The sequence below is a fragment of the Gossypium hirsutum genome, chromosome A09 (assembly GCF_007990345.1).
Source record: "Gossypium hirsutum isolate 1008001.06 chromosome A09, Gossypium_hirsutum_v2.1, whole genome shotgun sequence".
NCBI lineage: Eukaryota > Viridiplantae > Streptophyta > Magnoliopsida > Malvales > Malvaceae > Gossypium > Gossypium hirsutum.
In genome coordinates, this window is record NC_053432.1 from 82,982,095 (window position 1) to 83,123,869 (window position 141,775).

Sequence of the window (141,775 nt, forward strand, 5' to 3'; positions counted from 1 at the left end):
ATCCATTTGTTAACCTCTGCAAATGAACACAAATGAAGAAATAATGACAACATTAAATAAAACACTTGAAATTTCCAGGTTGATGAACAATATCAAACAGAAAAATTTTAATCATACAACACAAAACTGATATACAGATACAACATTTGTTTTCTTTGCATTAATACTAAAATAACAACCAAAACTTGGATTAATTAGCCCCCATATGCTTCCTTTCTTTCTGTCATCTTTCACAAAAGTTGACCCTAAAACAACAGATCTTATATATATATGTGTGTGTGTGTGTGTGTTTGGTCGATCTGTTTTGCTTGTAAATTTTCCCAGTCGGTTGAATATCTCTCGAGAACCCAAGCTGAAAAAGATCTTTAATTTTCTCTCCCTGACAGACAAAATATTAGATCTTGTGTTTTGTCTTAATCTTTCTCTTATATGTCTTTGTTGATGATGGCGATGATGACAATAAGATAGAATTTTTTTTCTCATACACCACTACAACTTAATCCCCTTGCTTCTGATCCTTTCATGATCCTTAATCTCTTGCATGATCTGATGAACATTCTGCAAATAAAATAATATAACCTTGTAAGTTTCATATCATATGTTATATAGAATCATGCATGTATGTATGTATGTAGAGGATAAATAAGACTTACTCCCAGGGAACATCACCAACTAGCATCCAATCACCATCTTTGTCTTCATAAGTAGGTTCATAATCCGATCCTTTGTACCCTTCTCTTTCTGAGTAATCACCTGAAAGGAAAAAAAAAGGGGTCATTTTCACCCAAAATTCATCATCATCATAAACAATTCACCACTAAGTCACATCATGTATGTCATCATATCATATAACAACATATATACATACCTATGGTGAACTTGAACATGTTCTCTAAAACCTGTAACAACTCTGGGTACCCTTTGTAAACTTTCAAATCAATCTTTCTCAAATATGGTGCTCCATCCATGCTTACTTTTACATATATCCCGCCACACTCACTTTCACTTTTCTTTGCCTGTTGAAAATTGTTCTTTCTGTAGGACTGAACCGGTGGCCACCCCACAATTTGTGCCCTGCAAGTTACATAATCCATTAGTAAATAAAATTGTTGTATATACATACATATATATACATATATATGATGACTTACTTGGAAGGAGGGGCTGTTTCATTTTGAGCAGATTTGCCATTTTCTCCACTTTTTTCATCATGCAATGACCGCTTGTTGTTTTTAACACTGGAAAGTACTGCTGGTTCATCTATGCCTGGCAACCCTAATCTTAGTTCAGTTGCCTTCTCATATGCTACACTGTTCTCCATTATGTGTAAAGCAAAACCAAAGTGTTCTTTTTTTTGTGTGTGTGTTTTCTTTTCTTTTGGTGTGGTGGGATGGGAATGCAAAGGCAGGTAATTTTATAGGGCTTATGAAAGAAGAAGTGATGGGGGAAAGCCTTGTTATTCTTTCAATGCAAGAATTGTGGACAAAGGCAAGCTAAGCTGTCGGTAACAGTGGCAGCAACTTTGAGGCAAGCTGCCTTGTAATAAGGGGGACAAATGTGGGACAAGTTCAGCCAACCCATATAGAAAAATATACAAACACACTCCCTAAGGATTCATTCGGGACGGTCAAGATGCGTTTTGAGGACCTTGTGGAACAAAATCAGAGCCGTTGTTTGTGTAAAGTTTGAGTTTTGAATAGGTTAAAATATATTATAGTTGTATGTAATATTTACAAATTTAAAATTTAGTCTATATACTTTTATTTTTAGGAATTTTAAATGTTAAGTGCAGTTGTTAACATCATTATTTTTTTGACTAAATTTATTAGTGTGACATTTTGAAATAAAAAAAATATTCACTTGACGGTAATGTAACTAAAAAAATGACGACGTAATGAAATTGAATTTAACAAAATAATCTTAACAATATTAACAATCAAACCTAAATTTTGAAATATACAAAGTAAATGAAATTAAATTCCTATAAATAAAAGTACAAGTTACAAAGAGCATAAGGATTTATAACATATCTTAACCTTTTGAATGTTATGAATGGAGAAAATAGACACATTAGAGAATTTTCTATCATTTAGGATTGTATTAATAAAACTTTTAGTCTCTGAATTTAACAATCAGGTCTGCAGTTTTTTTCCCACTTTAATATTTGAACTTGACAGTTAAATTTATTTTTTAATTCTTAAATTTAAATTCTATTCATTCGAGTATTAAAAAAAACAAAATAAAATTAATTATTAAATTCAAGGACTTAAAAAGAATATATATTAATCTATTAGGAATTGAACTAACTTGACCATAAAATAGTCCAATGTATCTAGAGGGGTATCTAGGCAAAAGCTAAGACAACATCCCCATGTGAGAAAAGGGTCCATATTGGGAGTAGGGTATGGGGCAGTGCATGACCATGTGGGGACTAAAAAGGGGTCATTTTCATGGTGGACTGTGATGTGTAGCAGGCTCAAGTTAGCTCCTGAAATATTATTCCTATTCTTAGCTAAAATTCAAAGAAAAAACAAATGAATTAAAAAAAAAAAAGGAGCTGAAGTTTGATCGTGTTGATTAATATTTAATTAATCTCTGTTGGCCATTGCTAACTTGGGAAAACAAGTTCATTTAATCTAGCCTGCTTCTGATTAATTTACATTCCATTAATGTTTGACCTATAATTCTTTTATAGGAACTACCATTACCCACAGGATTACCAAAACTATATTCATTTTTTCCAGCTTCCATTAATGTATCTGGATTTGTACATATAATCACAGTAATTTATAGGTTTTTTTTATAATTATATTTAAACTCACGTCCAATAATATCATACTAATTGAATTAAAATTCAATCGACAAAAAATATACAATTAATTAAATTAGTCTATCTATATTAACGAATATGCTTATGTGTATATTTAGAGGATAGTATTTTATAGGATTGTTTAAATATATAATAAATATTGAATATGATATTTTTTTAAAGAAATAAAGAATTATTACGATGATATAAGTTAGAAAAATAAACGTAAAGATGGGGCATAAAAATTATATATGAAGAGGGTCCATTAATTTCAGCCTCACCCGTGTGCATTAAAAAGATGTTTAATCATTAATATTCTTGTTCTGCTATAGTCATACACATAACATCCGACCCCTTATTATTTGATAGACATTGTTCTTAAAATATCTTTTGTTTTCCTGATTAAATCTGTATGATTCAGTTTTTTGACTCACCAATCTTGAAAATCCAAATTTACTTTGTCCAAACCTGTTTTTGGACTAAATTGAAATAGACCCAACGTAAAAGTTGGGTTGAGACAAGAGGAAATTAAAATATTACATCCTTTGATTATTCCAGCTTGTTTCTTTTGAGTATTCTTTTTTCTATTCCGAAAATCAAATTTTAATCTCAATTTATCTTAATGTAAAATTTAATAAATTAAAATTTGTCATATCAGATTATCAAGAATAAAAATTAAATATGAAAATCATATGTTAAAATTTTAAATAGTGTGATTTTTATCTTTCAAAATTAGTACGCAAGTCTTTTTAAAAGTGTTTTTATGTACATGCAGTGGTTGATTAGATTAATTGGATCGTGAATTGATCGAGGTATCAATCCAATTAGAGGAATTGGACTAATTAACCTATGAACCAAGCTAAAAAAATAAATTGAACTGACAATTAAATTAATTTTCACTTTTTTCTTTTCTAATTTTTTTTTAAAAATGATTTGATTCGTTTCATATTTCCTTCAGATTTTATGAAATTACAAGTTAATATAATAATAAAATTATACTTTAAATCTCAAATTTATTTATAAATTCAATAAACCTCAATAGTATTAAATCAGTTATAATTTCACATAACGTTTTATCCAACTCGACCCGACGTATACGTAGACGGATTCTATTGGGACATTAAGGAATCCAAGAAAAGTTTAGTAGGAATTAACCATCTTTCGGCCATGGGAGGCATGGATATCACACACACGGGTGGGCTATGGTTATGTAATTTATTGCTCCATCACTGCATCGACAGCAACGGCAACGAAATATCCCAAAAATCAAAAGCTGTATTTGTGTGGTAGCTGAGTGATCTATAAGTTTTAGATTTTGCAGAATCTGATCCTTTTAAAAGCTTTTCCCAGGTTGGATATACATTGAAATATTGACGGTGGACTTAATTCTTGTGTGATTTTGACTATTCAGCATTTCTCCTACATGAAAGATTTTGAGTCGTGTCTGGCTCTAAGCTTAGAGACGTGTATTGATTGTGAAATCGAATTTATGATCCCGGGTTTACATCCCTTTCATCAATGACATCATCCAATAAGATTGGTATTTTACAATTTTAGGGTTCCAATCTCAAATTTTCTTTTTACTTGGTTTTGCGTGTTTATTATGTTTGTCTATTAGAGATGAAGTCACAAAAAAATTTTGGGTGTAGAATTAAGTAATAAATTTTAATGAAAGTTAAAATAAAATTTCACCATTTTATTAACTAATGTCTTTATAACTTTTTAAATGATTATATTAAAATTTTATTTGGGAGTTATAGTGTAATTTTGACATTACTAATATATAATTTTATACATTTTAAAAGGTAAAAAATGTAATTTTTACATCCCTCCTATTGCCTTTGATGCCTACCATATAGGGTCAAACTAATGAAGTATTGGCATTGTTGGTAAAAGTTAAGTTATTAGATTCTGAAAGCTTGGGCTTGAGTCTCACCATTTGAAATTTCGATAGATGAATCTCCCTCTAGTCATATACGTGCATGCCTTGTGTAGGTTTTGTTCAATTTCCAACTTTTATTCCATATTAATCTGGATTTTGTCTTGTATTCGTTATTGTACTACCTTGTATTAGTGGAACTTAAAAAAAAGTTAATATAATTTTTAATCTTTGAACTTGGTAATTAAGTTCACTTTGATACCAAGATTTTTTTTTCCATTTTATTACTTAAATTTGATAATTAAATCTATTTTAATCCTTTAACTTGAATTCTATCAAATTTTGATGATGTAGCACTCAAAGATCATGTCATATCATCAAACTTTTTTTTTATTTACCAAGTTCAAAGATTAAAATGAATCTAATTACTAAATTTAAATACTAAAATGAAGTTAATTAACTGGAGTTAGAAAAAACTCATGAGACAATAACACATTCTTTTGCACATAAGCAGTATGCAAGCAAGTTAAGGGATGTGCTTTCGAAAGTACAATGTAGGTTCTTTTTCTTTTTCATTTATGCGTAGAGAAAAAAAAACTATAAGTAGAATTATTTCAATTTATAGTTATATTAATTCTTTAATCATATTCGACAATTTGATTGCTGGATATATGTTGTCGTCGTCGTCGTCTTCAACACAAACAATTTGGCCCCTTTAAAAGGTTATCAAAACTTTTGGGCTGTTTCTTTGTTCTTTGCATCTATTTTAATTGCAATTAGAAATGGATTTTTATTTATATTCTGTTTATAATTATTACAGATATAATAAATATTATTGTAGAAAATCTCAAAAAAAAAATCAATGGTCCCAAAGAAGATCAAAGTGCCAGAACAGAACCCTGATGAAGGAACCCCCACACCCTTAAAATGAAGGGAACTGACCTAGACAAAATTGAGGGGTGCCCATAATTGGACACCTTTCCATCGCATTAAATCCGTAGGGATTCATTCACTTGCTTTAGGTAAGGACCAACTTTCTAAAGGACAAATTAGGGTCCATCAAATTCTTCTGCTGCAACATGCTTTTCCAGCTTTGATATTTTTCACATATTATATAATTTAACTCTCAATATTTATGTTTTTTTTGTCAATTTGACCCATATTTTTTTAGTTAAATTTTATTGTTAACTTTTTAAATAGAGCCAAACTTTTTTTTCTTTTAACAGAAATAATGATTAAAACATTAAGAATATGAAATTATTTATCTTATATGACACACCAATAAATATTTTAAAATTTTTAAAAAAATAGTATGGAGTTGATTTAGATGGCTATACTTGCTGCCATATTTTAAATTTTAATATTCTGTTAAAAATATTAATTTAACTCTTTTGAAAATTAATAGTCAAATTTGACTCTTTTTAAAATATAATGAATAAAATTTAACTGAAAAATAAGGTTCAAATGCTAAAATATAATATTATATCTATTTTATAATGTATATAAATATACATACATAAATATACGTTAGTTGGACTAAACCGTGTGTGTTTTAACAATGTGTATCCTCCCATCCACCCTTACCCACCACCTTTTTCAGTTCCTCATGTGCTTGTGGTGTATATATCTTAATTATTTAAATCAAGTAATAATAATTTTTAAGAATATTATTGTAAGATTTCGATATTATAATTGGATAAAAATTCAAATTAAACAATGATAATATTGAAAGTTAAGTAGTCACCTTATTTAGAAAGATATTAATTTTAAAGAAATTAAAGTTAAAAAACAACTCTTTTAAAGAAATTTAAGTTGATTAAATTTAACTAATATAAACCAATTTAAGAGATAACTTATTTTGAATTGTTTTTAGGAGAAAGATTTAGTGAGTGAGTTAAATAACATTTTATACTTATTGCTTTATAATGTATTATTCCCTAAGCTAACAAGATCCACAAATGTAAAAAGCTTTTGAACTGCATAATCAAATTTGTAACTGTTAATTAATTTGTCCGGTTGCAATCGAACCAAAATGGGAAAGAAATTAAATTCAATGAATATAAATGAAATTATGCGAAATTTGAACAAATAATGAGATGAGGTGTTGTGAATTTGAATGAATTGTCAGTGCTTTGAGGTCAGGATGTTGTGCAAAAAAACAATGGATATGCTGATAGCAGCGGAGACATGGGAGGGGATAAGTTTAAGTTTGGTCTTTTATTTTTTGGTGAACTGAATTTTGCACATGCACGCGTGCATGCATGATTATAACTTGTGAAGCAAATGAGTCTAGTTTCATTGTAAAATTGACTTGATTTGAAATTACAAGGAAAAAATTTTATTATTATTCTTTGCTGAAATCGAAGTTCATACACAAACTTGACCTAAATCTTTTGATATGGTCTTACAAGAAGGAAGTTTGCTTATGTGTATTTATTCAAAGAGTTTATTAAACCAAATAAGCAAGATAATATTTAATGAATTTAAAGTTTAAATCTCAATAATTATTATTTTTTTGGTAAATTATAACCGAATTTTATCAATTGTTAAGAAGAGGACGACTCTTTTCAAAAATAATCTTCAATGTGTAGTTTATTTCGAAATCAATAGAATTACAGTCCAATTCGATGAATCGTTTATATTTTGTGAATCTCGTTTTTAATTTGAGTTCTCGAAAAACTCGAGAAACAAAATAATTAACATGTTGAGAGATATATCTGCTAACAACAAACTATACTCAGAAATTTTTTGAAAATAAATCCGCCCCCATTGTATCATTTAGTAAAGCATACAAGAGTAGTTCCAGTACAGAACAGTACATTATAAAGAACTTATAAAGAGAACCCCTTTTTGTTTTCCCTTGTATCAGTACTGCAAAATCAGATAAAAGAAGACCCATTTTCTTTCCATATCATTTAAAATAGCAATAACAATAATAATCAATGATACATGCCTTTTAATTGTTTCCATCTAATATCAATGGTAGAAGAGTTAAAGTGAATGCATTTCTTTCTTTTTTTTAATTGAAAAAAAATACATTTTATGGATGAATTAGTTTAAGTTGAATTTGTTTGATGAATTAATTATTTAGTTCAACGACAATAATAATTTATTTTTATGATAATTATTGATAAGATTATAAGTTATAATTTAAAACAAATTTGAAATACAAGGAAAAAAAATATTAGAAAAATAACAATAAGCAATTACATCAAAAATCAATCAAACTCATGTAAAGGCATCACTATTAAGCAGCAAAACTCCTGGTATTAGAGACGTGGGCTCCTCAAACAACATCAGCATTCTGAACTCTCAGTATATGGTGAAATCTTTAATCTTCCAATCTCATTTGAATAAGTTATTGATTAATTATAATTTAACTAGACTATTATTGACAGCACCTCCCCTTAGTGGAGACTCCACTAGAAGCGCATTATTGCATTCTAATTTTAGCTGCCTGTAACATTTTTTCCATACCATGCATAAGCCTTCAAACATCGTTCTTGCTTCAATCCGATTAAAGTTTACTAAAAATTGATCATATAAAAGAACATGGTGCCAATATTAATATTCATAAAATTGTTTTGGGTGAGTTGGATTGTTGGTAATGTTGGTTTGGATTTTCAAATGATCTGTAAGAGGAAGATTAGTTATGGAACATCATAGTTTGCATTTTGAAACATGTTCAAAAGAAAATTCAAGAAAGTAATAGTGAGGTGACAAAAATGATAAAATGATTAAAATAGCGTGCAAAATATACTTAAACTTATACCTCACTTGGGAAGCTAACTTGGAGTCCAAGAATGCAATATGCTCATTCTCATTATCCTTGATCGGCAAGCAATGATAGGATGCTTGGTGGGATTTTGGCAATGTCAAATCTTGTTTGATGTATGCTTATATGCTAAGAGTTATGATTTGATAGTATGATACGTTGATTGCTCATTTCATTTTAATTATGAGGTTAAATGTTTAAATCTATCCATGAGAATGGAACACATTTTGTGGAGCACAACAAGAGGATTAGTCGCCGCTATCGGTAGTAAAAACCTTAATTTTAATCTAAAAATTATTTATTAATATTGAATTTTTAAGATTTTTAAATTTTGATAGTAATTATGGGTTGAAATAACAAAATTGTTGTAATTAAATTTTAAATAAGAATATATTTTTATTGATAAATCATAAATCAAAATTAACTTCTTTTTTATTTTGAAAAACTTCCCAGACCGATTTGATTTATATTAGTCTGGACTTCGAGTTGACAATTAATAATGACAAGCTTGATTAGGATGTACACGTGGAATATTTCCATAATCTGATTGGCCTTGTGGGCCCAACATACGAGTGTCTCATTTTTATATTTTATTTTTTATTGAGTTAATTTAATTAAACATTTCACATCATGTTGTCTAAATTTTAAAATATTCTAACAATATCTTTAAATTTTTATTTTAAAAATATTATTTAACTGTTAAATAATATATCAAATCTTGTGAGGTATAATTTAAAATGAACATAATTTTTAAAAGTAAAAACTAAAAATAAAGTAAAATAGAAAAAATAAATTATGTGTTAAATAAAAGTTTGAGAAAACTCAAAATCAAGATTTTTAAATCATCTATTTTCAGGGGCAAAGCTAAAAAATTTTTCACGGGAAAGGGGAGATTGAGTTATATATTCTTATAAGAATTAAAATTTAATCTTACCATTTTATTGACATATATTTTTATAGTTTTAGAAGGATTAAATCAAAATTTTATCATTTTTAGGGGACAAATTATAATTTTACTATTTACTTACTTAAAATTTTTTAAAAAATTCAATGGCTAAAAAAATAATTTTCTATTTTAGGGGGGTCAGTCCCTCCCTTCGCGATTGTCTATTTTTGTAATATGTATTTCTTTTCTTTTTTAGATTTTCTTTTTATATTATGTCATATAAATGGTAACATTTCAATTAACAATTTTAATAATTAAATATTTTTATTAATATAGCTTTAATAGCTTCAAAATTATAATTAAAATGTTATGAAAATGAGAATCATAATTTGTGATTCTATTTTGAGAATAAAGTGGTTTCAATTTTTGATATAAAGTAGATATGAAAATTGAATGGATTTTGGTTATCTTTTTTAGTTCCGGATGTGCAGGTATCTTAATGATGGATGGATATATGATTTTTACAAGCAAATTCGAAAAAGAAAAGTTGAAAATACTGAACTAAAAGGAAGAAGTGACAGATGGTGGTGAAGCCACGTCGAAGCATCCATGACCATTCATGGTTGAATCAAAAAGGGTCCCTTCCCTAAAACACGATCCATCTTCATGGGACCTTTTGTCCTACCTTCATTACTCTTTACATCTACTCATGTCTTATCTTCAAACTCCTAACATGTCTCTAATTACAACTCATATCATCTACTTCTGCTCTTCATTTTCTGAAACTATCGATTGGTAAAGTAAATTTCAGGTCAAGAAAAAGGTTTTTCCAATATCCGAATCATTCAACAGTTCCTTCCGCTACTCAAATTTCAAGCAAACTTGAGAGGGTCCTTAGTGGCCCAATTAAAATTTTCTATGATACTGGACCTTAGCTACAACAGTGAATTGGGCTAAGATAGCTTCTGCCACCCTATTTTGGAGACTTTATTCTGCCCCCTATCTTACAAATAGAAGATACATTATGTCATTCTTTTAAAAAAAAAAAAAAGAAGAAGAAGACGCATTATGTCCAATAACAATTCTTAAAAGAAAAATTAGTTTATATATTTAAATAATTATACTTCATTGTTGTATTCAAATATGTTTAACATAGATATTAAAGAATATGGATAAGATGGGCAACTCCAATCACCTTATATTGAACATGCAATGGATTTGGGGAGCCTAATTCCTGCCAGGTAATGTGTATAATTATGTTTGGAATATATGATGAAATTTATTTAAAGCTCATAATTAATTTGAATTATTATTATTATTATTATTATTATTATTATTATTATTATTATTATTATGGTTAGAAACAGCACAAGCCAGGTTTTATGCTTGAAAAAAATTGATGCTAATGAATGTGAAAATTACATCCATTCAAATTCCAATGTTGATGAGCTGGTAAGATATCTGTTATACAGGAAATCACTATTTTTTCATTCATTTTCAAATTAGTATACGTGTTTTCACTAAAATTAACAAAATTTGTTGAGAAAAAAAATTCTAAATCTATTTAAAAGTTTCAAAAAAAATCATTAAATTATTAGTAAGTTTATGTTTTTGTCACTCAATTTTAAAAAAAATTATTGAACTATTCGAAAATTTTTATTTAAGTCATTAGGCTATTAAAATCGATGTCGTATGGTCTTTTTTATTCGCACCGCTTTCATTTCTCTTATCTTCTACTATTCAATCTTTTTTTCATGAAATAGCTTTGAAAATAATGAATCTGGAAACTAAAATTCAAATAGATTTTTTCTTCGATCTCTATCATTGACTGTCAGATTGATTTGAATTTAAGGTATATTCTTTTACTCGTCGATGGGTATTGATCCACTATACTGATTGTCAGATTATCGCTTAAAGATTACTAACTGAACTTAAATGAAAACCTTCAAATAATTCAATAACCATTTTACAACTTTTTAAAGTTGACTAATAATTTAGTGATTTACCAAAAAAGAATTTCACTTCAAATAAATTGTATTCTATCCCTGCTAAATAAACCGAATACTGGACCGGCTTCCTTTAAGTTTGAATGCGTGATGGAGCCCTTGATTAAAAGCATTGAAAGTGAAACCACTGAACACCATTGATATCCAAACAAAGATTGTTTCAGCTCCGTACTTGTTCACTATATAAGTCGTTCTTTTCTTCCTTTATTTCAGGGTTTTCATGGCGTTTTCTTCCATTGAATTCTCCATAATGGAACAGATTATTCATTTTATATGAGATTGATTTGGTGCAACTATTCCTTCGTGATCTACTTCAACCAAACTAACCTCCCTCTCATAGTTTAATCAAAGGGTGTTAAGTAAAACACTGAGTGCTCCTAATTATTCAAGTTTATTAAAAAATTTTGTATTTAATTCATTACTTATCAAGTTGAGTTAGAGTTATTGATTTAGTGAATTTCGAGTTCTCAATTCAAACCGTAGCAGGCTTTTTATTTTAATCTATTTTTATGTTATGAAATTTTGTTTCTGTTTAATATATTATTTAGCGTTCGAGTTTGACACTTTTTCCTAATGTGGTACACGTGTTAAGTTTTGGTCTAATTTGGTGCCTGTTTTTCACAAATTTTATATATTTTGATACCTAAATGTAATAGTATTAACTTTTTAGTGTTTAATTAGGTTTTTAAAGTTGATTTGATAAAGTTAATTGCTTAGATTATCAAGCTTGAAGTTTTCATGATTTTTTAATAGAATAAATTTAGTGTTAATTACACTTTCTTTTTTAATTTTGCGCTTAATTTGTCAAATACAATCTAACGAATGTGATTTAACTTGGGTATTAGGACTGATTTGATAAAAGTTAATGCTAATATTAATAGCTAAATATGAATTTTTATTAAATCAACTCTAAAATCTGAATTAAATACTGAAAAATTAATATCATTATCTTCAGGTACCAGAATGTATCACATTGAATCAAAAAGTAACTTAGGTATCATGTTAGAAATAAAAGTCAAACTCAGGTACCAATTTATGCATTAAGCCTTATATTTTTTATCAGTTTAAGAACAAATCAACTTAATCGAACTTGAATTCAAACTTGAATACAAAAATTAATAAATGAACTTAATCAAACTCGAGTCAACTTGAATATCAAACTCCAAATTTCAAAACAAGCTTAAATTACCCCAATTTAAATTCAAATAGACTTGATTGCACTTTTATCATTATCAATATTATTAATTATTTCCATTGTAGTCTCAACTTATGGGGATTTGAGTATATATATAAAAATATGAATCTCAAGAAATAAAAAATAAATCTGTACGAAATATATTTGGTATGATATAAGTATGTTTAATACATGTTAATTGAGTCTTAACTCAATTAGCATCGGCATTATTGTTAGTGTAAGAAAATATGGGCTCGAGCGCGTTAAAGTGTATTTATCCTTCTATTTAAGGGTTGAGAAAGTGTTTTAAGTAGTTCTAGACATTATATCAAAACATACACATGCTTAATAAATGTTTAATTAGGCGATTAATCCCTATACTTTTTGGAAAATTAAAGTTCTTATTTTTAATTAAAGGAATTTTTATCATTAATTTCTGCTTGTATGACTTAAAAATTAAAGCTTAATTGATAACATTATCAATGAACTTTCGTTAAGTTAATTTGAACATGTGACATTTTACTATTAAAAGGTTTGATTAAACTTGCATTAAATTAAAATCTAATTGATAACACATTCAAATTTAATGAAAGTCAATTAATGGTATTATCAATTGGATTTTAGTTTTAAATCAGATAAATAGGTTGATTAAATTCTTGAAATTATAATATTAAATGAGTAAATTGAAACCAAACATTTTAAGGGCCGTTCATGTAAAGGTTAAACATTCTCTAATGTGCTCAAATAAAAGGTTTTTTACACATTCACTCCAATTAGTCTGGATTGACTTGAGGTGGGTCGACCTAACTTGAAATTTAATAAAACAAAATTTTAAAATATTATATTAAATTTAATTATCAGAATATATATAAATATTAAGATAAAATTATATATTTTTACTATTTTTAATAAAACAATAGCTTAAGTTGGATATCTTTTTGGGTATACGTAAGAAAAGGATTTGATTCACCTAACTCTCTCCTTTTAAAAAACAAAAGCTTAATGATCTTTTTGGCCACCCACTAAACCGATTCGGTAATCCTCTTTGGTTTTAGTTGAAGATTAAGTAAATCACTCTTTTGATTTCCAAACACTCACATTAAATTATGGACTTCAAATTTTTTTAAAAATGAAATAAAACTAATCTGTGACTTGAAAATCTTTCACATTATAAAAAAAATCAAATTAATATATTGTTAGTGAAATATTTTAATATTTAAATTTTAAAATTAGAACAAATAATTTTTTAATATATATTACTATGAGGTTTAGACATTAGAAAGGAAAGAGTGGGTTGGTCAGCCCCCACCATCGTGTCGACTGTCCCATATACCACCAACATTTGGAATAATAGTATTGTGAAGGAGATTGGCATTGATGCATATATATTTAGGTTTTTGTAGGTCCATAAATTAATAAACTAGATTAGTGGTCTTGATTAATATGTTTAATTAGGTTATGGACTGTCAATGTGACATGTCTACGTCGTTAGAAAAGATTATATCTAAAGTTAAACATAAAAAAGCATTTAATTTAATTGGTTTACACAATTATTTTCGCATTTTAAAAGTGTTAGACATAATAATAATCTAAACTTCTTGAATTCTAGCTTAATCCTATAAAAGGGTGGATCGATACTTTTATTAAAATTTCGGTGGTCGAATTGGAAATGGTCTTAGATAAAATCTATCATAATAACTTTTTAATATGTTTTAAATTTTATTATAAGCGAACTAGGTTGAGATCGGAGATTCCGAACACATATACATAAAAATTAGATCAAAGTTGAAGCAAACAAAAAAAATCATTCTACTAAAACCCTAAATTCAATATATATATATATAAGGAATATAAACATCAAATTAAAATTTTGGAAAATATCTACAAATATAACTAGCTTAGCATGCACCCCTGTATGAAAGCAGATATAAGTAGATAAGCATATGAAAATCACTTTTGAGAGGAAAAAACAATATTGATATTTTGTACTCTCCCCTCTCTTTACGGTCATCCATGGCATTTTTTGTGGCAACAAAACCAACCACATGACAAATATAGATCTTAGTTTTTTACATTTGGACAACTCCCCCAATATTCTTTAAAAAGCCTATTTTTTTGCATTGTAAATATATATGTATATCAAAAGATAGAGTGTCACTTTCTTCAGCAGATAATTAATGAATTATTAGATTATGATATACTCGTCGTATGAATAAAAAATTTATGTAAAAAATGTATAAAAATCAAATGTGTTTTTGGTTAAAGTGATAAAGTGTTTAAATCCCATCATACACATTAATACTTTCAAAATAATATTTATTTTTTTATAAAATAATATATTTTTTATAATTTCACAATTGAATTGGTCTCAGCTGATAGGTAACACTAACTCAACCAAATTTTTAAGTAATAGTATAAATTTTTTTTTAAAAGAAAAAACCTTTAAAGGAGAATGTAGAAAGAAGCTTCTTTGTATTATTATATGATAATGACTTTACCAATGTCCAAATGATGAAAATTGGAAAGGGTATATTTTTCCCACTTACCATCTTTCAATTTTTCTCTTGCAAAAAAATAGTTATTAACAATGGAAATTTCAGTCAAACAATATGGCATGTAAGTAGATCATGTATCACTTTTTAATAATCTAAACCATAAATGGACAATGTATATGATAATGATCATATATATGTATATATATTGATATGATATGAAAATGATAGAGGCAAGTTAGGAAGAAAGGATCCAAAATGAATGGGGATGGGGATGTTGACAAGGCAAGGGCACAGCTTGGGTTAGGGATGTTTCCTTCTCTTGGGGGATGTGACCTGTCTCTAAGTCACCACCATGCCCTCTATGACCTTTTCAAGCACTTGATGTTCACATGTAACTATTTCTATTCATAAATACATATATATATACATATAATATTATTTGATACATTATTTATGGAAATCTTTTACACTATTAATAGGGTCTAGAAGTTAAAAAAAGAGACAAGTGATTACATGTAACAGGATTTAGATCACATAATCTCTAATAAAGTAAAATTATGTTATATTATCACATAATGAAATGTCATGTCAGAATGGTCAAAAAGTATAATAATTATTAAATTAATTATATTTGTCAACAATTCAAAGGAATAAGTGATTAATTCCTTTATAAAATTTCTTCAATTTACAAATTAATAAACATATATAAACTCAATTTTGATATATTATTGCATAATGATTAAATCTCAATTTAAATTATTTGTTTTTTTAAAATAAAAAAGTCTAAAGACAAAAAAAAAATTACAAGTGTCATATTTATTAATAATTACACAAACTTCTTTTATGTATATTTATATGATTAAATGGAAAACTTTTATGAACAATACCCAAAAATTTGAGGATTTACTTGTTTTTAGAAATGTATGTGGCATTAATTGTAGGGGTGGGCAAGTGTCGGGTTCAATTAAGTTGTCTTGCAAATGCAGTCATCAATATATTTATCTATTTATTTTATTTTCTGTTCTTTAAGTCAAAAACTTTTTTAAGAGAATTGGTAAGTAGGGGGAAAAAAAAGAATAAAAAGACTTTAGGTTAAAATTGGAGACAAAACAATTTATTTTATAATTTTGTAGACATACTTCCGCTTTATAAGATAGATAAATATAGTATTTGTTGAATTGCAGATGAATTATTGGTTCATGTGAGAATGTGCATAATTGGAAGGTTCTTAGAAGTATGTTAACTATATAATAATATGTTATAATTTTTTTAATTTCATATACAATTAATATATAATATGAGAATTGGGTGGTGCATAATCATATGCTCCTCCCAACACCCAACTAATACCATTAATTGATAAATATGTGCTTTAAAATAAAAATAAAAAGAAACTTTCATATGCATTGAATTTTTAAGTTTTTGCTGCTTCTCATTATGCCTACAAGATTCAATTTTCATAATGGTTTTTCAAAATTAATGAGTGAATATTTATAACTTTTTTATATATATGATCATTAATGTTTTTAAATTATTATTATATGGATTAGTATTGATAAATTACTAACAGTTTTTTTAATAATAATAAAAAAGAGATAGAATGAATCACCATATCAGAGCTTTTTTTGACATATTATCTAGAAGTATTCATAGTACTCCCCAACTAATAATTAAGAAGATAATGTGCTTTAGCGCACTCGAAACCACATTCTCCTATATTAGTAAAAATGTTCATACCAATCAAATTAAGGCTCAATCAACTATTTAAATTCATTTTAATTTGTATATAAATAATTAATAGGAATATGTAATTATTGCCTTAGATATTAATAGTTGGTGCATTATCAATGTTTTTTTTTTAATGATAATTATATGCATTTTTTAAATAAATATATATAATATCAATTCATATTCTCCTATTAAATAAAAATTGGAGCATTATGTCCCTTAAAAAAAATTTGAAGCATTATGTGAAAGAGGTAGGTTGTTATTTATATTTGGATTTTAATAAAAAAATTAGTTAGCAAATTTAATTATAAATTTTTAAGAATTTAAAAAATAATTTTATCATTATATTAATTTAATTTATAATTTTATAATTTTTAAAGAGATTTGATTACAGATATATTATTATCAGAATAAAATAATATTAGTTTGAATCGAAAATCGATTTTAAAAAATTGAAGAAGGAATGAATGGATAAAACCAATCGAACCGGGTAAAAACTGGTTTAAAACCGTTTAAATTGAATTTAAACTACTTTAGAAATTTAATTTTGATGTTATAATTTATAAAATAAATATTTGTGTTTATTTCTTCGAAATACATATACATTTGCATGTGATACATAGTTGACCAATTTACAAGCCTTCCCTTCAAGAATCGAATCACGTTCATCAATGGAAGTTGGTTTTTTGTGTGGGGGAGTGTTGAAGATCCAACGTCCCATCTCCTTCCACGTGTTGATAAACCATTGATCATGAATTTGATGTGACATACACATGCAGCCATACAAGCTTCGCCCCCACAGTTTATATTATTGAGGGGTTTCGTTCTTTCTCTTTGTCCCCCCCCCCCCAAATTTTCACATAATACCATAACCAAACCAATTACCAAACAGATCAAAGAACAAGAGGAAACTGAAGCCAAAGCTATACAAATAGGATCTAAAGATAGATCAAAGAAAAGGGTCGAAGCAAGTTGTTTTGTTTCAATGGAAGTTGGTCGAAAAATGGCTAACATGCTTGGAACCGAGCATGATTTGAACTTCAAAGAGACCGAACTGTGTCTTGGTTTGCCCGGTGGAATCGCTGTTGTTGCTGCAGGTAATGAAACGGAAAGTTCTTCTTCCCCAAAGACTAATGGCAAGAGAGGCTTCTCTGAGACTGTTGATTTGAAGCTTAATCTTCAATCCAAAGAATCTACCATGGATCTAAACAAGAACCTTGATGACAACGGTTCTAAGGAAAAATCAGGTTCTGCCAAAGATCCTGCAAAACCTCCTGCCAAGTAAGTCATAATTATAAGACCGACCAAACCCAGTTTTTGTTTAGGGTTCTTTTTTAACATGGGTCTTTTTTTTACAGGGCACAAGTGGTGGGTTGGCCACCAGTTCGATCATATAGGAAGAACATAATGGCTAACCAGAAGAACAGCAGTGAAGAAAGTGGGAATAGTGGTGCAGCTTTGGTGAAAGTGAGTATGGATGGTGCACCATATCTGAGAAAAGTTGATTTGAAGATGTATAAGAGTTACCAAGAGTTATCCGATGCCTTGGCTAAGATGTTTAGCTCTTTCACTATGGGTAAGTCAACATGTAGTTTTTCATCATATGCATGTGTGATTATTATTATGTACATGAATTTTGAGATTTATTTGGTTTTGTTTTTTTTTTTTAAAAGGTAATTATGGACCTCAAGGAATGATAGATTTCATGAATGAAAGCAAGTTGATGGATCTTCTCAACAGTTCTGATTATGTGCCAAGTTATGAAGATAAAGATGGCGATTGGATGCTAGTTGGTGATGTCCCATGGCAGTAAGTTCTTATACTATAAATACTCAAATTCCCTATTCAATTTAGCATATTGAAGTTCGCTTTTCCCCCAAAGTATAAAAATATATATAAAACCCTAAAAGCTTATAAGTTTATTAAAATAAATCAACTAAATACCTTTGACTAAATACATATGCTAGCCTTCATTACAAGCCATCCATCCGTCAATATATTTCAATCTTTTGCTTAATTTCTCAATAGGATGTTTGTTGACTCATGCAAGCGCTTACGCATAATGAAAGGATCCGAAGCAATTGGTCTCGGTATGTTTTCTATTCATTAATTTACGTTTTGCATCATATATTACAGCCACTTTTAATGATATAAAAAAACTATATATTATATTTTCAGCACCAAGAGCAATGGAGAAATGCAAGAGCAGAGCCTAAAAACAAGATCCTGGAATTGAGCAAAAGGCTAGGAGAGGGAGCCTTCTTATTGGGATGTGTTTTATGTTTTTTTAATGTTTATATATATATATTTATATTTATATTTGGTATATATAGATATGCAAAAAGAAGAAATCATGGGGACGTCTTTGTAATGTACAAGAAGCAATAAACTTAACCTTATATATTGCTGGCTTGTTTTGTTGCTGATGATGGGGGCTTTGTTTTAATAATTTCACCATGTTTTTTTTTTTTTTTTTGCTATTGTCTTTGTTGTCATAGCTTATTGTTTATGTGTGTGTGTGTGTTTTATAATTATTATTCCTTTTTCTTCTACCCCCACTCAGTTTTAATGCTAATGGTACTTTTTTTCCCTTCCCAAATCAAAAAGATTCTTCATATCAAGTATAATTCCATATATATTGTTCTTGTATTAATATGGGGTTTTTTATTATAAATAAAATATTAGAAATTGAGGACCCCCAAGAGAGATGGGGAACATGACCATGTGGAAGCTGTTGGGGGCATTCATTCATTGCCATTAGTTTATGCTTTATTATATTAATTGATTTCTATGGGGATCACCAACATTTTGGGTTTATTTTTATAAACCTGTTCCTTATGGTTCCATTTATCTTTAATTTTATATATATTTTTTGGATCTGGCATTGTGATGTAATCTCATGTTCAATATATTTGATATATAATATATATGCAATTTGGCCATTTTATGTACTAACTCATGCCATGTGGAAGAGCAGCAAAAATACAGCTTCTGTATTTCAATCATTCCTTTTAACTGTAACAAACAGTAATATTCAATGATTCAGGGACATTAGCAGATCTGTTAGTTCAGTCAACCAAATTACTATTCAATTAATTAAAATTTCTAAAGTTTTAATGAGATTTTTTCAAAATAAAAATAAAAAAATTGATACCTCTTTCTCTTATTAGTGCCGCAAGATAGTCCTACAACTTGAGCTAATTGTGCTTTAGAGATGGTTTTAATTACTCTATGGGTTTATGAATTGAGTCACTCGTTGGACTCGGTTGGGCTCATTTTACTATTTAAGAATAATTTAAAAATTATTAATATTTATATATTTTATAATCTTAAATAAAAAAATGTCTTATTAGTATTAGGAATATACACCCATTCTTGGAACCTTGAGAAGTTTCGTTCACTGAAAAACCCTCAATGACTCAACAAATGCTATCCATATTTGCAGCTGTAGTAGATTGGGCAATTTGTGTACATTATGTATATTTTTTTCCAAATCATATAAACATAAATTATGTAACATAATTGTTAACATATATTATGCACAATTTGTTTTCTCATATACTTTTAAAACGAATTTTGTTACCTGAATTTATTGTTTTTTAAACATTCAATAAACTGATCTCGAAAGAAATGAAACACAAAATCTCTTTAATAATAAAGCCAAGTTTATTGAATGGTTCCTTAATTTTAAACAAAATCCAAATTTAATGGGTAAAATAAAACCTAGTTATCATAAATGTATTAGAAATTCTATTACACGCATCTACGTATGGAAATTACGTACTTAGAACATTAAGTGGTGTTTAAAAATAGCATACAACAAATAATGAAATGTATAATAATTTATTTTAATTATGGAAGAACATTTTTATAATTTCTTAACCGAGTTAGTGTCTGATTGATTCATGACATTAACTCAGTCAGGAGCTTGAATAATAGTATAGATATACAATTGATGGAGGTAATAAAATATGTATAATACAATGAAAATATAAATATTATATTGAAATATAGTTTTAGTTTAATGCTAAGATTAATATTTTGTCAATATAAAGAGCATAGGTTCAAATAAAATTACAAGTAAATTTTTATTGATATTTTTAAAAATAAAAAGATTAAAATGCCCTCAAATAATATACCTTATTTTAATTGTAAAAAAATATTTTTGTAATCTTTCTAACTGAATTGATACCCGAATACTAAACCTAAAAACAATCTAATTACTAAACCTAAAAATTAAAACCTAGAGCAAAGAGATGTTTGCTTAAACCAAATGGCCCAACAATCTAAACTCAAAGTTAGAACCCTAATTTGATCTTCACATTCACGGTGAGGGAATTAATAATTACTACTGACGGTAAATATTCCAATTTCAACTAAAAAAGAGTTAGAACCCAAATGGGAATAACTTAACATTTTTTAATTAGACTTATTCACATGTCGAGTGGTTTATTCAATTCGTTTCAAGCTTAGATAATTTCTTTTTAGAATTGATCCAATTTTAAATTAAATAATTTTAAAAATATATTTCATTAAACTTAATTACAAAAAAATATAAATATTGATTTGAATTTTTGTAAAATATTTTATTTTTTTAAAGAGTAATATATAAGGGTTACTTGGCTAGAATCTTGCTTGAAAAATTCTTTAAGACTCTACTCCAAACTAAATATAGATATGTTTTTTTAAATTCTCAATATTTGATAATCATATTTGATTTTAATTATTTCGAAACTAAGCTGCCTAAGATTTTAAATAAAGTAAAAATTCTCTCAATACTTATTTGATTACAGTAGTAAAATATTTTTTACCTTTAAGAAGCAGTAATAAAATATATTGCAATTTTCTAAAATCGGACGTAAATAATACATTGGTCCGAAAAGTAATTAGCTTTCTATAAATAAATAAAATAATTATTTTCATAAAAATTAGAATTTTATTTTGAAAATAGAAATTGAAAGTTTAAAGGAGGAGAAATAGTAATAAAGAAGAAAAATGAATAATAAAAAAGGTGGGGGTCTGAGTAAAGAGCTTGCTTAAGTCCAAAGCCAAAACCCCCAAAAAATGAATGATGAAAAATACATCATCGGCCGGCCGCCAACATTAACTTCCGATCAATTCCCCGATAGCTTTCCCCCACTTTTCCTGACTTTCTCTTTATCCAAACAAACCCCATCTCTCTCACCCAAGCTACAAAATCAAAAGTAAAAATTAAATCCTTCTAATGGATTTCAACGAACTAGAAGCAATCGAGGGCCTACGGTGGCCGTGGCATTCATGGCCCACAACAAAACCTGACGCTTCCTCATTAACGATCCCACTCGCCGTCATGTGCACGCCGTTGACGGAGTTCTCGGAGCTCCCAATCCTCCCTTACGACCCTCTCATTTGTTCCAAGTGCGGCGCCGTTTTGAACCCGTACGCGCGCGTCGATTACACCTGCCGTGTCTGGTATTGTTCTTTCTGCTTCTCCAAAAACTCTTTCCCTCGAACTTACTCTTCTTCCCTCGAAGAATCCAACCTCCCCGCCGAACTCTTCCCCAATTACAGCTCCGTTGAATACGCGAGGACCGTTAATCCCGTTACCACACCTATGGGGACATCGCTTTCGTCGTCTTCGTTGTCGTCGATGGCGTCATCGATGGGCGGAGAAGCATGGGGCAGAGGGCCGGCGTTTGTGTTCGTGATCGATATGTGTATGGAAGAAGAGGAGTTGAGAGGGGTTAAGAGTGAGTTGCTGCGCGTGGTGGAACAGTTGCCGGAGAGCGCGTTGGTTGCTTTGGTTACATTTGATGCGATGGTGAATGTGTATGACCTTGGGTTTTCTGAGTGTTCGAGGGTCGTCGTGTTTCATGGTGATCGCGAGCTTTCTTCCCAGCAGGTAGTTAAAAATAAAAAACAAAACAAAACAAAAAGCTCAAAGACCCAATTTTTTTATGCTAGTCTCAAATCGTTTGTTATGGTAATCAATCATGCAATGTGATCAATAATTATATATATTGTTAGCTTCTGCAATTATTTTACTGTAATTTGGATGCTAAATTGAAAGTTTGAGTGTATTGGTATGTTGGTAGTGAATGTATTTTGTTAGCAATGGTGAGGACTGTTTGGTTGCTTAGAAAGTACGGAAAAGAATTTCTTTTCCATTAAAAGATGAGAGTGGTGACTGTTTAAGTAGTTAGATTATGTTTAAGAGAGGAGGAGCTGAGTGTATGTGTGAAAGATAACCTAAACTTCTCGAGCTTGTTACCCTGGCAATCAGCCTTTTTTCTGTTTTTTTCTGTTTTGGTACATCTTTAAGTTGTAGTGTGATTTGGATGCATTTCAGATACAAAAGTTTCTTGGAATCGGTGGTAAGAAGCTACAGCAACTTGGGAAGAGTCTGGTTATCCAAAAGCAGAGTTTTCTACTGCCTATATCTGAATGTGAGTTCAGTATAACATCTGCGATTGAGGAGATCCATTCCTTTGCGCAGGTGACACCAGGTCATCGGCCTCAGAGATCAACTGGAGTGGCAATATCTACTGCACTCGGACTTTTGGAAGGATGTTTGGTTAACACAGGGGCCAGGATCATGGTCTTCACTTCCGGACCTGCTACTCGGGGCCCTGGAATTGTTGTTGACTCAGATCGTGCTATTGCTATTAGGAATCATAAGGATCTCATAAATGGTCAGGCACCGTATTATTGGAAATCTAGCAACTTTTATAAGAGATTATCGCAGAGACTATGTGATTCATCCATTGTTCTTGATTTGTTCGCTTGTTCTCTGGATCAATGTGGAGCAGCGGAGCTAAAAGTTCCTGTTGAGAGTTCAGGTGGGTTTATGATTTTAGGGGAGTCTTTTGAATCCGATCAATTCCGAAAATGCATGCGTCATATATTTAGTCGCGATGAAGCAGGGAACTTGAAGATGTATTTCGATGCAACCATCGAGATAGTGACTTCTAAAGATGTAAAAATCTGTGGAGCCCTCGGACCTTGCATCTCTCTTCGGAAAACAAATAATTTGGTGAGCGAGAATGAGATCGGGGATGGTGGTACATATATATGGAAGCTGGGTACACTTACTAGTAAAACATGTATTGCTTTCTTCTTCCAAGTAAACTATGAGCATAAACCTCAACCCGGCGCTGCGTTCTTGGTACAGTTCATAACACGCTATAGAGATGGGAACATGGGAATTCGAAGACGGGTGACAACCGCTGCAAGAAGATGGGTTGCAAAGCAGTCACCAGATATTCGTGCCGGGTTTGATCAGGAAGCAGCAACTTCAGTTATGGCCCGACTTGCTATCCATCGAGCAGAAACATGTCAAGCTAGAGATGTTATCAGATGGTTGGACGATAACCTTATTCGTTTTGCTTCCAAGTTTGGAGACTATATACAGGAAGATCCTTCGTCTTTTCGTCTTTCATCGAACTTCTCACTTTACCCTCAATTCATATTCTATTTAAGAAGGTCCCAATTTCTCGATGTCTTTAACAGCACTCCCGACGAGACTGCTTTCTTTCGACTGATGCTGAATCGTGAAGGAGTTACAGATTCTATTGTCATGATCCAACCCACACTCCTACAATATTCTTTCGATGGACCTCCGGTTCCGGTTCTCTTAGACATTCGTTCTATATCCCCGGATGTTATTTTACTCTTTGACTCGTACTTTTGCGTGGTTATTCATTATGGATCCAAGATTGCTCAATGGAGAAAGCTCGGTTACGATAAAGACCCAAATCATGGGAATCTAAGAAAGTTGTTTGAAGCACCGGAGCTGGATGCAGGTCAGTTGGTGGCAGGACGAGTTCCACCACCGAAGCTTATTAAATGCGACCAGCATAGCAGTCAAGCAAGGTTTCTTCTTGCCAAGTTAAATCCATCGGTTACTCAAGATTCAACGTACACGGATGGTTCAGACATTATATTTACAGATGATTTGAGCTTACAAGTTTTCATAGATCATTTGCAAGCCCTTGCAGTGCAGGGCTAATTTACTGGGATTTTGTATACACCATCTCTTTGGAGCTACATATGTATTTTGATTAAAGCATCTCTTTAGTAAACTAGTGGTCGAACTTTTGAATCAACGAGGAACAAAGTGATTTTTCATTGTATATTTTTTTGTATATTTTGAGCAAAGATGTTGTGGATGCTCAAGACTAACATTTTACTCCTTAATGAAAATGTTATTTTGTGACAAAAAAAAAAGTCAATGAAAAACATAGGGTAAATTCTATTATTAGTCTTTGTATTTTGTAAAAATTGTAAATTTAGTCTTTATATTTTTAGTTTAATCAATTTTAGTTTATATTTTTTGAACTAGTCAATTGTAATTTTTTACTTTTTAAAATTTGAAATTTTAGTTATAACCCAAACAATAACAATTAAATTTATTTGATTAATTTCAATTGCTAGTTTTGTATTATGCGCACAGTTGTAAATTCAAGCTATATTATCCAATTAGATCATTCTAAGTCTCAATATTTTTCAAAATTCGAAATTTCATTAATCTATTAATTAAATTTTTAGTGAGTAATATTTAAAAATAACAAGTTAATATGGCATTACATACATAACAATATATTTGACACATCAGATTTTGAAAATAATAAAACTTAATTTAATGAATTTAACTGTTATTGATTAGTGAAGACTAAAATTTTAAAAATCTGAAAAATACAAAAACTAAACATGGCCATATTAAACTACAAGATTAAATTCACAATTCTCGTAGAGTACAAAAACTAACCAAAAAACGTATTTGATTGACGAGGGAACTTAAAATTAAGCATACGAATGGATATCTCTTTGCAGACAACTCTATCATCACATAGAATTTCATTTTTCTTTAAATATCATGTCTAACATATGTCCGGAATATGATCCTCCGCTAAATACATGAAAATCTTGAAACATATCAAACTCATACTCATTTCTAACTCGAACATATCACACCTATGTTCGAGTAACAGAGGAAAAAATAGAAGCATTTCAGACAATCACTCAAGGTACCCCTTTAGGCAATCCACGCTACAATAGAGCGTAGAAAATGCCATAAACAGTTATGGGTAAAAATATCATGAAGGCTCTTGTATTAGGAGTCAGATTGTATTTTACCTTCTTTACTCAAATAATGGGCAAATTAGTCTTGTACATTATATCAAAAAGTAAACTGGTCCTTTTGTTAAAAGTTTCATCTATTTCAACTGTGACAGTTTTTAACAGTACAAATGGATGAAATTTTTAACAGAAAAGACCAATTTGCTCTTTAATATAATATATAGAGACTTTGCCCATCTTTTTAATAGAAGAGCAAAATACAATCCGACTCCTAGTAGACTCCATAGTACTTTACAGCATTAATGAGAAGTAATATGAGTGAAATGTTTAGTGCAACTTGTGCCATTGACTAAAAAACTAGACAATACCAAGGACAATCTCTTAAGCTTCATAGGAACAACTTAAAAGCTTGGAATCATACAATGAACATAGGCAGCCAAGAGGCACACAGAACCAGTATAGTATACTAATACCAGATACCATCTTCATAAAATGGTGAAATCAACATTTCAGAATAACAAAACAGATGCTTTACAGGTTCATCTTTCACAGCATTACAAAAGTCATAATATCCTCATTCTGTGGTTTGTACCCAATTCTCAACTTCCAGCAAGCTTAATAGTACTATTACTAATAGGGTTATTGATTCAGGTTGCAAATGTAATGAATGCTATCGCAACTAATCACTGTAAAATAAAGAACCCTAACACTATCATTACGTTAAATTTTGCTTCTTTCCAAATTCAACCAAAATAACAGCAACCACTTCCATTTGAAACTAATTTCAGAGCATAACAGTTCAAGAATATTGAAAGTATGCAAGAGTTCGTAGGAGGGGGGGGGGAACCCGGTAATTTCGGATATTTTTCATTGTCAATAATGAGACTATCAAGCTCGTCAGCCCCACCAGAGTAATCAGAGCATAACAATTCCACAAATGTACTATGTTCAACTAAAGGAAGGGGAAAAAAACGAAACCCAAGAATCAAATACCAGAGTAATCTCCTCTAGGGCTATCAAGCTCGTCATCTCCACCAGCAAGCACGTGTCCGTACGGAGACTCCAAATCGTCCATTACTAAGTCGTCTGTACTCCTCAACGCCGCATGCAAGATCACGAAACCAACCCCGACGGCCAGCGCCACCAGGACATTGACCCAAACGCCGGTCAGAACGAGTCCTGCCACGGTCAACCCGAAGAGCGCGGCGATAACTATGCGGTCGTCGATAAAGAAACCGAAGATCACGACAGGCTCCTCGCGATCGCGGGCGAAGTAGAGGAAGAACCAAGCGAGGAGGATAACGAGGAAAGTAAGGAGAGAAAGAGGGTGGTAGATTAGGGATAAGAAGAGGATTAAGAGGAGGATTAAGGTGTAATTAAGGCGGAAATGGGTTAAATTTTGGGCAATTCGAGTGGTAGCGTCGGAGGTGGAAGACGGAAGGTCGACGGCCGAGATGTCGAAGAAATCCCGCCACGGACGGCGGAGTGCGGTGAGGGATTGGGCGGTTCCCTTAACGCCGGAGATTAACGACGACATTTCTTGGGCAAAAGCAAGTAAACAAAGAAAATCGAAGAGAGGTTGCTTGTAGTAATGGTTTCTTTGCTTTCTGAGATTTTAAGGTCAAATTTAGCATCTTAAATATCAAAGCTATCTTTTAAACCATTTTTTAGTGACTTTTTTTAATAGCTTGAAATTTATATTGGCTTTAGTAAAATTAAAATAAAATAACTTAACAAAATCAATAATTCATTAAAATAATAATATTTTCAATTAGGTCCCACTACGATTATCCAGTTCAACTAGTTGTTGAATTTAATTAATTAAATTATAAAAATATTAAAAATTAGATAAAATCAATTTAATTAATTTTATAGTTCATATACTTTTATTTATTTCTTATTTATTTATTTTTTTCTTTTTTCTTCCCTTTTATTTTACTCTCTTCTCATATTTTTTGCTAAAGAAATATAATCTTTACCCACCAAATAAATCTAAGTCTTTGTTTCATTCACATGATTTCTAAATTTAATTTCACTCGAAATTGTTCTTAATCAAATTGTTATTTGAATATAACCTAAATCTGAAACTAAAATTGGATCTAACTAATCAATATAAAAATAGTATTTTTAACCAAATCAAAACATAAATTAATTTATTTACATTCAAACCAATTTTTTTCTGTTTCCAAACTTTTACATAATCGTGTAGATTATTCTTCTTCTTTTCTTTTATTTTTTGACGAACAAATTAATTAAATATAAAATTGATCTAAACCTTCTTGGATATTTTCAAGCAAGTTTGATTGGAAGTCAAGCATAGATAAACTGAAGAGAGAAATAGAGAATGAAATCAAACTGGTTTTAGTAAAGTTGATAGTAAGTTTCATGTGGTGATCGTTTTAGTTATTGAGAATGTAGAACTCGTTTGAAGAATCTATGAAACAACGTAGTTTCGAGCGGTCAAGAGAATAGGCTCAAGAAACTTTGTCGAGGGTGAACCGCCATAAGTCGCGATTGGCGAGGTCTTCAAGTGAGGCAAGCTTGTGGACTAGGTCCTTGAGAGATCCAAATTGATCCATTAAAGTAATGATGGATAATGAGGGTTTGTAATGGTTGGTAGAGAATATGCGAAGCAAGTTTTATTTTAATTTCAACTTTTGCTTTTTCTTTTTCAATAAACAAAAAATTTCAACAAATGGAAAACATAAATAAATAAATAAAAACTATATTAAAAGAGATGGAGAAGCAAAAGACAAAGAAAAAAAAAAGTTAAATGAAAATAAATAAAAAATTTAATTACTCAAAACAAAAAAAATAGAGATCAATTGTATAATTTAACCTAAAATTTTTATTTAAAATGATGATTTAAAGTGCCACGTCAACTTATTACTACACCATTAACGGCTCAGTGACTAAAATGTTACAACACGTTAATGTAAGTGAATAAAACATAACATTTCAAATATAAGTGACTAAAATGTAACCTAAGATAAACAATAGTCACTATTTTAGTAGTTTAATCAAAAAAAATTTAACAAAATAAATCATTAAATCAATTAGTGAGGTTTTCTATTCGAAATTATCAGATAAAAAAATTATCTTTAAAAACAGATATATGAGACAAATTATATTTAAAAACCAAATACAACTATTATTCCACATTCATTTTTCATAATATTTGCTATTTTGAAAGCATTTTGAAAAATATAACTTTGTGCTTGTATACAAATATATACAAATACCTGCTTCTACTACCCAAAATCATGTCTTCATCAATGGGGAGAAAAACATGAACAACGAATATAAACACGAATTTTGCTATACGAGGATTCATTCACAGCTCCGATTCATCGGAACCCGGCAACGAAACCGGTCCAAGCGAATCAGCATCTACACTGGCAAGCATCTCAAAGTCCCTACTTGCATTTATCCATCTTACAGCAAGCACCAAGAAACAAACCACGACGCCTTTCTCAATCTTCGAAAGCTCGTTGTTTAAGAAGGCTGGTTTCTTGCCGGGAATGTATTGGTACTTTGACATTTTCCAAGCCGAGAGAAAAGCATTCCTGATGGGTCCGCATTTCAAGAGCACGCCGTGTTGAGATATGTAGCGTACGACTCCTTGCAATTCTTCTCCCGGGAAGGGTTTGAACGTCCGGCAAGTAAACACTACAGTGAAAACCGTATTCCCCGACTCATCCATTACATTGCCTTTACCTATGCTTTTCAACCTAGTTACGGCTAGAAAGTAACCATGATCCTCGCTGGCTTTCTCCTTAAATAGGTTGTCGAGTAGGCATGCCAGTATGAACCTCCGAGAAACTGGTTTATCCAAGTTGGTAGCATGTATCTTCACATCCCTTTGCAATTCCACTTCAAAAAACATGTCTTGTATCAGAAAGACAAAGAAAAGCAGAATCAATATAAAGGTGTCACAACAGATTAAGCACTCGTAAAAATCAATAATAAAAACATAAATAAATCCAATGACAAACCAAAAACATCAAGAAATAGCAACGATCTGTTCGAACTAAAACTAATCAGTCGATTATATCGACTAAAAAGAAAAAGAACAAGGAAATCTATATTCACCCATTACAATTGCCAGATTCCTCTTCGAACCTCGGCAGATAGAATTTGCCTCTTCAGATAAGAAGAAATGTAAAGAACGATAACTGTTGAAATTAGCATATTGAAAGATCAATCAACCAAATTAACCATGAGCTACTACGATATTACAAGTTTCTTCCTCTTGATTGAATCGTAACTTGCATTAGCAAATTCATTTTCCAAGGTTTCCTGGATCAAACTAGCAATTACCAAGGAACGGTGCATAGCAATGAATAGGGAGCCGGCCAGAGTACAGTCATGAAGTTGAAAGTACTAGAGATCCTAGGGCCATCCGATTGGAAGAGAAAAAGCCTACAAAAGTATAAACAGTTCAACCTCTTGTTCGCAAGAGGTTAAATTTGGTGCAAGTTTTGTTTTCAGACAGTGAATTAGATACTTCCATCAATCAAACTAAGCAATTTACAACCTCTTGTTTGTGCAAAATACATTAAAATTTGCCTTACAACATTTAAATCTAACTTTCACGTTGCAGTCAAATCAATTTGACAAAAGCCACTGCAAATTAGATAGATTCAGATCAAACATTTCAAACAGGAATTCTCATCATGCTAAACCGGACAACAAATTACAAAAAAAAAAGAACATTTATCTCAATTGCACCAAATAAAGCAATCAAACACCCAAAACCCCAAACACTTAGTTCAATTACAATTGCTTTCAAGTGTTACACAAAACACCCAAAATTTATCGAAATAATAAACCACAAGACAATTGACGATGCAAAAACAAAATACGGTATTTTTTCAGGAAAAGAAATATATTAAAATAGGATTAAAGGGAAAGAACCTTCTTAGCTGAAATCGTGAATAGGCTTGCTTTCTCTTTTTCTTCTTATTTTCCTCCTAGCCAAACAACTATTTTCTCTGCGAAATCAGAAAACGAAACGGTGGGCGCAGCGTAGATATTTTGAATTATGGTTTGATAAAATGCGCACTATTTTGGGCGACTTGTTTTGGTTAGTTGATTTTTTGAAACCCGACCGCAATAAATTGTACAGATACATTCGATTTTAAGTTTTTGAATCATTTTAAATTGAATTTATTTATATTTAAAATTTTTTAAATAGAGCTAATAAAATATGTCTGAGCCCAATAGTTAGTCCATACTCATAATTATTTGAGTTTTAAAAAGGTTCAAATTCATAATAAATCCAAACTCAGAGATAAATTTAATTTAAAACTCAACTTTATAACTAAATAATCATAATAGATATTAATAATTAATATAATTTTATGATATTATTTAAAATATAAATAAATAATAATTTTTATTTTTTAAATGTATTTATAAGTATTACATATTTATATTAAAATTTTATTAATAGGAAAAGTAATTAATAATAATTTTTATGTTAAAATATAAAGTTAAATATTTTTTTGAAAAACATTAATTTAATGTAAAGTATTTTTAATACTATACATATATATGTATAATAATATTTAAAACAAAACTTTAATTATTAAATAATAATTACTATATAATTATTACTAATACATAATATAATATTAATACATATATAATTATTATTGTAATATAGATTATAATAAAATATATAATATTATATGATATTACAATGTTTAATTATTTATACATATATATATAAACTATTAATATATTATATGATATGATATATAGCATTATATAATATAGTAAAAAGGTTAACTTTCAAATGTATGAAAAGAATAGAGATTTAGATCATATTTCAACTAGTATAATAATAAACAATAATATGTAATATATAATGTCTTACTATTATATATAACTATTATTATATTATAATAAAATATATAGTATCAATAGTTATGTGTAATTTAGTATATTAAAATACATTTTTATAATTATAACTAACAATATATGAAATATTATTAAAATTTTAATATCTTAATAAAATATTATTTTTAAAATTAAAATTTGAATTTACAAATTGTAGTTAGCTATTGGGTTTAATTTCTTTTTATTCAGGACTTGACATTTAGGTTATAATTAGTTTATTTTAAGTTTGGATAATAATGAATATATTATTTGGGTTTGAGTTTAATATACTATGTTTGAGTTTTGGAATAAATATTTTAGAATATAAGTATTAGGTTTATAAATTTAAAAAGAAAGATAAAAATTTATTCATTTGTCAATATAATATAATAATAATAATAAATAAAAGATATTTTCGCTAATTCATATAATATTATATAATAATAAATTTTACATATAATAAGTACTTTGATTATTTTATATAAAATAAATTATTACATTCAGAATTAAAATATTTATAACTTATAAATTTTAAAATTATTTGAATCTGTAAAAATACAAGTCAGAAAGGGCCCGAGCCTGAGAAAATCCAAGCCTGAGAAAGCTCGAGTTTGAGTTGATTAGAGACGGAGAAAATTCGAATTCAAAGTAAGCCTAATCCAAACCCACTCATTTGTCAACTCTAGTTTGAGATTGTTTCATTTGATTTAGTTTCGGGTTATACTAATTAAAAGTTGAAATTGTTTTGAGTTTGAGATTTTTGGGTCGTTATTAATTTTGATTATTTCATATTTAGGATCAATTCTTACTCAAGTTAAATGAGTTTATATTGTATAATTAAAGAATTAACTTGGATTTATATGCAAAACAATGAATAAGAGTATCACGGACGTCTTTCTACTATAAATTAAATTATATTTTACAAACTATTTTTCTTTTTTAAATTTAGATTTATGTGTATAATGCTGAAAATGAATGATATTTTGTATTTTTATAATTCATTGTGATTAAACAAATAAATATTATAGAGAAAATTATTCGCGCGTGATAAAATAAAATTTATGAAAATAATAATAAGTTTATTATTAAGACTCTACTACGGAGTTACAGTTAAAAGAAAATTAAGGGCACGTTTGGTTCGCTGTATTGGATTAGAGGCGTATTGGATTAGAGGTGTATTGGGATTAGAGGTGTATTGGATTAGAGGTGTAATAGCTAATCCACTGTTTGGTTGAATGTAATGGAATAGAGGCGTAATAGTAATCTTGTGTTTGGTTGAATGGAATAGAGGTGTAATAGCATAATGGAAAAAAACTAAAATGACTAGAATACCCTTAGCATAAATTTGTTTTGGTAAATGATTATTGTTATTGTTATTTAAATTATAATAAGATTATTATTATCAATAATAAATAATTTAATCATATTTAAACATAATTATTATTAAATATATTTTAATTAAAATATATAATTTAATAAAATTCTTAATAATTAATATTCTTATGTTAATTTACTCAAATCATAATATATGATACTGTAAAATATAAATTAACATAATTATTATTAAATATATTTTAATTAAACTATATAATTTAATAAAATTCTTAATAATTAATATTCTTATATTAATTTACTCAAATCATAATATATGATACTGTAAAATATAAATTAACATAATTATTATTAAATATATAACTTGAAAATTATATTCTGCATAAACATAATTAACTTATACTAAGAAAAAGTTAGATGAAAATGAAATTGTACATCATAATCAATATGTTCAAAAGTTTTACAACATCAAAAAGTTTGAACATTGATATTTAATGGTGAGAAAGAAATCTTCTGACCCATTCCAATCGGGCAACAGAAGGTAAACTGAAGAAAACGATCATTTGAGTTGGATGATCGGGAATTTTACTCAAAGCATCATACCGCTGATCGTCGGTTAAATTTTATCTCTTAAGAACCTTATCAGGCGCATTCCCGGAGTTGAGCCCAAAGTAATTCATTCTAGGCTTGCATCTCCCTATATTGTTGGATTGTAGCCTGCAAATCTTCTCTCGCTCATGTATTTTAGCATTTCCATTCATCTTGACTATTTATCAAAATGGTGGAAGAAAATAGAAGGGTATGATTGTTGCTCTATCGTTGGAATTATAGAAAGGATGGATTATAGGTTTCTACAGCATCACTTTTATTTGGTGTCTAGATCTACCTTAGTGTTAATAATGGATGGAATCTTGGTCTTTTTTTCTCCTAATGATGATAACTCCTTGAAGGTAGAGACAACTTTTTGCTTATTTCTCAGATGATGTTAACTGTTATAATAATTAAGTTAGACAATATTTAGGGGTGCACAATGGTAATGGTTCACACTATGAATAGTGTAGAGGCTAAGCTCATGTAAATTCCAGGTGCTGGTAAGAATTCTTCCCTATACATCACGAAGAGTGACATTAAGGCTTCCTTGATGTTCTTCACAAAATCCAGGCATATAGGCTTCATACTGGGACCAGCTTCAAAGCAGCAGCGATCGGCATGCTGAAGAACCCGATCGGTTGGCGGCTCGGTTGCAAGTGCAAGTGCTCCTAAAGTATCCATGATCATATTCACCCACAATAGCTGAACAGCTGTCAGAGGAGCACTCCCTGCAGCATAAGAAAATATGAGAAATTTTATATTGTTCGGAGTTTTCGTTTCCTTGATACTTACACTCATGAACACATAACCATATTTCATATTCCTGTTCAAGTGATTATCATTTGCAAAGAAGCTAGAACATTGGTTTAAAATATTAGTAGGCAAACATATTCCGTTGTTACCTGTCAAACATGCTGAGGAGAAGTTAACAATTAAGGCAACAATGTTGACAGTCAGTTGAAACTGTACAAATTTCTGAATATTTATGTACACTGAACGGCCCCATTTGGCCACTGTCAGAATTGTTGAGAAATTGTCATCAAGAATGATGACATCAGCACTCTCCTTAGCCACCTGGAATTGAGAATTGAGATTAGTTGAATCTTGATTTTGGTAAATATCACGCAGTACATATACTTGAGCAAAATATTTTACTAGGATCTAACAAAGAATCATTATCATAACACTAGTATCAGGCGCATGAAAGAATATCAGTTCGCAATTGCTTTACCAGAGTATGCTTGTCCATAGGAGAAGATCGAGCTATCACCTGCAAAACGAGAATTGAGGTATGAATTACAGGATTTATCCTTTTGTTAGAAGCACCTAACTGGTATTTGAAGCAAAAATAACAATGGGAGGACACCTGAATCTTAGGAATTAACTTGAGCAAAGAACTCCAGCAATTTCAGTGCCTCATCGCCAGACCAACTCCAGATAGTCCCTTCTTGCAGTTTACTCCTTAACAGTCCTTGCACCATTACGGCAAAAGTCACTACAGCAAAAAACAGGCCTACCTTCCCAATGATAGTTGCTACTCCATTCAATTTCACCTGCAGTGGGGTCTCATCATCTCCCCCTTCACTGAGGGTTGCCATCAATTTGCCCCATTGAGTTCTCATCCCAACAGTGGTAACCAACATCTTGCATGATCCATCTTGAAGCTTAGTACCAGAAAGCATAAAAGGGTTTTTATCATTCACCACTACTGGCTCACTCTCCCCTGTTAAACTTGATTCATCGATTAGCACGGAAAATCCCGACACAAAAAGGCCATCAGCAGGGACTTGGTCACCAATATTAAGGTGTACAATATCACCAGGAAGCAAATCATATATGGATAATTTCTGCCTACAATCATTTCTTGTTACCTGAATGGTGATTTTCTTTTTCTCCTTGTCCAAATCCTTAAACTGCAAAGATTGGCGATAATCGCTGGTTGCCGTGACGAACACGACTAATAAGATACTTGCAACAATCCCAAGTCCATCATGAGCTCCGGCTGGCCAACCTTCCATTGCTATCCCAACGACCAACGACACAATAGCACATGCCCCAAGGATCATAAGAGTCATATCCTGAAGAGCTTCCCAAACAAAGACCCAGAATCCCTTAGCTTCAGGCTCAGCAAACTTATTGATTCCATAAATCTCTTGTCTTTTACTCAACAAAGCAGCATCAGAACTTAGTCCAGTGTTGGTGGATGTGGAGAGTTTTTCAGCAATGCCACTTACTCCACCATGAAACTTTAGTTTCTTCACATCATGGCCTTCCACAATGGATCCTAACTCATCAGCACAAAGTTGAAAACCAGCAGCTATGACTTGCTCAGGAACAACATAGTCACTAGGTTGTACACCTGCAAAACGAAGATTCATTTATACATATTCAAAGGCGTTTTACGAAATAAAAACGTGAACAAAGTTGAATTTGCAGCAAACGGTCTCACCTGATATAAACTGAAAGGCAGCTTTCGAAACCAGTACAGCAATTCTCAATTTTTCCTGCAATTTTCCATAATAATAACAATCTCTACATTGCCATAATCCTACTACCATATTAGAAACGCAAAGCCAATTAACAAAACTAAAAAATTCTGCTCATTTCTCTCATGATAATCACTAATCAGTATATCTTTACTACATTTAGAAAATGATGAAAAATTGAAAATGATATTTGAGCAATCTCTAAATGAGAGAGTGGATTGAAAAGTGAAGGGACCTGATTAGTGCGACGCATAGCAGCAGCCTCATAACGTTTGGAGAGGTTGGCAGTGAATCGAAACCGCCGTTTCGGATTCTTCACGAAACCAACAACTGTCCTCCATTTTTCCAATGCTTCATCCGACGAATGCTTCGATTTCAAATCGAAGTTCTGGTTCAAATAACTATCCATCAATCCTTTCTTTCAAAAATGTTTCAAATCGCCTTTGTTCCTAAAACAGCTACCTCAGCTTCATTCAAATAATCGAAGAAAAATAACTGTGGAAACCGATTAAAGATAAAAAGAGAGGGGAATTTCCGGTACTGCTTGCAACAGCAACGCGGAAGTTTGTGAGAAAAATTGGTGGGAAATAAATAAGATCAAAATGGAATAGAAAAGAAACTGAGAAAATTCTTTTAAAGAAATGGAGGATCCGAAATTTGATGCAGTTTAGTAGAGTGTTTGAACTGGTATTTTCCTTCTACTATTTAGGAACGGATTTAAAGTCAAAAGTATTCCATTTTTGCAGCAAAACTAAGCACGAAAGGCGAAGCAAGAAATTGGGCCGAAGGCGAAGCAAGCAATGAAAGAGATAAAGGAGAGACAAACCCAGGAAACAGAGGGCAAATTAGGGCGTGAAACTAAAACGGATGTAAACTGAGGAGGAGTCAGGGATTAGAAAACAGAGATTTTCGGGGATTAGGGCCGTAACGTATTAGGGGTGTATTAGCTAATACATTGAACCAAACAACTGCTTAAGAGGGGCTTAAGTGGGGCCCACGGATTAGGGGTGTATTGGCTAATCCAATACACCCAACCAAACATAGTGTAAGGGTTTGGATAAATGAGAATAATTAAATTAGAGTGTAATTATTAGGATAGTAATTATAAAGAATTGAAATTTTTTAGACGTGTTTGGCTAACAAAATGTAATTATATTGTAATTCTACATGTTATGTTTGGTACTATAAGTTGTAATTACACAGTTATATAATTTATATTTTAAAAAATATTAATTAGTATCAAAATTATTAGCATGATAAAAAATATTTCTAAACAAGTAACAAAAATTAAAATCAAAATCATCATATATATTATTTTAAAAAAGTAGTTGATAGTATGATTACTAGTGCATATTTATTGTGTTATTCCTTCTTTAATATTTAATATATGCTCATTATCATCATATGTCGGTTATTGACTGAGTTCATAATCGTATGAATTTAAACACATATCATTAAAATTATCAAGATCTTCTTTCATATACCTTACGAAGTATGGATTATCTCAATTCTCATTGTGATTAAAGATTCAACATTGATTTTTATGCTATACTAAAGTTATGTTGTTAATATGAGAAATGTTTTTTTAGAGCAACGAGTGTCTTCTCAGTCATATTTTGAAGTCTTAAAGATCTCAAATTAAAAAATTTATGAGATATGTATGGTGTTTGTGATTGGTATCATTCTATTAAATGGTATCATACCCTACGATACGGTACAAGAAAAATCTTTTTAGTTGCATATTAGCATTGACCTTATAATATTTGAGTTCACAGTCTAATTAACTATAATTTTAATTATAAAAATTTATATAAAATTAATTTGAAAAAAGACTCTAGGTTAAATCCCTTTTTATAGATAATATAACATTTATAAATATGAATTTATAACATATAATATTTATAAAAATAATTTTAGAAATTGTCGAAAATATTCATAAACACTTGGATAATATAATATTTTTCATAACTTTAGAAAATTATTTTTTATAAATAAATTATGATAAAAAATTTATAACATTTTTTTATGAATAAATATATTATTTTTATGATATATAGTATGGGAACATAAATAAGTTATGTCTATATTTGATCATATTTATTTAAAATAAATATATTATAACACTTTTATAACATGTAAATAATTTTTTTTACCATAATTTTAGAATTTTTTTAGGATTTAAATAATATATTTTTGTTATAACTTTATAAAAACACAAATTATTTTTATAACATATTATTTTAGAATTTAGCATTTTTTTTCCATAAGCATTCCAAACACTCATACGTGTACATATTTACAATATAAATTTTATGTCTCGTATAAAAATAATTTTTTAAAGATTGGATTTGGGTGTAATTACTCTAATTCTCATCCCTTTTAAGAATTAAAAAATATAATTAGGTTGCTCCAATTACACCTAATCTACTCACCAATTATAATAATTATCTAAATATGTCTTAATTGTGTAATTACAAGCAATTACACCCAAATTCAATTGCTAAGTGATTTTCTAAATACTACCTAAATTAATTTTTATTTATTTTTATAAAAATTTACAAATTAATACAACGATTAATTTATAATTTGGCCCGCAAAATTTTTTATTATTTTTTCTCTTAAAACAATTTTCTGACTGTTGATTATATTTATATTTCACTCGGCATTAGCTAAAATCCAAATTCCATAAAAAAAAATTACAAACAAACAAAGATGATCATAAGTCAAAGCTTGGTCAGCTTATCCCTAAATTTATATAATTTTCAATAAATTAATAATTAATGTTAATAAAAATTTTAAACTATTTGTATACTTATATTTATATGATCATATCATCTATTTTATATCATATCATATTTATATAATAATCTTTGATGGCCAATTCTTGTGGACTACTAAGAGACAAATGTTAGTCACACTCGCATCTTTTTTAGTAAAATTCTACAAAAGGTCCCTACATTATACATTTTTTTGTAGAGTTAAGTATTTTATGACAATTTGATCATTTCAATCTCAAGGCCAACTATTTTTATTAATTTCATTAAATAATTTGAAGTGACTTTTTTTTAATGTGTAATGATGTGACATATACACTTTTATGTTATATATATATAATTGGACAAATATTATACTCTTTTTTTCCTTTTTATATCTGTGCAAAAAAAAAATCCAATGTGTATATACCACCTCATCGCATGACTAAAAAAATAAGCCAAGTAAAGTTAAATGGGGCAAAACAAGAAAAGTTTTTTGAGGGGCTAAAATGAGAACTTAAAATTTTATAATTTCTAAAAATATTAAATCTCTATTTTTGAAAAGCCGGGATTGAATTATAATTTCCTTTAAAGAATGAAAGTCGTATTGAATTTTTCATTTTCTTAAAGGAACTAAAAACAAAATTTCCTCTCTTTTTTTCCCCAAAACCTTTTTCTGCCCCTTAGCGCTGTCGGTGGACTGTGGACAGAATTAACAAAATGAAGTTAACCTCAAGACCGAAAATACATATTTCAGATAGTAAATTAATAGTAAGAGGACTAAAATTGCAAATACTGAAAAGTTCAAGGACCTTGTCCCGTCATTTTTAACCAAAACCCTTTGACAATTTTGTGTTAACACTTTGACCGAAGAAAATATTGTCTAATTCTCCAACAACAAACGGACGTTAAACTAATGAAATTGAACATATATATTTTGACCACGTTTTTATTATGTCTTAAAAGAAACCAGTCTTAACCACGAAATAGGAATCAAATCAATACCTATATAAACCCATACTTCAACACAAAGAATAATAATAATAATAATAATAAAATCCGCCATGAATGAGTTGATAAAGCAACTGCTACAAGGTGAAATCTTCTGGTACGAAACTAAACCGACCCGAACTGCCTTCGTTCCGTATTGTAACACGCCCAGGCAAGTCGAACCGGGTCGTAACGATGGAGGAAACTCAGAAAACATGAATAAGAAGATGATTGGGTTCTTGAAGAAGAGTTGGCCGGCGACGGTGGAAACTAAAGACGGCGAGAAAGAGAGGTGTTTCCGTCATATGATGAATGAGAGAATAAGAAGAGAGAAGCAGAAGAGAAGCTACTCCGCTTTGCATTCCATGCTTCCTCTTGGCACTAAGGTTGGTTTTTTTTTTGGATAAATTTACAAACGATACTTGTAGGATGCAATATTTTTATATTTAGTCCTACTAATGTATATTTTCTGTCATGAGCTAAGCATTTTTGTTTCTCTCAATTTAGACATTAAGCAAATAAGTTTCCTACAAAAAGAGTGGAACAATTTAGTCCCTACAAATTTCTAAAGTGAGCAGCTAAATACAATTAATAACAATTTAGCCATTGTATGAATTAGGTTTAAAAGGTAAAACCTAAATAAATCACTTTGGTTCCACTGGGTATTCCTCGTTCATTTTCATTAAGCTATTTGTATTGCAGGAATCAAGACTTGGAGTTGATGCAGAATTGAGTCAGTGTAAATGGGTATTCCTTGTCTTATAAAAGTGTGGTTTTTCTTAAATGGCAGAATGATAAGAATTCGATAGTTCAAACGGCAACGAGAAGAGTTCGAGAACTGGAATGGCTGAGGAAAGATTTAGAGAGAAGAAATTACGAATTGAAATCAAATCATAATAATAAGATTGGATTGAAAGTAGAGAATCCAACATCTGGGATTGATTCAATGTTGGAGACTTTGAAATGCTTGAAGGAATTGGATTCCAATCCCACAATCATTCAATCCAACTTCACTCCTCAACAATTCCTGGCTGTCTTGGTTTTTCCAACTCAGGTTTGCTTCTCTCATTTTACTTTTTTTTTTCTTCTTTTGGTATAATAACATACTTAGCTTCTAATGTTTATTTTTTCTATCCCCCTTTTGCTCTAATTTTTTTTTTCTTTTGGAATTACTTTGGTCATTAACTTGTAAATTTTAAATTAATTGTTTTTTAGAAAGAAAAAGTTATTGAAATTTTAACGGCACAAATATGAAAGCTGCGTGACAAATAGGGAAGAAGCTAGAAAAATTTTAAGGGCTGAAATTAAATTATAATTTTTACGATAATAAATATGTAATTTCATCATTTTAATAATTTATATATTTATAATTTTTAAAAAATTAAATTAAATTTTTATCATTTTTAGGAGGCTAAAGTTTAATTTTATGATTATTAATTTAAAATTTTAAAAATTTTAAAAAGACTTAAATGAAAAAAAAAATTATTTTAAGGGAACAGGGCCACTGACAGCCTCCTTAGTTACGCCCCTAATGACTATACATCTGAACTTCATTCATGATGTGGATTTCAAAATAAAAAATTCAAGCTTTTGTAATATTTTTTTAATTTAACTTTTATGTACTTTTTAAAGAAGTACTATAGATTGTCACATCACTAATATTAAATTTTTAATTTTATCCTAATTTGACTAAAATTTGAAGGGTGAATGGAAATATTAAAGAGTTGAAATTTCCTTATGCCTTGTGATAATTTTAAATAGATAAAAGCAATTAAATTAATATGGTAAATATAGAAATATTGTGACATTATTATTTCGATTTTGGATTCTTTACTTTTCAAGTAGTTAAAACCATTAACTATTACACTGATTCTTCTAAAAACATTGTTTTCAACTCATCGTAATTAATAACTACTTTTTTTTCCTTTTGGTGTGTTGTAGGGATGTAAGAAAAGTCTAAAATCAGTTTAAATATAAAATAAAAGCTTAATAAAGAGATGAAAACTATGATTTAACATTAGAAAAGGATTGCTTGAAAATTATTGCAATATATATATATTTTTTTATATATATGAATTGATTTTTTTAAAAAAATTGATAATAAATTTTAGGATAAATTATATTAGTTGTCACTTAATTATGGTTTTTCTTTTTAATTACCTAATTATTAGTACATTTTTTATCTAATCACTCAAGTATGAAATGTTACAAAATGATCATTCAACTATTAAATTTAAATTTTTTTAGTAATCTAATTATCTTGAGTTTTTAAGAATTTTCATTTTTTGTTTCATTAATAATAATACTATAAATAAATATTTAAATGTATATGGTCGATTATATAGCTTGTGTTAAAGATAATATAAATATATGGAATTAAATTAATAATATTAAGATGCAGTCTTAGTATTTAACAGTAATGCTGATGATTAGTCCAATGTGTGCGTTGACAGGGCGAAGCTGCCAAAGTAGAAAATGCCTTAGATAGAACCTTACAAGAAACTGGGAGGAAACTTCAGGGACCTCGGAATGGACCCACACCTTTCTTAATTCACAAATAACTCATATTTTCTAACCTTACTCCCATCGCAATATCACACGTCCTCCAATTCGTGCATGGAAAATTTCGCAATTTTGAATGGTAAGATTGGATTAATGGGAAAATATGGGTCACTTTGACTCAATAACTTGCTACTATTGTGAAAATGTTTTGCCTCAATTTGATAACTAGATTTCACTATTCGTATGTTTTTTTTCATTTACATTCTCTTAATTTTAAGTTCTTTTTACCCATTTAAGTTTTCTATTTTATTTCATGAATTTAGTTTTAAAATTCTAAGACAATATTGTTTGACCCTATTGTGAAAACATAGGGTTTGAGTATGCGGTTCAATTAAGTGTTCAATTTGGGGCCGTTATAAAAATGTGATTTTAAAAAATATTTTGATTTAAAAATTAAATGCTATTGAGAAATAACATATCCATTTAAATATAATGCTATAAAATAAAAATAAACATTAAAATAATATTTAAATTCATTAATATTAGAAAATTCAATAAAAAATATTGTCACTCGTTAATATTTATTTTAATATGTGAAATATCATCTCTAAAATCTTTAAACAATTAATATTAAATGTTCATAAAATTTAATTTAAATATTATTTTAAATAAATATTATACCCAATATCGAATTTGTATTCAAATGCACTTACGTAACCACATTAAAAACAAAAGACAGATTAAGGTTGTTTTTTTCTTTCCGAAAACAAAACATATAAACCGAAATAATCCATGTTTTGTTGATTTTATCATTTCATTTATGGAGCACAACATAAAAATGCTCCAACCGGTCGATTCATATTATAAAATTCAATATAGTTTATGAATGTATAAGATTAATTATTCCCAATCAACCTATATATGAAAACTTTTCTGAATGCACCTTGAAACCTAAAAAAAAATCACCTTAGCATAATGATATATAAGGTTGTTTTTAAGAGAAAAATCAAAATTAGACTTTCAATTCGGGCATTATTAAGGGACCACAACTATAATTTTACCTTGAATAATAAATACTACAAATTAGAAATTTGAGTATTTAGATGTCCGAACTGAACATGCGTAGGTTTGCCACAATTCAAGTAGTCAAACCATGTTAAGGTTTCGGAAAATGCCCAATGTAGCGGATTCCACACCGCACACAGTACGTCATGAAATACGAACACTAGTCAAGATTAAAATTGATTAAGTAGAAGGCACCAAGCTTCACAAAGCAACAACGGGCAAATAAACAAATCATTAACATCAACTAAGATAAAAGTTTAAAGGAACATGCAGATCAACTCCAAAAGCAAAACAAGTTGTATTATCTAATATAACATTCGGAACGATATAAAAATGTCACAGTGCATCAATCAAAATTTGATCAACATAAAATATCTCTTCATACAAACACCAAATAAAGTATCCAAAGTTGCAAGGATAAGACTTCATTTTAGAGGAATGAACCTGGAAGAATGGGTAGCACCAATACCTGGTCTACCGTGCTTGACTGGCTTGTACGAAATAGAAAACTCAGCAAGGTAATGGCTAATCATTTCAGGCTTGATTTCAACTTGGTTGAATGTCTTGCCATTGTACACACCGATAATGCTTCCAATCATTTCGGGTACAATGATCATGTTACGCAGGTGGGTTCTAACTGGTTCTGGCTTCTCACCAGGTGGAGCCTCCCTTTTCTGAACCAATGCATCAGAGCAAATGTTATAAGAGTGAAATGGTCAACTTAGCAGAACAACCGAACAGTAATGTTGTTCAATCATTGATAATATTCACTTAAGCTATAGATTTATTATGACAAATCAACAACCTAGGACTTGAACCCTAAAATTGGACTTAAAACATGTAAAAAGAGATTGATATTGGGAAAAACGCAGAGCATATGAGAATAAACTAAGACCAAGTCCTTCATCGAATCAAAACTATATTGTTATGTGCATTAGAAGCTATGTTACTCGTAACTCATAAAAATACCCGAACATAATCATTAAGTTAATGAGAAATGTTATGAGACACAAAAGTAAAAACAATTTACAAAAACATTCTACTAAGAAAGGAAAGATCAACTTCAACTAGTAAGATCTACAATAAAATACATTTCCAATGAAAATCACTTCATATATAAATAATAGTATAAATTTTTGATTCATGAGGCCAATAAAAGAATTCTTTAATGCCATGTTTCTTTCAGCTTAAACATTAATGAGAAAATGCTACAACTATTTACAAAAATAAAATGAAAACTCTCAGTAACTCAACATGAACCTATCAACCTTAGATCTAAACATAAACCCCATAGATATAATCGATTAAAAAGCAAGAACTAAAAGAGCAAAAAGTAAAGATTAACTTACCGCCTTGCGAAGCTTCTTAATTAGAGCCATGGGCTTTCTCTTCAAACCCCTCTGGAACCTACAATCACATAACAAAAAAGAAACAATAAAAAAATAAAACCCATTTCATATTTTTTTATTTAAAAATGAGGGGGAAAATGTTAGCAAAAAATGACTATTGTGTTACTACCTTCTGCGAGCTCGAGCAGGGAAGAGCTTGACAAGCTCATCAGTGGACATATCAAGGAGAGCATCCAAATCGACACCTCGGAAGCTAAACTTCTTGAATGTTCTCTTCTTGGGCACACCGGCCGTCGCAACCTCCGTCTCTACATCCGCCTATAAAAAGTTACCGGTAAATACATTACACAGTAGGCCAAAAAATTAAAAACAGAAAAGAAATAAAAATAAGAAAGAAAAAGAAGAAGAAAGGAGCAAATGTAAGTACCATAGTTAAAAGCTTCGGGTGTTATGAAGCTCGAGTAGTCGCCGCCTAAGGGTTTCGATTGTAGTAGGTGGAAGATGAGAGGAGGCTTTTGATAAATTGCTTACATATATAGGGTGTGAAAACCCTAGAATCAGATCTTTAGGTCCCAGCTTTGGGCCGAAATTATTTGGGCCCTTACGATGGGCCTAATTTGGATTTAGTTGGATTAGAAGTAAATTCTACCTTTTTCCCTGGTCTAATACTAATTAACCACGGTCCAATGTCATATAATATTTTTATAATGATTCGATTTAATTCAATTTGGCAAAAAAGTTATATTTATCTAGTCACATACGTTGTATAAGTAGAGTTGAGGCATACTTCCATAAGGTGGGGGGATTTTTGATTGATTTTATGATAGTATAAGTTAGACGTCACACTTAGTATAATAAGTAGCTTTGAATCATCAATTACAATATAAAAAAAATACTCGATATAAATAAAGAAGTAAGACCACAAAACTAATAAAATTACCAAAAGCATATCATTCAATCAATCATATACAATAGACAATTTGATTTCGGCGTACTCATGCAAGTAGTAATTCTCAAAGATGTCTACATCAAAATATCTACTTTTAACTAATCACATACAATGGGTAATTTAATCCCCATGCACTCATGCAAGCTGCAACCATCAAAGACAACTACGCCAGTCATGTACGAGCACCTAGATCCCTATGCTCTCTCATGCAAGCAACAATCTTAGGGCAATCGAAGACCCCTATATAAATATTTATATACACTTTCTTTGGTCTCTAACTTCACTTTCTTCTTATTATGCCAAAATCACTTCTTTGATCTTTTTCTATCAACTTAAATATTGAAGAGAGTCTTGAAAAATAAAACTCTATCAATCTCATAGTTTAATTTTTATTTTGTACAAATCTAAACTCTCCAAGCCTAGAAAATAGTGTCCAACACAATCTTCAAAAAATACATCCATACGACTTAGTAATATATTCTAGTATCTGCATTTTACTTAAAAACGAGTAGAGTTGAAGTTATCTTCACCAAAATTCCAAAAAAAAACCTGAAAAGCCAAAAGTTATCAGTAACTTTCGTGGAATATTACATGAAAGATATACATTGGAGAGATTGTTTATCTGAAACCAAAATTGAAGGCTTTTTCAATGGCGATTTTTTTTTGAAAAAACTTGAACATACTCTTTGCAATGAAGCTAGATTATATATACTTGTGTTCATGTTACAATTGATGTTGTCGTCAGCGTCGTTGTTTCGATTCTTTGAATGGAAGCTTTTAGCTCAAATTGAATGGTTGGTCTTGAAGGGTCCAAAACAATGTCTTTCCAGGCCGAGCCAGGCTTATCTACTGGACTAGGGTCTTGGTTATAAAGCTCATATACACAGTCTGCACCTGGGTTCAACTTGCTCACATTTGACAACCATTTTATGTCATCTGGATCTATCAACAGCTTGTTTTCTCCATCTTTCCAAGCTATCAACTGTCATTTATATACATACATATATACACACACATTACTCAGAAAAGATGAAGCAATAAATGAAATAAAGTATTAAGTTAGTTGACATGGGGTTTGCAGAAAGGACCAGTTTCATTGGACCATTTGCAATATGGTCCCGGTCCCATGGAACCAACAACTTAAAGTTGGAGGTTGAATGGTACCATAAAACATGGTCCCCAAGTTCGTGCTGAACAATGATTACGGACATTGGAGAAGGAAAAGGGGTTATTGGAGATCGGAATCCTAAGTCATGAATGAACCGAATTAAACTCCGGGTTTGATAAGTAAGGCTTTTTACCTTTGGAGGACCTTTAAGAGCATTGGTGCAATAAAGCCTGGCATTATCAACAAATTGGCAATATCTTGGGAATGCACTTGCAAAACTTTTGTGGGATTTTAGCTGTGAATTTATTCTCACTGCCCTTTTCACCATTATAGCTCTCCTGTACAATTCAATCCAAATTAGACACAAAAAATTATTCTTAATGATGAAGATTAATCAAACTGGCAAATGCCATTTACCTTATACCTCTAACAACAGCTAGATATGCATCACAAACAACTCCAACAAGTTCAATTCTGTAAGGTTTCCTATGTGTTCGATGATCATCGTTTTCTTCCTCCTCTTCTTCTATCTGTTCCCAGTAATTCTCAGTAATTTTGCCATCTTCGTCCACCTTGTATCCGACCCCCATCCGATAACGGTGTTTGTGAACGTTCCGAGCCATGGCGATGGTTTGCTCGACGAAAGGCTCCCATGATAAAGTCCCATCCATTATCACATCCCGCCCTTCATTCAATGCTGTCACTAGCAGTGATGATGCAGCATCTGTGGAGGATTGATGAACCTATATATAGAATATAATTGAAATGTAAGTAGTTTGTTGTATAGGGAATTGATGAGCTTAAAAAGTTATCAATGGCGGGTGTGAGGGATAAACTTTACAAGTTCAGATGTAGGAAGTATATCATGATGGTGGCCCCTAGAGCTGAGAGCTCTGAATATAACATCTGTTTCTTTGAATGCATCTGCCTCCACAACCACAGCATTCGCTGCTGCTTCTGCCCAGAATGATCTGCAAATGCCAATTTAATTGTCAGAAACCATTATTGTCGATGGAGGCTGACTCTTTTCGAAATTCAAAGGTGATGAACTCCTGGGTTGACATTATCCCTGATCGAGATTTTGTCTTTTGACTCTGATAAAAGCCCAAGTGTCCGAGATTGTTTAAAGAGGCGACAACCTACCGTCTTAGACACTCAAGTTTTTTGTAAAATTGAGAGACAAAACCCGATTAAAAACAATACTAACCAATTAAAAAATTCATCGGCTTCATAGGAACATACTTGTAAGACTTCTTCCCATTTCTAAATTGGTGAGAACTGTCTGTAGTGAAAAAAATAACATACTAAAAGAAGGAATAAAACTAAAATAAAAAACTAAAAAAAAATTGAATTTCATTATAATTTTTTTACTTTCATATAATTTTTGAAAATTATTTAATATAAATAGTTTCTAAATTATTTTTTTAAAAATTATTTAACTGTTACATTTTAATTAAATTTGTTTCTAAATTATAAAAGAAAAACTGCAATATTAAATTTGCTTTGGAGGTTAGAAAGAGGACGATAAATTATATTAATTTAAAATTAAGATGAATTTAGACAATTACAAAGTAAGTGATTAATTTAGCATTTATTTTATTATTTACTTATAATACGTGCTTATATTTGATGCTGTATAATTCAAATAATAATATTTCTTTACAAAATTTAAAGTAGATTTTTTTTGTAAGATAATATAATTATATTAACTTATAAATTATATATTTTATATAATTAATAAAATTTGGAACGATATGGAGCCAGCCTTACTCTTTGAGAATAATATCTTTGAGGACGGTGCTTTTGCCGGCCCCCATACCACCGCCCATAAGCAACAGCACGGGGCTCCGCCGGCTGTGGGCCACCGGCACCATCACGTCCGTACACTTTGCTTCGCCGTCCACACATCCCATCGCCTTCATTTCCTCCACCAACGTCGAGAAAACCCGAGCCACCTTCAAATCCTTTATCACCCTCTCAAATCTCGTTTGCCTATAATCAATCCAAATTAACAAAATTATTTGTTGCTAATCTTTAAAAAATGTAAATTGTTGATTTTGCTTTATAATAAAAGTCGATTCTCCATAAGTTTTTTAGATAAAACAATATTTAGTATTTAAATTTAATAAAAAATTTTAACTTAATCTTTGATTTATTTTCTCCATATTAATTTTAGAATTTAGACACTTCACTCAAATCATCACTTAAAGTTTTAAAAAATATTTAAAATTGAAGTATTTTTAAAAAAGTTTTAAGGTGATATTATTGCTGTTAAGAAATGGCTTAAAATTGGTAGTGGATTGTTGTTGTTGGTAGTGGGTTGTTGGTGGTAGTGGATTAGTGGATGGTTGTTGGTGTCCATTTTCAACCACAAATCTTTGCCAAAGTTTTGGACAATTATGTCCTTGAACTCTCTTATAAATAGAGAGGTTCATTAGCCATATTCATCATCCCAAACCAAGAGAGAGCAAAGCTTGTTCTTTGAAAGCTAGGATTTTAGCTTTCGGGTTTTCTATAGGGGTTGAGAGTTGTGAGGTTCTCGGGTTGTGTCTTGAGTGTAAAACACTTGTAATCTTCATCTTGTTATAGTGAAATTTCTTTTCGCCTCTGCCCGTGGACGTAGGCATTAAAGCCGAACCACGTAAATCCTTGTGTTCACTTTATTTTTCGTTCCGGTCAATTTACTTGTAGTCATATCGGAGTTCTCGAATCGATCCTTTCCGCAACAAATTGGTATCAGAGCGTAGTTGAAGGAGTGATAATATTTTCTGAATTGCCCTGTGACTGCAGCTTTGTCTGATCTTTCACATCAGGAAGAAAATATTATCATTCATTCAAAGGTTCCAAATTATGGCTACAAGTGTTTCATCGACTAAGTATGATGTCGAGAAATTTACCGGGAAAAATAGTTTCAGTTTATGGCGCATCAAGATGCGGGCAGTGCTGGTTCAACAAGGATTGCTAAAAGCATTGTCTGGTAAAGATAAATTACCAAGCACGCTTTCGGAAGAGCAAAAGGATGACATGCTAGAAAGAGCACATAGTGCTATTCTGCTATGTCTAGGAGATGAAGTGCTACGAGAAGTAGCGGATGAGAAAACCGCGTCCGGTTTGTGGCTCCGGTTAGAGAGCAAGTACATGACGAAGTCATTGACGAACCGGCTCTACCTCAAGCAAAGACTCTATGCCCTGAAGATGGAGGAAGGTACACCTGTTTCCCAGCACCTGGATAAATTCAATTCCATTATCATGGATTTGAATAATATCGATAACAAAATCGATGATGAGGACCAAGCAATAATTGTTTTGTGTTCTTTGCCTCCCTCGTATGAGAATTTTGTTGATACAATGATGTACGGTCGTGATGACCTGACTCTAGAGGAGGTGAAAAATGCCTTAAGTTCCAGTGAGTTGAGGAAGAAAATCACTGGTAAGGTGGTCGAAAACAATGAAGGCGAAGGCTTGGTTGCTCGAGGAAGATCCAAGGCAAAGGGTGGAAGTTCAAGTAAAAGCCATCCTAGATCGCAGTCCAAGAAGAGAATACAGTGCTACTACTGTAAGAAGTACGGGCACATGAAGGTAGATTGTCCGAAAAGGAAGGAGAAATCAGAATCACAGGAGCAACAAAATGATCGTGCGAATGTAGCTGATGCAGATTCTTCAAGTGATGCCGAGATCGTTCTTGCAGTATCCGACTCTTACGCTGGTGGGAGATGGATTCTTGATACGGGAGCTACATTTCATATAAGTACTTCGAAAGATGCATTCTCAACATACGAGAAGCATTCTGGTTCAGTACTAATGGGAAATGACCACGCATGTCAAGTCATGGGGATTGGCACAGTTCGTATAAAGATGTTTGACGGTATTGTTAGAACTCTAACTGATGTTCGGCACATTCCAGAAATGAAGAAAAATTTGATCTCTTTGAGTACGTTGGACAAGAAAGGCTTTCGGTACTCTGCTGAAGGTGGAGTTCTCAAGGTATTCTCGGGTGCTTTGACTGTGATACGTGGTAATTTGGAGCGGGGCCTTTACTTCCTCGATGGTTCCTCGGTTACAGGTGTTGCGGGAGTGTCATCATCAGATGATCTAGATTCTGACACCACGAAGTTATGGCATATGCGGCTCGGGCATATGAGCGAGAGAGGCTTATCGGTGCTAAGCAAACGAGGATTATTGTCTGGGCAGTGTACAGGAAAGTTGAATTTCTGTGAGCACTGCGTCTTCGGTAAGCAGACTCGGGTAAAGTTCAGCACTGGGATTCACAAGACAAAAGGCACAGTGGATTACTTCCATTCTGACCTTTGGGGGCCTTCTCCGACAATTTCTAAAGGTGGTTACAGATATCTGCTTACCTTTATCGATGATTACTCGAGAAAGGTTTGGGTGTATTTTCTGAAGAGCAAGTATGAGGTTCTCATCAACTTCAAGCAATTTAAAGCTTTGATCGAAAATCAAACAGGAAAGAAGATCAAGCGATTCCGGACGGATAATGGCTTGGAGTTTTGCTCAGGTGAATTCAATGAGTTCTGCAAAAATGAAGGAATAGTGAGACACCGCACTGTTCGTCGAACACCACAACAAAATGGAGTTGCAGAACGCATGAATAGAACTCTCTTGGAGCGAGCTCGTTGCATGCGATCAAATGCTGGGCTCGGTGAAGAATTTTGGGCTGAAGCTGTTAATACTGCTTGTTATTTGGTTAACAGATCTCCGTCAACAGCTATTGAGCTGAAGACTCCTGAGGAAGTATGGTCTGGTTCTCCTGCTGATTACTCTGGTTTAAGAGTGTTTGGCTGCCCTGCGTATGCTCATGTAAATGAGGGAAAACTCAAACCGAGGGCGAAGAAATGCATATTTCTTGGATACGGCCAAGGGGTGAAAGGATACAGGTTGTGGTGTCCTGATCCGGTTTCGTCCAAGTTCATCATCAGCAGAGATGTGACTTTTGATGAGTCATCCATGCTTCGATCCACCACAAATTCCCGGGAAAAGGAGGAGTCAGATAGAATGGGAGATCACGGTGTTGAGAAGCAGGTGGAGTGTCAGGTGGACGCTCCAATTCCTACGGAAGGTACTTCAGTCCAGGATGATCAAGTTGAGGTGCAAGATTCCGATGAAGATGAGTCACCTCAAGAAAAACCATATAGCATTGCCACTGGAAGAACGAAGAGACAAATCAAACCAAATCCGCGTTACGCTAATCTGGTGTCTTTCGCGCTCAGTGTGGCGGAGTCCATTGGTATAGAACCTTCCAGTTATAATGAGGCTGTCACGTGTGATGAGTCGGCACAGTGGGCAATTGCTATGAGTGAGGAGATAGAATCTCTTCACAAGAACCATACTTGGGAGTTGGTTAAGCCGCCAAGTAACCAGAAGATAGTTGGTTGCAAATGGGTCTTCAAGAAAAAGGAAGGCATCCTAGGGGTTGAAACAACTAGATTCAAGGCACGATTGGTTGCTAAAGGCTTCACTCAGAAAGAGGGGATTGACTACAATGAAGTTTTCTCCCCAGTCGTAAAGCATTCTTCCATTCGTGTATTACTTGCCATGGTGGCCAAGTCTGATCTAGAACTTGAGCAGCTTGACGTAAAAACGGCGTTCTTGCATGGTGAGCTCGAGGAAACAATCTACATGCGTCAACCAGAGGGTTTTACAGTTCCTGGTAAAGAAGACCATGTCTGTCTATTAAAGAAGTCTTTATATGGATTGAAACAATCCCCAAGGCAGTGGTACAAGCGGTTTGATAGCTTCATGATTCAGCATGGTTACACAAGATGTGACTATGATGCTTGTGTCTATCATCGGAAGCTCTCAGATGGTTCGCACATTTATTTGTTGCTGTATGTTGATGACATGTTAATTGCTTCCAAAAACATGTCGGAAATCAACAAGTTAAAGTCGCAGTTGAGTGGTGAGTTCGAGATGAAGGATCTGGGTGCTGCCAAGAAAATTTTGGGCATGGATATTCACAGAGATCGCAAGGCGGGCAAGCTTCGTGTGTCGCAGAAGAACTACATTGAAAAGGTTCTTCAACGCTTCGGCATGGATAAAGCGAAAACTGTGAGTACTCCGTTGGCACCACATTTCAAACTCTCTGCAGAGTTGTCACCACAATCTGATGAAGAAAAGCAGCAAATGTCTCACATTCCATACTCGAGTGCAGTTGGAAGCGTGATGTATGCAATGGTTTGCACTCGTCCAGACATTTCACATGCAGTTAGTGTGGTCAGCAGATACATGAGTTGTCCTGGCAAGGAACACTGGCAGGCCGTGAAATGGATTCTCAGGTACTTGAGAGGTTCTGCAGATTTATGCTTGGTATATGATCAGAGTGACTGCACTAGCAGTGTCACGGGCTATGTGGACTCTGATTATGCTGGAGATCTGGACAAAAGAAGATCTCTGACGGGTTATGTTTTCACTTATTCTGGAGGAGCCATTAGTTGGAAAGCTGTGTTACAGTCTACCGTAGCCTTATCTACGACTGAGGCGGAATATATGGCGTTAGCAGAAGCAGTGAAAGAAGCATTGTGGATGAAAGGTCTAGTAAGCAGTTTGGGTTTACAACAGGATTTCACTGTTGTATTTTGCGATAGCCAGAGTGCCATACATCTGACTAAAAATCAGATGTTTCATGAACGGACCAAACACATTGATGTCAGATATCATTTTGTTCGGGAACATGTTACGCAAGGTGACATTGTTATCAGCAAGGTTGCTACCGAGAAGAATCCTGCAGATATGTTAACTAAGGTGATCCCTGCATATAAGTTCAAGCATTGCTTGGACTTGATAGGTATTCGGGATTGATTAGCGCCAGAGAGGCGTTTGGAAGAGGTGATCCAGTTCGAGGAATTCACTATGATGTTCAGCTTGGTAAATTTCAAGCCAAGGTGGAGATTTGTTAAGAAATGGCTTAAAATTGGTAGTGGATTGTTGTTGTTGGTAGTGGGTTGTTGGTGGTAGTGGATTAGTGGATGGTTGTTGGTGTCCATTTTCAACCACAAATCTTTGCCAAAGTTTTGGACAATTATGTCCTTGAACTCTCTTATAAATAGAGAGGTTCATTAGCCATATTCATCATCCCAAACCAAGAGAGAGCAAAGCTTGTTCTTTGAAAGCTAGGATTTTAGCTTTCGGGTTTTCTATAGGGGTTGAGAGTTGTGAGGTTCTCGGGTTGTGTCTTGAGTGTAAAACACTTGTAATCTTCATCTTGTTATAGTGAAATTTCTTTTCGCCTCTGCCCGTGGACGTAGGCATTAAAGCCGAACCACGTAAATCCTTGTGTTCACTTTATTTTTCGTTCCGGTCAATTTACTTGTAGTCATATCGGAGTTCTCGAATCGATCCTTTCCGCAACAATTGCATAATCTTAAAGTGTCATATTATCATATTTTAATGAATTCTAAATTTGAGAACTAAATTAAAAGAAATTATTAAAATCAAAAAATCGTGTAAAAAATTCAACAATCAATGTAAAAAAAATGTTAAATTCAAGAATTAAATCTCGCTTTACATCATTTTTTAAATAAAAAATTTAAATTATTGTTAAAAAAAAGAGTATGATAATGTTTTTTTGAATGAAACTTTCAAAAACGACCAAATGAACAAAACATTGTGAATGCATACCTTTCAAATTAATTAAATATTTATTGTAGACTATTAATTAATTAATAATTTAAAATACCCACTTGCATTGCTATATTGATTCAGATTTCGACTATTAAAAGAAAAAACACAAAATTAGTTGTCTCCAAACAATATAATACTTGATCGTGGGACTATCATAATGCAAATAAAAAATATAAAACAATTCACCAAATATATATATATATAAACATGTTTTAAAATATAAAAAAAAAAAAACTAATGTAATAAAAGTTTTGAAAATATTTCTCTCATGTACTTAAATTATAATATAAATATAATTAGCCCTATAAGTGCGCATTTAGTTATTTTCAGAAAAATATATATAATCCCTTTAATTTTTAAGAAATCATGAATTAATATAATAATAAAATTACATATTGGTCTCTTAATTTTTTTATTCAATTTTGACCTTAAATAATATTTTAATTTTACTCTTGCCATTATTTTAAAAAATTAAAAAAAAATTAATTTTCAAGTTATGAAAGTGACATAATTTCTTACGTCATTAAACTTTTATATTTTCGAGTTAACTTAATTATTAAGTTCAGATGCTAAAATAATATATATAAGTACTAAAATAGACTTAATTGATAAATTTAAGGTTAAAAAATTGTAAATTAATAAATGATAAATTTTTATTTTGGTAATTAATAAAAAAAAAGGTCGGAATCACCTTGTAGCTGCCATGACAAAGTCTTTTAGCTTTGTTTTCTTCTCAGATTCAACGCCCAAAACCTGACATGAAATGCAAAACAATTTTCATTAAATCATTCACTAATTAATAAATTCCCTAATCAAAGATTATTATGATTAAGAGATTTTTCATATATATATATATTATACCTGGCTAATCATATTAGGAGCTTGGCTCCAATGGAAAGCAAAATAGCTAAGTATGCATCTCTCAAATTCCTCCACCAACTTTCCATATAAAATGTCAGCTTCTGGTTCTTCAGCAAAATACTCAAAGATCTTAACCTCACAATCTTTGGGTTTTTTCAGATAATTTTCAGCCAATTTGCACAGTTTCGGACACTCATTTGCATCTTCAAATCCAAGCTGCCTAGCTGTTCCAAAAACCTAGATTAAGAAAATAAAGTTCCCCAATAAAAAAAAGGGGTTTATTTGGGAAAAATAAAGTTAAAATTTAATACCAACATAGTGAGAGAATCTTTCCCGGTTTCCAAGACGGCCGGAACCTGTCCTTTGTTGCAATGGAATAAGAAGACTTCGATGACGATCTTTAACGGGATTTCTCTTCGATCGGAAGTAACTCGTGGCGGCGATTGATGCAGCTCCGATGATCGAAGCAGTTAGGAATCGGATGATGATGATTTTAGTAGGGCCATAATCTGGTGATATGGAATAAAATCAGTATCAGAAATTAAAAAAGAGATATAATAAGGTAACAATTAGCTGAGCTTACAATGGATCATAATTGTTGATAATTATTGGGAAAAATAAGTACTGAGAAAAAAATTATTGCAACAGGAAAGTACTTGGACTTTCTGGGAAAATGAATTTTTTTTTTTTTGGGGGGGGAGTTGTTTGGCTTTGGTCGGTTGAGATTTGGAGATGAGGGGAGGCTTTTATACTTGTTGATGAAAAATGCAAGTCAACTTCTTTTGGCATTAAATTATGAACAAATACTGAAATAAAATTCAATTCCGTAAAACAAAAATGGATAACTAAAAAAAGTGTATAATGTTTCAATTTTTTGGTCAAAAGTCTAAAATGGGGTTCCTGTGTTATTTAATTTCAGTTTTAGGGATGAAAGGGTTTAGTCGATAGAAGACAAAATAATTAGGTAGGTAGAGTGAAAAAAAACTATTATTAAAGTTGAAATAAAAAACATAATTATTGAACTTAAAAGTTAAAATCGTTACTCCACGGGTTTTGCTGAAAAGAAAATTAAAAATATAAAGATTGAAAAGATAAAAAGGCAAAAGCATCAAACTATTAAGTTATTCGATTTTTCACAAGTGGACTGAGAATGTATTATAGGGTTGTAATAAAAAAATTAATTATATAAATAGATGTCACACGTTTAATTCGTTTGAAGAATTTAAAAATTTTAATTGGGGTGGATCAAATAATTATATTTTGTGTTAATCTGTTGATTTAATAATAATTAAATAAAAATAGTAAAAGCTTAATATGTCATTTGTTAATCGAGTTTCATAATTTTTTTTAGTGTGGTGTCTATGTTATTATTGATATTTACCATCACATTATTTATGGTTCTTTTCTAGTTATTTAATGACATTTTAGTAATTTTTTTTCATGTCATTAATATGTAATTTTGGTAATTTTTTACGCCAAATCTTGAACTTAAACTCAAAACTTATAACTCAAATTTTAAACCTTGAATCTTAAATCAATATTTGAGTTTGGAATTTGGGGTTCATTATTCAAATTTGGGGTTTAGGATTCATGATTCAATGTTCAAGATGAGTTTCGAGTTCAAAGTTCGAGAATCAAGATTTAGGGTTCAATGTTTAATGTTTAGTGTTTAGGGTGAATGAAATTATCAAAATTATATATTAATAACATGAAAAAATTACTAAAATGTCATTAAATAATTTGAAAGAGACTATAAATAATGCTGTGGAAATGGTCCATCAAATAATTTCTCGATTAATAGAGTGAAGTAAACAGTATGTAGATAATATTTGATATCAAAATCAAACTCTAAAATATCAATAATGAGGTAATGAAAACAGTGAATCTTCATTGAAGGGAATCCCATTATCTTAGGAAGGAAATATAAATCTTACACCTTGTACCATTATAATATGAAGGTCAACCAACTTTAGAATTTCCATTTTATAGTCCGTGGAATCCAATGGACAAAGGTTGTTAAGCTAAAATGTGAAACTTGTTAGTTAATTCAATATATATATACATTAATTAATTCCAAATCACCAATTAATTCAATATATGTTGTTTAAGTTTGGATAACAAAAAAAAGGATAATTATTTAAAATAATAATAATAAAAAGACATGAGTTAAAATCAACCCTCTTATGAAAATTTTAAACCACTTGTCAAGATAATAAATAAAAATTATAAATTTAATTTGATGAGATAAAAGATTTTTTTTTCATATGGATGTGAAATTTAAGGATTTATTTGAATAATACTGTCATTAATTCATCAAGTATTTATTTAATTTATTTCTTGAAAGATGTTTTCCTTTTCTAAGGACTATTGAATAAAATAGTATATAGTGAAAGTAAGTGGAAATAAAAGTAATAATTTTCTAAGACCAAAATGCAAATCATGGAATTTTTAGTGACCATGGCATAGTCAATCAATACAGTTGCTCCCAAAAAGTAAGTTGCTCCCAAAAAGTAAAGATACTTGTTAGAATTGTGTGACCCAAATTCTAAGAGATTGCTTACAAGTCAAGTTAAACAAAAATATATTTTCTTTCTAGAAGATTTAGTATTTATTAGTATAATATATTTAGCATTTATTAGTATAGTTTATTTGACTTACTAATTTAGCCTATAAATAGGCTCCTTTACAATCTTAGAATTAAGAGACACCCATTAGATTAGAACTCATAACACATTCAGAGAATTTTGTGTTTACGTTTGAGGGTTCTTTGTTTTTCGGGTTTTCGGGGTTTAGTTTTTACCTCCATCTTTTGTACTCTTCATTCTTTTGCCATTATAGTAAAATTATCTTTGCCCGTGGTTTTTTATCCTCTTTTGAGGGGTGTTTCCACGTTAAATTTGTGTGTTCATCTTCTCAATTTCTTCTACTATTTTTACTTGTTCGTTAGTTAATCGGGACGATCCTAACAATACTTGAGCACTAACTAAAGATATCAATTTTAATTTTCGTCCACAAATATTCAATTATTATTTTTTTAAGATTTAATATTGGACTTACATCATATTTAAGGTTGAAACTCATTCTTATTTTCTAATGGATATCCAAACATTAATACATTATATGTTTATGTACAAAATGTATAATTTTATGGTTGTAGAGAATTTTACGCATTTAAGAATTAAGGATTTATTTTAGAATTTTTAAAAAATTTACAATTGTAATATAAATAATATATTTTTTGAAAAAATCACAAAAAAAATATCTAAGTTATGCCAATTATAACAAAACAAAATTTTATTATTTAATAAACTTGTCTCTTTGAATGGACATTTACTTTCATCACGATACGTTTAATTTTTTTTTGTCTCGCGTTATAGTATCTAATCTCAATGCCATCGTTATTTTTACACTAAGTGCAAGTAAACGCATCGCCCATTCAGAATGACTAAATATAATTATTATTTTTCCAACAACTTAGATATAAGTTTAATAATATATAATAATATATTATTAAAAAATTGCATATATCCAATCCACTTCTATTTGGACGTTTATGTGTAAATAAAATTGTTATTATTTGATTAAAAAAAAACCACGTTTATTGATTTTCCTTTTAAATATTTTTAATCATGCATGACAAGTTTTTAGCCCAAGTTAAAAAAAAAAACTATCAAAATTGTATCAAATAAAGCCTATCACATATGTATGGGTTACAATTTTAAAATATAAATATCTATTTAAAAATCATATACAATAATATAGATATCCAATAACGTAATAAAATATGTAAAATAGAATTAAAATGTATAAAAATATAAAAAAATTAATTGAATGGTAAATTAAAGATTTTATTAATGTAATTGACATGGGTTTAAATCCCATTATATACATATTTTTATTGATTTATTCTTTAAAGTAAAAAGACTAAAATCCCTTTGAATAATATTACTTATTTTAAATCAAATCAGTCAGGAGTTTAAATAATAGTATAAATTTAGTACTCAAGTTTGACACATTTTTCTAATGTGATATATATGTTTTTCTATTAAATATTGTATATGCATTTGATAAAAGTTATACATTTTTTATCAAAGTGTAACAATGTAACTTTTTAATATTTAATACAAGTCATGGGGTTATTTTTATGAAAGTTAATTGTGAATATTATTAGGTTTGAAATTGTCGAGATATTGTTAATAAAATAAAATTAGCATTTGTTGTGAACTTGTTTAACTTGTCAACTTGTTTAACATTGTATTTAAATTATGATTGTCATGATTATTTCGAGTTTTAGGGTTAATTTAATAAAAGTTCATTATTAACGAGGACAATATAAAATTTGGCCCTTAAACTTGACATCTAAGTCTACTTTGGTACTTGTACTTTTTTAGGGTTCACTTTGGTACATAAACTAGGCAACTAGAGCAATTTGGTCATTTAACTTGTATTTTGTCGAGATTTAATGATATGAACAGTGTTCTTAGATTATGATTAGATTGGTTGGTTGGACCTATTAAATTAAGAATCAACTGGTATACTGGTCCAAACAAATGGATTGAATCGATTGAATGGAAACTACTCGAGATCAGGAAAAATTAAAAACTAGAACAAAAAACAAGTTGAACCTGTTTGATAACTTTTTTATTTAAAAAAATTACTTTTTAATTAAATATTAAATTATTATTGGTCTAGTAATTGAATCGATAAAACAAATTAAATCAAGAACCAATAATCTAACTGGTTTAACCATTGGTTTGGTTATTAGAACACTGTACACAACACTCTAAGATTATACCACGACATCACTTGAAAATTTATATAAATTTTTTAAATTATTAAATTTTCAAGTGATGTGGCACAATATTAAAGTGCAACATCATCAAACTTTTCATATTTTTCAAGTTTAAGGACCAAAATGAATTTAGTTGCTAAGTTTAGGTACTAAAATAGATTAAAAAGAGTACAAACACCAAAGTGGACCTAAAATCATATTATCCCTCATAAGTTTAGGGGCAAAAATTCATATTATCCTTTATTAATATTATTAGTTGATGATGATTTTTATCAAATCAACCCCAGTGGCAGAATCAAAAAATATTTTTTTAGGAGTCGAAATTAAATTGTATAGTTTTATAATAGTAAAAAATATAATTTCACCATTTTAATAGTTTATATTTTTATAATTTATAAAGGACTAAATTAAAATTTTATCATTTTAGAAGGTCAAAGTATAATTTTACCATTAATAATTTAAAATTTTATAAATTATAAAAAAATCTAAATGACTTAGCCCTGCCAGCCCTAACTCCACCACTGATGAACCCTAAAACCCGAATAAATTACAAAAGAATTTACATAATTATTTTCAGATATTAAAAGATGTATTTTTTTTCAAATACAAGAACCACATTAAAAAGTTTCAAAATTAAGTAGTAATTATTGTATAATGGGCCTTGAATAAAGCTCATGAAGAATATCTGAGAACCCAAATTAGCCTTAACCCATTTTCTGTGTACATAAAATGCGTAAAACCCTTGTTTCTCCATTTCCCTAACAAACCGGGAAGTGGAAACCCTTGAACTCCAAACTCTAAAGCATTTGAAGAATTTCACTAGAGAGGTTCGTTTGCATCACCTTTTTTAAATTCAGGCACTTATTCTTCTGCGTTTATTTTCTGGGTTTTTTCCCCCTTAACTCTTCTTTTCTTTGTTCTTATTCTGATCGTAACTCAAAACGTTTTGTCTCTTGGTTTTCTTTTTTATTCATAAACAACTTGAATTTTTTTATTATCGAAGATGGAAATCGATTCCGAGTCGGAAAAACCAAGTGTTAAAACCCCAGAAGAAGGCGGTTCAATGCAAATGAGTTCCTCGGGAAAAAAGGTACCTAAACGGGTTCGTCCTTTAATGAAGTAATTTCAAGTCAAAACATTTGAAAATTAAAAAAAGAACGTCAGTTACTATTATTCTAATTCTGGGCAGTTCTTGTTATCTGTATTGGGTTATTTGATTTCATTATGTTAGGGAGACGATGATGAAAAAGAGCAGCTTGCTGGTATTATGGACAAGTTAAATATCGAGTCGTCTTCGTCCGGTTTCAAGAAAAAACCAGTAATTATCATTGTTGTTGGAATGGCAGGTAAACTAAGAAAGTTGAATTGGGTGTTCTTTAAATGTTTAATTTATGTTGCATGTTTGATCTGTAAATGAAATTCAGGTTGCCTGTAAGTTGTTTTGAGTAAATTTGAGTATTGAAATATGTCGTTTGATTCGATTAGGGAGTGGGAAAACGACGTTTCTTCATAGGCTTGTTTGCCATACTCAAGCTTCAAATATTAGGGGTTATGTGATGAATCTTGACCCTGCTGTAATGAGCCTTCCATTTGGTGCTAATATTGATATAAGAGATACAGTTAAATACAAGGAAGTTATGAAGCAATTCAATCTTGGACCTAATGGTGGAATCCTTACATCACTCAATTTATTTGCTACCAAATTCGATGAGGTAAAGCTTCTGAACTTTATGCATTAGGTTTTGTGATATGAATCGTTAAAACACTGCAAAGGCTTTTTGTGCTAGGAAGAGTTGTCTCCATCTCTTACATTTACTTTTAAAATAACTGTTGAGGGGAGGTCATTCTCTGGGCTGGTCTTCGACGCTCAATGGAGGTATTGTTCCCTGGGTAACTATGCCAAGTGGTGGTGTTCTTACCCACCAATGCCCTTTAAGGGCATGGTTTTGAACCCTTCCAAGGCCAAATGCTAAACTTTTCCTTGGTGGTGAGATGCTCTCACAAGCTCTGTGAACAAGTTTGGGCTTTCCTCGGAGTCGTGAGACAAAACATGAGGTTAAAACCGAGCATAGACACCTCAGGCACAACACCTCCTTTGAGGGTCCAGGACCCGCCCAAAGAGTAACTTCCCTCGACAATAACCTTTTTGGATCAAAATGTTTGAACCGGATAATGGCTAGCTTTGTTGTAAAGTTTATAACATCATATGTTACGATGCATGTGCATGTAGAGTTGCATTGATATTTGTAGCTGTTTTTATTTCTGTTCCTTGATGTGCTTGTACCTTTCATATGGCATGTCATGTATACGACTTCTGCAAATATCCAATCTCAGGTTATATCAGTAATTGAGAGGCGAGCAGATCAACTCGACTATGTTCTTGTGGATACTCCCGGGCAGATTGAGATATTTACTTGGTCTGCTTCAGGAGCTATCATTACAGAAGCATTCGCTTCAACGTTTCCTACTGTTGTCACTTACGTAGTTGATACACCTCGTTCATCAAGTCCGGTTACCTTCATGAGCAACATGCTTTATGCTTGTAGCATACTTTACAAGACACGGTTGCCTCTTGTATTAGCATTCAACAAGGTTGATGTTGCACAACATCAGTTTGCTTTGGAGGTATATTTATTTTTTCATATTAGATGCAAATATTTTGTTTACTCAGATAAATATCTGTCAATTGTGCTTCGATTGTGATTGCACGATTGATCTGCAACCACTTCTATTGGTTATCGAACTTCTATGGAACACCATTTTTTCAGGGTTCTTAAGTTTTTACTGTTTCCAGCTTTTTCTTGTTGACATGCAATATATACAATGCGCAGATAGCCTGATTATTGAAATTATTCTGTGCAGTGGATGGAAGATTTCGAGGCATTTCAAGCGGCGATAAGTTCAGATACTACGTACACATCAACTCTAACTCAGAGCCTCTCGCTCTCTCTTGATGAATTTTACAAGAATTTACGATCGGTTGGAGTGTCAGCGATTTCTGGTGCTGGAATGAATGAATTCTTTAAAGCCATTGAAGCCTGTGCCGAGGAATACATGGAAACTTACAAGTATAGCCTCCCTCTTTTAATTTTGTGAACTCTGATCAGGAGTATTTTTTAAGTTTATATGGTAATAACCCAAAATTTGTAGGGCTGATCTGGACAAGAGACGAGCAGAAAAACAACGCCTAGAGGAAGAACGCCGGAAAGAGAGCATGGATAAGTTGAGGAGGGATATGGAACAAACCAGAGGCGAAACTGTTGTCTTGAGTACTGGTTTGAAGGACAAAGACGGCAGAAGAAATTCAATGATGGATCCTGAAGATGAAGTGGAAGAACCAGAAGATGAAGATGATTATGACAGGTTCACCGACGAGGATGAAGATCTTATCGAGGATGATGAAGATGAAGAGATTGCCAGGTTCTCCTTTTAGGAATTGTTTAACACCGGCAAGTCTAGCATCTACGATCAAATTGAACCGGATTTGTTGTGTCAGTAAATTCTCTTTAAACTAAATTTCTTGCATGGCCTACCCCAATCTATGATCTATGCATTATTTTGGGTGAAAATTGTAGGGTGCTTAAGAACAAAATGTTTTTGGATGAAAATGTTTATAAATCTTGTTCATATAGGACTCGGTAGATGCTCGTTTTAAGCTTACCTTGCAGGTATGTGATGTAGTGGTGAAAAGAATGGGAAAAAATTAATTGAAATTAATCAAAAAACCAACTTTAGTTACGAGGATATCGATTCGACCAATGTTTTTGCTCAAATGTTTATATCTATCTTTTTGCTCAAATGTTTAGGTACCCCCAGAAGCTGTTCTTTCCTCAAAGAGCATAATGACTAGATAATCCAATGTGTTACATAAGATAAATTTTGTATAATTGTTTTGTATTTCAAAAATTCCATTTCCTTTATGCAAAAACCTAATATCGGATCAGATGAAACGATCGAAGAACACCATGTATTGATGGCATATTGAAAAAGTGACTAAAGCCCTAACATTCTTCTCTCCTTAACTTTCATTGTCAACTCTTCCTCTGATGGAAGTTTTCCACCGGTCCTTGTGGTTGCGAGCAACCATGCGGTAAGCTCATCCTGCGAAACGGTTTAATTAATGTCATCAACAATGTAGACAAGATGCATGCTAGCAAATTCCGGTCTTTGTTCCAAGCAGGCAAATAGGGGGTTAAAACAATCAAGTCGGGTTGGTTTTTACCTCGAGAAAGTCGTGGTTGGAGATGTATTGGCTATCGACCGAGCATTTCATCCCCCCTACATTAACAACAATGGACTTATTGGAATTTTGTTGTGCAACCTGACTGTTTGCCTCTGAAAATTTAACAAGAAACAAAAATGGTAACATCAAAATATTATAATATGCAAATAATTCACTATTAATCAATGATAAAACCGTTAACGATATGGTGTCAAAACCTGCTATGCAGGCGACATAATATCCGGTTCCTCCTAAACCTTCCTCCCATTTCCTGAGCCGCAAACGGAGGAAAAAACCTTTGAGATGCAAGATCGATGGTTCCATATTCTTCCATCTGATACCAATGTAGCATTAAAAATCAAAACATCAGTTTTTAAGAATGCTTAAGAATCAAGTTTTTCATGGTTTTAAAATGAATTTACGAATGTAAAATGATGCTCCACTTACTTTAGGACGTCTGTCCGTGACAAACGAAGCATCCTCACTGCTTTGAAGATAGCCTTTGGTGTATCCGAAACCTGTTGATTGATGAAATTACCCCAAGGTTTGATTTCCTTGTAACTCAAACTTACATATTCCTTATTCACATCTGTGTTTGATCTCATTTTGTCTGCAATAATTTCATAGAGAGTACTTGGGCCTTTTCCGGTATCAATCTGAGTGGCATTTCCAGCAATTGCGTCTCGGTTTTTGTCTAAAAGTTCCGTATTTACTTCAAGTCTAGCCAAAGAAGAGGCTCTACATGCAGAGTGATGTTGAACTCTTGATGCTGAAGGGCAGGCAATAGCCCAATGACCAAGTTCAAAGCATCTAAAACACACACAAGGTAGTCGTTCGTATCTATTAGATGACTTCATATTCCTCAGAAGATGTTCAATCTCAGTATCGGTTATCTCCGGACAATTCTGCAAATGATGGCCTTCTCTTCCACAAAAGAAACAGGTGACAGTCGATGAAATTCGATTCTCAGATATACTGGAAGGCATGATCTGCTTAAGAACATCTAATCTCCTAACGAAATGAGAAGCTATCATCTGTGAGTCTTCTGATCTAAATGAGCGTAAACCGGTGGATGCCTCCTCTTCGGGCTTGTTAGAAACATTAACATCATTGCGGGGGCAAAGATCAGGTTTCATGCAGTCACTCAAGCACTCAACAGCACCATCGGTATCCCGGTTCAATAACGAGCTAGAAGCCTTGGGAGTAAACCGAGTTATCCACAAACTCCCTTGAAGGTTGCTTTTGTAACCAATTTTACGAAATGTCTTTGCTTCAGATGATGGATCTGAATCAATGTTCTCGGTTTTCATTTTACGTTTACCTAAAGAAGAACTACTGCTTCCTCTATCTTTCTCCACACCCATGGCAATATTTGCCTCACTACTTCTCTTACTCGGAGACGAAGTAATCAATGCAATCTTTGGCCGGGTCGGCGGACCTACTCTGCTGCCACAAATCGGTTCTTTGAACCTGTCATTAAACACATTAAGGAAGTTAAAGTTTTCTCCGTGACAAGCGATTGGAGTAGCATCGACGTTACAAATCTTGTTAGTCAGCTCAAGTCCGGCTTGATCATTTTCACTTTGTGGTGTTGTTCCTTGAACCTTAGTCTTCGGAGAGTATATCGAGTGAAAAATAGATTGAAAACCAGTATTTCCATGCCCCGGATTTTGTATCTTATCACCTGCATCAAGATTCCCGATGTGGCCCTTGTGTGAGTGATTCGTATTTGCAGCAGTAGTAGTAAGAAGCAAAGATGGAGTCTCGTCTTTTGGTTTCGAAAACCCTTTCATCATGTTGGATATCCAGTTCATGAAGGAACCATCGTGTTTTTTCAATCTTTTGCTCCCCACAATCAACTGTTGCTCAAAGCCCCGCGTTTTTTCGCCTATGCTGTTGCAACTCTCGACGCTCTCATGGCTGTCATCTTTCGACATCATTCCTTTAACATCCCCATCAGATAAAGCCTTTTCCTTCCCTTTTCTTCTATATCTACAGATTCCACTATTAGTTGGAGAATGTTTACTAGCGGAAATCTCCTTATTGAGCCGAGATATCTTTTCAGCTTCAAATGCAGATTCCGAACTCGAAACTTTACTCGTTGCAACATGTTCATTATCACCTACACCCTGCAAATCATTTTCAGCAGGGGATGCGACATTTTTCTCTTGAGATCTGGACAACTGAGTCCGACAACCAACATCTCTTGGATCATTCTTTCCAGCAAGATTTACCAAGGCAGCAGTTCCTATAGGAGAGTTACCATTATCGGTCTGCAGTTCATGACACAACTCGGTTTTGTCGTTTCCCAAATTGTCTATATCAGAAACTTTAGTATTCAGAATGGGGAAAGCCAAGGACGATGTATTTATATTTTGTTCGTCTATAGGCTTTTCATCGATTGATCTTGCAGATGTATCGATTTCTTGCAGCGAACGAACTGCATTGCTCGGTCCTGCTGTGTCCTGGACAAGGCAACGTTTATTCTCCAAAAAGCTGCATTCTGTACATTTGAGACAGAGACCTTTGTGCGGAGACCAAACTATTTCGGACAAGGGATCGGTCGCCGCAAATGTCATGCCGATCCTCGAAGTTGCATTTGCACCTGCACCTGCACCGAGATCATTGCTTGACCTTCTCTCGATCCTGCGACCCGAATACCCCAGCGCCAGTCGTAAATCAGTCACCGGCTCTACGTTCTTCTCGTTTTCCATGATCGATTTCGTTCGATGATCCATTCGATCCGCGATCCTGAAATCGGAGGAAAAGAATCTAATCTCATGTAGAACATAGCAAGTGAACCACCATGGATAAGGTAATTTAATCAGCAAAATTATCAAACATATAACAATCATATCCATGTCTAACATATACTCAAGTATGACTATGGAATATATAATACTCTAAATATATGAAAAAGTTCATAAAAAATGGAGCATATCCTTATCATATCCGAATTCAAGTAACATAAAATACGTTCTAATATTGCTACTAAACAAGAAAATCTTATGAAATTCTGATAATTACATCAGAAACAACATATAGTTGAGAGAAATAAAAATTTACAGCAAAAACCCATAAGAAATAAAGCTTTAATCAATGGCGATCCACATACCTCTTGCATAAATATAAATTCCTTTGGCAGATTCCTTTTATAAAGTTCTCATGAAGATCTAACAATTCAAAAAAAAAGGTTGATAAGTAAAAGAAGGAAAATATTTCTAAAAAGGGGAAGTTAATATGAAATTTAGGAAAAAAAAGATGGCTGCCGCCATGGATGAGGCATGCTAGTTTGCAAGCTTTTTTTTTAAGAAAGATTCTTGGGTATGAGGTTCAGAAGTTGACACGTGGACTCCTGGCATGCCTCACATTATTATTTTCGGAAAAACGCCTTTTCAGTCTCTCTCAGTTTCTAAATTGAACAAATTGGTCCCAAGCAATTTAATTCTTGTCAATTTTAAAAATGGGCAACTAAGGACAATTAGTCACACTGTTAATCTCTTTCATCAATTTTGCATAATTTAAGTAGTATAACAACAAATTTAGCCTTAAATATTTACATATTTTGTCAATTTGGTCTTGATTCTAAAAAGATCAACAAATTTAGTCTCAATATTTACATATTTACACAAATGTTGCAAGTTAATTTTGTTAAATCTTAATCACATTGACAAAAATATCTAAACTTTGAGAACTAAGTTTGTTATTATACCGATCAAAATTACGTACAATTGAAAAAAACAATAACATCAAGACTAGTTATTCTTAATTGCTTGCTTTCGAAATTTATAGGGATCAAACTGCTCTAATTTTTTTGAGAGGAATCAATTTGCTTAATATCAAAATTTAGATATATATATATTATTTGTAATAGTAAATCATTCAAAAAATAAGAGGAAGAAAAACAGAATTGATTCAATTGAACTTATTTTTAAAAACTTTATCTGATCAAGTATGGGATGCATAGAAAATTCAATTTAATTCATAAAATAAAAAATAGTATAAAATCATTTAAAAATTCAATTTTATATTCTTAACACATTTTGGTTTGATTTTCAATCTATTTTTTTAACTTTGATATATAAATAATTAATTAATTTTACCATGTAGGGTGAGAATAATGAGAAATTTCTTTAAATTCAAAAATTCATTTTATTTAAACAAAAACATTAAAATTTAATAAATTTACCATATATTATTATCATGTATGAATTGGTTTTATTATTGTTTTTAATTCATTTATATTTATAAATTATAAGGAAAAAAATTAAACAGAATATTAAATAATAAAATCCAAACAGGAATTGTGCCTATCCATAAGATGTGGGTATAAATTATGCGGTGGTGTGTGTATCCAGCGCCGCCATTGTGGACCATGAAGCGTAACAACCATGCATTATTCACCCAAATAAATATCATTTTTATAGTATGGATTTGGATATTTAAATACATTATAAAATTGTGAAATTTAAATTACCATAAAATTAAAGAGAGAGATTATGTATAATTTGTATAATATTCAAGGGCTAATGTTATTGAAATCTGATTGAAAATTGATTGGTATAACAATACAAATAATATTTTTAAATGTTTTCATTTGAGACCAGTAAAAGATTGAAATGATTTCTAATCTTTTTAAATATATTTTATAAATTTTATTAAAAAATTTAATTGTCATTTAATTATTATTAGATCAGTAGTTGAATCAAAAACCAATGATATCACCAATTCGACCACTAGTCTAAATTTTTAAAATTGATCTTAAAACTTGAGTGCTTGCCAATTGTTCTAGAGTCTCATTGACTTTTTTTTAAAAAAATATGTTAAAATATTTTAATATTTTTTATTTATTAAAATATTGTATGTGATATTTTAAGATTGTACCATGTCATCATCTGAAATTTATATAATTTTTTTTAATTTTCAAGTGATGATATGATACAATCTCGAAATGTCCCGTCATCAAACATTTGTACTTTTCGAGTTTATTAATCATAATGAATCTAGTTTGTCTAGTTACTAAATTCAATATAAAAATTATATTATCTTTAAAATTTAATTTCAATTTGTCTTAAAAGGTAAATTATCTAGTTAGCCATCCAACTTTTAAGGCATTTTCATTTTGGTCACTCGAAATGAAATTGTTGCAATTTCATCATTCAACTTTTAAGGTACTTTCATTTTAGTTGCTTAAGCCTTAAATCTCTAACGGCGGTTAACTATACACATCATATTATGCTTACACTTTCATTTTGGTTACCCAACTTCAAGGTCACTTTCATTTTGGTCACAAAAAATGTATAATTTTTTATGTATTGATTGGGGTAAAAAAAGTTAAGGATTAAAGTAAAAAAAAGAAGATAGACACTAAAATAATAGATTAAAAAAATTATCAAATTGTACTTGTGTATCCTTACTAAAAGTTCAAAATTATTTTTTTCTATATTGAAAATTTAAATTGCAAAACATCAAAACTAATTAAATAAATTATTAAAAAGTTTTAATTATATTTCTATCTTTAAGCCATTTTGAATGGGTCACCTAACCTCCAAACTGTTTTGTCCAATCCATTTTAGGGCCCAAAGTAATAAAAATATGGGAAAGAAATATTCTTGAGAATAATTAAGAAAAAGAATAAACTTTATTATAAATATACAAAATACAATTATAATTATAATTACAAATATTAAATCTAAAAAATTATAATTAGAATAATTGTAACATGTTTACAATATATTTCTCTTAGTATTTGTATTGTATCACGTTAGTAAAAAAAAAATGTATATATATATTTATACAATTAATAAAAAATAAACTACGTCAGAGTACGGACATACACTTCAATTTTGTTTGGATGTTTGAACAATTTTACCTTTTAAAGCATTTTTTGTCATGAAAATAAACCCTAGTTGATAATGAAAAAAAAAGAGATATATATTTTCCTTTTATAAATAATTTTCAAATCGTAACCAAAAAGTGCTAAAAAGTGTAGATTTGGGCATCACAACTTGTATTTTTGAAAAAGAAAAAAAGTTAAAAAAAATATAATAAATGACTTTATCGAGCATAGGAATCACTTTTGTTATAATGCATACTCAAGATGTTTCCCTCCTCTTTTGACTGCTCTTAATTAATTAAATTAGGATTGATTACTTAATTATAAGTACGTTGCATCATATGATGTCATTTCTTACTTAATTGTACGGATGATAATAATTTCAGTTATTTTTTCTTTGCCAATGTCTTTGAAAAGGCTTAACCTAGATTTGTCTGCTGTATTTAAAATCTTATGTACGATTAATAATTTAGATAATGTTATTTAACATTATAACATTCTCTAATTTTATTTATAATAATAACTTCTCCTAACTCTTAAATAAGAAGATAAATGTACATTAATATACTCGAATTTACGTATTTCTATTTTAATAATAATATTAATACCAACTGAGTTAATATTCAATCAGTAAGTTTGAACTTTGAATGATATCTAAGGTGAATAGAAAAATTATTGTAATAAAAAAATTAATATGAATTTTAAAAGAATTTTTTTAGTTTTCTTTGACTTTCTTGAAATTAAAATCTTAAACAATTTATAATTATTATGATCATGCAATGGTAGGCTAAGAAGTATTAAATTAAATTTGCCAGCTTGTTAAATTTGTCCATCAGCATTAGCAATTTTTGAAAAACAAACCTATTTTCTCATTATCTATATCAATATTTTAAGGGTTTTTCTTTTTTTGAAGTCAAGAAAATAATGCTATGAATTCAAAGCTTAAACACTCTTTCAACTAAAGCCTTATCTAGAGAAAGAAAAACAAAATAAAAGTAAATATATTAAAGTATTTTTTAATTTTTTAATAAAAAGTATTTATTAAATCAATTAGATTTTCTATTTATTTATATTTTTCATGTCCATTTTATAGTCTATGTTTGAAGCTTGTAGTTATCCTTCTTAATAATATCGATTCCAAAATTTGAACCTATATCTCTTTTAAGTTCTATCATATTGGCATTGTTCAAATTCTTTCTAATTTAGTTTGGGTTCAATATTTATTTGTTTGATTATATAATAACGTAGCCAAAGATAAGTAGGGGCATTCTTTGAAAAATAGAAATTTTTAATTTTGGCCCCCTAATATAATAAAAGTAAGTCCTTTTAGCATATTGATTAAATATAAAATTTTCATTTTAATGCTCCCAAAAAAAAATACTAATTCAATTTAATACTCTTTAACTTTGATCTTTCTAAAATATTATAATTTTATCTTGTATTGGACTGCAATCTCCAAAATTACAAAGATAAAAAAGGGATATATATATATACATATATAATATTTTCAAAATAACTGTTTTTAAGTGATATTATTAAAATTAAATCCGATTGAATTAAAAATAGATAGATAATACATGATACGAATTGTTTTAAGAACATCTATAAGATTTGAAAAATGAACCTTCTAACTTCAAACATATTTTTATTAATTATTTACTATATTTAGCACTTAAAGTCTCATTTAATTGAATCGACAATGACACACTGCTTTTTTTTTTTGTAAATAATTTCAGTCTCATGCATGGTCCCTTATATATATATATATGATGTTTCAATTAAAAGGAGAATAATCGATTTGTGTTGCAAAGAATAGTAGTAAATTAGGTTATATCCGAGCTCCAAACACATATTCATCTAAAAATACAGGATTAAATTTAAATATTAAAAATTTATATTTATATTTATATCGAATACATGTCTATATCATACACTTATTTTCGAAATCGACCCACATGGGTTATGATTGATGGGGGCAGTCTTAGGTGAAAAAAGAAGAAAAAAAGGGGAGTAAATTCAAAGATGGGGAATATCTCCCTCTCATGCAACTAATAAAGTAAAAGTTGCCCCTTCAACTCTATAAGTTTATATTCTTTGCAACTCCCCACAAGCAAAGCTATTTTAGAAAAAGAAACCAAAAAAAAAAAAACTAAAATTAAAATTCAACTCCGAAAAAGATGAAATTTAGCTTTTTTCTAATTTCTAGGTTTTTTTTTTCAAGGAATTTGGTGAAAATAGAGAAAGATGAACCAATTTAAGGTGCATTTGGAACAACATTTTAAGAATTTAAATAACGATACATTTATTGATTTTGATATTATTTATTGTATTTACGATCATTATAATGATATTCGGGATCTAAAATTAAATGCATGGGTAGTACATTTCAAAAAAAGGGTATGCTTCATTGAATAGATAATCTTAAATTTTTTTCAATCAAAATAGGAGGGCACTGATTTCAAGACAAACTTGCTTGATTGCAAGCTCCTTTCAATGATCTATATGAATTTTTAAAAATAGGGTAAATTGTGTTGTTAATCCTTGTATTTTGATAAAAAAAAATTGAGATATAGTTTTTGTATTTAAAAATTTTAAAAGTTAAATTCTTATATATTTTTTGGTTTGAAAATCATAATCGAATCATGAACATTGTTAATATTTCTCGTAAAAAAATTATCAAGTTCGCATGCTCATTACGGTATTATCGTATAATGTGGCATATGATTGGTGGAGAATAAATATATTAAGTTGATAAATTTTGACAGAAACTACAAACAACAATTATGATTGAACTAGGATCTTTAAATCGAAAAAGTAAGAAAATTGAAAATTTAATTTTAAAGTACAGATAAATTTCAAATTTGGTAGAAGTATAAGGACCAACAATAGATTTTAACCTTTAAAACAATGTGAAGAATATCGCTTGAAAATGTGAAAGCATTCTTCATAAAAAAAAAAAAATCATATCGTAGCAAAGATTCCAGCAGGGATAATTGAAGACAAGAAATTCCCTAAAAAGGATGTGCTTCAAATAAGCAAATATATAATAGCATTAATATGATAAAAATGGATCAAAGCTAATATATATATATACATACCTGCTTAAGATTCTATCCACTGATTATTACAAAAGATGAATTTCAATGCTTAATGAAACCTTGAAAAACATTAACCCCTAACCTGTTTGAGGTTTTCATGAATGCAACAACGATAACAAAATAGGGTTTGAACTTTGAACCCATACTCCATCGATTCATGAAACCATTCTTAAAAAACGATCTTTATTGTAATAATATTCGGAGTTAGGGGGAATGAAGCCTGGTCCGAGATCATTCGAAACCGAGTCTTCCAAGACCTTCGGAACGAATGGTCTCGAACCAGACAGCATTCCCCTCAACTGTTGAAGGCATAGAAAAAAAAAAAAAAAGAGAAAGAAAGAGGGGAGAGGCAGAAACAGGGAAAGATGGTTTGATATTTGATTTGGCCATGCACTGAATTTTTATTTTAGTACATACATATGTATATATATATATATGTAGGTGATGATGTGGGTCATATGACATAGAATCCCACTTTCTATCCTCCATATCTGCTTTTTTGAACTTCCATGTTTAAACTTGTTTCTAGGGCTGCGTTTGGCTTTCAAACTAGTTTAATACCCAAACATAGCAGCGTCATTGGTTATATAGGAAAAAAAGGTTAAATTTGATGTTGATTCTTTAACTATGCTCAAATTTTAGATTTAATCCTTATACTTTAATTTGATATAATATATATTTTTAAAACTTTTATAATGTTATTAGTTAAAAAAAAATTCACGTTGGCATTTTAATTGGAATAATCAACAATATTATTTATTTGGTTTAATTAAAGTAAAAGGCCAAATCTCAAAGTTGAGAAGAGCAGAGAGACTAAAACCAGAATTTAACCTATAGAAAACTTGAAATATGTGTTAATTTGTTTAAACTTTCAGTGTGATTTAGTTGGAGTGGGGAAAAAGAGGAGAATTTGAACTAAAATTGTTTGAAAAATGATGGGGAAAGGTACCAAACAGGCCACTGTAAATGGAAAGAACAAGATTGTCAAAAAAGGGGATGAAAATGATATAAAGTTTGGTGGAAGAAATTAAAGCCATTGGTTTGGTTGTTACTAGTTTTGAATGATATTAATAATAATAAGGAAAATTATTGGAGTCAAAGCAATAACTTCTTTTAACATCTAATCAAATAATAATAATAACCTCTTTTTTCTCGTGTCAGAATTATCGAAGATAAGTTAAGTCTTAATGGTCGGTCGACATTATTGTTGTTACAATAATTAAGAGAATGTGTTTAAACATGTATTATCTTTTGATTTGACAGTTTGAGATTATAATTAGTAATAAGAATTATATATAAAAATTCATCCAAACATATCAATTCTTAATTATAATACATGCATGATGCTCTTAAATAATCACTTTCTTTCCCACTTAAAAGGAAACATATGTATACATACATATAGGTACATATATACATATATGATAATTTGTATTTACTTTTCCTGTTTTGAAGGTTTGTCTTTTTTAGTATTATTAATAGTATAAACATGAATATAAATTAAATTATTAAACGTGTCAAAATTAAAATATCAAAATTAAAGTGTATTTTAAGCATATAATGTATTTATGTCGTATTATTATTATTTACTTTTGCACCCCACGGGAAAGATTTGGAGGTGTATGAATGAGGGAAAATGCCATAAATAGTGTGATTCCAAGCTTAAATAGAAAGAAAATACAGGTTGGCCTCTTAAAAGCTTTAGCTGTGGAAAAAACAAACAACTAAAGTTTTTTTCTAAAATTGAAAAAAAAAAAAGGTGATAATCTTGCTTGGTGAAGTAATACTATTATCATATATTTTAATTATTAAAAAAGTAAACAACGTACCAAAAATGATATATTTAAATATAATTTAATATATGGTCTAATCATTTCCTAATTTCACAAAAGTCGTCCACTTTGAATTGAACAATATAAATTATCACAAATTTGGGTTTAAAGTTTTCATTAATTATAATTATAAAATATTAGAAAAAAGAGAAGAGAATCTGCATTAATCCTAGCTTTTAGAAAGATAAATTATTTTGTTGGGTAACCCTTATTGATTACCCTCTTTTATTAGTAAAATGCAATTAAAGCATATTCATTTTTAATTTATTTTGTTGGGTAGTTCATATTCATTGCTCTCTTTTATTAGTAATGCAATTGAAGCTTATTCATTTTTTCCTTTGATATTTATGTTTAATATTTTATTGTAACCCAATATTAGTGAATTTAAGTACGCCTGTCATCTGAATTGATACTCGATTAACTATATTTTTTTTAAATTAAAATGCTAATACTTGCTTATTGTGAAGAAAATGAGGGTTCCATTACACAATTCTCTACCTGGAAAAGCAAAGTTAAAAAAGAGGTAGATTAGTGATTTGGAAAATCCAATTTCTCAAAGTTAAGCAAAATTTAAAGCCAGAATCCTTTTTGACTAGCAAATTTACTAACACAAATGAGGCATTTTCAGCTCAAAAAGTAGTCTTTTTCTGTTAAGTCACCAATATATATATAATATAACCCATAACACTATGTGCTTTACACTCCATAAGCATCTTTTTCTCTTTTACTTTCAAGAACTTTTTATGATGAGGGATGCCATACCTAAGCAAAACAAGCGTGTTTACATTTCATAGAAAAAAGCACAAGTTCCACCTTAACAAAGCATCCCCCTTTAATGGCCCCTCTATTCAACTTTATCTTCATTTTTTTTCATCTCTTAATGGAGGCAAAAGCCATTGCTCTAAATTCACATATATTACCATGAAACCACACAAATTGAATACACAAATCTTCACACTAAGTTGAAAAAGTTCTTTATAATGGGTTATAACCAACATAGAAAGAAATGATTCCTCCAATAGGGTCAACTAGATGAACTCAGACCTATGTTACTTGGACTCCGTACGAGTGTCTGTTCAGGTGCGGGTATGTATTCAGTTTTCCATGTATTTGGAGAAGCCCTGGACGGTTACATCCCCATACCAACATCTGAATATGGATCGGTAAAAGATAGAAACAAACTAAAACATATGAGACTAAATCTCCTTTTCTCCTTTTAAATTAGAGGACTCACCAGAAACTAAAACAAGAAACCAATGTGTCTGAATCAGTGTGGACGTTTGTCTCACAAAGGGAGTAGTTTCACTTTGGGTTTTCTCGGCCTCCAGAGCTTAGTGTCTCTCCATTAATTTAGAGTAGAACTACAAAATGCAACTAAATCAGACAAGATTTGTGTTTCATAGGAGCAATGTTAATGGCAACAACCCAAAAATGATGTCAAAACAAATCAAGATTCCAGTGGAATAAAAGTTTGCCAATATTATCAATTCGTATGGTTGTCATTAATTTATACTTCTAACAGACATAAAAGTTGATGAAGGCCTATGTCTTATGCAATTGCATTGGCTTAAGAACACTTCATTACCATGCGGTTATGGATCACGGAGTTTAAAGAAGGAGATTACCTGATTCTGCTTTGTCGTATTTCGATGATGTGCACCATTTGAGTTAAGAGGATTTGTTCACACCAAGTACGATATCAGCTTCACCCAGAGGGGAGAAGTTCCGTGTGAAGCACAGTTTTGAATTGCAAGGGCAAATGGTTGTGGAACAGTGTGCTTCATTTGAACATTTACTGCAACAAGTTAGGATATGTGCTTGGATATTCTCGATTATCACTCTTTGCTTCAGCTAGGCTGGCCTCATGATTGGCGTTTAACATGCTATGCTCTTCAGATTTTCAATCATGTTTTTGGTGGTGCATCCTTTCACCTAATGTTAATTTAGCTTCAGTTCCTTCTTTGGTTCCTTGAAGCTCCACAACTCCATTCACATGACTGCATGGCATTATGATAACTGGAAAATGCTTCATTATTTGAATCCTGCGAACTACCATTCGAGTAAATTATTACACAATCTGATTCCTTGTCCATACAAATGTTTGTAACTTCCACTTCCATTGAACTAGACATATCAATTGGAATATCCATATTAGAATATTAGTAAATTCATTTTGATTCAATCAACATAAATCATCACAAGTTCATCTCTATACCAAGTACAAAACAAAAAGTTCAGACACTTCAAAATAAAACCAGAACCAAAACACTCATTTTCGAAAAACTAGAAAAGAAACAAAGTCTAAGTTTAGATCAAACAAAGAAACAAAAAGGGGATATCTTGTACTACAAAGTCTAACACTCAGAGATAAAGATTTGAATTTTAAAACTCACATTTTTCACCTGCATGAAATGCAATAAGAAGAGGAGGAAGAACAAGAGACCACAAGTTATGGCGAAAGACAGGGGAGTCAGAAATGTGGTAAATTGCTTATTGTTTTGGCCAAATTTAATGAACAAACGGAGGCTTCCTGTGTTCTTACTTTAGTTTATGAAATTTAAAAACTTTATCAAGACTTGAAAAACATACATAGGCTTGTGGGTGTTTTTCCTTTTAAAAAATGAACATAGTTCCATTGCTAGTATACTACAAGCTCTTATTAGCACTCTAATTCAAGATGACTTATTTTGTCTAAAACTTCAGACTTCGGTATCCAGAAATCACATCGGATCTCAATTAATCCAAAATCGAGTGAAGTCAGGCCTCAAACCTATTTGATTTGATCATAAATAGAGCCATCATTTGCTCATTAAAAGAAAAAAAAAAAGGGTCTCTTTTGTTTGTTGTATGCAATGTTTGATCTAGAGGTGCTCATGGCCGACCAATATCCGAAAATGAAGAACAAACACTGAACAAAAATGTTACCAACAACATCCTCATAGGAACCCTACCAATCCCATAAATTTGTTCATGTACTTGTACTAAAATGTTGCAAATAAGGCATTATCATCAAAGTGCAACAAAATGATTGACAAAATTTGTACAAAGCACTATTATGCCATTACTGTTGTCATGCTTCAAAGAGAAACTGGTTATGGTAGATGAAAAATATGACCACGAAATAGCAGAAAATTAAAGGAATATAACTAAGAAAGACCTATTTCGTTTATTAGAATAGCATAAAAGAAACCAAAGGTATTCAAATGAACACACATTTCATTGTTGCACTTGAAAATGGAAAAGATTAACATGAATGATTCAATTGTTCTGTCTAAAGCTTCAACAGCCATGTTTGATGGCTAACAGACATATTAAGCAACAGCTTTTACGGAATCCGTAATTATGCCTTCCCATCGCTAATCTTGAGTAAGCAACCAACTAATCTAAGTTATGACAGAGAAGAATACTGATAAAGAAAATATCTCAACATATATTCTATAATTTTGGTGTCTTAAGCTTTTCCACAGCAGCAAGGTTCAATTTTTCATTATACAGTTTTAACAGCTCAGAAGCTTTTTCTTCATAACAATACACAAATCTCTGAAGGAACACCTTCTCTGAACTTGCAAACAATGTCGTCAACCCCGATACTTTCGCAAGTAAACCCTTTGATATAAGACCTTTAACAAAGAAACCCCTTGGAACAATTCTCTTCTCCAAGCTCAATCCTAGCAAATAGGGTTGCTTAGCAACAAATGAAGCCTTGAATCCCATTACATTCACAAGGAAATCCATTAATGCTTTAATTCTAACCTCAGAAGCTACCATTACCAAGGGATGATTCTTAAAAGCATCTAAAATCTCATCCTCAGACCAACCACATTACTTATAAACATCAAATTTTGTCTCCCAAGTGGATTTGCTCATTGAACCCAAAACAGTAACAGCTAAAATAAAAGTAAACCTCTCAGGACTGAACCCCATTTGCTTTACTTTCACTACAAGCTCTTTGAATTGAATTGGAGTATAAAAGAATGTCTTAGGAACCCGACGAAATCCTTTAACTATGTTAAGCTCAGGCACTCCATTTTGTCTCAAAACATTACTATTAGGCAAAATGTAAGAATCGAAATCATACAAAAGCATACGAGGAAACAGATTTAGAACACCAAGGATATCGTTATTGGACTGAAGTAGATCGCAAAGGAAGTTAAAAGAAGGGATAATTCTATTCTCTAAGCTATGTATAAGAAGGGATGGACATTTAGATAAACACTTGGCAAGATCAGAGCTTGAAATGCCTTTGGAGTTCAAAAAAGTAATTTTGGGCAAAAGGGTTTTCTCAACATCAGATGCAAGCACACATGGCCGCCTCTTAATGAGGGTTGCGATTTGGATTTTCGAGAATCCATGGTTCTTCAACAAGGCGATGACGGAATCGGATTTATTCGGGGTTTTGAAGTTGACGTATTTGGAGGCTGAAATGGCGGATTCTGGGGATAACCCACAGTTTATTATGAGGTAAGAGACTGTAAACGATTGTTGATTTGCAATGGTTGAGATGGTTTTGAGAGAGAATGAAAATGAAGGATTGTTTCGAAAAATGTATAAAAGATTGTAGGTTTTGAAAGCTTTGCACTCATTGGGTCTCCCATGGAGGATTGTTTTAGGGAGAAAACAAAACATTGGGAACTGAAATTAAGGCAATAATAATAGTGAATAAGAGAATGGAATCACCTGCTCTGGAGAGGGGTTTCCGTTCTACCAAAGTAAAAAACTTGAATTCCACACAAACAAGTCAACATAAAGTAATACAATTAACAAGGTTAAAATGTGCCACAACTACATCTACTTCCTAAAAATTAGGAATTTACTCTTTATATTTTTATTTTATGAATTTAATTATTTTACTTTTTAAATTTTAAAATTCAAGCATAATTATATTACTGTTAACTTTTTTATTTAAATTTAAATTAATTATAAAATTATTTTTAATTATATGACTATTAAGTGTGTATTTAAATATGTCACCGCAATAAATTTAACAAAAAAATAATATTATTAAAGTTAGGCTTAAATTTTAAAATTTGAAAAATAGAGTGGCTAAATTCCATAAAATATAAGTATAGAGATTGAATTCTTAATTTTGAAAACTTAAAAGAAAAAAAGGCAATTCAAAAATAACCCAATAATAAAATATTTTTCTTGAATAAAACTAATTCTACTTCTAAAATTTACAATTTTTTTCAAAAATAGTTTCTAAAAATCAATTTATGCTTTCTTTTTTAAAAGTCAATTTCTGTAAAATAAACCAATAATAGTTCAGTCACAACAAAGAATTATATATAAAAAATTACACTTTTTTTATAATAGTGGCTGCTTGAAGTAAACAGTATACTCTCCATTGGACAAAACTGCAAAATTAGTACTATAAGATAAGAATGTTTTTTTTATATAGTTCTTATTACTATTTATATTTCCAAACTTTAAACCGGTAAATAATACACACATAAACCGATCAAACTCCCATCCTTCTAATTGTTCCAAGAAGGTTGCCAGTTCTACAGACATGTTAGAGGGATGGCACATCTTGATTATTAACCTTGAGGATCGCTTTGGCTTTACATTCTAAAGACTTTTACCCGGAAAAGTTTCCGGTTTAAGAGCACCCGGAACTGGAAATGACTCTAGGGTCGCACGACATTGCGAATCCTCCACAGCAAGGTTTAGTAACAAGGAAGTGACAGCTTCATTTGGTGCGAAATTCCTCCTACGCATTTCTTTGAGAAGATTCATGGCTTCGGGGATGTTATTTTCTCGAAGAAAACCTTGAATGATGATGTTAAAGGAAATGGAATTAGGTAAGCAACCTTTTTCTTCCATTTCTACGATCAATTTATTGGCCTCGAGTAACATCCCTTTCTTGCGAAGACCATCAATCAATATGTTATATGTTACAACGTCCGGGACAAACCCTTTTCGTGACATTTCATTGAACATATTCCTTGCTTCTTCCATTCTTCCTGTTCTGCACATTCCATAAATAAGTATACTGTATAGCTCAATGCTTGATTCATATTTGGTAATTTCAAGGGAACGAAAAAGAGCTATTGCTTCATCGACATGACCATTTTTGCAGAGTCCATCCAGCATTATAGTATATGTGAATGATGTCGGAGATTGACTACCACAAACATACATCTCATTGAACATCTTTTTTGCCGTCCTCACCCTCCCTACTCGGCAAAGTGCTTGTATAAGTGTGTTGTAGGTTCTAGCATTCGGTTTACAACCCTGAAACTGCATGTCCCGAAAAAACTGGAAGCCTTCATCGATCTTCTGACTCTTGCAATAGCCATTAATCATAATATTGTAGCTTATAACATTGACCTCGTAACCTTGATCCGGTATTGACCTGAAAAGCTTAGCTGCCTCATCTAACTGACCTGCCCTACATAATCCATCCATGAGTGAATTATAAGTAAACAAGGTTGGCTTCATCTCTTTTTGCCTCATGAATGCAAACATTTCATGAGCTTTTACTACCATCCCCTTTTTGCACAAACAACTAATCAAGGTTGTGAAAGTTATTTCGTCCGGAGATATTCCTTCTCCGACCATCCTATCGAAAATTCTTATGGCTTCTTTCCACATTCCCTCTCGACTAAAACCATGAATTAACGAGTTGTACATGATCAAATCGGCAGCGATTCCTCGATCAATCATTTCATCGAAAAATTTCACAGCTTCCTTTAACCTACCTAAACTACACAATCCACTAACCAAAGAACTATAAACAACAACATCAGGAGTGATCCCTTTGGAAACCATTTCAAAGAATAAATTGAGTCCCTCATCAACCAACTTATTTTTGCAAAGTGAACCAATTATTGTACCATATATACGCAAATACCCCTCACAATTCGTCTTAGCCATCTTCCTAAACAAATTAAGAGCAGGACAAGATTCACCGATACTACAGAGGCCATAAATAAGGATCCCATATGTAAAAACATCACCTTGAAATCCTCTTTCACGCATTTTATCAAACACTTGAACTGCTTCCAAACCCTGCCCTTCGACACACAAACCTTTCAACAATCTCCCAACAGTAGCGTAATCAGGCTCAAAACCCCTCTTAAAGATATCACCCAAAACACAAAACCCAAAGTCAATACGCCTCAAATGATAATAAGAACTCAACAAAATGTTCAAAGTACATAAATTTGGCTTAATTCCCTCATAACTCAACTTCCTATACAATGATATCACATTAGTGTCACGACTAAGCTTTAAAACAGAACCCAATACATGATTAAAAGTATCAGTAGACGGAAAGGGCTTAACCTTTATTAACTTGTCAATGTAACCCAAAGCATCGTTGAGGTTGATTTTACCTGATTTACATTGATGCCTAATGTGAAACTCGAAATCGTTGTGAACTAAAAGAGGGATCTTTTTCGCATTGGGTGAAGAAATTTGAGATGTGTTTTGAGTGAAAAGAGAGACATTGGGGGTTTTAGGTAGTCTTTCTATGAGCTGCATTGTTTGAAGACGTTGCCCTCTTCAGTGATATGAGACATGAAAAAAAGAAAACAAAAGGATCTTTTGTTTCAAAAAAAACAAATGAAGGTTTTATTGAAGATTTTCCATATGATATTAAAGAAATAAGTTTTGAGGTCAACAATTCAACGGCGAAAGGGCATTGTCTGAAGGCAATGAGCTTAGAAATGCGAGCTTTGGGCAGCGAGTTTCAACCTGTAAGTGTCAGGGGTTACATCTCCCAATTTGCGCGGTTTTAGTAATTTCCTTATTTCGAATTTCCCTAAAGCATCGAAATATAGCATTAACAAACTTAAACAAAAGAGCAATTAATAACAGAAAACACACTAAAATTACACTAGTACAACCAGTTTTATATCCACAAACGACAACAAAACCCATATATTTACATAGTCTCCAACATTATAAAATCAAATTTTCTAAAATTACATCTCTTTATTTTGCCCCAGGTATGTTATTTTATTTTTATTAATAATTAATTTTTATTATTATAAAATATATCTTTATATTTTATTTTATTTATGAACACAATTTTGATATATAATTATTTATTATATCCTATATTAAGTGTTAGATTGTATTTTTTTCTTTTACTTAAAAAAATAAACAAATTAATTCTTATATATTAAATCAAAGAACAAATTTATTATTTCTGATTATGAAATTGACTGATAGATAAAATAATCAAATAGTGACATATGGTATGCCACGTGTACTTAGGGACGAAGTCAGAACAATTTTTTAGGGAGCGAACGAAATTTTAAATTTTTATAATCTATATATTTATAATTTTTAAAGGATTAAATTAAATTTTTATAATTTTAATGAGTACAAAGTGTAATTTTATCTTCACTAATTTAAAATTTTAAAAAAAATTAGAAAACTTAAATAATAAATTATCATTTTAGGGGGTCGTGGCCCATGCCAGCGCTCTAGGATCGCCTCTATGTCTATATTATAAAGATCAATTTTTAAAAATAGTTAAATTAAAATTTTAACAATATGTTTAATTTACTCTTTAATCAAAAATACAATAAAAAAATTAATTTATCTATCTTTTAAATAGAAAAAAAAACAACTAATTTCTAATATAAAAACATCCGTACAACTTTTATTGTAATATATATGATGTAATATGTTTAGCTAACATGGGAAAGAGCAAACAATTATCACATATATTTTTAAAATATTTTATATCTATTTTATTATTAATAGTCAATATTTATAGTTATTTTTTAAATAATATTGTTTTCTTCATCATATGTATCTTCTTTTAGCTTTTATTGGGACAAAATCTTAAAAGATTAGTTGCTTTACAACGGCATTCAAAAAGATAATACCCTTATAAACGATGTTTTGACAAGAAGGCGTGTCCAAATGGTACCAATGGTTGCCATTTAACCTTTTATGCTCATATACGTCACGGATTTGAGACGTGGCAGAAGCACCACTTAACATCAATTGATTTTGAGTTAAATTGTGATGACAAATTATTTAACAACAATATCTTTATTTTGAGGGAAATAATAAAATGTTTATAAAAAAATAATAAAATGAATTTTGATTGAAAGATAAATTTAAGATTTTATAAATTGGATATGTATACTTTTTATAGAATTTATTTTAAATATAAAAATATCGGTAACACCAACTTACTAACAAAAATATTAATAGTATAGATAAGTTAAATTTATAAAAGAAAATATTATTAGTAACATTATATTAATAATTTTATTTTTCAAAAATAAAAAATTTTCTTTGTCCTCCCATTCAACTTTTTATTGTTATTGCTCATATATATTTAAGTTTTTTTTATCAATAATAAGTAAATTCTCACACTTTATTTATCAATTTTTTTATCAATAATCGTTAATGTTTTTAAAAGATAATCGTTAAATTTTAATAGAAATTATTTATCGAAATTGATTTTTTACATTAATTTTTTTTCTAGTTTCTACTTTCTACTCAATATCGAATAAGAATATTTAAAAGTGATTACCTGAAAGCTGGAAAGCAGTGAGCGCTGACCAAAGGCCCACGTGTTTCACCATTTTTGCAGCAATCAAGATCTAGAAACAACGAAAAGGATAGAAAAACATCACATCACATCGCTTTTCATTTTGATTTTTCTGTTGCCGATTGCAAGACTACCGGTTTCCGGCAATTTGCTTATCTCTGGATATTGGTGGAGGAAAATAGATCGCCCTTCACTTCATCATTTTCATGGCTAACTGAATCGAAGGTTGATGATCCAATACATCTGATTAGACAGAGTAACACGGTTGATTCAACAAAATCTGTTTAAAAAAGAGAGAATAATTCAAACATAGATTAAGAGAAAATCGACCGTGATTACTCTGTCCAAACAAAGGAACTGGATCTGAATACAAAATTCTTCAACAGAGAGAAGAAATAAAAAAGAGCTTAGACATTTGAAGTGGATTTCAAAAGGGTTTAGGGGTTTGAAGAAGATAAGAAGAGAAATCTAGGGTTTATCGCGTTGGTTGCGTTGTTCTGTGTATATATATATATAAGGAGATTTTGTTTACCAGTTGGCTTGCCTGCCTTTTCTTGCGCCACACGTGAAAACATTTTTGACTTTTTTTTTTCCGTATATTGAAATTGGGCAAAAGTGGCCGTTACAGTAATTTTAAGAGTTTGTCACTTATGAATGGAGATTTAATTTAAGAATTGTAAATTTAAAATATATATTTTTAAAAAGTAAAAAATTATCATTTTGATGGTAGTTTTTATATTTTTGTGGAAGATCTAAAAACATATGTATACATGTTAGAAATTTGAAGATTTAATTGTGTATTTTAATTTCAATTTTAGTTTATATATTTTAATTGGTGAATTCAATAAGTTAAGTTTTAATATTTTTAAATTTTAATACGGTAAATATATTAACCTGCAACGTCACGTCGATTTATTATTTTCACATATTATTCACTAAAAATACAGTTAATAGATTAACGATTGTAGTTTGCTAAAATTTTAAGATTTTAAAAGTATAAAAACTTAGAATGATTTTATCGGAGAATATTGACTAATTCTACAACTATAAATCTAGTACAAGATTAGTATTTGAATTTAACTAAGGCTCAAGACTAAAATTTTCAAAATTCAAAAAAGTAAAGGGATTAAAATTGCCCAATTCGAAAAATACAAAAACTAAAATTAATTAAATAATAGTACAAAGATTAAATTCACAACTTTTACAAAGTATGTCTCTAACTTTACCATTTCATTCAAGGCAAAATTTAATTTTTATATCAATTTTTTTATACATAAATGTCTAGTTTCTTATATTTTAAATATAATTATTTTTTTTGTCATATTTATCATATCTATAAATATAAATATATTACGACTGAGGGAGGGGGGGTGTAAGCTGTGTTAACCGTTGATCGATCATAATTTCTTTGAGATTTATGGTTTGGAGACACTGTATTTAACTTCTTTTTTTTCTATAATAATTTTACTTTTGATTTGCCTATAAATTCAAATGTCCAGAAGTTGAAATTTCTTTACCTACCCACCAAAGCATTAAACAGAATCGAGAAAGTAATTTTGCAGGAGCAAGATCGGGTTCGAAGCAGAGGGAGTTTGGATCATAGCAAGCCAAAAACCGCCTCAAATTTTAACAAAGATGCTAAAAGACATAGAACAAAGCTGTAATAAAGCTATAAATGATTGATGCATAGAACGTAAACACTCTTTACTAAATGTGTCCCTTAAAAGAAAAGATTACAAACTCACTCTAAACCTAAGACCCAATAAATTTTCCTCAAATACATTATCGGATCAAATAAGTAACAACTGAATTCGTGCACGAACTTGGTCTTCTGTTACCTTTTTTCAGTATCCATTGGAAGGTCGGAATACTGTATAGCCATTGATGCCGCATGCCAGATTTGAATAATCTTGGTTGTAGTATGGGTAACTGTCAACATCTGTATTCCTCATCCCGAGTAAAGATGGATCAGAAGAAGGCGTTGGCCACTGGGTTGGGACTAATCCATCAATTTGTCCATTGGCGTAAGGTAGGGGGTTAGCATGCGGAATAAATTCCCTCAGGGTATCGAAATGGTTGTCTGAGGAAGTACTGTAACCTTGTCGGAATCCATCATCATTGAAACTGTGCGCTCGGTCAAACCTGCATGCGCCATTCGAGGATCCCATCTCACCCGACATGCCCAAATTGGAAGGAAAAGAAAATTGCCGGTGAAATAAATGTGAACAGTTGCCAAGAGAACGGAACCCTGTTCCTACCCTAACTGCTCTCCCAACATTGTTTTCTTCATCAAGCAAGTCGTTGATTATATCAAGGTGTGGAAACTCATCTGCCAATACACCTTGGGAATGATATCCAGATGTACATGCAGGAAGCTCAGCAAAGACGTGTTCCTGGGTTTCATTACGTTCGGACTTGTACAGGTCAAGATTTTGGATCTCACTAAGCAATGAAGGATCAGAGTGCGTACTTCTACTGCCATCCCTTAGAGAACTCTCCAACCATTGAGGTGCATTTGGCAAGGTATCTCTAGTTACCATGGCAAATGGAAAGCCCGACTGGACAGAATTTGGCTCTATCCTATCGGGGCTATTGGGTATATAAACCGGTGCAGATACCAAGGCAGGTGGTTGTGAGTATGCTGGCAGTGAATTCACTCCTGAGCTACGGGAGTTGGGATGAGTGAAACCAGCTGAGCTAGAAGAAACATGGTTACCCATTATTGCATTTCTGTAAGACTGAGGAACATAACTAGTAGCTGGTGACGGGTCAGGACCTAAACGACCAGCTGCACTAACGGAACGAGCAAGAAAAGGAGTAGTTTGAACCGTAGAAACAAGAGTTGTTGGCCTAGGACCAGGAACTAGAGGAGCACTTGAGGGCCTTGACATGACAGATACTTGTGAGGTCATTAGTTTTTCTGTTGGTTTTGGAGCTGCAGCCTTCTGAATCTCGGATTTTGATATACCGGCCATTTGGAATGATGTACTTGAAGATGCAGGTTGATCACTTTGTTGCAAGCTGTTTGTCGTTGCCTTCCTAACTGGCATAGAATCCAAATTGCCAGCATTCCTGTACTCTGACTTGAACTGCACAGTAGGTGACAGATTTCTCGGAAGGCCACTCGGAGAGGATGGCATAGCAGCCGTCTTCTCTTTAGGTCTTTCTAAATCAACTTCTTCCTATTACATTGAGAAGATAAATAGCAATCATATGCAACTGTAGAAGTAACAAATGAAAACAGAAAAAATTAAGAGCTTAATGAGATGGAACGGAAATATAGCAATATATTACCTTTTTAACAGAATCCTGCTCAACCCACTTTGTCTGATCCGGCAAGGAGGAAACAGTAGCTACAGACTCGGATTCACCAGCCTTGCTACTTTCAGAAACATCATTGCGCTCCCCCACATCTAGTGTAGGACAAGAAGGCCGACTATTAGTTTCGACAGTCCAACCACCGCCATCGGTTGATGTTTTCCTTCGCTGATCCTTTCCTCTACAAAATTGAAGAGCCGTATGAGATAAAATACATTGTCTTCGCATCCAGACACATGGAAGAAACCTAAGCAACACTTTACCGGTTTGGTGATTTTTTATTTTGGTTGTTTGAAAATGAGTTCCCTTTGTAGTGCCCATTCATTACCACTGATCGTACTGAATCTGTTGAACACGTTGATGAACTATCATCCATTATAAATGTGCTCCTTCTATCAGCTACTCCATTCCGTACACATGGTAGACCATTTATGCCACTACTACTGGCTTCTGTGGGAGGATGAATTTCCGATGTATCTGTATCCCAGTTGACAGGACTAGCATCTCTGTCTTCTGAATCGGGCTGCAGAACTTCAGTGGCACCGTCCACCGAGTCAGAAACATCAGAAACATCACCCAGCACATCATTCTTTTCAGGCACATGCTGCAACTCCGCCATTATACGGACTTCCTTTTCATGATCCAGGTGGTTTTCTGATTGCTTCTCCTCTACTGCTACAATAACCTTCTCCCTCCCTTTATCTTTGCTTTTACGATTATTCCGCTTTTGCTTAGCCTACATAAGGAGAAAATATGTCGCATTCAGGAGGAAAAAAGTCTGTGCAATCTACTCACTTAATTCTTTCAACATGGAAGTAAAGCAGATATACTTGAAATTGCTTCCAAAAACTAAATTAGGGGATCTTTCTGGTAAACACCATGAAAGAAATTTGGGAAAATGCAAACCGTACTTCATTTTCTTGCACTCAGGTGGCCCAAGGAGAGTGTTCATTCTAATATTTAGAAAGACTAACATGCCCAAAACAAAGGGTTATACCTGTTTTTTCTTTGCTTTTTTCTCCTTTTCAGATGCTCCTCGTTTAGTCTTCTGCTCACTTTCAGCCAGCCATGCAGCTTCTTCACGAATGAGTTCTTCTTGCCTCTGCAAAGCAACAGCTTCCTGGTAGGCAACTTCTATCTTGTTGCTGGATATAAACGAAAAATTAGAGAATATAGATGCAAATAAGGAAATATCATTCATTACTATCCTAGGGAGATTTGCAACATAGAAGTTTGGAACACTACTGAAAATTAAGAATATGGTCATTCCAACAAACCGGCCAAAAATGTGTATAACGAATCCAAAGCCACGACTAACTGCATTACAACTTAATTATGTCCACATAATCCACCAGAAAATAAGATAATGTCCCACGTGTCAGTGAGAACTTAAGTTTACTAAGACATTGACCTATACACTGAGAGAAGACATAGTGTGCTTGTGCAATCACAACTTCGGATAAGAAGATATAGGCATGCCTTGTTAACAAAGTGCACGATCCCAAGTCACAATTAAGGAAAAAGGTAAATTCATTTTGCAAGGAAACTGCATGCTAAACTAAATTTTGAAGGGAGAGCAAATATATTTACAGTCAGCAATAAGAAAATTCTATGGACAAGTCTGAGTAACTTCTCAAAACTAAACAAAGTCCTTGCTACCACAAAGTCATCATAAAAGAAAAAAAAATCAATTAAAATTTGCATATTTAAAACAGAAGAAAATGTCTAGCAAAATGCAGGAGTCAGTGAACAATTTAAGTTTTACATAGCAACTCTTATCAAATAGTTACCCTCCATAGGTTTTTTTTAAAACTGTCGGCCCAAGAAAAATGTTAAGGTACTTTGAAAGAAAATTCACACATAATAACAACCTACATTCCCCTTTCCTTCCAGATTTCCATGGAGCAACCTATTTAATGGTTAATGCTACATGCTCCCTTGAACCCACACTTGATTGGACAAACACAAAATTATTAGACTAGACATGAGTCCTATGTTTATACTTGCATAAAAACACAAGGAGATAAAACACTGTTAACAGTATTTCCATAAGTAATGGAAAATATCAACAAGCTATTTTTTGTTAAAAAGTATGGAACCTGAATATATGAGCAAGAACAAATATTTCTACTGTCCTGCGACCCAGTTCTGTAAGATGCCTTTCATCACGCTCAATTGAATCCTTGTTGAAATCATCTCCAGAATTCCCATCCTACACTAAATGAAAAGCTTTGCTGAGCAAGGAAAAAGCTGAAACACCATTTTAAATATATATATACACACAAATTCATGTTGAGAGTAAAGGTTCTATTCTTTGTTGTTGTAAAAAACAATAATAAATGGCCCAAGGTTTGAATTATCTTTCTCAGAAAAGCATGTCAGAACAATGCAGTAGCTTTCAGAGAAGAGATAAACACCATGGAGAATTCATGCATTTGAAAGAGAAGTAGAGAATTCTACTAAATATTTTTATCTTGTTAAGAAATTTCAAAAATGGGATTACAAACTATTCTATATTAGTTTGAACCGAATGTTCTTACTCATTATAACCTACTATCAATATTCAGAAACTTACCTTTGTTCGGTTCTGAGGACCTTTCTCATCTTTCGGAGGTAATGGTTCCAAAGCAGCCCTTTCTAAAAGTAGCAGCACATCATCCACTAATACAAACATATCTTTCTCCACACGAACAATCGGAGCTGGCATTTCTTCAGTATCCAATAATTTTGACTTTGCTTTCTTGCCCTTGTTCTGTCCTTCGAGAGCCTTCAACCCACTATAGAGTGAATCCATTACCAAAGTAGATGTAACTTCCTTCTCTATAAAAAAGTGCTTCACAACTACTTTCAAAATCATATCTTTTTTCTCCCTGGACATTCGGCGCCTGGAATTTTGGTCAATCCCCGACCAGAAAGTACAAAAACTGCAACAATTTCAAACAAATAGATTGAGAGAAAAAGGCAACAAAAGGATAAATGTGATGACCAAACAAAATCACCAAACATAAAATCATTTACCTTGACCACTTAGCTTTGTCTTCTATGAACTTCCCTAGATTGCTTCGTCTATCATCCAAAAAACGACGACAAATTTGCTCTACATTTGCCAAATATACCCTAACAAGTTCTCTTCTATACTGACAATCAAGGCAACGAAAAGGCCGGTCTGCTTTCTCCCTACAGATTCAAAATGAAAAATTTAATTTGCTCATCCAGATGGAAAAAATATTAAAAGGAAGAAACACTAAATCAGATGTACACAAGTTAACACCAGAAATCAACTTGGCAGCAACATACCAAGGCTATATTTTCAGAATGAGGAAACAACTCCATGCAAGGAACCTTCTTAAACTATACTGACCGATTACTAAGCCAGCTTCTTCGTCAAAGATATAATACAATGGCAGAGTAAAACAATTATCAACCAAAAGTTTCTCCCGAGTCTTATACTTTCTGAAAACTGGGATTGCAAAAAAGTTGTGTTGATAAGCACGAAGAATGACATTCAAATTCTACATTTAAGTTGCTACTCATAAACAGCAGAAGGAAATTGGAAGGACTTACTTATCTACAAAGGCTATGCAATAAAATAATGAAGATCAGCATGATGGAGTACTTTTCTAAGAATTGAATCAAACGCCACATGCAGAGGTTTGTTTATCAATAAATTACTGAATACCTGATAACTTGAACTTGAGCTTTTATTATTAGTGTGTCAGATTCTATAAATCCATCATAAACTTTTGAGAGCTCCATAAACTTTTTCCACCCCCAGTCATGCTCTTTCTTCCAGAATCGATGTAAAGTATCTGCAATCCACAGCAAGTTATTCAGAGCTCATAATCTCTGTTATCCCTACTTAAACCATATCTGAGCCAACCAACCTGAATATTTTGATTTCTTTGGATCTTTATTCACAACAGCTATTGTAAACTGTGCAAAATGACTCCAACCTGTCTCAGAATATAGCGATGGACCACATAATTTCAATAACATATTACAGGAATGATAATATATCAAATATAAGATTCACTGACATCTGAAAAATATCAAACCTGGAAGAAGTTTGTCATGATTAGCAACACAGAGAAACAATGAGATATGATTGCAGACATCACAGCCTTGTGGATAAATTAAAATGTACCTATCAACCATGGCAAATAGCTGAACTCAAAACTAAGGAATTTCCCCTGATACAAAGCCATGTGTGTCTTTTCCTCCAAGAATATGAACTATGAAATTTAAAAGATCTATTATTGTCTACAAACAAATATATCCAAATGTAATTCCACAATGACATGAAAGAACAGGAATTCCAGAATGACAAATTATGAATTTGAAAAAGCAAAGAAGAAATTAATAGCCAATAACATATAAGCCCATACCACTTGTAGCCACCGACTTCAAACGCATTACTGCGAAGTTCTCTTTTGTTTATCTGCGAAAATTTCTCAATCTTCCATGTATACTTCCCATATAATTCAGAAGGTTTTGGCCCTATAAATAAGTAAATTCAGTTTAATAAGTTTTATCATAAAAATAGGAAGAATAGCAAAAACATATTCCAAACTCTTCACACTTAAAGTGGCAATATCAAAAAAGAAGTGGTTGAGAAAACGTCTTAACAAGTATTCCCTAGCCAGCTTAATTTCTGCTTTTAGTACACTCAGATGGTTCAAAACAAATATCATCTATTAGCAACCTACAGAATTCACCTCCCATTAAAAGAAGTAAACTCTTTAAAAAGTTATTATCATAAAAAAGGGAAGAATAACAAAAATATATTCCAAACAGTTCAGACTTAAAATGGCAATAAAAAAAAGAACCAGTTGAGAAAATTTCTTGATAAGTATACCGTAACCAGATTAATTTGCACTCAAATAGTTCAGAAGAAACACCGTCTATTAGCAAGTTAGCCTATTCAACACTTGTGTTCGATAATCTACCATCCATCAGTGAGATAGATAGGAAAAAAACAATGAACAAGTCGAAACCATCTATGCTAAAATTAATCTCCAGAAAACCGTGGCTCCACTTAACATGCTTCAATAACTTAGTCCAACAATACTAACTACGATTATAAGTAATTTCTAGACACCAGAAACCACTCAGTCGCATTCCAAAATGCAGTCAATTATAACTATGATTATAAGTAATTTCTAGACATCAGAGATCCCTCAGTTGCATTCCAAAATGCAATCAGTTATAACTACGATTTTAAGTAATTTCTACACATCAGAGACCATCATTCACATTACAAAGGTCAAACAGCAACAACACAATAGACTCACTAAAATTGAATGCAAGCCAATTGTCTTATCTTGCCACTACATGTTTTTGATCACTCATTGTCTTGGATGTTATAAGGGAAAAATTCACCCTAAAGCTTGGACCAACTTTGTAATGGTTGTCAATAAACAAACAGCATAACAAAACAAGTTTAAAAGAACAAAGAGCACTCAAACAAACATGAAAGGGATCTAAAGGCATACCACCATCATTGCCATCATCAGAGTCCCAGTAAAGCAGCGAGGTTGAAGGTGTTCCATTTTCTACCTGCTCAGAAGACTGCCATTCAGCCAACGCTTCCCCTGTTTGGCAATGCTGCCCGCTTGAAATCCCTTCAGCATATCTTCCTACACCACAGTCCTCACTTGCAATGCCAGCCATCCTCACGCTTCAAACTCCTTCTCATACACGCTTTCAGCTCCACTTGCTACACAATAGAAAAACCCAGTTAAGAAACCACTTAGACATCATTGCCATATGGGCATATACATATACATTTTCAGCACAGAATCCAATACCCAATAGTAGAACTACAATTACATAAAAACTTCCACGGTCCTTTACGAATAAAATTACAAACATTATCACCTGAAAACCATACAAGCTTTCAAAGATAATCATTAATTTAATTAGTCGAATTCAGCTACTACAACCACTCAAAACGGAGAAAAAAAACGACCATTAAAATACAATAAAACCCTCATCAGAAAACATTAATAAAATCAATACTCTACCTTAAAAAAGAATCAAACAGAAACTTATGACACAACTCATAACACCCAAATTAACAAAATATCGAATTAAAACCCAATAACATGAATCGAAATCCAAGTTAAACCCCTAAATAGATAATAACGATCACTAGATTAAAAACCTAGATTAAAATCAAACCCTAGGAAAACAAATTTGAAATAATAATAATAATAATAATAAAGGGCCTAATTAATTAAAGAAAAATCAATAAGACTCTGACTACATAGCAAAGATCGAATGGAGATAACGAACCTGAAAATAAAAAGAGTCAACGGAGGGTATTTTTTTTCCTTTATTTTTTTTGGTTTCAAATGGGGGGCTTTGGCAGCTCTCTTGAGATTCTAGAGAGAGAAAGAAAGAGAGACAATGGAGAAAAAGGGGAAGCAGCAAAAGAGGAACAAGAAAACCCAGCACAATTTTAATTTTCTTTTTTATAATAAAATTCTGAAAATTCATTTTTTTTTCAATTTACTATTTATTCATATATTTTGGAAGGTCAAAATATGTCACTACTATCTGTACTTTAGCAAACTTTGACATTTACTCCCTATATTTAAAATATGCTTCGAATTTCTATACTTTTCGCATTAGTTTTTTAAATTTGAAAATGTAAGTCAATTTGATTACAAATATTTTTGTTACATGGTTACTAAGTAATCAATGAATTTACTAAAATGGCTACAAGTGAGCAATAATTTTAATAGAAAAAAATTGGTGTTATTGAAAAATAGAAAGATTATATTCTTTTTTAATCAAATTTATATGTAAAAAGAATATAGGAACTTGAATAGGTTTTAATCATTTAAAAGTTCTAGTACAATTGTACACTCAAATCTTAAGTCGAAATAAGACCTAGAAAAAATTGAAGCAAATAAATGAATTTTTATTTATGAAATTAAGAATTACAATCTTTAGAAAAAATTAATTTATTATTTTCTTTGATGTAGTTTTAATCCAAATGTTGTCTAGATTTAATCTTGAATGAAACCAGGTAGTTTCAAAGGTTATTGAGACTTGGAGATGCTTACTTTGAGATTTTAATTTGATATGTATTCAATAATTTTCGAGGATTGACCTCAAATCAATGAAATTCACTTTAAGGGTTATCAAGACTTATATCAAAAATGGGTTTGAATAGTTGCTTTCTTTAAATTATTTGAGATTGATCTAATGATCATTTGGATTTGATCTTGGATCAACATTGTTCGTTTCAAAAGTCATTATGATTTAATTTGAAAAACAAGTTTTATCCAATTGGATTTGAAAATGTAAGTAATAACAGTTATTGAAAAGTGACAATGAATTTAATAAAAGAAATTTAACAAAGTTATTGAAAAGTAAAGAAATTAACATATTTTAACCATTTAACGACTTTGAACATAAAAGTAGAAGAATTAAATTTAAAATGTATAAATAATACAAAGACTTTGAACATATTTTAACCATTTAACAATTCTAGTATAATTGTACACTAAAATTTCAAGTTGAAATAAGATTTGGATCTTTTTCTTTACAAACCCACCCCCCTCAAAAAAAAAAAAAATAAGACCTGGAAAAAATTGGAATAAATAAAAGAAAAGCTTTGATTTAATGATCGTCTAAACTTGATCTTAAATAAATGTGGGTTGATTGGATAAATCATATTTTTTTCCTTGATAAAGTTTTGATCTAATGATCGTCTAAACTTAATCTTAAATAAATGTGGGCCGATTGGATAAATCATTTTATTTTGCCCCTTGATAAAGCTTTGATCTAATGATCGTATAAACTTAATCTTTGATAGACTTGGGTTGATTAAAAGATTATCCATATTTGAAGGTGTCTGCTTGATAATTTAATTTAATTTAATTTAATAATAATTGCGAAATGGTACGTGATATCATTATTTTTAATAACTTTCGTTAAATATTGACAACTTGACATATTTACTAACAAGTGTTAAGTTAAGTAGGCCATCGATGTTAAGCTTATACTAGTTTATTGGGGGCAGATTCTAAGTAACTGAAATAAAAGAAGGCAAATCTCTCCTATTCATCGGTGGAGAAAAGGCAAAGAATTCTCCAGCCGCTAATATCACCTAAGGAAGTGCTCTTTAGGATGGGCATGACCAAAGACTAGAGCATTGCAAGTAAGCCATACCTTCCATAAGGTGAAAATAAACAGTACATTCCAAGGTATTTTCGATTTGATTGCCCATATTTTCGATGAAAGATTTGCTGTGAGCTAATCCTTCCACTCAGTACCACAAATGGAGGAGACTTGGGTAGTAGTGTGGATGGAACGCTAAAAGCTTCTTGTAGTTTGGCAATCATTAAATAGATGTTGTATATTTTATTGAGAACTAAAACATAATAAACATAAATCCTCCAACTAGAAGTGTCTTGGCCGAGCGAAAGATTTTGTGAGAACTGCCTTAAACCTACCTTTCCAAAGGAATATTTTCAATTTAGGAAGTAATCTAGATTTCCAAATATATTTCTACAGTTGTGAGTTTTGATCTAGGGACAAATGCACTCATATCCAATGCCAAAGAATATACATTTGTAAGTGTGAAACAACCATTATTTGATTGAACGTCCAATTACATTTCTCTCAATGAAGTGATATTTGGATGAATTTCATTATTGATCTTAATTTTGATCAGTTATCTAATAAAAATTTAATCGTCCATCTAAGTGTAATAAGGATTTCTATGTTATTGAAAGGAAATTAAAAAATAAAAATATTAATTATTGAATTGAAATTTCAAATCATAAGCATGAAAATCTAATTTTTATTTTTTCAAAAACAAATATAAAATATAAAATTTAACAGATATTTTACCCAAAAATATACAGTGGACAGCACAACCTTACATATTATACAAATAAATAATTAAAATGTAATATAAAATAAAATACCAAATACAATATAAATATGTAAATGTTTATAAATTATAATAATATAAATTAATAAAATCTTAAAATTTATAAAAATGAAAACATATATTTATTCTGTATTCCTCATGGTTTTTACGATTTTATTCCCCATTGTTATTTATATATTTTTGTTGCTTTTAGTACTTGTATTGGATTGAACGTCTAACAAAATTAATTATACGAATCTAAATTGAGACGTCAAATTATAGAAGTACTATGCATGAATGTAATAAATTAATTTTGACACCAAACAATAAAAATAATAATTATGTATAATCAAAATGTTTAACAAAATCTAAATTGAGAGGTAAAAAAATTATACGAATATCATCGAGTGGCAAAGCAGGCTTGATCCCGTAAAATATTTTTAAAATAACTTTTATTTATTAAAAAAACTCATTCATTACATTTTTTAAAATACCTTTTTTATCTTCTATTCAAAATAAATTAAACAGGGTGAGAAATAAAAATCATATAATAAAAAAATATAAAAAAATATTTTGAAGGGTTAAAAAGAGAAAACAAATTAAAGAAAAAGAGATTTTTTTTTGCCCAAAAAAGGTGTATAAATAAGGAGATTGTATTTACTTACAAATATATATCTAGGGTTAGTTGTGAAATCCACTTTTTCTCTAATTTATTTTTCTAAAGGGTTTATTTTTTCTGAGTTAATTGCAACAACATCCCTAAACTATGGCTTTTATTTTAAATTGGTCCTCAAATTTTAAAGCATTTTAATTACATATTCAAACTATAGAAGTTATATCAAATTTTGAGATTTCTGAAGCTTTTATAGAAGCTTTATTAAACACCAATTTTTTCTATTTTACTTTATTTTTAATTTTTATTTTTAAAAGTTATGCAGCAACATTTTACCTTTCTTTAAAATTTTTATTGTAAATTATGCCACATAAGATTTAATGTATCATTTAATAGTTTTAATAATTGAAGAACCTAATTGATATAACATTGATAGTTTAGAGATGTTATTAAAATATTTTAAAGTTTGGAGACCAAATTTTTATTGTTTTAGTTCTCTTTGATTTTTTGGGCCAGTTTTAGAGTTGGGCTTGAAAGGAGTAAAAATGGGTTTGGGCATGTTTTGAATGGCCTTTTTAGCTTTGTCTTTGGGTTAATAATAATGGATTGCTCTATTCTTATTATTTTGTTACTTGCTCTATTTTTATTATTACGTTTTTATGGAGATAATTTTAGCATTTTGGTTAATTTTATTACATTTTATAATTTTTTCAGCTTAATTATATTATATTGTATTTACTTGGTTCCAATTTTTACTTCTATTTTATTTTCATTTTTATTATTTCTAGATAATAATGAATTTATCGTGTGTAAAAATAAAATACATATTGAAAAAATTTTGAGAGAGCATCCAATTCGGTGGAACAAAATTTTTAGCGAAAAGTGCATTTGGAATAGAGAGCAGATCGATGGATTGGAATATATTGTTTGATGGAGCCGATTAAATTTTAATTTTGGTTTAATTTTCACATTTTACTAGTATAATTATTTTTGTGGTACAAATTTTCGTTAAATTACGTGTAAATTACTGCATGATATTTTATTAAGTTAAAAAGTAAACAAATTTAAATTATTTCCATTCAAGTTAAAAAAATCGTGGAAAAGATGAAACCCTTTTCATGAGTATGTTTAATTTTTTAGTCTAGATGGAATAATTTAAATTTATTTGTTTGTTTTTTAACCTAATAAAATGTCATGTCAGTAATTTACATATTAGTTAATGGAAAGTTGTGCCACAAAAATAATGAGATTAGTGGAATGTGAAGATTGAACCAAAAATAAAGTTTGATGTATACAAATGTACCAAACTAAAAATTTAAAATTGATGTTTACATTGAAAATTGTATTAAAGTTCATGTATAATTATGATATTTATCAAATTATAAATGGATTTAACTTAAAACAATCAATACACTTAAATAGTTTAAACCTCTCACTTTCATGTCAAATGTAAATTCTAATAAATTAGTTTGGAAAGACACCTAGTAATTGAATTTGGGTGTAATTGCGCGTAATTACACAATGTGGCATATTTAAGTAACCATTGTAATTGATGGGTCCCACTAAATTGGGTGTGATTGGAGCACTTCAATTACACTTTCCAATTCTTAGGAGGGAGGGTGAGAATTGGAGTAATTATATAGATAATTACACCCAAATCCAAATTTAATAAAATAATTTTTTATACAAGTTCTAAAAATTATTTTATAAGTATGAACACGTATGATTGTTTGGGATGGTTATGAAAATAAATTTTCTTATATTATAAAATATAAAAAATTATAAAAATAAATTGTGTGTTTTATAAAATTATAACAAAAAAATTAAAATATTTAAATCCTAAAATGTTTCTAAAGTTATGGCTAAAAAAATTATTATAAAAAAATAATTTGCATGTTGTAAAAGTGTTATAATATTTTTATTTGTAAAAAGTTATGGCTAAGTATGGATATAACTTATTTACGTGTCCATGCTATATATTATACAAAATAATATATTTATTCATAAAAAATGTTTTACTTTTTTATCATAATTTATTTAGAAAAAATATATTATTTATAAGAAATGTTATGAAAGTTTTGAACCATTTATAAATTTTTTTTATAAATATTATATTTTTTTTACTTAATTTACATATTATAAAAAGGGGTTTAACCTAATTTTTATAATTAAAGATATAGACTATTTGGATTATGAAATCAAATATTATAAGGTCAATATTAATTATGTAAATAAAAAAAAAGTATCTTGCAACATATGTAGGTATGATATCATTTGAGAGAATGGTGATAGATTCAAGAACCATAGACAACTCGTGAGCTCTTTAATGTGAGACATTTAGGGCTTTAAAAATAGATGAAAAAACATTTGTTTTTCTTAAAAAAAAAACATTTCTCATATTAACAACATCAGCTCAATATAGCATAAAAATCAAAATTGGATTGTAGTAGCATATTGTATATTTCATAATTTCAATAATAGGGAGAATTGAGATGACCCATAATTTGTAGAGTACATGAAAGAAAAAGATATTGATAATTTTAATAATGCATGTCCAAATTCATATAATGATGAACTCAGTCAATGATTAACATATGATGATAAGTAACATATGTTAAATATTAAAGAAAAATAACCCAACAAATATGTACTAAAACAATTACATATAATAGTTATTTATCGTACTATTTTTATTAATAATAATATTGTCGATTAATTATAGAAATTGTAGTGATATATCTTAAAGATTTTGAAAGAGCTCAGCCACATAATGTTAGTTTGATAAAGATTTTAAAAAAATCTAAAAGGGAAAGAAAATTTAATGAATTGCATGTTATTTTGTGGATGAAGTTTCATTGGCATAGTGAAAACGATTGGATTGTTGTGTTGGGTAATTATTGTTGCTTGAGACGTATAGAAATTTAGTTTCCTATTTTGCATTGGAATGAGTTTAAGAGACGTACGGATCTCAACTTTGAATGTTACATGATGCTCACAGCTAATGGAATGCAACTATTCTGAATGTCATCATCATAAATGTAATATTATAATAATTTGGTATGTTAGAAACATATTAATTAAAATTTTAAAAATATAAAATTTATTTAAATTATAATAATAAATTTTAAAAATATAATTACTAAAATTAATTCAATGGATATTTCAATTTTTATCTATATAGAAAAAAATGTTAGGATACAGAAGCTGTGTTAGCAAAATCATTATCATGTATTCTTTATTTATTTAAGTCTTGAGCTTGAATCGCAATCCTGGAGCAATCATCCATGGAGAAATCTGCCCCTCTCCATGCATGCCATGTAAACAAAATCACCATCATCATCAACAGAGCCCATGCGTTAACGTTCCTCCATTCCATCGCCATACTGTTCTTGATTCATTACAGGCTTTCCTTGCAACAATACACCTGACTAACACCAAAATGAAAGCATAAAGCACCTTTCAGCACAAGGCACATATCAAACCGAACAAGGAAAACTAAATCACACCAAAATAAGGCCAAGAAATTCCTGAAGCCTGCAATTGAATCAGCTCACCAAACAACACCCAAATATCATATACATAACTCCCCTGCAAATAGTAAGAGCATAGACGGATGAGCACCAAAAAGACTTGCAATGAATGCATCCACCCCTTGCCAGCCGAAACCCCAAATAGAAAAGAATAAGCAGATAAAAGGTCCCATGCCCACAATAAGCTCTGCCCATCAGTCCCTACCAGAGGAGCCATGGCCAAGAAAACTATCAGTCTTAATGCAATCCACAAAGCTTGTTGAGATTTTTCCTTAAGGTCAGCTCTTTTTGAGTTCAAGTCCTTTTCGCTGGCAAGTTTGTTGGAATAGAAGCAACATTGGTCATTATAGTTAGCAAAGGTCCAACAAAGAAAAACCCAACATGCAGTGAAAAACTCAAAACCTACTGCCATTAAGCCCAACACGGCAACAGTTTTTCCATTGGAGAGAAACCACAAGAAGCACAAAAGATACCCAAAAGGGCGGCACAAGCACAACATCACCATATCGAAATGCTATCCCTTTTCCTCCATGCTCAAACATAACCTCCCAAGAAAGAAAAACCATAACAAAACTCCCTTAGTTAAGAAATCTTCACCGCAATTCAGCACGATAAACAAGGAGAAACAATGATAAAAAATGCTGACAACCGTGAAGTAAAACACAAGAAAAACAATCAAACACATTTGACCAGCCAAGTAAAGCAAAAAAATCTCCTTGCAAACTCAACGTCCCTCAGAACTACTTCTCCATTGATTGCCTCTCAATAATGTCAGCCATCTCTTTAATCACTTCTTCCTCATTTCCAATCACTCTAAGGGTGAGTTTGGATGGACGGTGCGTTTACCTGTGGTTAGTGTAAAAACAGCGGTGGCGGTGAGATTAGATACTGTAGCGGTACTGTAGCGTGAGATAAAAAGTAAGCTAAACGCACCGCACCCCACCCAATCGCCCATCCAAACCCACCCTAAGACCCAACAATTTACCAATTTCCCACGCCTTCTCAGCTTCCTTTAGGATAATCCTTTTTTCTGTTTTTAAAGTCCGAATCCGATTAAGAGGCGTTCGCAATTATCGGCCTTAGAACTCGAGACCACAACCCCTTTTTTTCTTGAGAATTTAGAAACAAATCTTCAATTTCTTCAATTGATCTCACTTTTCTATTTCTCTTAACACCCCAAAGCTTGATATCCAGAGAATTTTGATCAACTCCTACATTTGAATCCGGGACATCTACGTCACTCCCCTCTGCTAACATGTTTGGATTTTGGCGACCATATAATTTTAAAAAATTATGAAAATGATTCAACTTCAATATTAATTATGGTAATTACTTGATTTCTACAGTAAAGTTTAGTGCCTCCACTTTACTAGGCGGCACCACCTTAAAAATTCAAATTTTTTTTACCACCTAACAAATTGGCGGCACCGGACTAAAACGTGTAAGAATAAAAAACGTTCAAGGTCCTGATGAAATAATTACCCTTTTTAATTTGGCTGAAAGAAGAGTGCCATGTATGGCACAGCGACAAAAACTCTTGGTCTATTTGCATGTTAGCTTTGTCCCTTTTTTAAATTAAATTTAAACAACCCTTAAAGATATAAAAATGACAAAAATAAATTCTTCTTCTTTTTTTTTAAATAATATAAAATTATTATTTAAATTACCTAATATGTCCCTCAAAAAATTTCTTCAAGTTTATTTTTTTTGTCAAAAAAATAAGCTGATATTTATTAATTAGGCTCAAGAAAATGGAACTGAAAAGTAACCAACAAACAGCAAAGTAAACGACAAACTAAATAGACCAGTTGTCCAGCATAAAAATAAATGAGACCTAGAAATTAACAAACAAAATTAAAGCAAAAGAAACCCCATGAGCCTGCAGAAGCACCGTTTCAACATCCAATATCAGCCAACTAGCTCTCCTCAACACCTGCCACTGTAACATGCAACCAAGAGCAAACGTCACTTTGCAATCTAAAAAATGGAGATTCAATGAACCTTCTCCATCCTCAAAGCGAACAAACAAAACTCAGTTCCTCTGAATCCAACACAACCAGTCATTCTCCACCACCAACTTCACAGAATCCGGAATACCTGCAATCCAGTTCCCGCATATTCCTCTTCTTCGTCCTTCCATCGCCAAAACGTGAGCCGCCCTATTAATCGTCCGAGGCACATAAATGTAAGTGACTTCTTCAAACAATTGTTGTAAACACTGAATATGAAAAGTAATCGGCCTAAGAACCGATCTGTCTTCCTCTTTTTTCATAATAGATTTAATGACTGTTAAAGAGTCACCTTCCACGATCAGACGCCGAAAGCCCATCATACGCGCGAATAGCAACGCCCTTTCTCAAGCTCGTGCTTCTGCCACAAAAGCATCACCAACCTCCTCAAACAGATAAGTATCAGTCCCTGCAACCTTTCCTCTACTATCTCTGGCTAATACTGCTGTTATAGCAATCTTCTTCTCCGGTAAATAAGACGCATCAAAATTAAGCTTGATAATATCAGATTCAGGAGGCCTCCAAATATCTTTGCCCCGACAACCAGAAGATAAAAGAGGATTCTTGTTAACTAACCAAGTATCATGGTCATACCCCCTAATGAATCCCAATACCTTTGACATTGAGAACTTAACCCCTTCATGGACCAACTCTTCAAGTTTATTTAAATGTAAATATTTTTAATTCATTCCCTAGTATATTTGAATTTAGATAAACTTGAGGAAAATTTTTTGAGAGATATATTTGAATTTATATTTATTTGAAATTTTTTTTTCAACTAATTTACAAAGGATAATTACTTCATCAAGTCTCTAAACGTATTAAACTTACACGCTTCATTTCAATGTTACCAATTTATTAGACGGCACCAAAAAATTATTTTTTTATACTTTTAAGGTGGTGTCACTGAAAAGGTGATGATACCCAACCAGGAGCGAAGCCAGGGGGGCTGGCATGGGCCCCGATCCCCCCTAAAATGTAAAATTACATTTTAAGCCCTTAAATTTTTTTAAAAATTTTAAACTAGTAAAGGCAAAATTATACTTTGCCCCCTTAAAATTATAAAAATTTAATTTAATCCTTTACAAATTATAAATATATAAACTATAAAAAATTAAAATTTCATCCGACCCTCCCTAAAAATTTTTCTGACTTTGCCCCTGTACCCAACTTTACTATAGAAATCAGGTCATTCTCGTAATTAATCTTGAGTTATTTTCATAATTTTTAAACTTACAAAAGTAAAATTCCTAAAAATGTCCCTCTATTGATAATCGAAAGACCCACAGCTTACAAACTCTCCATTGGCCGACAAATTAACTATATCTCCACATTTTCCGAAGGACCCTATATCTATAAAAACGTGTTAGCCCAAACCTATCACCTTTTTTCCCTATCCTTCAGATTGTTCAATATCAACTTGAAAATTACCAAAATGATTTTGCCCATTTTCAATACCATCATCAGATTGCACCAAGGTTCTCTCCAAATTACGTGACTTATCTAAGATTGAATTAGACAGCTCATTTGACTGACTACTTGTCAATGGTCTGGGAAATCTTAGAACTATATGTCCGACCGTTTCTCCATCAATTAGAATTCTATACAAGATAGATCGTCTTCATTGTTCATCCCTTCCATCGAAGATGAGAAACTTGAAATTTCTTGCTTTTTGACCTTATATTTGATTGTGAAACCAAAGGTTGGTGACAACCTTCGCACCAACACCTGAGTTCTGGGAACTGCAATAGGATCAATTCAACAACTCTAATGGGATATTGAACATTCCCAACTCTTAATATCACTGTCTCATTAATTTTACACATACAATTTGCAATAAATGAATGTTTCCCATAACGAAAAATTTAGGATGAACAGTACCATCGTCTACACTAAAAAAACTTCCCTAATGATTGGTGATATTTCGAAATGTAGAGATCGACCAAGCATGGATCGAAACCCTAAAGTAAGTCATCCAAGTTCTTTTAGAATTAACCAAAATGTTTTCAGACCATAACTCAACCATTTGAACCACCTCATCAAAATTTCACTAAACTCTTTTATAACCTTACATGCTTCTTCTCCACTATTGAACTCCATTAAAACCATTAGCCCAGAGACTCTTTTAATGTTAACAACTTAAAGGCCGCCCTCTTCTAACTGCATAGCAAGGTCCTCTAGAGTACATAAATCTTTACACCATCCTATGATAAAAGATTGTAGAAAGTTTTTCTTCATCAATAGGAATTTACCCTATCTCTTTCTTACCTGTAGCCACCTCCTCCATGAGACAATTCTTGTTTATAGCTTTTTCACCTCCTAGGATTCCATTTGTATTTGAAGAATCCTTTGATACCTCCGAAGCATTTTTAGTATTTGATTTATGCCAATAAGAACTTCTACCATTGAAGCGTGCAAAGTTGACCCATATTTTATATCCAAATAAATAGAAACCGTTCAAACGAAGCGTCGCCCTTCTTGCATCAGTAAAGTTTGTGAATCTCACAAAACCAAATCTTTCTTCTTTTTTACTTCTCTTTTTTGGAATGAAGATATCCACAACCATGTCGTGATACTTTCATTTTCCAAAGACCTCTCCATTGCATGCATGGAGGAAGGTTCAATGCAAAAACAGTAACACAAATCTGTCCACTACACCTGATCATGGCTTGTGCTACCTCAAGCTCAAAAATTTATTTTTCAACAAAATTATAGGCCTAAAAATTATACTTAGGATAAACATGCTCATTTTTGGCCCGGCCTGACTTGAATAAATTTTTTTATTGTTGTTTTGTTATCATTTTGTTATTATATTACTACTATTTTGTTGTTATTATTTGAATATTACATAACTCTTATTTTATTGTCAGTTTTATTATTATTTTAGAGACATTTGTTAAGCTGGAATTATCTTAATGTTATTTAATTATAAATATTTTTTAATGTAATTTCATTTTGTTTGAAAATATTTATTTTAATGTTTTTAGTACATTTGATGTATTACATTTTTTAATTTGTTTTTATATAAAAAATAAACTAAAAAATTAATATGGGTGGGCTAAGTTGGACTCGAGTATAGCACTTTTAATCTAGGACGGGCTTTGACGGGATTTTAAGCCCGTTTTTTAGGTCAAATTGGACCCAGGACTAGAAAACGGGCCTAAAATTTTGTATTGACCCAACTTGTAACACCTCTATACTTGGTTCAATTGTATGGAACGGCATAAGACTATTACATTTGGTGTCAAAGCGGTTTTGACCAAACACTGTATAATTTAAACATTTACCCATAGTATATTAACTTAATTAACCCAAAAATTATTAATATAAATATTCAGGGTCATTAATGGATGATCAACTGCATTTGGAAATGATTTAAAAATTGTTTTTACTCAAAACAAGGGCAAAGTATCGATACTTAAACAAAAGGTATTGATACATTTTTCTTTACCATTGTACAAAATATCAATACCAAAATAGCATTCTGGAACTCCAAAAATTCAAATTTTGATAAAGGTATCAATACCTAGCCTTCAATATCGATACCAACATAAAAAAACGATACCAAAATTACATTATGTTTTGGAAAATTTGAGTTTCAAAGCCTAGGTATCAATACCTATACTCTTGGTATCGATACCTTGTGTAAATTTTAGTAAAACTCAGTTAAAAAGTTCACTAAACCTCCTACAATATATTGGATTCATCTCAAAACTTAAAGCCAATTTAAGATACATTAAAACTACTTAAAACAACTTCAAATCAATCATAATTGTCACATTAACAAACCACATTTGCAAACATACTTACAACTTCAATAATTCATTTCATATAGAACCAAAATACTTCAAATAAAAACCAAAATAGATAGTTTTTCAAAAGTTTGCATTTTAGTCCCTAACACTTAGGAACACATTTGGTCTACCTATGTACATGCCATTTAAACTCAAAATATAGTACCTATTCTTGGAGATTTTGGGGATGTGATGAGATGAGATGAGAGATCTCCTAACTCGACTCTAGCTCTTCAAGTCTAATTGTACCTGCGCGTTGAAATAAACACGTTAAGCAGGTGAAGGCTTAGTAAGCACTATAAGGTAACTAATACATAAATAAATCATATTTGTTACAGGCCAATTTTAGCCTACCATTACAAAAGGGGCCGTTTACAACAAAAACCCACCAGACCCATTACATTAAACCCACACATTAGAACCCAAACCCCATTTACATTAAACCAAACCCAAATACAACTAACCCTACCCAAACCTTAGCCCAACTACCCAAGACCCAACACAGCAGACCCAATCCTAGAAGCCCAAATCCCACCAAATCCTAGCCACCTATCCCCTTCCCACTTGTGCCGAACCTACCCACCTACCCTCTGCACCCCCTTGCCCCTGATTAACCGGCCACTTACCCACTGACAGCACCATCAGTCACCTCCACCGTTTGTGTCCAGCTCCTGCAAACAGAATACAATAAAAGTAGTAATATTAAAAAATAAATGTAGAAGGGTTATAAATACCCGAATGAAAAAATTGTAAGGGGTTCGGATTTTAAAATCAGAAAAAGAAGCATTCGATAGTTTCAAAAACACAAAAGAAATAAGAAAAATCATCAAAATCCAGAATCAAAATAGCAGTCCATTGATCATTTAGATTCAATAACAATGTTCAAAGCAAACGAAATATCAAAGATCAACAAATCAGAAGCTAAAAAGACCAAAAGGTGATTTTTTTATATTTCTATTTCGTTTTAAAACCTATTTTAATCACCTATACATATTAAAATACAATAAAATAATAAGATAAACAAGCAAAAAAAAAGAGAAAAAATTTGAAATTTTACCACGGTGGCCGCGCCGGCAAAGGTCTGATGACTAGCCCCCTGGCCGGATTCCCTCCCTTCATTCTCCCCTCTCTCCTTTCTCCCCTCTCTTTTTTCTTTTTTTTTTCTCTTCTGTTGTAACAAATAATTTTTTAAAAAAATTTTAACTTTTATAAGGGACCAAAACGGTGTGTTTTGGTCGGCGCCATTTTGGGCCCCCGGTCGGGTCGACCCGACCAGCCCCAGGTCAGGATCTGTGTGTTTTTTAGCGGAAGGGCAATTTGCACATTTGGCCCTTCTACTTTTCTGAGAGTTCGCAATTAAGTTCCTACGATTTTGCAATTTGGCCACCTAATTCTCTGAGGTTTTCAATTTAGCCCCGTACCAAGCGCTGCGTTTTAATGACTGGGGATATTGCTGTTTTGGTCCTCCCATGTTGAGCGTATATTGCAATCTAGTCCTCTCCTTCTTATTTTCTTTTCAAATCTACCCCACAACTTTGTTTTTAGTTTAATTTTAATCCTTTTTTCGTTTATTTTTATTTTTTATTAAATATCCTTGTTATTTTTATATTATTGATATTATTATTATTATTATTATATATGTTAGTATGTACTCTCGTTATATGCGTATACATATATGTATTTGTATTTAGTTTATTTATTTATTTTATTTTAATATTTTTAATGCTATACTTGCTTTTATATTTTCAATATTATTATTATTGTTATTATTACCAATATTTATATATGTTTTGTTATATACGTATATATTTTATATATTATTATTTTTATTATACATATTATGTATATATTAAATATCGTATTATTCATGTATTATATCATATATGCATATATCTTTAATAAATATATATATAAGTATATCTTTATGTAATATTAGTATTATTATTAATATTAATATGTTTTTTTAACATTGTAATTATATGTGTATATATTATGTAAATATTTTAATATTATATTATATATACGTTTTATATATATTATGAACATGTATTTTCAATATTATTAGTTAAATCTTTGTATATATTACCCTTTGTACATATTTCCATATTATCCCATGTATATATTTTTTTAAAAAAATTCTATTATATGTATATGTTTATTTTTTATCATATTGTATATATATTATTATTACATTTGTTTTATTCCTACTACATTTATCATTAATATTTGCACATATATTTTATTCTTGTACACATATTCTATATATATAGTTTTATTTTCATAAATCATTATATTCATTATTATGCTTATTATCTCCACTTACTATTTTATTTCAATATTATTATATGTTATTTGGTATACATATATCTTTTATTGTTACTATTTTTGCTATTATTATTAGCATAGGTCTGTTATATATGTGTATTGTATATGTTCATTTTAAATATGTTATGTATGTATATATATATTATGTACCCATATTATTCCTATTTTATGTACATATTCTTAATGTCATTATTACGTATATATATTCATTGTTTCCATCTCATATTTAATTTTAGTATTACATTATATCTTTATTGTGTATAATATTATTGTCATACTTATATTTGTTTCAATGCACTTCTAGATTTGTCATTTATTTATCTTTATTTCATGTCAATTTGCTTTACGTTTAAACGAAAAAAATTTTCTAATTAATTTTCAATAAGCAAGGCAACGTACCGATTTAACATTTAAGTCATCGATTTTATCGCTATGTTGGGTGAATATCAATTGACTTGTGTTAAAACGGTATATCCTTCTCAAAAATAAAAAAATTGAAAATTCTCGTGTTTCAATCGGATCACGATTAAATCTTACATTGAACTCGTATTTTTGGAAATCAAGACAACACATGTTTATAAGATACCAATTTTGGGCGTCGCGAGGGTGCTAATACCTTCCTCGCGCGTAACCGACTCCCGAACCCTAATTCTTCTCTGACTTTTAACGTAGACCTAAACTCGGCCTTCTTTTTGTTTTAAAAAAGGAATCTAATAGGTGTCCGATCACACCTAGGAAAAAGGATCGGTGGCGACTCCCTGTTTATTTTAAAATCAAATTTCAGTTTTCAAATTTTCAATAGATCGCCACAATTAGCGACCGAAAGCTAAATTTTTATGTCGCTACAATATTATAATGTTTAAAATTATTAAATTTAAAACATATTATGCACAAGCAAAATTTCTACAATTATATCTTACTTTAACAAAAATTCAACTTACTTTTGATAGCTATTAAACTTACCACAACACTTTTGTGGAAATCATTTGTTCACCTTTCACAACCTTAGCCCATAGTACACTTTTATAGAACGTATTGGATATACAGAACAATTACAGAGGTGCATTATTATGCACTAATGAACAGAGAGCACTAAGGTGCTATACAAAGAGCACAAATGTGCTAAATGGAGAGCATTAATGTGTTAATAATCGGAGAGCATGCTAAGGTCCCTTAATGACATGCTACTAATATCCTAGTAGTTCTAAATTCTGTCTACTTGGGCATTAAATTTGAATTTAATACAATTTCTCATAATAAATATATGTCTTGAAAAATATTCCATATTTTTCCTATTTCACAAGTTAGTCCTTAATAAATAAGTCATATGTATAGTATCTTTTTCACACATATATTTCTTTCACAACATCATTACTTAATATTCAAACAATTATATCATTTCATATTCTTCACCTATACTTTTCTTTACATATTTCATAATTCCACAATTTAATCATTTGTTTAATATTTATATATATTTATTTTACATTTGTATCATAAATAATTTATATACTAAAATCATAAACATTTAAAAAAATAAATTTAAATCCTTGTAGCACTTATGAAATATCCTCTTCTTCCTTTATCTTCAACCTTCTCTTTTCCTTTTCTTTCAATTACGTCCCCTCCTTTCTTTTCTTTCTCGTCAATTTTCATAACAAGCATATAACATTTATATATTAAAGACCAAAATCAAGTGACTTTCCTATGCTATTTAATATAAACAAACATATATGACATGATAATTTCATCATTTCTTACCTTAACTCCTTGAAAACCAAAAACTTAAGTCTTGTTTTTTCCCTTCTTTAACATATTTACGAGGGTTCTCTCATGAAACTAAGATGCTCACTAGCCTTTAATATAGTTTTTACTAAAGAAATTCGAAAGAAAATGAAGGTTTTGAGCTTGGAGTGTTCAACAACGGAGAAAGGACACAAAGAGAATAAAAACAATAGATGGGTGATGGTAGAGATGAAAGTGATGATTTGGTAAAAAAAAGATGACAACTTTTCATCTTTTCTCCAATTTTCTACGCCATTCCCTAAAAAGTCTCACTATTTTTAAGTAAAATGATAAAATTGTTAATAAGTCCTCTAGCCATTCATCTTTTCACTATAGCCTCAAATCATTATGCCCAATAAATATTTACTCGGCTAATTTACACTTTATTCTTCCTCATCTTTCATAATTCCTAGGATGACTCATACTTCACTTTGGTTAAATTTCTTCTTAATCTTTCCTTCCTTTCCACTACTATTATGTATCTCCTAACTTAGTATTTTTCCTATCTTGGGCACAACAAATTCTCTATTCTTTCAATTAAGTCAATGCATCTATTTAAAATTTTCCTATCTAAGGAGTATTTTCTAATTTTTTATTGGGTCTAAATACTTCCTAATTTAATACTCAATTCCTATTTATTATATTTCAAGAATTTTGCACTAATTCTCGACCTGATTCATCACTGTACCTAACTTCGAGTTAAAACGTAGATATTACACAACTCAAACCTAACCCAAGCCATGATCAAGTTTATTGTCCACGACCATTTCTACCTTCCAATAATATAATTTATTTTAAAAACAAAACATCATTAAAATAAACTTTTCGAATTGATGCTCGATTGATTCCTGATAGTAATTTAATGGGATGTTTAAAACAAATAATAATGGAAAAATTATATTGAGATGTTTAAAAATAAATAATAATATAGATAAAAATATATTATACGAATAAAAAGATATCCATATCGACATCCTATGCAAAATATGTGGTGGATAAGTGTACTTCATATTTATTTCAAGGTTTTGGAGTTTGTGGAGGCAAAATCACAATCAACAATCATCCATGGAGAACTATGTACCTATGCATGAATGCCGTGTACACAAAATCTCCATCATCGTCAACAGAACCCATGCTATCCTCCATTCCATAGCCATACTGTTCTTGATTCATTACAGGCTTTCCTTCTTTTTCCAACATCCCCCAAACATCACCATCCCCACTCTTCCATGGCTTCTAATCTTCGTCTCCGAGTTGCTTCTCTGTTTAGCATGGCTCCTTACACAATTCTATCGTTGGCGCCCTGTTTACCGGACCGTATTCCCCGAGAGATTGCCAGCTGATGATAAGCTTCCGGCCATTGATGTTTTCATTTGCACTGCGGATCCTAACAAGGAGCCGAGTGTGGAAGTTATGAATACTGTGATATCGGCTATGGCGTTGGATTATCCACCGGAAAAGCTTCATGTTTATGTTTCCGACGACGCTGGCTCCGATGCAACGTTGCGCTGTACGAAGGAGGCTTGGAACTTTGCCAGGTATTGGGTTCCTTTTTGTAGGAAATATGGCCTCGTGACTGCTTGTCCGGACGTTTATTTTTCAAGCTCCGAAGATAGCTTTAAGGGTTCTTCGGAGTTCAAGGCAGAGAGGAAAAAGATGGAAGTAATATACTGCAAATTTATACATTATTTATATACATTATATACTTATTACAAACTTTGCTTTGCTAATTAAAGACCACTATCAGTGGATTACTAAAATTTTTTTAATAACAAAATTAAATTATATATTTTTATGAAATTTTTATTATTTCAATTATTATAATTTTTAAAGAATTAGATTAAATTTTTATCAAAATTAAAATATAATTTTATTATTTTTAATTTAAATTTTTATAAATTATGAAGTCTCTAACTATATGACCAAAGGCACAGGTATCCAGAAATGATAAATTAAAGTTTATTTATTTTTTTGGTTAAGGAAAAATACGAGATTTTGAAGCAACGGATACGGAGAATTGTGCAAGAAAATCATACGGATGTCCCCGTCAACAATAAACTTGACCACTCATCAATAATCGAGGTATATCCCCTAATTTCAATTCATTTTAATTCTTTTTTTTGGTATTTATTTTATTATTAAAATGGACAGTGAAATTGCCATTTTCTTATATTCATTAAAAAAGTTTAAGATAGTTTTATTACTATTTATACTTATTTTTTTTATATCTAAAACAATATGATGTTATTAGAAAAATAATTGTTGATAAAAAAGTTATAAATTATTTTGCAGGTTATAAACGAGTATCACAAAGAGAAAGACGAAGTTAAAATACCTATACTTGTTTATGTTTCTCGTGAGAAAAGACCTTCTCATCATCATAATTTCAAAGCTGGAGCCCTTAATGTCCTTGTACGTCACTTTAGATTTATGAGTAATTGTTTAATTTGATCGATTTGATTATAAGTTTGATTGATTTTCTTCAAATATAATCAAATGGATAAATTAATATAAGCTTAATTGATTTGACTAAACTAATTTGATATTTTTAAATTCAATTGGTTATGCGGATTAATCAATTATTTTTTTTACTATAGTCTCTTTTAAGAAAAGTTGAGTTTCATTGGAAGATTGAGGTTAATATAATCGGCCTGGTCAAGCATTGATAAAAGTTGCCCTCATGATCCTCTTTAGAGAAGGGGAATAGAATATTAACAATACATTCCCGTAAGCCCCTGGGCAAGGGCAATTACGGGGAATACAATACTAAACATGTTTGATATTTCACTCATGAGCAAGGTTAGTTAATTAAGTTATGAAATTCAATATCCAATAACCGATCAACTTAATCATTTTAATTAAGACATTAATCAATTTAACCGAATTGATCAAATAACTTGGTTATCATCACTTCTCACTCATCCCTACTCTACTTTAAGTCACATTTTTTTCCTGTTAGCTAACATATTAATAGCTTATGTTATGTTTATGTTGTATTCTTTTTATTGTCAGCTTCGAGTCTCAGCGATGATAAGCAATTCTCCGTATATTCTAGTTCTTGATTGTGACATGCATTGCAATGATCCAACTTCAGCTAGACAAGCAATGTGTTACCATTGTGATCCTCAAACATCTCAATCTATAGCATTCGTGCAATTCCCACAAACATTTCGAAATATTAGTGAAGACGACATCTATGACAGTCAACTTCGATTTGTATTCAAGGTTGATAACTAAGATATTGTGTGTATATATATTGAAATTGATCTTTTAATTTGATGAGAAGGAGTGGTGGTTGACTGTTTTATTCATTTCTCTCCTTTGAATTCAGATACAATGGCATGGATTCGATGGTGCCGGAGGACCAACAATATCGGGTACAAACTTTTATATAAAGAGGGAAGCATTATTAGGCAGTTTTAGTAAGCAACAAGGTGAGTCAAATTGTTGTTACTACTTTCAACCATTAAAAAAAATGTTATTACTACTGAATTAAAGGTTTTTGTATTGATATGAAAATATAATAAATTGTTATTATTATTTTGCTTAAGTTTGAAGTGAGGGAGGCTTGCCTTGACCCAAAAATTCATTTCAGTATTAAAATAAAAATAATTTTTTAAAAATATTTTATTTTAATATTTCTATATATTTAATAAAAGATTATTTTTTTATTAAATATGAATTATTGTATATGAGTACGTAGGGTCAGGTAAGGGGAGACTCAATATATATATATTTAACTATGTAGAGATGCCAATGAGGTGGGTGATTTTTTGCCTGCCTCAATCTCCATCAAGCTTTTTACCTCTAATCAATTGTAGCATAAATTGTTAACAAGTTTTTTTAGGACATAACAAATTGATAAATTGAAAATGTTTTAACTAATGACTCGTTAATATAGACCTTATGGCACTCAAAAGATCATTTGGTCCATCCAATGACTTCATTAAAACCCTAGTCGAAGACTATAAGCCATGTTTCATAAAAGATGGAGAATCTTCAAGGATGTTGCTAGAACATGCCAATGTTTTAGCCTCTTGCTCTTATGAAGATCAAACAACATGGGGTACAAAGGTAAGTATACATTAGCTTCTTCCTCCAAAATTTTAATGATACTTTATAATTTTTTGAACATATTGAATCTAAACTATTTGTATATATGATCGATACACATATGTTTACAAATTAATTATTGTGTTTTAGATACACATGTATTTACAATTTGATGACTAGACTGACAGAAGAATTTGACTGATGCAATACTAATACTCTGAGGATTCAATTAGAATATTTTGAAATTTAGGGACTAATTTATGCTATAGACAATAATTTGGATATGTTTGGTGTAATTAACCCTTTTATATATGTTTATGCAGGTTGGTTTTTTGTACTTCTGCGTGTTGGAAGATTACTTCACTGGATTTACTTTACATCGTAAAGGTTCGAAATCAGTGTATCTTTATCCCAAAAGGCCACAATTCTTAGGGATAAGCAGCACAAATTTTAATGAAACATCAATTCAATGGACAAGATGGGTATCCGGCCTTACTAGTGTTACTATTTCTAGGTTTTGCCCTCTCATTTGTGGGCCTCTAAAGATGTCTTTGGTTCATCTTATGTGCTATTTAGAAGTTGCATGTATGCCTCTTCTTTGTTGCCTCTCTGTTTGGGGTTTTGCTCTTATACCTCAACTTTGTCTCTTCAATGGCATCCCTTTGTACCCGAAGGTAAAAAGCATTCATATTTGACATCATATTAGTTATTCTCGATTAGGACAAACCTTTTATTTTATTTTTTTTGTGTCACAGATTTCGGACTCGAACTTCAACATATTTTCGATAATTTTCATATCAGCTATTTCAAAAAGCTTATATGATATTGTTACAACCGGTGATCAATTTAGGGTATGGAAAAATGAATGGAGAATATGGATGGTAAGATCCGTAACATGTTATACTTACGGAAGCTTGGATGCTATTTTGAATAAGCTTGGCATAAAGGAAGCTAGCTTTTTGCCAACCAATAAAGTAACAGATGATGAACAATTTAAGCTATACGAGATGGGTATTTTTGATTTTCGTGCAGCCACCATGTTTCTTGCTCCGTTGGTTGTAGTTATTCTCGTAAACTTTGCAGCATTTGTTGGAGCTGTTTTCAAAGCTTTGGTTGTGGATGATAATGGAGATCGGTACTGGGAAAAGATGTTCGGCCAAATGTTTCTTTCGTTTTACATATTGGTTTCGAATTATGTAATTATTGAAGGGATGATTATAAGGAAAGACAAGGCTAGTATTCCACTATCTGCTACTTTGTGGTCTGTTGTGTTTTCAGTATTTATCTTGTTGATTGGCTCTGCCATTTTGTGTTAAATTTTGACATTGGAAAAACAGAAATACTTGGTTAGGATTTCTAAGTTATTTCATGTTTTTATTGTATGTTGAATTATTGAAGGGATGATATTATATATGTTGATCATTTATTTTTATGCATTTTTTTTCTCATCCAAAAATAATTTATTTCATAGAAAAAGCTCTTTAGAGGTAATGCTTTTGGCTTGTTGAAGGTCTCTTCTCTTGTTTCTTTTGCATTTTATGATTTGGAAATTAAGTTGACGGGTTTGTGGATTAGGGTTTGAACACTTAATATTTTTATAGAAAATAAAAATGAATATTGTAAAAGTTTTCACTTTGAGATTTCAAAAGCTTTATTAAACACTTAATTTTTTTTATTTTACTTTATTTTTAGTTTTTATTTTTAAAAGTTATGCAATAACATTTTATTTTTCTTTAAAATTTTCGTTTTAAATTATGTTAGATAAGTTTTAAAGTATCATTTAATGGTTTTAATAATGGAAGAATCTAATTGATATAATATTAATAGTTTAGGGATGTTATTAAAATGTTTTAAAGTTTGGAGACCAAATTTTTATTTTTTTAGTTCTCTTTGATTTTTTGGGCCAGTTTTATAGTTGGGCTTGAAAGGAGTAAAAATGGGTTTGGGCATGTTTTGCATGGCCTTTTTAGCTTTGTCTTTGGGTTAGTAATAACGGATTGCTCTATTCGTATTATTTTGTTACTTGCTCTATTTTTATTATTATGTTTTTATAGAGATAATTTTAGCATTTTGGTTAATTTTATTATATTTTATAATTTTTTCAGCTTAATTTTATTATATTATATTTTCTTTGTTCTAATTTTTACTTCCATTTTATTATCATTTTAATTATTTCTAGATAGTAATGATTTTGTTCAATTTGAAAAAAAATGAAGAGAGTGTCCAGTTTGGTGGAGCAAAATTTTTAGTGAAAAGTGCATCTAAAGCTGCTTATATCCCATTGTGAAACCAAAGATTGGTGACAGCCTTCGCACCAACACCTGAGTTTTGGAAACTGCAATAGGATCAATTCAACAACTCTAATGGGATATTGAACATTCCCAACTCTCAAGATCACCATCTCATTAATTTTACACATACAATTTGCAATCAAATGAATGTTTCCCATAACAAAAGATTTAGGATTGGCATACCATCGTCCACACTAATAAAACTTCCTCAATGATTAGTGATATTTTGAAATGTAGAGATCGACCAAACATGGCTCGGAACTCTAAAGCAAGTCATCCAAGTTCTTCTACTATTAACCAAAATGTTTTCGGACCATGACTCAACTTTTTGAACCACCTCACCAAAATTTCACTTAACTCTTTTATAACCTTATTTGTTTTTTCTCCATGGTTAAATTCCATTAAAACCATTAGCCTAGAGACTCTTTTAATGTTAGCAACTTGAAGGCCGCCCTCTTTTAACTGCATAGCAAGGTCCTCTAGAATACATAAATCTTTACACCATCCCATGATACAAGACTGTAGAAAGTTTTTCTTCGTCAATAGGAATTGACTCTATCTCTTTCTTACCTGTAGCCACTTACTCCATGAGACAATTCTTATTTATTGCTTTTTCTCCTCTGAGGGTTCCACTTGTATTTGGAGAATCTTTTGATACCTCTGGAGCCTTTTTAGTATTTGATTTATATAAATAAAAACTTCTAACATTGAAGCGTGCAAAGTTGACCCATATTTTATATCCAAATAAACAGAAACCGTTCAGACGAAGTGTCGCCCTTCTTGCATTAGTAAAGTTTGTGAATCTCACAAAACCAAATCTTTCTCCTTTTTTACTTCTCTTTTTTGGAATGTAGACATCCACAACCATGCCGTTATACTTTCATTTTCCAAAGACATCTCCATTGCATGCGTGGAGGCATGTTCAATACAAAAACAGTAACACAACTTTGTCCACTACACTTGATCATGATTTGTGGTACTTTAGGCTCGAAAATTTATTTTTCAACAAAAATTATAAGATTGAAAAATAGGCTTGGATAAAAATACTCATTTTTAGCCCAATCCGATCTGAATTAGTTATTTTTTTGCTGTTTTACTATCATTTTGTTATTATATTGCCACTATATTGTTGTTATTGTTTAAATATTATATAATTCTTGTTTTATTGTTAGTTTTACTATTATTTTAGAGACATTTGCGTGCCAAGTTGGAATTATCTTAATGTTATTTAATTATAAAGATTGTTTTAATGTAATTTCAATTTGTTGGGAAATATTTATTTTATTGTTTTTAATGTATTTGATGCATTACATTTTTTAAATTTATTTTTATATAAAAAATAAACTAAAAAAATTAATATGGGCGGGCTAAGTCAGACTCGAGCATAGCACTTTTAATCTGGGCCGGACTTTGATAGGATTTTAAGCCCATTTTTTAGGTCATGCTAGACTTAAGACTAGAAAAGGAGCCTAAAATTTTGTATCGACACAACTCAAGCCCGACCCAACTCGAACCCGACCCAACCCATTATCAAGCTTATTGTCCATGATCATCTTTACCCTCCAATAATATAAATTTTTTTAAATACAAAAAATCATTAAAATAAAATTTTCGAATTCAGATGATGTTGGATTGATTTATGAGATCAATTCAATGGGATGTTTAAAATAAATAATAATATAGAAAATATTTTATTGAGATGTTTAAAAATAAATAATAATATAGATAAAAATATATAATATATATACAAATAAAAAGATATCCATCGACATCCTATGCCTATTTATTTCAAGGTTTTGGAGTTTGTGGAGGCAAAATCACTATCAACAATCATCCATGGAGAACTCTGTTCCTCTGCATGTATGCCATGTAAACAAAATGTCCATCATCATCAACAGATCCCATGCTATCCTCCATTCCATAGCCATACTGTTCTTGATTCATTACAGGCTTTCCTTCTTTTTCCAACATCCCCAAAACATCACCATCCCCACTCTTCCATGGCTTCTAATCTTCGTCTCCGAGTTGCTTCTCTATTTAGCATGGCTCCTTTCACAATCCCACCGTTGGCGCCCTGTTTACCGGACCGTATTCCCCGAGAGATTGCCAGCCGATGATAAGCTTCCGGCCATTGATGTTTACATTTGCACTGCGGATCCAAAAAAGGAGCCGAGTGTGGAAGTTATGAACACTGTGATATCGGCTATGGCGTTGGATTATCCACCGGAAAAGCTTCATGTTTATGTTTCCGACGACGCTGGCTCCGATGCAACGTTGCGTTGTACGAAGGAGGCTTGGAACTTTGCCAGGTATTGGGTTCCTTTTTGTAGGAAATATGGCCTCGTGACTGCTTGTCCGGACGTTTATTTTTCAAGCTCCGAAGATGGATTTAAGGGTTCTTCTGATTTCAAGGCAGAGAGGAAAAAGATAGAAGTAATATACTGGAAATTTATACATTATTTATATACATTATATGCTTATTACAAACTTTGCTTTGTTAAATTTAAAATTACGAGCAGTCATTATCCTAATTATAGAACACTACATTACCTGAAATTTTTTTGAGTTAGGAAATTAAATTATATATTTTTTAGTAATAAAAATATAATTTTATTATTTTAATAATTTATATTTTTATAATTTTTAAAAGGTTAAATTAAATTTTTATATTTTTGAGTCAAAATATAATTTTATCATTATTAATTTAAAATTTTAAAAATCATAAAGAGTCTAAATTAAAAAATTACTATTTTAGGTATATATCTATTGTTATAGTTTTAAGTTTTTGTTTATATATTAGTGTAAGGTATATCTAGAGCTGATCATGGGCTGGGCGGCCCGGCCCGGCCCGAAGGCCCGCTCAAAAAATGGGCTTGGGCAAAAAAACGAGGCCCGTTTAAAAAACGGGCCGGGCCTCGGGTAAGTGTTTTTTGGCCCGGGCCTGGCCCGGCCCGGCCCGAATTATATATTAATATATTTTTTTATTTTTAATTATTTTAAATTTTTAATATAACTATTTTTTATTATATTGTTAATTTGTGTATTGTTTTAAGAATTGTTTTAGTATTATTTTTATTTGTTTTAATATTTATTTTTATGTTTTTAAATATATTTGATTTATTATATTTTTAAATTTTTTTATTTAATGAAATAAGAAAAAAATTAATATGGGCCGGGCCGGGCCGGGCTCGGAGCTTAGTAATTTTATTTCGGGCCGGGCTTGGGAAAATTTTATGCCCATATTTCGGATCGGGCCGGGCCCGGGCCTAGTAGATTGGCCTAAAATTTTATTTGGGCCCGGCCCGGCCCATGATCACCTCTAGGTATATCGCATACACATGATAATATTTAAATCAAATACACTATAAATTTTTAACTTTTATCTTTCAATCAAAGTCTTATTTAATTTTTATATTTAAACTTTTAATAAATATAATGATATGTATTTTAATTCTTTCAAAAATTAAAACTTTTTAAATAAATAAAATGATAAAATTATATTTAACCATTCTAAAAAGTTTATAATCCAATCTTAATCTCTCTAATATAAAATATTTCACTTTAATATATAATAAATATATATATATGATTTGTGATAATAATTTGCTACTCCTAAAGGTGTGTTAGTTGCATTATCATCGAAATTAAAGACTATTAATATTGATTTTATACCATTTGTTACTTTATATAAGTTACATTTATTAAAATATTATCAGATAAATTATAATATAATTATTGGACTAAATTATCAACTTAATATGAATTAATGTTTAATTAATTGATTAATTATATATGACCAAAGGCAGAGATATCGAGAAGTGAAAAATTTAAGTTTATTTTTTTATTTTTTATTTTATTTTATTTTTTGTTAAGGAAAAATATGAAGTTTTGAAGCAACGGATAAGGAGAATTGTGCAAGAAAGTCATACGGATGTCGCGGCCAACAATAAACTTGACCACTCATCAATAATCGAGGTATGTCCCCTAATTTCAGTTCATTTTTATTTATGTTTTTTTAAAAAACGTTTACTGTGTTTTATGTATTTATTTTATTATTAAAATGGGTAGTAAAATTGAAGATAATTTTATTACTATTTATACTTATTTTTTTATATTTAAAACAATATGATGTTTTTAAAACAAGCTATAAATTATTTTGCAGGTTATAAGTGAGCATCACAAAGAGAAAGACGAAGTTAAAATACCTATGCTTGTTTATGTTTCTCGTAAGAAAAGACTTTCTCGTCATCATAATTTCAACGTCGGAGCCCTTAATGTCCTTGTATGTCACTTTTAGATTTATGAGTAATTGTTTTATTCGGTCGATTTGAATGATTTTCTTCAACTATAATCAAATGATAAATTAATACAAGCTTAATTGATCTAACTAAACTGATTTGATATTTTTTAGTTCAGTTGGTTATTTCGATTAATCAACTTTTTTTTTACTATAGTTTCTTTTTTTAAAAAAGTTGAGTTTGGTTTCGATTAATCAACTTTTTTTTTACTATAGTTTCTTTTTTAAAAAAAGTTGAGTTTGGTTGGAAGATTGAATTTAATATAATCGGCTTGTTCAAGCATAAAAAAAGGTGCCCTCATGATCCTCTTTAGAGAAGGGGAATAAAATATTGACAACACATTCCCGTAAGCCCCCTTGGCAAGGGGAAGTATAGGGAATATTCGCACATCAACAAGGTCAATTAATTGGGTTATGAAATTCAATAACCGATAACCGATCAACTTAATCATTTTAATTAAGACCTTAACAAATTTAACTGAATCGATTACTTAACTTGGTTATCATCGGTTCTTATTCATCCCTTCTCTACTTCAAGTCACATTTTCTTTTTCCTGTTAGCTAACATATTAATAGCTCATATTATGTTGTTTTTACTATCAGCTTCGAGTCTCGGCGATGATAAGCAACTCTCCGCATATTCTAGTTCTTGACTGTGATATGCACTGCAATGATCCAACTTCAGCTAGGCAAGCAATGTGTTACTATTGCGATCCTCAAACATCTCAATCTATAGCATTTGTGCAATTCCCTCAAACATTTAGAAACATTAGTGAAGATGACATCTACGACAGCCAACTTCGATTTATATTCAAGGTTGATAACTAAGATGTGTATATATATTAAAATTGATCTTTTAATTTGATGAGAACGAGTGGTTGTTGATTGTTTTATTCATTTTTCTCCGTTGAATTCAGATACATTGGCTTGGTTTTGATGGTGCCGGGGGACCAGCAATATCGGGTACAAACTTTTATATAAAGAGGAAGGCATTATTAGGCAGTTTTACTAAGCAACAAGGTGAGTCAAATTGTTGTTACTACCGTAAACAAACAAAAAAAAAAGAAAAAAATACTACTGAATTAATGGTTTTTATATTGTTATGGAAATATAATAATTTATTATTATTTTGCTTAAGTTTGAAGTGAGGGAGGCTTGCGTTGACTCAAAAATTAATTTCACTATTAAAATAGAAATATTTTAAAAAAATTATTTTATTTTAATATTTCTATATATTTAATAAAAAAATTATTTTTATTATTATGAATTATTGTATATGGGTAGGGACAGGTAAGGTGACTCTCAACATATATATATTTAACTTTGTAGAGATGGTAAAGAAGTAGGTGACTTTTTGCCCGCCTCGATCTCGATCCAAATTTTTTACCTTTAATTAATTGTAGCATAAATTATTAACAAGTTTTTTGTAGGATATTAGAAGTAGATAAATTGAAAAGTTATAACCAATGACTTGTTAATCTAGATCTTATGACACTCAAAAGATCATTTGGTCCATCCAATGACTTCATTAAAACCCTAGTTGAAGACTACAAGCCATGTTTCATAAAAGATGGAGAATCGTCAAAGATGTTGCTAGAAAATGCCAATGTTTCAGCCTCTTGCTCATATGAAGATCAAACAACATGGGGTACAAAGGCAAGTATACATTAGCTTATTTCTCCTAAATTTAATGATACTTTATAATTTTTTGAACATATTAAATTTAAACTATTTGTATGACCGATACACATGTTTACAAATTAATTCTTGTATTTTAGATACACATGTATTTACAATTTGATGGCTAGATTGATAGAAGAATTTGACTGATGCAATATTGATATTTTGAGGATTCGATTAGAAGATTTTGAAATTTAGGGACTAATTTATATTATAGACAATAGTTTAGAGATGTTTGGTGTAATTAACCCTTTTATATATGTTTGTGCAGGTGGGCTTTTTGTACTTTTGTGTGTTGGAAGATTACTTCACTGGATTTACTTTACATCGCAAAGGTTGGAAATCAGTGTATCTTTATCCCAAAAGGCCACAATTTTTAGGGACAGCCACCACAAATTTTAATGAAGCATCAATTCAATGGACAAGATGGGTATCCGGCCTTACTAGTGTTGCTATTTCTAGGTTTTGCCCTCTCATTTGTGGGCCTCTAAAGATGTCTTTGGTTCATCTTATGTGCTATTTAGAAGCTGCATGTATGCCTCTTCTTTGTTGCCTCTCTGTTTGGGTTTTGCTCTTATACCTCAACTTTGTCTCTTCAATGGCATCCCTTTATACCCAAAGGTAAAAAGCATTCATATTTGACATCATATTAGTTATTCTCTATTAGGTCAAACTTTTATTTATTTATTTTTTTGTGTCACAGATTTCGGACTCGAACTTCATCATATTTTCGATAATTTTCATATCCGCTATTTCAAAAAGCTTATATGAAGTCGTTTCATTCGGTGATCAATTTAAGGTATGGAAAAATGAATGGAGAATATGGATGGTGAAATCCGTAACATGTTATACTTACGGAAGCTTGGATGCTATTTTGAATAAGCTTGGCATAAAGGAAGCTAGCTTTTTGCCAACCAATAAAGTAACAGATGATGAACAAGTTAAGCTATACGAGATGGGTATTTTTGATTTTCGTGCAGCCACCATGTTTCTTGCTCCATTGGTTACAGTTATTCTCGTAAACTTTGTAGCATTTGCTGGAGCTGTTGTCAAAGCTTTGGTTATGGATGATAATGGAGATCGGTACTGGGAAAAGATGTTCGGCCAAATGTTTCTTTCGTTTTACATATTGGTTTCGAATTATGCAATTATTGAAGGGATGATTATAAGGAAAGATAAGTCTAGTATTCCACTATCTGCTACTTTGTGGTCTGTTGTATTTTCAGTATTTATCTTGTTGATTGGCTCTGTCATTTTGTGTTAAATTCTGACATTGGAAAAATAAAAAACCTTTATTAAGATTTCTAAGTTATTTCATGTTTTTATTGTATGTTGAATTATTGAAGGGATGATATTATATATGTTGATCATTTATGTTTGTGCATTTTTTTTCTCAGCAAAAAATAATTTATTTCATAGAAAAACCTCATAAGAGGTAATTCCTCTTCCCTTGTGTCTTTTGCATTTTATGGTTTGGAAATTAAGTTGATGGTGTTTATGAATTAGGTCTGTTTTTCTGTTGCTTTTGGATTTTGATTGTTGCACTGTGAGGGTGATTGTCTTCTCAGTGTTATGCTCATAATGTTCGAGGTATGGTTGAACGAGCTTGTGTTGATTGTTCTATAGGAGTTTTGGGATGGAATAGCATCGTTGACTTGGGTCAAGATGGTTGTTTCATTGGTTTTTGAGCACTTTTTCACATTTTCTATTGCGTAGTGTCCTTGTTGGGTGTATTATTTTGTGTTTTTTATCGATCGCATGTCGGTGGCGGGTTTGTTGTCATTCCTGTGTAGGTGTGTTTCAAAGGGTTTCCTGTGACTCTTGTTTTCTATCCCTGCTTCATGGCTCTTTTTATCATTTATAATTATTTCGCTTAGCAAAATATTAATAAGTAAAATATGTATGATATTAAAATTAAGATACGATGTCGCGACATTTATTTTTAAAAATTTCATATTTTATTTTAAAGTTTTGTATCGTGATAGCGAAATTTGATGTCGCGACATTAGCCTCCAAATCTAATTTTATTTTGAAATTTAATATTTGTAACATAACTGAGCCAATGCGACAACACCAACTCCATTTTTAAAAATCTTATATTTGTCGGGGTGTCGGACTATGCCTTTGCCTGCTTCAATTTAATTAAATAATGATGTAAATTGTAAGCAATGTTATTGTTAATGTTTAGTGCGTTTGCAAAGTAACTTAAGCAAAACAGTACTAACTTTAGGGCATATGATAATTGTGGAACGAAAACGATATTATTATCGTTCATAATAAAATATTCTTCTTGTGTCCATGTGCATTTAACTATCTCATTCCACTATAGTAGAGTTTAACAAATAACACGTCTTTGGATAATTATTCTTATTTATAAACTGTCTTATGGCACAAGGATTAAGTTGGGCAGCAAGTAAGACAAATGGAATATCTTAAAATCCACAAATCTCCATTGAATTGCTTTATTTTCTTTTTTTCAGACTTTTTTTTATTTTAAATTTTGGACATTTATAATGAGTGGATATGTTTACATTACTGCACATTTTTTTATCCGCATTTTACTCAGATATAATTATATTATTTTTTGGTAAAAATTATAATTATAGTGTTTTAATAATTAATGCAAAATTTAAATAAAGCATTGATAGTTAATTTTTTTAATTATATTCTAAGTAAGTTAAATTAAGAGAATTGTGCTAAGATGAACTATAACTTACTTGTTGATTGTTTAATTTGGTTTGAAAAATTAGCAAAGAAAGATTATCGAGATCAAATTTTTGAAATAGTTGATTATATATCAATGGAAGTGTCTACTTCTATTACTCAAATAGAGTGTTACTTGCTATATTTGAAGTTAACAATTTATTGAAAATAATATTTTTTAACTATATTAATATTGTGAAATTATTGAAGCCGCCAATTTTGAAATTCTTATTTTAATTAATATAGTAAATAAAGTTGGAAGTCAAAAGTCATATACTACAGCAAAAATGAAAATAGACAACACATTTTTTGTGATGATATGATGGTAATTGTTTGTCGCTTCATGCACACGTAAGCAATGACAAGAGTTAATTTGTTTTTGGGTAATGAACTAAGTACTGTTGAAGGCTTTTGGATGGTAGATTGGGTGGGGTGCGGTGTGTTTAGTTTACTTTTTATCTCATGCTACAGTATAGTTATAGTATTTAATCTCATCGTCACAGTTATTTTTACATTAACCGCAGGTAAACGTACCGCCCATCCAAACTCACCTTTTTATCACAAATGATGCCATCCATGATACTCTGAGACCACACTTCAATTATTAAAGTACTACATTAAGTATAGTTTATATTTATTGTGATTTATTTATCTATTATTAAATTATATCTTTTTTTTTCTTAAATTCATAAAAGAATTGGAATATTTGTCTTGTTGATACACGATATCAACGAAGATTAAGAAGGAGAAAAATAATCTTTTTACTCAGAAAATATAGTAAGAAACCATTTCAAATGAAAGGCCTAAAGTTATGTTGGATTATATCTCGAGTCGAATTATAATACATTTTTTAAAGTTGTATAACATGTCTCAATAATTACTACTATTTTCATATATTCATATTTTAAGTATATATAAGTTTATATTATATACCATCATATTTATATTAACGGAGTCAGAAAATTTTTACATATAAAATTAATTATAAATGTTTTGGAGTATTTGAACATAAATTTATCATTTTTTTAATGGATATATTGATAAACTAATATTTAGTCTAAAATTTTTGGTATCATTTCTAAATTTAGTATATAAATTTTTTTCTACATTAGTCTCAAATTTTAATAACATTTCTCATTTTTCTCTTTTTTTTACATATATTAAAAATTATACAAAATTATTTTTTTATAAAAAAAGTGATTTACATATTAAATTATACATCTTATTAAAATAAAAGTATTTTACATATTAAATTTAATTAAATAATGTGCACTCTGACAGCAATTGAAAGCTAAAATGTCAAAATAATAACAATTATGATGTCTATAAAGAAAATATGATGGACAAATGACTACTATTTAACCCCATGCTTTGTAATTTAATTAAGAACCTTTTTTAACTGTACCAATATTTTTGGATTCTATCAAAACAAGGTAAAATAAAACTGCAGAGCAATTGATGATTAAAAAAAAACTATAAATTATTTCACAGGTCATGAATAACTATCACAAAGATGACGGTAAAGTTGAAATGTCTCAACTTATTTATGTTTTTTATGAGAAAATATTTTCTCATAATCATAATTTTAAAATTGGAGCCCTTAACATCCTTGTATGTCTACTCTTTATCACATATTTTTTTCTCTACTAATTAATATCTTGATAGTTCGTGTTGTATTTGTGTCGTGTTACTGTTAACTTTGAGTCTCAGTAATGATAAACAATTTTTCATATATTCTAGTGCTTGATCATGACATGTACTGCAATGACTCAACTTCAGCTAAGCAAGCAATGCGTTTTATTGTGATTCTCAAAGACCTTATTCTTTAACATTCGTGCAATTCCCTCAAACATTTTGAAATATAAGTCAAGATAACATCTACAACAACCAAATCCGATTAACATTTAAGGTTGATAACTAGATCTTTTGCAAGGTTATATATGCAAAATATGTGTGTATTTTAATTTGAGATCTTCTAGTGATAGATAGTTACATTAAATCCTGGTTAAATCTAAAGTCAAGTTAGATCAAACATCTAAATAGGGGTCTATTTAGGGACATCAAACTTAAAACATTGCTTAAAGAATTTTAGACTCTTTACCATTAGACTTATTGGTAAACATGATCATGGACTGGGCAATGTTTGTGTTGGGCATGATATTTATGATATTAATATACTTATGTTTGCTCAAGCCTAGTTGAACCAATAATGTAGACCTAAAAATTTTCCCATGCTTGTCCATATTTATTAATAACTAACCCAATCTCGTTATAAACTCGCTCGTATTATGTTTTAAAAATATATATTATTTTAAAAATTAATATTTTAGATGTTTTTTTATTTTATTTTATGATTGTGATTTATTTTAGATGATTTTAAATACATATAAGCTTGACCCAATACTCAGACTCAAGTTTTGAATATTAAGTCTGACCTATGTTTTAAATAGGCTTATATATAATTTTTAGACTTTGTATTTTAGTTCAAACTTTTCCTCAATTTTAAATGAACTTTCGTGCTTCAACGAGTAATGTTGTGCACGAACAAGTGAATCCTCTAATTGTTGATAATATATATGATGAGAATGAGTTGTGCTTGACTGTTTTATTCATATTTTTCCGTCGAATTCAGATACGTTGGTATGGTTTTGATGGCGTCGGAGGATCAAGTACAATATCAGGTACAAACTTTTATATGAAAAGGGATGCTTTATTAGGAAGTTTTAGCAAGCAACAAGGTTCGTTAAACTGTTCGCTACTAAATTAATTAAAGATGTTAATAGTTTGGTTGTGATTTGAAAATACATTTTCTTGCTGAATTGAGTAAAGCTCAGGTTAAATTTAAGATTATTTTATTATTTAAAAAATTTAAAGTTTTAGTATTTATTTTATTTTAATATTTATATATTTTAATAAAAGATAAATTTTCTATTATTAGATATTGTATAGGGTTGGGTTAGTCCATATTGAATTTTGTAGGGATGTCAATAAGGTAATGCGTTTTTTTGCTCATCCTTCAACCCAAAAAATATTCACTCAATTTTACTTTAACTCGCCCTAATTTGTTATAAATTATATTCATCAGAAATCACTTGTATCATAGCATTCTTTTTCATTTTGATGTGCAATATTTTTTCTTTATAGTACATAAGTAGACAATTAGTTGAATATGTCATAGCCAATGACTAGTTAATATAGACCATATGGAACTCAAGAGATTATTTGGTCCATCCAATGACTTCATTAAAACCCTAGTTGAAGATTATAAGCCTTGTTTCATAAACGATTGGGAATCTTCAAGGATGTTGCTCGAAAATGCCAACATTTTAGCCTCTTGCTCCTAAGAAAATCAGACACCATGGGATTCAAAGGCAAGTATCTATATGCCCATAAAGGCTTAATTTGGATTTAAATTATCATATATATCAATATTAATTAATCGTCCTTTCAAACATATATAGGTGGGTTTTCTATATTTTTGGGTTGTGGAAGATTACTTTATTGGATTTATTTTATATCATAAAGGTTGGAAATTAATGTATCATAATCTCGAAAGGTTACAAGCACCATAAATTTTGATGAATCATCAATGTCGAAATCATTTTTTTGAAAAACGGGAATCGATTTCATTTGAAAATAAAAATTAAAACGGGAGTCGCCACCGATCTTTATTTGGTGTGATTGGATCACCTTTGTTTTAACAAAACGTTTTAGTTTATTAAATGATGTTTTTGGTCTACGAAATTCGAGAGAATGGGTTCGGGAATCGGTTACGTGTGAGGAAAGATGAGCACCCTCGTCACGCCCAAAATTGGTACCAAATTGATTAGTTATCGTCCTAAAGTCGAAAGTTAAAAATCGAGAAATGGATTTAAAATACGATCTTTTTTTATTAACCTCAATTTTAAAAAACGCTTGAATTAGATAAAAAAAGATTGCTAAAGATCTCCTCGTCTCGAGATATCGGAGTTTCACATCCCGTAAGTTAGGACAAAATACCATGAACTCCCGAGTGCAAGTTTGTCTTTAATTTTAATTGGAAATCCGTGTATTTTAAAACTCAAAAAGATATTTGGCTATTGAGAATCAAAGAGAGAATTGAAATCCCGTAAGTTAGGGCACAATTCCTCGATGTTCCAAAACGCAAAACATTGCCTTATTTTGAGATTTCGTTTTTGAATAGTAGCGAATACGACATTTAAACGATGTGCGTTATTTTATTTGGAGTAAAAACAGAATGATCTATATTGAGTAAAACGTTGGAGCTTAATACATGATGCGATGACATGGAATAAAATACAGTAATGAGCATGGAATAATAACGCATGGATACAACATTATACAAGTGAATGACAATGACGTGAAAATACGAATAACCAAAATATGATACAAAATGACAATAATCACACCACGCACATTATTTAAGTATCAACGTTAACAATAAAGAAATGAAATAAATAATATAAAACAATTTGAAATAAACAATAAGACACTTCTAAACAAATAATACATGAAAAACAAGTTTAAAATAGATATTAGAAAAGCAATTTTAAGTAAATAATAATTTAAAAATAATTAATATAAAAAAACAATTTAAAATAAAATATATATAAAACAATCTAAAATGACTAATTTATAAAACAATTTAAGACAATATATAAAAGTTTAAACTAAATAATATGTATTAAAATACATAATAAATAAAAGCAATATAAAACAGTTTTAAAAAATAATACTGTAAAAGAAATTTAAAGTAAATAACATGTAAAATAATTTAAACCAAGTAATACATATAAAACTTTAAAATAAATAATATACACAATGATTTAAAATAAATCATACATGAAGAAAAAAAATTAAAATAAATAATATGTAAAAATAATTTTAAAAATATATAATATATAAGAAGTATGTAAAACAATTTAATATAAGTAATATATATGAATTCTTAAGGTAGATAATGATAAAAGGTTTGCAATAAATAATAAAAGAATTTAAAATCGTTTACATATAAAATAGTATAACAAAATAGCATATAAAAACTTAAAATATATAAGATTGTTTAACATAAATAATGTATAAAATATTTAGAACAAATGAGGTGAAAAGAGAAATTTGAGATAAAATAATGTATAAAAACCGTTTAAATAAAAAATATATATATACATGTAATAATTTAAAATACAAAGATACGTATAAGAATCTCAAAATAAATGCTACGTATGATGGTTTAAAAGAAATGATATATATAAAATATTTAAAATTGATAATAATTTAAAATGCATGATATGTTCAAAAATAAATACAATAATAATAGTAATAATAATGTAGATAAAAAACAAGAAGAAAGAAAAAATATATAATATGACAGTATCAATATAAAATTAATAATACGATATAGTAATAATAGTAATGTAATAATAAAAAGTAGTGAATGATAACAATACATTAATAGGAGTGATAATAGTATTTTGATAATAACAATAATGAAAGATAATGATAAAATAATAATAAACTAAGGAATAATAATAATGCTAACAATAATATAATGTAAGTAATATAACAAAAGAATGAAAGTAATAATGACAATAATAGCAAATAACAAGCATAAAAATAAAATATAATTAAGTACAATGATATTTAATTGGTTAATAAAGTAGCAAAAAGAACGAAAAGGGACCAAATTGAAATTTAAACAGACATTCGTGGCAAATTTGGAAGAAAAATATAAGAGAGAATGACCAATTTGAAAACACGAATAATATGAGAGGACCATATGGGTAATAAACCCGTCTTCCCCAAAACGCGCAGTTCTATTAGGGACCAAAATGAAACAACAAACAAATTGCAGGGATAAATTCAAAAAGTAAAAAAAGGATAAGGACCACATTGGAAACAGCCTCAAAAGCGGAAGGACTGAGGCGCAAATAGACCCTCGGTCCAAAACACGCGGATCCTAAGCGGGTTTCGGGTCGGATCTCGGGTCTGGGTCGCTAAACGACGCTGTTTTGGAGCTATTGAACTCAACCCCAAACGACGCCGTTTCAATAGCTTATAAAAGGAATTTTTTTAAAAAAAAAATTCATTCTCTCATGGTTTCTGAAAAAAAAAAGAAAAAGGGGAAGGGTTTTCTCTCTAGGGGTTCTTTCTCCGGCGATCGGACCACCATTGGCCTGTCGCCGGATACCACCGTACACGGTTGCCGGAGGCACGAAATCACCCTCTTTCCAACCTGGTTTTCCTCCCCAACCCAAATCTAGGTTTAAAAAGACCAAAAAACTGCTGGAGTACTGAAAAAAAAAAGGGAACCCTTCGGTTCCGACCTCTCCGACTCGAAAAAGGTGAGAAAAAAATCCCTTTTTATTTAGAGTATATATATATGCATGAGTTATTTGGAATAAACTTATAAAAAATTCACCTTTTCCTCTCAAAAATTCCCTGTTTTTGATTGATATCCCGTAAAAAATACATTGTTTTTCTGAACCTTCTTTATAGCTGAATACAATGACTATTTGTTACTGTTTTGCTTTGATTTCTTCTTTGCTTTCTGTTTTGCAGGCCTAGAGGGGGTCAACGGCGGCAAAAAACATGCTATTTTGGTGTAAGGTCGAAGGCAAAGTCGAACTTTGGGCGGTGTGCACGCCGAGGGTGCACATGGAGGGTGTACGTCGCAAGAATGATTCAAAAACCCTAGGGTTTCTGAATTGTTTTAGGCCATTGGGCCTTTTGGGCCTCTAGGAATTGGGTAAAATGTGATTTGGGTTTTTGTAAACAAATTGTAATAATTTTGGACCTTTTAATTCTTTGAGTTTTATCACTATTGTTGGGTTTTCTGATGGGCCGGACAAATTTGGGCCCGTACAATCAATTCAACAGATAAGATGGACATCTGCATCTGTTGTCGTTGCTCTTTCTAAGTTTTGCCCTCTCATTTACTGTCCTTTAAAGATGTCTTTGGTTCAGCTTATGTGCTATTCCTACACTGCATTCATGCCTCTTCTTGATTGCCTCTTTTTTTGGGGCTTTACTCTTATACCTCAACTTTGCCTCTTCAGTGGCATCCCTTTGTACCCGAAGATAACAAGAATTCATATTTGATATCGTATTAATTAATGTTTGATTAGTATGGACCTTTAACCTTTTGTGCGTCACAGGTTTCGGATCCGAATTTCAACATATTTTCAGTAATTCTTGTATTGACTGTTTCAAAAATCTTCATAGTTACAACTAGTGGACAATTTAGGGTATGGAGAAATTAATGGAGAATATGGATGATGAGATCGCTAACATCCTACACCTTTGGAAGCTTGGATATTTTAAATAAGCTTGGCAGGAAGGAAGTTAGCTTTTTTCCGACCAATAAAGTAACCGATGATGAAAAAGTTAAGCTATATGAGATGGGTATTTTTTATTTTCGAGAAGCCACAATGTTTTTTGCTCCATTGGTTACAGTGGTTCTTGTAAACATTGCAGCATTAATAGGAGCTTTTGTCAGAGTTTTGGTTGTGGATGTTGCTGATGATGGTGATAGTGATGGATATTCGGAAAAGATGTTTAGGCCAAATGTTCCTTTTATTTTACATATTGATTTTGAATTATATAGTTAGAAGGGACGATAATAAGGAGAGACAAGGCCAGTATTTCATTGTCTGTTACTTTGTTGTTTGTTGTGTTTTCGGTGTTTATCTTGTTGATTGGTTATGCTTAAATTATGATATTTTTGAGGAAAAAAAAAAACACAACCACCACCTTAATTAGGATTTATAAGTAATTCCATGCTTTTTTATTGAATTAATGCTCAACTGATGATATTATATATGTTTATTGCTTATGTTCATGTATTATATTTTAGGTTGGAATTATGTTTTTTCATATTAAAGGTATATAATAGCCCATAAACCAACTGCAACACAACTAATGAAATGCAGCAGCATAAAGTAGAAACAAAACATGCATCTGGGGTTGTTTTTCTGGTTTTATTATATGGTTATTGTGCAGGTGAGGTCAAGGATTGGGCGGCCATTTTGGTAAGTAATGAGGTTGCAGTGTTGGGGTAGGTGTTGATTTGGAAGGAGTTAGTTTTTATAACAATGGATTGCAATTCAATCAATGTATCGGATTGGTTGTTTGTTTGTCGCATTCGACCGTGGTCGTTTTGGGAGCTGTTCTTGTTATTGGGTGGTAATTTTTTGTTGTGGCTGAGGTACGAATCAAAATCACATGTCGAGCATTTGATGTAATGGTAGTTTTGTGTTTGGTAGGTTTCCCGTTGTTAATTTTGTGTGGGTGTTGTGCTTTTTTATATTTTGATATTATTTCGCTATTGTTGTTTTTCTTGTCGAATTAGTTGGGTTGAGTGATCCCAATACATTTTCTTGTAATCAATTGACTGACCGAAAAAAAAAAAAAAGCATCAATAAGGCTACAACCAACTAAATACTGGTTGCACCATTAATCCAAATAGGCATATATAAGACCAACAACTGTATATATCAACCAACAACTTCTACATAACTAATGTTGAACCAAAGCTAAAGCACTCCAAAATCAAAGAATATACTCTGAAAATATATGAAATATTATTGAATCAACAACCTGAGTACTAGCACAGTATCTGTAGACCAAGTAACACTTCTTCAGCTGCTTAACAGCAGTATTAGGATAGTTTTTATGAACTTTCTGTTTATAAATGTATTGGGGATGCAAAAGTTTTATTTCTACGTATGCATCGAATCTGATAGGAAAGCTCTATTTGTTTTGTTTTTTTTTTTTTAACAAATAATATTCTCGAAAATATTTAAAAAAGCAATTAATTTAATTTCTGATGTTGACATTTTCAGCTCCATCATTTTGTGATAAAATTCCTTTGAACTTAATGGAAAATCTTTGCGTGAGCTGCTCGCCAACCACCTCCTAATTTTATCATTCTAAATCACGTTGCTGTAATTGTTTCTTTATTAGAAAAATAATCATTTGGAAGCATTATTAAACCTAACACCACCCAAGAAAAAAAAAACCTTTCTTTTTATATAAAAAAATTCAAAATTAGATACAAACAGTTTTTTACAGATCTCTTCGACCATACTTATCTATTTGTTTACTTATTTATTTATATATTTTAATACACTCAAATTCACATTTTGAATATTAATAGAATAACATTAATGATTATTGGGGTTATTAAATCTTGTATATGAAAGAATATTTTTCGTAATTTATTGATGAATAAATGTTAGTAAAATCATTATCATCTAGGGGCTTTTAGGGGCTGAATAAAATTTTAAATTTTTTATAGTCTATATTTTTATAATTTTTAAAAAATTAAATTGAATTTTTATGATTTTAAAGATTCGAAGTGAATTTTACTTTTAATAATTTAAAATTTAAAAAAATTTAAAAATTTAAAATAAAAAATTTTCATTGGCCGCCCCACGCCACCCCTAAAATCGCCTCTGTTGCCATGTATTCTCTATTTATTCATTGCTTGAGCTAAATCAATTAATAAAATTCAAGCTATCATGGAGCAATCATCCATGGAGAAATATGTCCCTTTGCATGTATGCCATGTAAACAAAACCTCCATCATCATCAATAGAGCCCATGCATTCCTCCATTTCATAGCCATACTGTTCTTGATTCATTACAGGCTTTCTTTCTTTTTCCAACACCCCAAAAACACCACCATACCCACTCTTCCATGGCTTCTAATCTTCGTCTCCGAGTTGCTTCTCTCTTTAGCATGGCTCTTTACACAATCCTATCGTTGGCGTCCGGTTACACGGACCGTATTCCCCGAGAGACTACCGGCCGATGATAAACTTCCTGCCATTGATGTGTTCATTTGCACTGCGGATCCTAATAAGGAGCCGAGTGTGGAAGTTATGAACACTGTGATATCAGCCATGGCGTTGGCTTATCCACCGGAGAAGCTTCATGTTTATGTTTCCGATGATGCCGGCTCCGATGTGACGTTGCGTTGTATGAAGGAGGCTTGGAACTTTGCAAGGTATTGGGTTCCATTTTGTAGGAAATATGATCTTGTGACTGCATGTCCGGACGTTTATTTTTCAAGCTCCGAAGTTGACAGTGGAGATTTTGAGGGTTCCGAGTTTAAGGCAGCGAGGACAAAGATAGAGGTAATTTGATGATGCGTATAAATTGGTACCATACTTCAAAAACATTATAATTATTATCAACTACGCATTTATGTCAACTTACTTGGGTTGGAAAATTAAAATATTAACCATGTATATATTTATATTATAACTTTTTTTTGGATAAAACATATTAAAGAAAACAAATAATTCTCTTACATTTCAATGAGAATATATATTTTTTAATATGCCGAATTCAAGTTGTCTATATGATATAGATATACATATATTTAAAATTCCATCAATTTATATGAATTAACAATTAACAGTCAAGTCGATAGCAGTGGTAAATCTAGAGGGGGCTTGGCATGGGCCCTAGCCCCTTAAAATGTAAAATTGTTATTTAAATTCTTAAATTTTTTTAAAATTTTAAATTAATAAAGGTAAAATTATACTTTAGTCCTCCTAAAATTATAAAAATTTGAAAATTATAAAGATATAGACTATAAAAAATTAAAATTTTATTCGGTTCCCCTAAAAGATTATTCTGACTTCTCCCTTGTTTGATAGATAAGTTGATAAAATGACTTGGTTGATAGGACAATACTATTTTGAAAATTTGATAATTAAAATCAACAATTTGAGGACTCCAAGTAAAGTTAGCTCTTTGACGAAAATATATAATTATAAAGGTTTAATTGTGGTTCTAGTCACTCAACTATACTAAAACTTGAAATTTAATCTTTTTAATTTAGTTAGACATAATTTATGTTTTCTTTATCCATAAACTAGAATTCAACTCAGTTGATCAATTACTAAAAGCCCATTTATTTATAAAATAATAAACATATGAAATATTTTTGTGAATTTAAATTACGTAAAATCTAAAGAAATGAAATTGATAAATTCAAAAATAAATTATTATTTCAATTAAAATTTTATTTATTTTTAATAATTAATTTTTATAAATATATTTACTCACAACATTGTTCAACATAAATTTGTTTTGTGTTGAAAGGAAAAGTACGAGGTTTTGAAGCAACGAATAAGGAGAATTGTTCAACAACATTCCACGACGGGTGACGCCCTACACAATACTCGTGACCATCCTTCAATAATTGAGGTACCCCTAAATTTCAATTAATTAATTATTTATTATTAAATTTAGTAGTTGTCACTAAAAATAAAATTATAACTTTTTGGGTAAAGACTCTTATGCCGCCGTTAATTTATATTAAATTATATTTTATTAGACAATAAAAGGTATGGTTCCTCAACAACAAAGCATAAAATCACCTCAAAATATGTGTGCAGCTCATACCTACAAAACTCATAATCCAAATCCCGAAACAAGGCCACACCAAATGATAATTGGATAGCTCAAAAACAAATACAACACTACAATGCAATGCAGTGTTGATAAAAATTAGCAATTAAGTGCAAGCTAAACAAATACCATCATACAAGATCCAACACTAATCAGCATCATCGAGTCAGAAACAACCACAATAGAAGCAGCTTAAGTGCCATCACCCATGAAAGATATCATCACCGAAATCCTTCAAAGACGACCTAAATAGTCACCTGATTAGCACCCTCTATTGTTAACAAAATTTCTGCTTGACTACCACTTAACCGAAAGGTCTTCAAAGCAATAGTAACTACAAAACAAAATGTCATATTGATCGTTGATAATCACCCCTTATTCATGGGAGCGAATTGTACCAACACATCACCAATACATTGCCCATTTGATATCAAAGATGAGAACAATCAAACTTTAGGAACGACCACTCAAACCACATGAAACACTACGCTCAATCCACCAAAATCCTAAAGAATTTTTCTCGTATATCTCACCACCATCCAGGTAATAGGGAGAAGAGAACAATCGGGAACCAACCTAGCCTTAGCAAAAACAAAATGAGTTTAATGGTAACCAAACACAATTCAAAACCACAATGCCATCTCAATCAACATATTTCAACTCTAAAAAACCATCAAAATAACAGCTTCAATGACTTGGGATCGTGTCAGTTTTTATTTATAATATTAATAAATTTTATAATTACTTAAGTTTGACTTGGCGTTTCAAATTGTACCAAAGTTTACCATTTTCAGTAAATAACTAATCCAAATTTTAAAAAAACATTCATACCATTTTAAATTTAAATATTTAATATATTTTTTAATGTTTACATTATAGTATTATATATTATAAATTTAATTTTTATGTATTATAAATTACATAATGTATACAAAAATAACATAATATATTACAACAAACTTAGAAAATGAGTCGAGTTAGGTTCGAGCCTTTATTGTTTAAGTTCAAGTCTGGGCTATATTTTAAATGCGCCTATTTTTATGTCCAATCCCACTTTTTGAACTTAAATATTTTTGCCCAAACCCTCTCAAAATTTGGGTGGGTCTTCGGGTTTGGATAAATAACTTAACCCTTAAACAAGTCTATTGAGTAATTCAATAAGTAAATTTTGTTCAAATTATTTTAGTTCTTCATCTATTTCTATGTTATAATAATTTAATTCTATCTAGTAATTGGTTGAACATTTGGTTGTAATATACTTATGTTTATTTGTACTTACAAACTCTTAAAAAAAGGTTGGATTCCACAAAAACATGATATACAAATACAAAGCAATTAATGATAAATTAATTGAAAAGTTATATTATTTTTTAGGTTATAAATGAACATCCCAAAGAGGAAGATGAAGTTAAAATGCCTCTACTTGTTTATGTTTCTCGTGAAAAAAGGCCTTCTCATCATCATAATTTCAAGGCTGGAGCCCTCAACGTCCTTGTATGCCATCTCTTCACACTACATGTCAGATTTTTTAAAATTATTTTCTTCTTTGCTAGCTAATGCATTAATAGTTCGCATTGTGTTTATGCCCTCTTGCTATCAGCTTCGAGTTTCAACGATGATAAGCAATTCTCCGTATATTCTAATGCTTGACTGTGACATGTACTGCAATGATCCAACTTCAACTAGGCAAGCAATGTGTTATTATTGCGATCCCCAAACACCTTCTTCTATAGCATTTGTGCAATTTCCTCAAACATTTCGAAATATATGTGAAGATGATATTTACGACGGGGAAATTCGAAATTTAATGAAGGTCAATAACTGACATCTTCTGTAGAATTATATATGCAAAATATATGCGTATTCATATTGGTCTAAGATGAGTCAGACTAAATCCAGAGACAAGTTAGGTGGGACTTTTAAATGGGGCTCTATTTGCTTGAGGGATATCAAACTTTTTACTATTAGACCTGCCAATTGTTAATAAATTTATATTTAAATTTGATGAGAATGAGTGGTGGTTGACTATTTTATTAATTTTTTTCACCTCGAATTCAGATATTTTGGCACGGTTTTGACGGCGTCGGAGGACCAACGATATCAGGTTCGAACTTTTATATAAAGAGGGAGGCTTTATTGGGTAGTTTCAGCAAGCAGCAAGGTTAGTTAAATTATTACTACTGAACTTTAGGGATAAAATTTTTTGCTCACGAGCTTGAAAATTATTTTATCCTTTGTCCCTAACTTCGAAAATATTTGCTATTTCTTACCTTGACTCATTTTAGATTGTTACTATGATTTTGTTATATTGTGAAGTTGAAAAATTAAGCCAAATTAATGTTCAAATTAAAAAATAATTCAATTAAAATATATGAAAATATTCATAAACTTAAATCTAAGTTATGACTTTCTTTTTCCTTTTAGTACATAAAAAGTAAGTTGAATATCTAATAACCATCAACTTGTTAATATAGAACTTATGGCACTTAAGAGATCATTTGGTCCATCCAATGATTTCATTAAAACCCTAGTCGAAGACTATAAGCCTGGTTTCATACACGATGGGGAATCTTCGAGAATGTTGCTGGAAAAGGCCAACGTTTTAGCTTCCTGCAGTTATGAAAATCAGACATCATGGGGTTCAAAGGCAAGTATACACTAACAATAAAAGTTGGTTTTGGATTATAATTATCATATATGAATATTAATTAACCATCCTTTTATGTAGGTGGGTTTTTTATACTTTTGTGTGGTGGAAGATTATTTCACTGGATTTACTTTACATCGTAAAGGTTGGAAATCAGTGTACCTTTATCCCAAAAAGCCACAGTTCTTAGGGATAGCCACCACAAATTTTAACGACACATCAATTCAATGGACGAGATGGGCATCCGGGCTTACTAGTGTTGCTATTTCTAAGTTTTGCCCTCTCATTTATGGTCCTCTAAAGATGTCTTGGGTACAATTAATGTGCTATTCAAAACTTGCATTCATGCCACTTCTTAATTGTCTCTCTCTTTGGGGTTTCGCTCTAATACCTCAACTTTGTCTTTTCAATGACATCTCTTTGTACCCGAAGGTAAAAAGTATTCATATTTGATACGTGTTAATTAATCTTGATTAGTACAAACCTTTTACCTTTTGAGTGTCACAGGTTTCGGATTCGAATTTCAACATATTTTTTATCATTTTTGTATCGGCTATTTTGAAAAGCTTATATGAAGTTGTTACAACCGGAGGACAAGTACGGACATGGAGAAATGATTGGAGAATATGGATGATGAGATCGGTAACATCTTACTTCTATGGAAGCTTGGATGTTGTTTTTAATAAGCTTGGCATGAAGGAAGCTAGCTTTTTGCCAACTAATAAAGTAATCGATGATGAACATGCTAAGCTATATGAGATGGGTATTTTTGATTTTCGAACAGCCACCACATTTCTTGCTCCATTGGTTACAGTGATTCTTGTAAACATTGCAGCATTTGTCAGAGCTTTGGTCGTGAATGTTGTTGATAATGATAGAGATGGATTTTGGGAAAAAATGTTCGGGCAAATGTTTCTTTCGTTTTACATATTGGTTTCGAATTATACAGTTATTGAAGGGATGATAATCAGGAGAGATAAGGCCAGTATTCCATTATATGTTACTTTGTTGTCGGGTGTGTTTTCAGTGTTTATCTTGTTGATTGGCTCTGCCATTTTGTGTTAAAGTATGGCATTTGAAAAAAAAAAAAAACACCCTCGATTAGGATTTATAAGTAATTTCATGTCTTTTATTGTATGTTCAACTTTGAAGGGTTGATATTATATATGTTCATTGCTTCTGTCGTGTATTATATTTTAGATTAGAATTGTGGTTTTAGTTTATCAATGTGTAATTTGACGGTTAATTTTATATCTTAATTTGATATTATTATTATTATCCCTTTGTCTAATTTTTTTTTCTCAGCCAAGTAAAATTTTATTAAATAATAAGCCTCAACAATCATACAACACTAATCAAGCAAAAAGCCATAAGCATCGCCTTTGTCTAAATTGTTGGAAGGCGGAGAAAAAACTAGAAAAATTTTGGAAAAGATTGTTGTGAACTGCGTATATTGTTTTGCTTACTTTAGCCTTTCTTGATAAATCACACTTAATTTTATTAATTACACAAAGAGCAAATGGCTTTATAGTTTAGACAACAAAAACATAATCAACTACACTAAAGGTATATAGCCTATGCTAGTGTTTGGCACTGCTAAATTTTATAACTTGTCATATACGGTGCTGATAAATTTTGCTAACAAAATCCTTGGACTCCAATTATCAAGTTATTTCTTATTATTGTGGAGCTCTTCATCATATCAAACTTAGATACTTTCAAATATTGAGAGATATGTATTGTGGGCATTCCCTCACCACGTTTGTCTGCTCTTGACAAGATTATTTGGGCTCGGACTTCAATTGA

General features: G+C 30.8%; 16 protein-coding genes, 2 long non-coding RNA genes and 1 pseudogene across 24 annotated transcripts; 8 read left to right on the forward strand and 11 right to left on the reverse strand.

Annotated features, from left to right (window-relative positions):
- Window positions 1-57: 57 nt before the first annotated feature.
- On the reverse strand, window positions 58-1,548 carry LOC107928438 (auxin-induced protein 22D). Its single transcript, XM_016859676.2, has 4 exons — window positions 1,152-1,548; window positions 869-1,074; window positions 654-753; window positions 58-558 (listed from the first exon to the last, which is right to left on the reverse strand). Exons 1-4 carry the CDS (start codon window positions 1,319-1,321, stop codon window positions 480-482), a joined length of 555 nt encoding a protein of 184 aa, XP_016715165.1. The 5' UTR covers window positions 1,322-1,548; the 3' UTR covers window positions 58-479.
- Window positions 1,549-17,603: 16,055 nt separating this feature from the next.
- Window positions 17,604-19,304, forward strand: LOC107928986 (auxin-responsive protein IAA14-like). The gene is made up of 5 exons (NM_001327295.2): window positions 17,604-18,033; window positions 18,111-18,328; window positions 18,426-18,561; window positions 18,781-18,842; window positions 18,931-19,304. The coding sequence occupies exons 1-5, from the start codon at window positions 17,738-17,740 to the stop codon at window positions 18,966-18,968; spliced, it is 750 nt and encodes a 249-aa protein (NP_001314224.1). The 5' UTR covers window positions 17,604-17,737; the 3' UTR covers window positions 18,969-19,304.
- A 2,443-nt stretch (window positions 19,305-21,747) lies between these two features.
- On the forward strand, window positions 21,748-24,988 carry LOC107928534 (protein transport protein Sec23A). The gene is made up of 2 exons (XM_016859784.2): window positions 21,748-22,633; window positions 23,081-24,988. Exons 1-2 carry the CDS (start codon window positions 21,977-21,979, stop codon window positions 24,737-24,739), a joined length of 2,316 nt encoding a protein of 771 aa, XP_016715273.2. The 5' UTR covers window positions 21,748-21,976; the 3' UTR covers window positions 24,740-24,988.
- Window positions 24,989-26,551: 1,563 nt separating this feature from the next.
- Window positions 26,552-27,483, reverse strand: LOC107928602 (PRA1 family protein D). The gene has a single exon (XM_016859857.2). The coding sequence runs from the start codon at window positions 27,344-27,346 to the stop codon at window positions 26,795-26,797; it is 552 nt and encodes a 183-aa protein (XP_016715346.1). The 5' UTR covers window positions 27,347-27,483; the 3' UTR covers window positions 26,552-26,794.
- Window positions 27,484-28,939: 1,456 nt separating this feature from the next.
- Window positions 28,940-30,939, reverse strand: LOC107928529 (DNA-directed RNA polymerase V subunit 7). The gene is made up of 2 exons (XM_016859778.2): window positions 30,727-30,939; window positions 28,940-29,697 (listed from the first exon to the last, which is right to left on the reverse strand). Exon 2 carries the CDS (start codon window positions 29,693-29,695, stop codon window positions 29,144-29,146), a length of 552 nt encoding a protein of 183 aa, XP_016715267.1. The 5' UTR covers window positions 29,696-29,697; window positions 30,727-30,939; the 3' UTR covers window positions 28,940-29,143.
- A 3,036-nt stretch (window positions 30,940-33,975) lies between these two features.
- On the reverse strand, window positions 33,976-37,041 carry LOC107928474 (calcium-transporting ATPase 2, plasma membrane-type). Its single transcript, XM_016859714.2, has 6 exons — window positions 36,337-37,041; window positions 36,065-36,119; window positions 34,992-35,974; window positions 34,847-34,885; window positions 34,518-34,689; window positions 33,976-34,343 (listed from the first exon to the last, which is right to left on the reverse strand). Exons 1-6 carry the CDS (start codon window positions 36,508-36,510, stop codon window positions 34,066-34,068), a joined length of 1,701 nt encoding a protein of 566 aa, XP_016715203.1. The 5' UTR covers window positions 36,511-37,041; the 3' UTR covers window positions 33,976-34,065.
- Window positions 37,042-39,912: 2,871 nt separating this feature from the next.
- LOC107928512 (transcription factor bHLH92) lies at window positions 39,913-42,541 on the forward strand. The gene is made up of 3 exons (XM_016859760.2): window positions 39,913-40,230; window positions 40,635-40,898; window positions 42,298-42,541. The coding sequence occupies exons 1-3, from the start codon at window positions 39,919-39,921 to the stop codon at window positions 42,403-42,405; spliced, it is 684 nt and encodes a 227-aa protein (XP_016715249.1). The 5' UTR covers window positions 39,913-39,918; the 3' UTR covers window positions 42,406-42,541.
- A 1,144-nt stretch (window positions 42,542-43,685) lies between these two features.
- LOC107928592 (40S ribosomal protein S15-4) lies at window positions 43,686-45,338 on the reverse strand. The gene is made up of 4 exons (XM_016859844.2): window positions 45,188-45,338; window positions 44,930-45,078; window positions 44,761-44,818; window positions 43,686-44,085 (listed from the first exon to the last, which is right to left on the reverse strand). Exons 1-4 carry the CDS (start codon window positions 45,188-45,190, stop codon window positions 43,837-43,839), a joined length of 459 nt encoding a protein of 152 aa, XP_016715333.2. The 5' UTR covers window positions 45,191-45,338; the 3' UTR covers window positions 43,686-43,836.
- A 935-nt stretch (window positions 45,339-46,273) lies between these two features.
- LOC107928591 (calmodulin calcium-dependent NAD kinase) lies at window positions 46,274-56,037 on the reverse strand. 2 transcript variants are annotated; one of them, XM_016859843.2, is made up of 9 exons: window positions 55,900-56,037; window positions 55,628-55,825; window positions 55,317-55,540; window positions 55,147-55,208; window positions 48,588-48,809; window positions 47,659-47,788; window positions 47,235-47,560; window positions 47,011-47,155; window positions 46,274-46,691 (listed from the first exon to the last, which is right to left on the reverse strand). In XM_016859843.2, exons 1-9 carry the CDS (start codon window positions 55,907-55,909, stop codon window positions 46,428-46,430), a joined length of 1,581 nt encoding a protein of 526 aa, XP_016715332.2. In that variant the 5' UTR covers window positions 55,910-56,037; the 3' UTR covers window positions 46,274-46,427. The 2 variants fall into 2 exon arrangements, with proteins under 2 accessions (XP_016715332.2, XP_040933190.1); XM_041077256.1 differs by having other exon boundaries at window positions 55,317-55,553; window positions 55,632-55,825; window positions 55,900-56,033.
- Window positions 56,038-60,790: 4,753 nt separating this feature from the next.
- On the forward strand, window positions 60,791-63,852 carry LOC107928542 (GPN-loop GTPase QQT2). 2 transcript variants are annotated; one of them, XM_016859792.2, is made up of 7 exons: window positions 60,791-60,935; window positions 61,112-61,198; window positions 61,340-61,454; window positions 61,594-61,820; window positions 62,443-62,733; window positions 62,971-63,176; window positions 63,259-63,852. In XM_016859792.2, the coding sequence occupies exons 2-7, from the start codon at window positions 61,112-61,114 to the stop codon at window positions 63,539-63,541; spliced, it is 1,209 nt and encodes a 402-aa protein (XP_016715281.1). In that variant the 5' UTR covers window positions 60,791-60,935; the 3' UTR covers window positions 63,542-63,852. The 2 variants fall into 2 exon arrangements, with proteins under 2 accessions (XP_016715281.1, XP_016715282.1); XM_016859793.2 differs by lacking the exon at window positions 60,791-60,935 and having other exon boundaries at window positions 61,115-61,197; window positions 61,338-61,454.
- Window positions 63,853-63,928: 76 nt separating this feature from the next.
- On the reverse strand, window positions 63,929-67,608 carry LOC107928541 (uncharacterized). Its single transcript, XM_016859791.2, has 5 exons — window positions 67,446-67,608; window positions 64,778-67,081; window positions 64,549-64,664; window positions 64,331-64,443; window positions 63,929-64,209 (listed from the first exon to the last, which is right to left on the reverse strand). The coding sequence occupies exons 2-5, from the start codon at window positions 67,066-67,068 to the stop codon at window positions 64,102-64,104; spliced, it is 2,628 nt and encodes an 875-aa protein (XP_016715280.1). The 5' UTR covers window positions 67,069-67,081; window positions 67,446-67,608; the 3' UTR covers window positions 63,929-64,101.
- An 8,404-nt stretch (window positions 67,609-76,012) lies between these two features.
- On the reverse strand, window positions 76,013-79,849 carry LOC107928588 (uncharacterized). The gene is made up of 3 exons (XR_005901431.1): window positions 79,774-79,849; window positions 76,722-77,145; window positions 76,013-76,457 (listed from the first exon to the last, which is right to left on the reverse strand). It is a non-coding gene; the product is annotated as an uncharacterized lncRNA (long non-coding RNA).
- Window positions 79,850-80,400: 551 nt separating this feature from the next.
- On the reverse strand, window positions 80,401-85,095 carry LOC107928435 (pentatricopeptide repeat-containing protein At3g22470, mitochondrial). Of its 2 annotated transcripts, none has more exons than XM_016859673.2 (2): window positions 84,599-85,095; window positions 80,401-82,861 (listed from the first exon to the last, which is right to left on the reverse strand). In XM_016859673.2, exon 2 carries the CDS (start codon window positions 82,579-82,581, stop codon window positions 80,665-80,667), a length of 1,917 nt encoding a protein of 638 aa, XP_016715162.1. In that variant the 5' UTR covers window positions 82,582-82,861; window positions 84,599-85,095; the 3' UTR covers window positions 80,401-80,664. The 2 variants fall into 2 exon arrangements, with proteins under 2 accessions (XP_016715162.1, XP_016715163.1); XM_016859674.2 differs by having other exon boundaries at window positions 80,402-82,173; window positions 84,599-85,093.
- A 1,185-nt stretch (window positions 85,096-86,280) lies between these two features.
- LOC107928533 (TNF receptor-associated factor homolog 1a) lies at window positions 86,281-94,389 on the reverse strand. The gene is made up of 13 exons (XM_016859783.2): window positions 94,229-94,389; window positions 93,427-93,650; window positions 92,320-92,431; window positions 91,990-92,078; window positions 91,819-91,887; window positions 91,614-91,743; window positions 90,953-91,111; window positions 90,510-90,858; window positions 90,034-90,146; window positions 88,932-89,079; window positions 88,198-88,670; window positions 87,911-88,115; window positions 86,281-87,798 (listed from the first exon to the last, which is right to left on the reverse strand). The coding sequence occupies exons 2-13, from the start codon at window positions 93,602-93,604 to the stop codon at window positions 86,461-86,463; spliced, it is 3,363 nt and encodes a 1,120-aa protein (XP_016715272.2). The 5' UTR covers window positions 93,605-93,650; window positions 94,229-94,389; the 3' UTR covers window positions 86,281-86,460.
- A 6,205-nt stretch (window positions 94,390-100,594) lies between these two features.
- LOC107928518 (uncharacterized) lies at window positions 100,595-101,579 on the reverse strand. Of its 3 annotated transcripts, none has more exons than XM_041077258.1 (2): window positions 100,989-101,579; window positions 100,595-100,858 (listed from the first exon to the last, which is right to left on the reverse strand). In XM_041077258.1, the coding sequence occupies exons 1-2, from the start codon at window positions 101,467-101,469 to the stop codon at window positions 100,791-100,793; spliced, it is 549 nt and encodes a 182-aa protein (XP_040933192.1). In that variant the 5' UTR covers window positions 101,470-101,579; the 3' UTR covers window positions 100,595-100,790. The 3 variants fall into 3 exon arrangements, with proteins under 3 accessions (XP_040933192.1, XP_040933191.1, XP_016715253.2); XM_041077257.1 differs by having other exon boundaries at window positions 100,595-100,862; window positions 100,941-101,577; XM_016859764.2 differs by having other exon boundaries at window positions 100,595-100,862; window positions 100,989-101,572.
- A 10,252-nt stretch (window positions 101,580-111,831) lies between these two features.
- LOC107928422 (cellulose synthase-like protein E1) lies at window positions 111,832-116,366 on the forward strand. The gene is made up of 8 exons (XM_016859646.2): window positions 111,832-112,539; window positions 112,858-112,959; window positions 113,170-113,289; window positions 113,890-114,102; window positions 114,209-114,311; window positions 114,779-114,951; window positions 115,254-115,604; window positions 115,686-116,366. The coding sequence occupies exons 1-8, from the start codon at window positions 111,943-111,945 to the stop codon at window positions 116,244-116,246; spliced, it is 2,220 nt and encodes a 739-aa protein (XP_016715135.1). The 5' UTR covers window positions 111,832-111,942; the 3' UTR covers window positions 116,247-116,366.
- Window positions 116,367-119,000: 2,634 nt separating this feature from the next.
- Window positions 119,001-124,582, forward strand: LOC107928473 (cellulose synthase-like protein E1; annotated as a pseudogene).
- Window positions 124,583-131,436: 6,854 nt separating this feature from the next.
- LOC107928455 (uncharacterized) lies at window positions 131,437-132,841 on the forward strand. The gene is made up of 2 exons (XR_001692619.2): window positions 131,437-132,242; window positions 132,460-132,841. It is a non-coding gene; the product is annotated as an uncharacterized lncRNA (long non-coding RNA).
- Window positions 132,842-135,409: 2,568 nt separating this feature from the next.
- LOC107928458 (cellulose synthase-like protein G2) lies at window positions 135,410-141,142 on the forward strand. 2 transcript variants are annotated; one of them, XM_016859699.2, is made up of 8 exons: window positions 135,410-136,037; window positions 137,014-137,118; window positions 138,697-138,816; window positions 138,923-139,135; window positions 139,381-139,483; window positions 139,797-139,969; window positions 140,051-140,401; window positions 140,477-141,142. In XM_016859699.2, exons 1-8 carry the CDS (start codon window positions 135,420-135,422, stop codon window positions 141,032-141,034), a joined length of 2,241 nt encoding a protein of 746 aa, XP_016715188.1. In that variant the 5' UTR covers window positions 135,410-135,419; the 3' UTR covers window positions 141,035-141,142. The 2 variants fall into 2 exon arrangements, with proteins under 2 accessions (XP_016715188.1, XP_016715189.1); XM_016859700.2 differs by lacking the exons at window positions 138,697-138,816; window positions 138,923-139,135.
- The last annotated feature ends 633 nt before the right edge of the window (window positions 141,143-141,775 follow it).

What these genes read in the sequence shown, in the direction of transcription:
- LOC107928438 (XM_016859676.2), bottom strand. Translation starts at nt 1,321, where the DNA reads ATGGAGAACAGTGTAGCATATGAGAAGGCAACTGAACTAAGATTAGGG. An exon ending in CATGTTCAAGTTCACCATAG is followed by an intron (nt 754 to 868) that starts GTATGTATATAT and finishes TTTTCCTTTCAG; the next exon opens with GTGATTACTCAGAAAGAGAA. An exon ending in GTTGGTGATGTTCCCTGGGA is followed by an intron (nt 559 to 653) that starts GTAAGTCTTATT and finishes TTTTATTTGCAG; the next exon opens with AATGTTCATCAGATCATGCA.
- LOC107928986 (NM_001327295.2), top strand. Translation starts at nt 17,738, where the DNA reads ATGGAAGTTGGTCGAAAAATGGCTAACATGCTTGGAACCGAGCATGAT. An exon ending in GTTTAGCTCTTTCACTATGG is followed by an intron (nt 18,329 to 18,425) that starts GTAAGTCAACAT and finishes TTTTTTTAAAAG; the next exon opens with GTAATTATGGACCTCAAGGA. An exon ending in ATCCGAAGCAATTGGTCTCG is followed by an intron (nt 18,843 to 18,930) that starts GTATGTTTTCTA and finishes TTATATTTTCAG; the next exon opens with CACCAAGAGCAATGGAGAAA.
- LOC107928534 (XM_016859784.2), top strand. Translation starts at nt 21,977, where the DNA reads ATGGATTTCAACGAACTAGAAGCAATCGAGGGCCTACGGTGGCCGTGG. An exon ending in GCGAGCTTTCTTCCCAGCAG is followed by an intron (nt 22,634 to 23,080) that starts GTAGTTAAAAAT and finishes GATGCATTTCAG; the next exon opens with ATACAAAAGTTTCTTGGAAT.
- LOC107928602 (XM_016859857.2), bottom strand. Translation starts at nt 27,346, where the DNA reads ATGTCGTCGTTAATCTCCGGCGTTAAGGGAACCGCCCAATCCCTCACC.
- LOC107928529 (XM_016859778.2), bottom strand. Translation starts at nt 29,695, where the DNA reads ATGTTTTTTGAAGTGGAATTGCAAAGGGATGTGAAGATACATGCTACC.
- LOC107928474 (XM_016859714.2), bottom strand. Translation starts at nt 36,510, where the DNA reads ATGGATAGTTATTTGAACCAGAACTTCGATTTGAAATCGAAGCATTCG. An exon ending in TGCCTTTCAGTTTATATCAG is followed by an intron (nt 35,975 to 36,064) that starts GTGAGACCGTTT and finishes TTCGTTTTGCAG; the next exon opens with GTGTACAACCTAGTGACTAT. An exon ending in CTATGGACAAGCATACTCTG is followed by an intron (nt 34,690 to 34,846) that starts GTAAAGCAATTG and finishes TCTCAATTCCAG; the next exon opens with GTGGCTAAGGAGAGTGCTGA.
- LOC107928512 (XM_016859760.2), top strand. Translation starts at nt 39,919, where the DNA reads ATGAATGAGTTGATAAAGCAACTGCTACAAGGTGAAATCTTCTGGTAC. An exon ending in TGCTTCCTCTTGGCACTAAG is followed by an intron (nt 40,231 to 40,634) that starts GTTGGTTTTTTT and finishes CTTAAATGGCAG; the next exon opens with AATGATAAGAATTCGATAGT. An exon ending in TCTTGGTTTTTCCAACTCAG is followed by an intron (nt 40,899 to 42,297) that starts GTTTGCTTCTCT and finishes GTGCGTTGACAG; the next exon opens with GGCGAAGCTGCCAAAGTAGA.
- LOC107928592 (XM_016859844.2), bottom strand. An exon ending in CCTGCTCGAGCTCGCAGAAG is followed by an intron (nt 44,819 to 44,929) that starts GTAGTAACACAA and finishes ATGTGATTGTAG; the next exon opens with GTTCCAGAGGGGTTTGAAGA. An exon ending in TTAAGAAGCTTCGCAAGGCG is followed by an intron (nt 44,086 to 44,760) that starts GTAAGTTAATCT and finishes GCATTGGTTCAG; the next exon opens with AAAAGGGAGGCTCCACCTGG.
- LOC107928591 (XM_041077256.1), bottom strand. An exon ending in AAAGATATTATTCTCAAAGA is followed by an intron (nt 47,789 to 48,587) that starts GTAAGGCTGGCT and finishes TGGCATTTGCAG; the next exon opens with ATCATTCTGGGCAGAAGCAG. An exon ending in CTCTTAAAGGTCCTCCAAAG is followed by an intron (nt 46,692 to 47,010) that starts GTAAAAAGCCTT and finishes TATAAATGACAG; the next exon opens with TTGATAGCTTGGAAAGATGG.
- LOC107928542 (XM_016859792.2), top strand. Translation starts at nt 61,112, where the DNA reads ATGGAAATCGATTCCGAGTCGGAAAAACCAAGTGTTAAAACCCCAGAA. An exon ending in TTGCTACCAAATTCGATGAG is followed by an intron (nt 61,821 to 62,442) that starts GTAAAGCTTCTG and finishes ATCCAATCTCAG; the next exon opens with GTTATATCAGTAATTGAGAG. An exon ending in GAATACATGGAAACTTACAA is followed by an intron (nt 63,177 to 63,258) that starts GTATAGCCTCCC and finishes CAAAATTTGTAG; the next exon opens with GGCTGATCTGGACAAGAGAC.
- LOC107928541 (XM_016859791.2), bottom strand. Translation starts at nt 67,068, where the DNA reads ATGGATCATCGAACGAAATCGATCATGGAAAACGAGAAGAACGTAGAG. An exon ending in TCACGGACAGACGTCCTAAA is followed by an intron (nt 64,665 to 64,777) that starts GTAAGTGGAGCA and finishes CATTGGTATCAG; the next exon opens with ATGGAAGAATATGGAACCAT. An exon ending in TTATGTCGCCTGCATAGCAG is followed by an intron (nt 64,444 to 64,548) that starts GTTTTGACACCA and finishes TTAAATTTTCAG; the next exon opens with AGGCAAACAGTCAGGTTGCA.
- LOC107928435 (XM_016859673.2), bottom strand. Translation starts at nt 82,581, where the DNA reads ATGCAGCTCATAGAAAGACTACCTAAAACCCCCAATGTCTCTCTTTTC.
- LOC107928533 (XM_016859783.2), bottom strand. Translation starts at nt 93,604, where the DNA reads ATGGCTGGCATTGCAAGTGAGGACTGTGGTGTAGGAAGATATGCTGAA. An exon ending in GCTCAAGTTCAAGTTATCAG is followed by an intron (nt 91,112 to 91,613) that starts GTATTCAGTAAT and finishes TTGAATCTGTAG; the next exon opens with GGAGAAAGCAGACCGGCCTT. An exon ending in GTCCTCAGAACCGAACAAAG is followed by an intron (nt 90,147 to 90,509) that starts GTAAGTTTCTGA and finishes CATTTAGTGTAG; the next exon opens with GATGGGAATTCTGGAGATGA.
- LOC107928518 (XM_041077257.1), bottom strand. Translation starts at nt 101,469, where the DNA reads ATGGTGATGTTGTGCTTGTGCCGCCCTTTTGGGTATCTTTTGTGCTTC. An exon ending in AATTTCTTGGCCTTATTTTG is followed by an intron (nt 100,863 to 100,940) that starts GTGTGATTTAGT and finishes TTTTGGTGTTAG; the next exon opens with TCAGGTGTATTGTTGCAAGG.
- LOC107928422 (XM_016859646.2), top strand. Translation starts at nt 111,943, where the DNA reads ATGGAGAACTATGTACCTATGCATGAATGCCGTGTACACAAAATCTCC. An exon ending in CAGAGAGGAAAAAGATGGAA is followed by an intron (nt 112,540 to 112,857) that starts GTAATATACTGC and finishes TTTTTGGTTAAG; the next exon opens with GAAAAATACGAGATTTTGAA. An exon ending in GCATCCCTTTGTACCCGAAG is followed by an intron (nt 115,605 to 115,685) that starts GTAAAAAGCATT and finishes TTTGTGTCACAG; the next exon opens with ATTTCGGACTCGAACTTCAA.
- LOC107928458 (XM_016859699.2), top strand. Translation starts at nt 135,420, where the DNA reads ATGGAGCAATCATCCATGGAGAAATATGTCCCTTTGCATGTATGCCAT. An exon ending in TAGTTTCAGCAAGCAGCAAG is followed by an intron (nt 139,484 to 139,796) that starts GTTAGTTAAATT and finishes TTGTTAATATAG; the next exon opens with AACTTATGGCACTTAAGAGA. An exon ending in ACATCTCTTTGTACCCGAAG is followed by an intron (nt 140,402 to 140,476) that starts GTAAAAAGTATT and finishes TGAGTGTCACAG; the next exon opens with GTTTCGGATTCGAATTTCAA.